General features: G+C 41.1%; 4 protein-coding genes and 1 long non-coding RNA gene across 8 annotated transcripts; 2 read left to right on the top strand and 3 right to left on the bottom strand.

Moving 5' to 3' along the window:
• The first annotated feature begins 15067 nt into the window (after positions 1–15067).
• TNFAIP8L3 (TNF alpha induced protein 8 like 3) lies at positions 15068–58824 on the top strand. Its single transcript, XM_066196477.1, has 2 exons — positions 15068–15228; positions 55818–58824. The coding sequence occupies exons 1-2, from the start codon at positions 15177–15179 to the stop codon at positions 56378–56380; spliced, it is 615 nt and encodes a 204-aa protein (XP_066052574.1). The 5' UTR covers positions 15068–15176; the 3' UTR covers positions 56381–58824.
• On the bottom strand, positions 35893–51292 carry LOC136296969 (uncharacterized). 3 transcript variants are annotated; one of them, XR_010723042.1, is made up of 3 exons: positions 51153–51292; positions 43028–43112; positions 35893–36946 (listed from the first exon to the last, which is right to left on the bottom strand). It is a non-coding gene; the product is annotated as an uncharacterized lncRNA (long non-coding RNA). The 3 variants fall into 3 exon arrangements; XR_010723044.1 differs by having other exon boundaries at positions 43052–43112; XR_010723043.1 differs by lacking the exon at positions 51153–51292 and adding an exon at positions 43399–44176.
• Positions 58825–62065: 3241 nt separating the features above from the next.
• AP4E1 (adaptor related protein complex 4 subunit epsilon 1) lies at positions 62066–81100 on the bottom strand. Its single transcript, XM_066196296.1, has 21 exons — positions 80943–81100; positions 80524–80595; positions 79562–79685; positions 77853–77926; positions 76330–76451; positions 75378–75537; positions 74745–74911; positions 74144–74217; positions 72453–72575; positions 72255–72364; positions 71877–72016; positions 70506–70618; positions 70250–70368; positions 69288–69590; positions 68625–68739; positions 68129–68264; positions 67314–67569; positions 65997–66575; positions 64455–64639; positions 63608–63765; positions 62066–63184 (listed from the first exon to the last, which is right to left on the bottom strand). The coding sequence occupies exons 1-21, from the start codon at positions 81093–81095 to the stop codon at positions 63024–63026; spliced, it is 3444 nt and encodes a 1147-aa protein (XP_066052393.1). The 5' UTR covers positions 81096–81100; the 3' UTR covers positions 62066–63023.
• Positions 81101–85317: 4217 nt separating this feature from the next.
• Positions 85318–113599, top strand: SCG3 (secretogranin III). Of its 2 annotated transcripts, none has more exons than XM_066196388.1 (12): positions 85318–85549; positions 86243–86295; positions 86819–86864; positions 86959–87174; positions 88215–88357; positions 89466–89627; positions 89942–90119; positions 91958–92074; positions 103231–103314; positions 103911–104039; positions 106107–106175; positions 110324–113599. In XM_066196388.1, exons 1-12 carry the CDS (start codon positions 85465–85467, stop codon positions 110440–110442), a joined length of 1401 nt encoding a protein of 466 aa, XP_066052485.1. In that variant the 5' UTR covers positions 85318–85464; the 3' UTR covers positions 110443–113599. The 2 variants fall into 2 exon arrangements, with proteins under 2 accessions (XP_066052485.1, XP_066052484.1); XM_066196387.1 differs by having other exon boundaries at positions 85319–85549; positions 106107–106187.
• Positions 113600–116967: 3368 nt separating this feature from the next.
• On the bottom strand, positions 116968–128470 carry LYSMD2 (LysM domain containing 2). Its single transcript, XM_066196516.1, has 3 exons — positions 128162–128470; positions 124266–124603; positions 116968–117759 (listed from the first exon to the last, which is right to left on the bottom strand). Exons 1-3 carry the CDS (start codon positions 128357–128359, stop codon positions 117708–117710), a joined length of 588 nt encoding a protein of 195 aa, XP_066052613.1. The 5' UTR covers positions 128360–128470; the 3' UTR covers positions 116968–117707.
• Positions 128471–132615: the final 4145 nt, after the last annotated feature.

The raw sequence follows: 132615 nt of genomic DNA, 5'->3' as shown, positions 1-132615 counted from the left end.
AACAAAGCTGATGTTTGACAGCTCAAAACTCTTCTGTCTTATATCAAACCTCAGACACTTGTCCCACCACAGCAGCATGTGAGATAAATTATATTTTGCATAAATCTCAGACTCAAATTGGATATAAAATTCTGTACAAATCAGTTGACAAGACCAGTTAAATACACAAAACTGATTGATTAGACTACAGAAAATCTTGCTGAAACACATGTACAGCCAGAAAGAGTTTCTCTCTATCACTTGTTCATGCATTTCTGTCAGGATATTGAAGTATTTTTGCCCTGCAGTCAAAGAGAGCTTCAATAATGTGGAAGATTTTTTTTCCAGGGAAATTTGCTGAAGTGCTGGAAAGGTAAAATTTGAAACTTCCTTGTGACAATGTAAAACATGCAAAATGATGCTGACATAGCTCCACAGCCTCTGCATGGCTGTAGAGGATTGTCAAACTGAAAGCACTGAAGTACTCAGTATGATTACATGCTGGAGAAAGTCTAATTAATACAACTGCTGTAAAAGAGTATTGCATCTTTTGATAATTGAGTTATCAGAAATGGAAAAACAGAGGCATAGAACTAAATTGATTAACTAAATTGATCTATTGCTTTCTGGATGGAAACAAGAATCAATTTTTGAGAGACTGCAGACTGTAAAACTCTAAAAAACCTTGTTAAAAGACAAAAATCTCTCTAAAATATATTTTTTTAAAAAAAAAGATAGTAAAAGCTGTATTTTCCATTCTGAATAATCCTAATGCTTTGCTGGTCAGTTATCATGATACAGGTACCACAGCTCCTCCCCATCTACCAACCTAGTGGAAAAGCTGCACAGAACAACACAGTCAGACAATCCATAAACTGTGAATCCAAGTGGAAAATTCTGATATCCTGAACTTGGCAGGACTCTTTAAGGTAAATATGTTTACTAATCACCCTTCCTTGCCTAAGTTTTAAAAAGAATTGATATTCAACAACCATTCTGATAAAGAAGCCAAAAAAAAAAAAATTCAACGGTCAGTCCTTACTAAATGCTTGCTGAGTTGGGAATAATACAACAATATATATCTAGTTCATTCATGTGATTAAATAGCATCTATGTGAGAAAATTCTCTTGCATTTCAGAGAGTCCTCACCTGTAAGCAGTCACTGGCTCATCATCTCTTCAGAATAATAAACAGTATAAAAACACAAAACAAAATGAAACCATAAAACAAATCCAAACCACAAAAAGTTCTCAAGGACCTCCACAAAAAAAGGGCTAATTGAGGCATCTTGTCTTTGAAACACTGCTGACCCAAGAGTTCAGGATTGAACAAGGAAGATGAGATTTGGCTATTAAATATGTATACAGATCTCTGAACTGCAAGGAAGACAAAAACTGTAAATTTACAAAGTTACCACGTGTAACATTCACATACCGTTTTTCAGAAGGTGAATACTGTGAACTTTAGTCACAGTATTTCTTTATCTTCACTTTAAACTTGACAAGTCAAACCTGACATCATTTATCTAAACACCTCAAATTTCCAAGTTTGTTGAATTCAAACAGCATCATAGGGTAAAAATTTCACAAGATGATGGTTCAGGAAAAGATTAAAGTACCAATGTTCTGGACCTGGGATAAAGTTGCATGCCTTTTTATAGACAGAATTTATGCGATTAGGAGTTATGCTTCAGAGTTTAAAGGTGAGCTCAAGTCACTGGTAATTATGCAAAGAAAATGGATCAGTTAATGAAATTCTGCTACAGAATAAAAATGAACACATTGATTGAGCGTTTTTTATCAGTTTCTATTTTTATTGTGTTCCTATTTTCCTCTTTGTTCAGTAATGAAGGGGAGGGGTTGTAAGCATCCAAGCTTGAGCCCCCATATGCAGAACAAAGTTTCCATTGCTGTGCATTATCAAACTGGGTGTTAATTTCTTCCAATTTTATTTCAACTTTGCCATGGGACATCTGTTCTTGTGTGCTGTGTTACATTATTAACACTTTCTACACTCTGTTACAAGAACTCTGACAATAATTTTGAAAGGATATTCGTGCTTTAACTTAAGAATTCTAGAATGTGCTTTATAAAAATTAAAATGCCAGCACAGCTCTCTCATTATGGTAACAGCTGAGCATCCATTTCCAACTTGAGGATGTAAGGAGAAACCAGATGTGGTGTGATATGTACTGCATGACAACTTATTACTTAATGGTCTGAGCTATACCGTACAAAGAGGAGATATTTTCCTTGGAATTTGTGAACAATGCAGCCCCAGATCACTCCAGTGTCTTTTTAAGAGTGAAAACCCAACCGCAGTCACTTTTGTACAGCAAAATCAGACCCATTTGTTATCATTTTAGTGGAAGGGAGATTTCCCAAAGGGAGAATCAATCACCAGATTCCTTTTCCACTCCAATGTACAGAAACTTCAGTTTGTGTAGTTAAGACTAAGCCCAAATTTGTCTGAATCTTCAAAATTAACAGTACAAAGACAACCTTATGGTTTAATCCATCATACAGCATTAAATTAGAGCTGCATGTCAATTTTTAATAGAGTTACATTTTATCAAAAAAACTCATTTGCCTAAACTGAGCATCCTCAGGACTGCAGCATTATTTGAGAAAAGGGAAACAGAAATCCCAAAATACTGTTTATTTAAAGCTGTTCTCTCTGTTGCCAAAAGTTTGTCTTCTGCCTAATGAGCATTTCCATGTAGGTTTCATAGCTGAAAAGAAGGACATTGTAAAAAGTTTTCCAAACCAACATGGGTTGTTCTAAGACTTAAATCTGGGAAAACAATCAAAAAACACTTGGAACATTTGGACCAGATCCCTAAATGTAATTGTAAAATTGTATATTATTTTCACGGATGAGATCTGGAATAATTCCATGGTAGCTGAAACCCAAGGCTGTGTGCCACTTTAAATAGGTTCAGGGTTTATTATTAATGCACCACTGGGACAACTGGGTCAATGGACTTGGGCTGAAAAGAAAATAAAGGTCCTGGCTCCCAAACCAGCTTTCTCTGGATTACTCAGATACCCAACTTCTGTGTCAGCTTGCTTGTGCAGTGAAACAAAGAACACATGCACCAAAATCCCATCCACATGCCTGGACCATGTTACAGGAATCAGTCTCTGCATTTCTGTGTTGGCCTAATAATAAGGATACAGGAAAGGATGTACAATTCCTGACACATGAGCCAAGGGCTTGGTTACTGTTCAAAATAAATCACTACCTAATTACACTTTGCCAAACAGCATACACAGCTTTCTTGTGGCACACCCAGCAAGCATTCCTTACTGTAATACTTATAATATTTACAACTTCAACTGACAAAACTGATAAGAGTCTAAGTCAATTTCATTTACTTTATCAGTGAACACTTCTGTGTTGCTTCTTACTGAAGGAGTTTGATTTTAGCATTTGCCACTTAAAAGCTTGGGAAGTTTTGGAAGACTTCTTCTAAAAAAAACCCAAAAAGCCTACAGCTACAAGATAAATAGACAGTACAAAGAGTTAACATTTCCACTCAGAGACCCTCATCCTGACAAGAAATTCCTCAGATAGATATGCCTTTAACCTTGCTAGCTGGCCAATAATCCAGCTGGGTTATAGTGGCAGACACAATGGTAGGGGAGTGGCATCTCCACCATAATAAGCATCTAAAACAGAGACAATTTCATCACAAACCAAAACGAACATTTTGTCAGCTGTTACTATAATACACAACTGCTGAAAATAGGGTATCGCAAATAATGATAAATATTCATTAGGACATCATTATATGGCTATGGGAGACACGGCTCAAGCAGAGCTGCCACTGCTGGCTTTACAAGTCACTGGCCTTCTCTTGAGATGCTCAACTCTCTTAACTGATGGCCAGCAAGGATTTTTCCTAAACATCAGCAGGAAACAGGACTGTTTGGGATTTCATGGCAGACTCTCAGGGCTTCACAGGAGTGAGCTTTTAAAGAGAAACAAAAGGAGAAGGGAGTCCACAGGCAGATGGTAGGCAGCCGGGGAAAAGTCATGCTGTGTTGGCTGGCCAGCCAAAAATAAACAGAGGGAGATGGTCCAGCACACCCATTGAGGAATAGACAAGGGGAGAACTTGGGGGGGATCACAAACAGCTTGCTTCTGTTGCTGGTGCCCCTATTCCCTGAAGTGCAGGGGATCAGAACGAAGTAGAACTTGGCAGAAAATGTGTGACACCATACCAACACCCCCTGGCACAACTGCCTCTTTCCTTTCTGCTCCTGTGATCCCCTAGGCTGCCACGGCTTCCATCAGGTTTTGTATTGAAATGGCTTTAGCCATCCAAGGAGTAACGGGTAACAAAATAAAGGTAAAAGAGAAAGTCTCAGGTTGAACCTGCCCTAGAAAAAGGGATTACTGAATCAACAATATTGCATTCATTTGACCAGATGCAACAAGGTTTTTGAGAAGTTCCAGAGTAACATCTGCACTCAACAGTCATAGGAGAACTGCAACTAGCATGTATTTTTATGTACTGATAATGCTCCTGCAGCCTCATAACCATATCATTAACACACAAAATTCATGTCATTAACACATCATTGCAATACAGTGAGACTGGCAGGCCTATTTCTACCACGGACCTTCGAGATTTCATGATGCTGAAAAGAAATGTATCCCACCCCCCCACTCCCACATATATGTATTTATGTCCTGGCTTTGTAATGATCACCTGGTTTCCACATGTCATCACTATCCCCAAAGGTTTAAAAGTCACAAATTGAGTAAACCATAGATCAAGACTGGGGAAAAAAGGGAAATCACAACATAGATGTGAAGAAAAGTCAGCTTAAGTAATTATAATAGGGTCCATCTTTTGAAGCACAGGCTCTTGCTTTGTAAGGAGCGTGAAGCACCGAAAGCGTAGCAGCGCTTCTGCAGTCCGATGTGGCTCCGGGCACGGGCAGGCGAGGAGGGCTGGCAGCAGCTGGTCCAGCCCTCCATCTGCCGGCGGCACCGAGCGCAGCGCCCCCGGGGCACCGGCACCGCGCCGGGCTGCCGGAGCTCCGTCCTGCACAGGAAAAACACCTTTTCCATACTTTATTCAGGGAGATTTTACCAACTGATCCATCATGCAAATTACAGTATATAATACTTACAATGATACAAATTCTCATTTAAAACCAAAACAATCAAGAAAACCCCAGCACGGTGGAAAGTCGGACAGATTATTTCATCTCTCTACCAACCAAGACCTAAATCGCCACCACAACTTTCTTTCCCTAATTTTAGCATAAACATTCTTCATTGTGTTCTAACTGATCACTGTTTATCAAATAGTCTGGCAAGATAATAAAAAGAGAATGATTACTTTGTGAATATGAAATATCAAAGGCATATTTCTCTTAAAAATCTTTACCAACAAACCTACTTTAGCAGTAACATATAGAATCCAACAGAGAAGAGGGTAGGTGAAATTTCTTTATTAACTCAAATGGATCACAAAGAAAAAGAGTGAAGAAATGAGGGCCAAAAATCCAGATCACTGCCTGGGGCAGGAGATTGAATTTCCAACAGTCAAATATCCGAGACATAAAAATCTCAGGATTGTTCCAGGAAATGAACATATTACATTCTTCACTGAGCCCTTGAACCTCACCCATCTAAGTGCACAGGAAAGAAGAGAATTTCTTCATAAATTAGAAATAAGAGAAACAGTGAATAAAGGCTGAGTCATCACAACTAAAACTTCAGTTTCCACCTACACCTCTTACACATGCACACACACACAGAAGATGAACAGCATTGTTTATGAACACTGACACATGTTAATATCAGATGAGTCATAATACAAGGTATTTCAGGATTCATTTTATCATAGCATGTTAGAGGGGTGCAAAAAAAGGACTGCTTAAATCCAACCCACATATGCTTTGTCCAGTGCTGTGTAAGACTGCCTTTTCATATAGTATTTTTCAATATCAACAGCATCTCACTTTAAACAATTACAGTCCATTTCTGAAACTGAGGCAGTTATCCCAAAGCAGATTTGCCTAGCAGTCAGTGTGATACTTGATGCTTTGTAGATATCCTTGTACCACTTATATTTATTTTCATTTCTACCTCTTAAATCTATGCATAACTTAAAAATTTTTACAAGTTACATAACCTGTTAACTGAGGATTTCCCCTCCTAATAATTCCAGCACTTCATATCAAAATTCAGCTGCAACTGTAGCCCAGCTGTGGATATTTGACTCAGTCCTCATTCCTGCTGTATGATGCTCTGAGATGACAGCAACAGCACAGGCTCCTTGCCTCCTTCAGTGCTAAACTTTGCTTATCGGACCCCTTAAATCCCTAGAACCCATTAGAACAAAGAACGCTGTCCTTCAGTAAAATCATGAGTAGCCAGGTTCAATTTTACCCCAGATAAGATATTTTTATCTCCAGAATTATATCAGCTACTACTTTAGATCATTCTCTCTAAAGTCTCAGTAGACTTATAACTTCATGGCACCTGTTGGCTCTAATGAGACTCTGAAAGTTCTGTTTAGGGTTATGTGGTCTCATTTAGTCAGAGTGCTGTTTGCTGGGTGTGATTTCTTGTCATTTATGGGGTTCAGTCAGGGTTCATTGTCTCTCAAAACGGTGGGAAACTCTTTCATCTAAGGAAGGAGCAGGCTCGCTTCAGTACCCTGATGATCTCCTGCAGCATTTCAGTTCACTGACTTTGAGATGACTTTCTGTGCTTCTTTAGACTCTTTTATTCCAACACCTGCTGCAGCCACTGATCTGCCCTTGGGCTTGTGCTCTCATAATGAGTCTCTGCAGTGACTCAGCTGCTCCCTGGAACTGCTGCTGATGGGGAGCTGAGTGATGTTACACAACCCACCCATGGGCACCATCACAAATCTGTCCCTTCACTTTGGCTCTCAGGAAGGAGCTGGGCCTCTCAGCCATGCACAGAGAGGGTTTGGATTCTCACATTCCAAAACACTTAGTACTGTCTCCTCCTCAGGTTTTGCACCATGTGCTGCTGATCTGATCCTCCCACTCCGGCACCCTTCACATCAGCACTCAGTTTCCCTGTGACTCTCCAATCCTTTGTGGTGCTCAGTGCTTCCTGGGAGATGCGAAGCCCCCACTTCCACCAGCTTGTCTGAAAATGGGAAATGCTCAGCCTCCCTCATGACTCAATCTTCACTTGGAATTCTTTTCAAATGCACCAGACATTGTAATTTTAATATGACAAAAGCCTTGATAGAAACAGTTGTTATAGGAATGGCTGGGTTATCATCTTTGGCTTTAAACTGCTTTCAGATAAGAGGTCTGATTCTCTCCTACCTGCAGTTTTTGGTTAAATTCTTTAATTTTTATATGTATTTCACAGATGCATAACAAACCAAGAGGGAAGATGCCCTGCAGACTGGAGTTGTATCCTCTGAGAATAACCTCTGACTGGTTAATGCCCTGAGGTGCCTTCCAGCCTGGGCTATCCTGTGAGCCCAAGTATTTTACAGCCTCACTGGCAGCCATACACATTACACCAGTTAAATGCAGCACTCCTGCACTATGCATTGCATAATCTTGTTTTTTCCAGCTACTTTTCTTGGCAAACAAAGCACTGGAAGAGCAAAGGGAGTCCATCATGCAGTGAAAACAATCTAAGACTCCAAGCATTTCAATGTTAAGTCTCCCCACAGCAGCTCTGCCCCAAACTCCCACTCTCTGTTCAAGGTCCTTGACACGGAGCAGTGATGATAGTCAGACGTTCAAGGGGTTTTTTTCTTCCCTCAGATTAGTATTTCTTTTTCCTGAAGGAGCACAAGCAGTGACCGTGACCCCTCATACAAACAGTTGTAGCAGCAGGGAAACAGCTGGACCTGGCACTTCAGTGCTAAGGCTTAGTTGTAGGGTGGTACTTGATCAAAGGTTGGACTCAGTCTTGGAGCTCTTTTCCAACCTTAATGATTCTGTGGGTCTATTCTGGAAATAGGTAGAATTCACATAAAATTGTTGAGTAGATATTATTAGGCAGACACATCCCACAGTACTGATCCCAGTAATATTAAAAGAAGATGGTCTTTTGTCTTAGCTGCAAAAAGGGCCCAAGATCTACAATCCAAAAATTTAGTTAGAAACAATAAAGTCTCTAGATCTTATCTAAAGACAAATTTGCATTGTCCAAGTTGAATTCAAGTCCTTCATATATTGTATTTATGGGTACTCTGAGGCCCTCTGTGTGTGCAAGAGAAATAATTCACCTGAAAGTGGCCTGGACAGCAAGTTTCTAAGTAATTTCATTCCCTTTAGTGGGACTGTTGTAGGATTACATGTAATCTAATTGCCTATGTTGCATGTTCCCAAGACTACCCATAAAATGCAATTTTATTCCTGGGTTGATGATATTTAGTTATTTATAGATAGGTGGGCAGCAGAATGCTTTTTGCCATGCTATTAGAGATGGTCATGAAGTAATGCCCACGCACAGTCAGATGAAGATGATGTTTCCATGCTGTTCCAAAAATCCCATCAAGCTCTACAGAAACCACAAATGAGCATATTAACATTCTGCCATTTGAGCATTCTGATCCATTTGTGGATGTTAGTGAATTGCTCCACAAAATATTGATTCCTGCCTCTCTGATAGCCTCTCGGAGATCATGAACCCTTCAGTTCAAAGGATGCTACACTTCTTAGCAGAAACTCTGCCCCAAGACCAATCCCAGCTGCTGCATCACCCTTTCAGTCACAGTTGTACCACTCCTGGGCTGAAATCCACATCATGGATTCTGTCACCTTGCCAATGTGACCAAGCCTCCTATGGCTCTAAAGTCAGAGTCACAGCAGCAAACATAAAGAAGCATCCAGACCCAGTCAGCTGCAAAACACTGAATGTTTTAACACTTCTCCTGAAGATATCCAGTTTATTAAAGTTCTACACAAGATGTGCAACTCTGTGGAACTCAGCATTTGTCTTTTTTGGGGAAAATGTGAACCTACCTGTCCTAATAAATCAGGATGCATAGGCATCATTGTTTTGTGGATAAATAACAGCCTTCCAAACACAACCTCATTTGAAATGGTGGGGAAGTTGGGGTTTGTCCGTTGAAGAATAAAGTTATACAGAAATAACCACAGCAAGAGTGCATTTTCAAGGATACAGAAGCATGTAACAAACACCACGAGTCTAAAAAACAGTGGATGCTAGCATAAAGAACAGGATTAGAGAAGTTAATTAAATAACTGATGCTACCTATAAACATTCTGGAAAGACAGTACAGTATAGGTCCTCCATGGTTTCCTAGCAACAAAATTTTCCCTGCTTTCTCCGAGTATGGTGAAGTTGTGGAATCCTCCTACACACAATTTGAAATCAGGGATGAAAACAAGGATGACCCATCTTCCAGACTAGAAGCATAACACTGCCTCAAAGCATCTTGAAACACAGCTCAGTAAAAGGCACTGCTGGCTTAAGTGGGTTTAATTTGCATATTAGGCAAGGTCAAAGGCCTAAATGTAGCCATAGGGTAATCAACCCTTGTATTGAAGGGCATAACTCAATAAACATGAAAAGTAAGGACCGTGATGTATTTTAAAATAACTTCAGTGACCACCACAAGAATTTTAAAAAATCCCCAAAGAAAATGGCAGAAAGGAAAAAGGTTTACACTGGCAGCTGTCCCCTTGCTTTCCCTAGGCAGCATCAGAATGAAGAATCCCCTGGTTTAACCTATATTTCACAGTGATTCCCTTGAGAAAAATTCTTTAAAATTTATTTCCCCACCCCCAGAGCAGAGAAAGCAAAAATTTATTTCAGCTAATCAGTTTTAGGCTTTCCTACTATTAGTATCCAATCTGTAATGAAATTTAAAATAGGAAGTAAAATTATTTTAAAGCCCTGATAGTTATTTATAATGCCTAAATTCCTCCTAATTAAAAAAAAGGGGGGGGGGGGTTATGGTTTAAGCAATAAAATTTCCATGCAGAAATTCCTCAAAAGAAATGTCCCACTAACAGAATTAACAGGTGCTTTTCAACTTGGAAAGTAGCTTTCATTTCTTTAATCACTTAGAAAGCAGGCTATGAATGCAAGAGTTTGCCAATACACAGGTAATTTCATCTCCAACTTTTAAGAGTTACATCTTTCTAAGCACAGGATAAATCATCATCTCACACAAAGGAATGGTAAAGTATCTGTAAGAAAATAAAACCCAATATCACTAAAGTAATAGAAAACTATTAAATGCCCAGGCAATCCAATTTAAAGTTTAATACAGAATGCCTTATTCTACAGGCAAAATCCTACTAAAACTGAACAGAAAAGTAACAACATCCTCATGGCCAAAAGTGTACATGAACATTTTTGCTGTTCAGTTCCCATGGGAGTCTTGATTCTACAAGCTAAGAGGAAATAGGACAAGTTACTACTTTGCTTTTTACTTTATTTCACTTGGAATTAAAGTCTCCTGAGAGCAGCTTACAAGGCATTGAGGTGATAGGACCAAAACTCAGCCTCAGTCTTTAAATCTGGTATTCCATACACCCCAGCATAGGTTCACAGCAGTACCAAGCTGCAGTCTCAGCCTGTGACTGCTTCCTCAGCTGTTCTTTAAGAAGTCAGTACCAAAGGCAGAACATAATTCAGCAAGACCAATGGCTAAAAATATGTCCATGCTATGGTAGGTATTCAGAACTGATGCTCTCCATCTCTTGCAGTTACTTAAAAAGGGAGGGAACAGAAAATACTGAACTCTTCCATATTTATCCTCTCTACACAGGATGTACAAGCACTGCCTACATCCTGTGTTACAAAAAAATCTCAATCTTTGAATATCTACAGGGCCATGAGAAAGAAATAAAGTAACCCAGACATTCTGTTCATCATTTGAACTCCAAATCAAATCAGACTGTTTGCAAATCACAATAGATGCATTATTGCAATGAAAATCTCCTAGCAATGCACACAAAATGTATATATGCAATGCATGCTGATTGGCTTCTAAACACCAGCAACAGTCTAAGTTGCCAACATGGCAAAATTGTTGACAGAAAATCTACTGACACCAATCATTCATGTTCTGGCAGAAATGGCGCAGGGTGGTTTTCTTTGTGAAATACATGCACCACAAAGAAATTGGGGAAAAAAATCTAAAATCTGCTACAGCACGTTTCAAGAGCCTGTCAGCCTGTGGGAGATGCTGCTCTGTTCAATACATTCCGTGGCAATGGTGCTTGGAATTGTTAGGCTGGAGTGTGACTGCCAGAGAGTCACAGAAATGGTCATACTTGAAAGATAATAAAATAAATAGTGTAACAAAATAGCAGGCATCAAGTTTAGAAACAGTACATCCTAGGGTAGACGAATAGGGTAGACGAATTTAAATAAAAAAATAATTTGTGAGGAAAAAATATAACCTTACATTTTTACATTTAGAACTGAGAGGAAGATACAATCCTACCCACCTGTCTGGACAGTGTAAAGGAGACAAGCCAAACACAAAGATGGTAGTGGGGATTATGTTAGATGTAACAATGGAAAAAAATGAGAGACTGTTTTCCATTATAGGTTTGAAAGATCAGTTTCAAGGAGGAAAGCTTGAGTAGCAAACCAGAGGCAGCTAACCAGCCTTTTATTCGGCAGAAATGGATAACTGAACAGTACAGGTACAGCTCATGGGATTCAAGTGAAAGACTGTGCTGCACATTTGACTTTAAATTACAGCTTCTCAGTACCTCATTTCCCCCCAAAAAATAAAAATACTGCTTGATTTCACAGCAGGCCTGTAAGGATAAATGTAAGACACGGATGGAATGTTAGCTGGGCTACCTAAGCATTTATAATACAATGAAATTGTATTTGTGTGAACATGCAAGCCCTATTTGCCAGTAGAACACTGCAAAAGCATGATTCCTAAAAGCTGTCATAGGCAGATCTCCAGCACTCACACAGTGAGTGGGCAGAGGAGGGTTTCAGCTAAGTTCCATATGGAACGAAGATCAAGACCAGATGCAGCCAAAATGTGAATGGAGGAGCCACACAGGGGTGTAGCATCATTTAACTGGGATTACATGGGGCAGTTCCAATGTTACCAGCTCCCCTGCTGCATCCTATTGGTAGAAATTTATAGACAAATATATTACCTGAGCCTTGAGAAAAAACATTCCAGATTCTAAACATCCCAAACTTTAGGAAGGAATAAAGGAGCTACAGCTGCAGAGCTACACTCACAGAGATTCCGTTTATAACAATGAATATGTAATTGTACCACTTGTACCAAATGCAAAAAATAAATCATTAAATGCCAAGTACCTCCATGTGGACTACCATTTAACAGACATCTAGATAAGTGCATATATTGCTGTTAATAAACTATTTGTGCTTTTCTCTGCACCAGTATTGTAATGGGTGGAAACTATAAAGTTCAGAACTCTAAGCATATGGAATTTTCCAGGTCACATGTTAAACCAAATGCAGGACTGCGCTGGGCAGAGAACATTGAGAGGAAAAAAACCCCCGAATTCTAACCATATGTTTTGAAATGAAACAATAAGCTCATTCTGTTACGGCTGAAAACTTTTCTAACTGCTTTACGGTTAGCAGCAATAAAAAGGGAAAGTAATCTTGAGGCAGAATTTACTGTCAAGTAGCAAGTAATTACAGCAGAGTAATGAGAACACCCAATGTATATATCGCAAGCATGACGCAACACAATATTGATTAAGTTATACCATTTCCATCATTATATTTCTTACTCTGGTTATACAAGGATGAAAAATACTGACAGGAATTAAAATAAGTGGGGCTTGGGTTTTCCTTGTACGTAATCCATACTAAGACCTTCATCTTTCAGAGGATCATGAAAAACAACTTTTCCTTCCACGGACTGAGCTATGATCAGTAGCAGAGAAGTAGGACTATTCAAGAGCTTAACATTTAATTCCAATTACAGCAAAGGATATACACTCAGAAAAGAAAAATCACACACAGAAAATAGGGTAAGGCCAGTGCCTAGAGCACACCTTGGAGAGGCATCCACAGCTGCATTGTATCAGCCCCATCCATGACCCAAAATTCACTGTAGAGGCAGCCCGCTTTGCCGCTGAGGAAGCTGGAAGGCTTCTGCTGGACACATCCCCTCAAAAAAAAAAAACAAAAAAACCACATGTTCCTTTGCTTATCTGATAACAGCCATTGCCATTAAATAGTCAGGTTTTGCCCAGATTACAAATTACCATTAGTTTCTAACAATTGAAGACAGTCCACAAAATTAATTAATTGTACTCAAATGCAAACTTGCCCTTCCTACTAAACTGTGCTCTTTTTAGGGAGGTGATCTAGGTTGCTTTTGACAATCATGAATGCAAACAAGAACAACAATAACAAAAAGAGAATGAGAGAGGGAGTAAAATCCTTTCAGCTCTCAGATTCTATGCTTGATGTGGTACCTGGCATTATTTCTGTAACTTAAAATTTGGACTTTTCTGTTGCTACATTGTCTCTGTTGCTACATTGTTATATCACGACTGTAGGTTCCCCACATATTCTGCAGTCAAGTTTTGCATTGGCTTTTCACAACAGAATCCTACAGTCACTTTGATTTAGATGTTTTTCCTTACATGATACTAAATTTATGAGATTATATTCAGCAATATTTGGAATTTTCATTTTGAATTTCATTTTGAATTTAATGAAAGCATCTACAAACAAAGTCAGAATTTGTTTTCATGGAATAAAGCCCATACGGGTCCTAACAGTATGGGCTCAGGTTATGGCAGCAATGTCCCAAATCAGTTGAGAACTAATTTTTCACTCCAGAGATTGAAGGTTTCTGTGTCCAAACTGACCATAGCAATGTGTGCATTCCAGGGTCAGAAAGTTTGAGGTCTTTTCTCTCTTCAGGCTCAACCTGGTTTGAAGGCAGGGAAGCAACCTTAGAACGTAAGTCAAACCGGCTTCATGTTTAGTATTGCAGCATTGCACAGAATAAGTCATCACTGGAAAGAATTTGACAGAGTCCTTTGAGTTAAAATAAAGACTTTTTTTTTATATCTCATACTCTATGTTAAGAAAAAGTCTTCACACTTGTCAAGAGTGTCAAGCTTGATCTGATGCAATAGATAATTTGCTATGTGCAGCCTGAAAGCAGCACCCAGACATTGCTTTTTCCAGCAACAAGGGTGCATGGCTCTGGGGACAGAGTTCCAGACTAAAGCTGTGGTCTACAGCTACAGGCATAAACCTCTGGCTGGAGGTTGCAGCATGCTGCAGGCGAGTGTTGAAGGCCCTTGCTGGGCTTTAGGATGTGACAAATCCATGGATCCATTACATCTCCAAAGCCTTTTAGGCTGGCCTTTGGTTCTCATTTAGAAAAGCAGGTTTTGCTACTATTTTCCTGAGATTTTTTGTGCTAGAATTCAAGTCACCTTTTGTCTATAACAGCAAGAAAAACTAGAAACAAATAAAAGCAAAGGGAAAGATTTGCCTAACGACAGAGCTGAACAAGTGACCTCAACCCCCTGAATTAAGGGATGGCTCATGACTGTAGTAGTTTGTAGGACAGAAACAAAGCCAACAGAATCTAATTTATAAATTCTTCACTTCAAAACAATCTAATGATATAGAAATCAATCTAATGACAGATATTGCACTCTTTCCCTCAGAAAAACAATCGGGAAGTATCAGAATTTAGACCTTCATTATTCTTATGGGCACTAATACCCAACAAAAATCGGCACTTCCCCATCGGCCTCCTCTCTTCTAATTTTTGGGGACACTTATCAATAAGGAGACAGAACCGGTAAAAAGAGACAAGGCGACTGAAGCTCAGGGGAGACGTCCACAAGAAGAGTGATGGAGAAGACAGACGGGAGATACGATGGCAGCGTACAGAAGGTGTACAGGACGTGTACAGGGCCGTCATTTCGGCATCTTTGCGCCGGGAGCCGGGCACAGCACCCCAACCCCTGCCGGAGCGCGGGGCAGGAGCGGCTCCCCCGGCGCGCCCCCGCTGCCTCCGCCCCCGGCGCGCCCGGCCCCGCTCCGCCCGCAGCCAATGGCACTCGGCGAGGTGGCTGCATGTGGTGGCGCCGACCCAGCGCCGGCTGCCAGCGCAGGGGAAGGCAGCGGGCTGCGCTCCGCCGGCTCCGGGCACTCCTCTTGCCAGCGGCGGCCCGAGCTGCCCCCCGGCCCCGCCGGTGCCTGCAGCATGGACTCGGACTCCGCCGAGCTCAGCGAAGGCGAGCTGGTCTCGCCCGCAGGTAAGCGCGCCGGACGGGCGCTGGGTCCGGGGCGAACGCGCCGAGGAAGGGGTCGGGTCCCTTCCCGTGCCCCGCTGTGGGGTCCCTTCCCGTGCCCAGCTGTGGGGTCTTTTCCCGTGCCCCGCTGTGGGGTCCCTTCCCGTGCCCAGCTGTGGGGTCTTTTCCCGTGCCCCGCTGTGGGGTCCCTTCCCGTGCCCAGCTGTGGGGTCTTTTCCCGTGCCCCGCTGTGGGGTCCCTTCCCGTGCCCTGCTGTCGGGTCCCTTCCCGTGCCCTGAAGCGGCTCCGGGAGCGCTGCGGGGCTGAGGGCACGGGGCAGCGCCGGCCCCGGCAGAGCCGAGCATCGCCCCTGCTCCGGCGGCTCCCGGGGGCGGACGGAGCCCGCGGGCTCGGGGCGCGGCCCCGCTCCGCCGCTGCCCGGGGTGCGGGAGAGCTGCCCGCAAGGGCTGTGACGTGACAGCAGCTTCAATCGCAGCGCTGGCGCAAGCTGATGCTTTATACCCAGAGGCTGCAAAGTTTTCGGGGGTTTGGTGGTGGCTACTGCGCTGTCGCTCCACGGCCACCGCGCCTGGTGCTCGTACAGAAGGGTAGACCCGCTCCGGGGCGGGCACGCAGAGCCCCCGGGCTGCCGGGCTTTTGTTTTCAAGTCTGAACTTGTCACCAGGAACCATGCTGTCGGGTTGCTGCAACCCACATAGTTCTTGGATGAGACAGAAGGAAAAAAAAAATAAAAACCTCTCTTGCCCTTTCCAAACCCTCACGTTCTTGTGTCTTATGCGAAGCAAATGATGGGTGATGTGCTGTATTCAAAGGCCATCCTGCACACATGGTAAAAACTGGGACAACAAACTTGTGTGAAACACACGGAGGTAGGTTCGCTCTGCCAGCGCAGCGCGTGGCCCAGGGATGCGCTGTCACCTCACGGCCACACCTCTGGGTGTCCGACCCTTGGGTCAGCGCTGGTGTCGCCCTACCCGCAGCAGAGCGGGCAGCAGGCGTGTCACGCACACAGGACTGGGCTGCAGGGGTGTCACACACACATACACACAGGACTGGGCTGCAGGGGTGTCACACACACATACACAGGACTGGGCTGCAGGGGTGTCAGACACACACAGCTGGCACGTAACAGATGCTGGTCTGTCAGTGACACCAGGTGCAGAAAGGAACCTGTTTGACCTCTAGCTTCCACAGTGGAAGTCACAGACATCTTTCTCTGAAGCCATTTAACTGGCATCAGATGCAAGTTGAGTGCAATTGGAATGATGCCTGAAATAGTCCCAGTGATCATAATAAATCCAAGTAGAAAGTTGCCATGTTACATTATTAGATCTTCAAGAAAAATCTTTCCACTATAACCAGTCCAGTTTGGACATGTACTTCATCCCAGCTAACACCCTCCTGCATCCCCAAAAAGAAAGATTAGAACATCAAAAAATGTTCTAACTACAAAGGCAGAAAAGCACCAAATATTTTGTGAAATATTTCACCTGTCCTATTAGTACAGCAGTGATAAACAACAGTAGGAAGTCATAAATGTGTTGTCTAGTCTCCCACCAGAACATTTGATAGCATAATCTTAAATCTAATTCAGTTTTAAATACGAGGGCTATTTACTCTTGATATCTTGCTTTGTGTTTTCTTACTTGAGATCTAGAGAATTAAAGACCAGCAACAGGTCACAGACCTCCTTGTATTCACAGAGCTCTGTTAGGCTGAGCTGACTTGTAAGGACCACCAAAAGCTACAATTCTTCATCCAAACAAATCTTCCAAGCCATGCACAAAGAGCAAATTACAAACATTACGTTTATAGATAAATTAATATCATAGAGTTCCTGCCAACAATTTAGTCCTGTTCTGAATAGGATTTTCTTTTAAATAAATTTAAAAGAACCATCCTTAGAGATTGCCGTAAGTGCTTTTCATGTCATCACTTGCTAGCTGCCAAGAGTTGATGTTCATCAGTCTCCTTTACTCTTTTCTGTTCCTTCTTTCTACTATTTAAGAGAAGAAAAAATCTGGTATTTTGGCCATACATGGCAGATGCCTATGCAGTAGAATAAAATCGGAATAGAGAGAAAACTTGGATGTTTTGTCTTACCCAGCTGCAATTCTTTTTTCTGCACTAAAGAATTACTTGCTCTTTGTAATCGTGCCCCATCATCTTCTGAAAAACAGATTTTTTTTTTTTTTTTGCTAGGTTTCCTTTGGTCTTTTTTCTGTACTCTGCCATATGTATAGTGCAGGCTCTCTCTGTACGTGGGTGTTCAGTAGTCGGGCTGTCAGTCACTGCTGCAGGCACAGCAGCTGAGGGGCTGCAGGGTGGCGTTCAGCCTTGTTGGGGGAGCTGCACACCCCGCAGATCCCAGGGACCCACAGCTCACAGGGCAAGCACCGTGCCTTGGAGGAAAATTCGGGGTGAAGTCCTGGCGATGGTTTGATTTGGGGCACTGATTTTAGTACAGCTAGAACCTTGCACTGGAATTGACAGCAGCCCCAGTGTTTAGTTTGCTCTCCTCATTACCAGTCCTCACACTTCCCCGGGCTGGCACAGCTCAGGCTCTGAGGCTGTCCGATTGTTTGAGCCCAGTGTGGGGCAGCCTGCTTTATCGCCAGGGCTGCACGGTCCTGATGCAACACAGATGTTTAAAGCACAGCCCGTTTCAGGGATTGCAGTACTCTCCCAGCCTTTCGTTCTGTCCCCGTGGAATGGCACCCCTGCCATTCCTGGGCATTCCTGGGCTCATTCCTGGGCTCACATGGGTGTGCAGGAGGATACCTACTGCACCCCCACCGTCTGCCATACACACGTGGCTTCCAAGAACCAGCTGGAATCTTGCTCCAAGATCCCAGCAGCCTCGTTTGCTTTAATAGCCCACTTAAAACTTGAGTCTCAAAGGAGGCAGAAATATTTTTTCTGTGTTTATTCCGAACGTTTTGTCACAATAGCATCTTCATATTCCTTTGGTGCAAACAAAAAGCTCCTTATATGTGAGCAGTGCAAGATGTTAGCTGTACTTTAAAGCAAACAAACAGCAAAAACCACCACACCTCTAACAACATTCAGCTCTACAGCCTTGGCTCCCACAAGTCTCCCACGCCCGTCTATTACTGCTTTGCACTTGAGGTGTCTAGAGGGTCAAAAAGCTTTGGTTTTCAAAAAAGATTACTCATAAGACAGACTCCTATTAAGAACATTAAACAGGTCTTCATGATTCCGAAACAATTAAATATTGTGGTGCAAAAGAAGAAAAGTTACATGCTTACTAGCTAGTGAAATTTCTAGTTTTACTGTAGAGGTGACTAGTCACAATCTTTTTCTTGTCCTACAGAAGAGCTTTTGAGAACTGAACAGGTAATCTTTAAATAGAACATTGTTCTCATTTTTAATGTCCACCTATTGAGAGGTTGGGTTTTTAAAAAGCCCTTTTCAATAGAGTAATGGTCTCCTTTTCCTCAGCTCTTTCACAGTCATCCTGCCACATGAAAGAATGATCCTCCATGTCATCTTTCAGAGTAACATTTCACAAAAATTCAGGTCATCACCAACAGAAATGATTTTGCAGTGGGTTTGGAAATTCTGCATATAGGAGAAGAAAGGTCTGAGACCTTCACTTGGTGTGCCTTGTCCTAGGTTCCCTGGCTGAAACAGGCAGGAATTTGGCCAGGTAGCTTTTATGCATACTGATTTAAGCCTTTATACAAGTCACTAAGTCACAACATGGATTTTCATGTTTGTTTTAATGGAACTGTTATGCTACTCTAGTAACAGATGATATCCAGAGGCTAAATTGCCTGTATGGTCTCTGAAACAATACCGGTGATCCTCATGAAGTTTAACATACTGTGGAGAGCAAACTGGTGCTGGTCCCTTCTCTGGGTTTCCTTCCACAGAAGTCAAAAGATGTTTGGCCTAGGAAAGAGCAGCTTGTACTCCAAGTAGAGCTCTAAACTGGTGACAGTGTTTTTTGGGGGTTGTTTTTCTTAAGAATTGACAGTGTGAAGCCTACAACTTTGTATAATGGCAAGGATAACAAAATGAAGACAACCTTATCACCAGGCTCGTATCCATGAGGGAGCTTGATTATGACAACAGTGCATCTTCAACAGAGCCAAGAACTTACCTTGGAAGTCTTAGCACAAAAATGTTAATGCGTTTAAAATTATTTGATAAATTATCTGAGCTTCTCCCTGGACAATAAATACATACTTAGTAAAAAACCCAGCAGATTTAAACATTATTTACTGGTGTAAAACGACCTCTATGGAAATGAATAATTTTTCTAGAGCTGTAGTATTATTTGATTTGCAATGCTTAGCAAGTAATTCTTTCTGAAAATTGTTTACCATGTTATGTGAATTGCCTCTAGTTTTGTGATGTTAATCTTTGAAGCCTGTTACATACTTTAATCACTGTTTTACAGAGTTAAATGCCATTCAAGAGTTAATATATTCTTGTAAATACAAAATTAATTAGAAAGCGCAATGAAGACATTTAAGAATTATTATGTGAAGCATCAGTAACATGCTTATGTGATGTATAGTGCAAGTAGGCATTGTTTAACCTTTTGCAGTATCACACCATTTGAAAAATATATCCTTTGCCCCAAGGAATACTTATGTGAAGAAGGAGGGGTCTGGTTTACCAAAGCCTTGTTTTGATTCTTTGTAGAAAGTTCCAAATCAGATAAACAATAATATTTACCAGACTTGAGACAAGCCAGAAGGAGTGGTAGATAATATGTTCTAGGTATGAAAACTATAAAAATATTTAAAAAGCAAAGAATTTTTATGGAGTTCTTTCTAGCAACTATCTAATAAAGGGCTCTCCCTTCCCTTTCTGCTGGAAAACAAAGGAAAACAAAGCTAATTGAAAAAAAGATGGGCAGACAACAGACATGAACTAACATGCCATGGGACCCATGCACCAGACCGTTGCAGGGTTTTCTGGATCACACTGCAAAGACAAGCACAGGCCCAGGTCTCTCTGCCAGGAGAGTGGGCAAGGGATGCTTTGGAATGAGCTGGCAGCAGCAGCCAGGGCAAGGATGTGAGCCAAGAGCCTGCTTGGGTGGATTTTTTCTTTTAGTGTTCCCTCCAGGAATCACCTGGGCTGCTGATTTGCATACAGACCCCTCATGAGCACAGCAGCTGTCAGTTAGGGAGTCTTTTCCAGCAGAGACAAAAAAGAGTAAAAACTTTAAAGGGAAAAAATTCTAACCACGCTGTAAGGACAATAAAGACCATAAATAATTCCACTTTTGTCAAATTGACTGCACCTTGGACAAACGATAATTTTGTTGAACAAGTCGGTTTGTTCAGGGTTCTGTTCTTAAAATCAAGTGGAAATATGAACTTCATGAAGCACTGGATGGAAGCCCAAGCTCACCTGCTTGTGCAAGATCATGGCCAAGCTGTTCCCCCACCTGAAATTTTGATGCTGCTAGCAGTCATGGCGCAGGAAGCCTCCACTCTTTCTAATATGTGACTATGGACAAGGAATTTACGATGGCATATTAAATTCCTTAGTAGGAATATGAAGCAATTGCTGCCACACAGCAATTATTGACCATTCCTGTCTGCCTTGCCAAAGGTCTGGGATGAGACAGAGTTCTATTTAAAGTGATATTTTGGCACTAGGGAATGACCTGTACAAAGCAATGAGTGCACTGCCTCGAAAACCTCACACCTCCCCTTTGAAGAAATAAATCTTTTAGCCCTTCATCTCCTCTACAGCAAAGACTAAAAAGTTATGGTGGGAAGAGTAAATCACCTTATTTAGCTGGTAAAAGAACAATCAAGCTATAAATCCCAGTAAAAAGGACAACAATAGGCCAGATAGATGAGAGAGTTTTCTTGAAGACCTGGCTTGTCTGAGAAACCTTTGGTACTTGCATTCTACCCACAGCATCAGTCTTGGGGTGACAGGCCCTCCCAGGAAGGTAGGAGAACCCTGTAACTTTCTGAGACCTCACTGTTCTATCTGGTAAACTAAGCAGGAGCTGGCTGTGATCCCAAGCAGTGGTACACAATCCTCTAAACTGTTTATCTATTAATACACTTCCTGGCACTGTTTCAGCCAGATAGCCTCCCACTAAATGTCCTGGCATGAGGCAGAGGATGACAGTGGCCAGTATGAATTAAACATTTGGAGTGTGGGAAAGAATTCAGCCTGTAACCAGATGGCAGCACAATGCATGGACAACGGGTTCTGTGCTGGTTTATTTACAGAGACCGTGTGGTCAGAGCAGAGTGCAGAGGTTCTTCACTCTTGCTGTGGCTTCTGATGCTTGCTCAAGGCTGTCCAGGCTGTTGGGCTGCTTGGGGACCCTGCTCAGGGCAGCTTCCCTGGGCTGAGACCTGGCTTTGGAGCCTTGCCCAATTAAAAGTGTGTTACTTGCTGTTTGCCTGCAGAAATCTCTCTGCCAGTTACATTATGAGGGGTCATTTCATGGGCTGACAAATGCAGCTGGAGGAGATTCATGGGAGGCTGAGGCTTGCTGCAATAACTACAACTGTATACCCAAGCCTCAAACATCATCTTGAGAAGCCAAGCTGAGCTCACACATGGGCTGGTAGCCAGTGAGTTTTTCTTCTCTTTAAGGCAAAAATCTTTAACAAAAAAGGCTGAGAAAGAGCAAGAGTCACTTTGATGTCTTTCCAGTGGTCACTAATCCCTTCTTGGTACAGATGCTGGTTTATGTCAAATTTTAGCAGTTGGCTCTGCTCAGCCTTTCTGTATAGGAACAGACTGACCAGTCCCTCTGTACAGGTGCAGATTTTGGCTGACATCTTTTGATATAACAACACAAAATAGCTTAATCTTCCTGCCCTATCTATGAAACAAGCACTTTACTATGGAGACATTCTCTTAGCTCTTCTTACTAGTGCTAGTTTAATATGAGGGGTTATCTTCTGAAACACTAATAATAAAAGTTAGCATAATACCTCATTTATCACCATCTCATTCCTGCATTAACTATGTTTATCCAAGCAGTTTGTGTTGCCGGAAAAACTAAATTCTTTCTCTTTGAAGAAATGTATTAACACTATTATTGTGTTAGTGTTCCTTTCCAAATAGTTTTCCATTTACTTTTAGAGCCTATAGTTTACATGGTGAAATCACTGACAGATGCAGATCAAACAAATACAAGTTTCTAAGACTTTTCAAAGTTGGGGGTATTTTTATTTTTTTAAATTAAGATAACCATCTTTCAGATTATTTTTTCAACAAAAGCTCTGTGCCATGTAGTGTTATGCCAGGTGAATTTCTGTAGCTTTTGTTTACTTACATTTAATTTTAGCTTTGTGTTTTTGTGTATCATTTCCCTCTAACTCCCAGAAGTGAGAAGGAAGTAGGCTAAAGGTAACAAGAACAACCTTCATGTTCACTTCAAAGCAAGTTATAGTTGGTTCCTCACTATTTTTATACATTATTAATCATCTCCACTGTTAGGAAGAATGTTTACTAGTAGATACAAAAGTAATCAGTACAGTCATTATGATGCACAGCTACTGGATTCATTAGAAAGTGATAAAGAATTGGTGAGGAAAAACATTGGCTGGAATTACAGGTTTAAGAATGGGGTAAAAAGTTCAAGCCTAAGTATATGTAAAAAAACACTTGAACAAAATTTGTACAGTGCCAGTATGTGCCCTTCTTACCCCCTTGGACTAATTGGTGCTCTTTAAAACACCAAGGTCTATATAACTAAGAGAGGAAGTTTCTCTTCAATGATTAAACCTCACCTATACAGAAACTAGCTTCTGTTGTATGCATCTAGCCTGACCTCAGCTGAGGCTTCTCTGGCTTCTCTCTTACCTGCATTTCTTTTTAAGAGTCTATTTCTATACCAGTTCTTAAAGGTCAGTGTCAGATTATCCTGCATAAGAAGGAAGGATGTAACACTTTGCATCCTTGGGGCAGATATAGCTGAGAGTTTACTCTTGCCTGCAGCCCTGTCCATTCCTCTCCCCCAAAACAAAACCCCACAGCCGAACGCAAAAGCAACAACAAGAACAGAAAACAACCACTGAAATCCCCCAGACCTTTAGACTCATCCAAAACAGTCACCACTGGCATTTCTCTGTAGAGCACTTCCCCTTACAGAAATCATACAGAACTGATGGAAAGCCAAGAACAAATTGTCTTAAGGACAGATGAATACCAATGTTTTCCACAATTCCGTGATTTAACTTCGTAGTTTGGATTAAATCAGATGCTGGAGGGCTTAGAGCAGTCCCAATACTTAGCTGTTAATCAGCTGGCATCCCTCCATCCTCCAGGCCAGGATATCTCCTGTAGTTCTGAAGCCAAACTGTGAGCTAGAGCTCCTGACTATTGTTCACTTCTGCACAACTTTCTCTTGAACTTGTTGATTTTACTCTGTGCTGGGTGTTTGAAAGCCTGGCTGGGGACAGCCAGAAAACCGCCAGTTTCAGTGTTATGTTGCCACATACTTGAGCTGGTATAAATGAATGTTTCCACTGCATCAGGAGGTGTCACTGCACCCAGGGAGGACAGGCAGAAACTCCCCCTGCTTTGAGAAAAGGCACGTGCAGAGGGCAAGGAAGGTCTAAAGTCTCCTGGCACCCTCACTTTGGCTGCCCCTGCCACCAAAGAAGCTAAGGCCCTTGCAGGAAGGCAGGTACCCAGATTTTGGCTATTTTCTCCATCTTCTAACCTTTAGAATACTTTAAAATTCTCTCTTTTCCTATCCATCCTCATATCTTACACTAACAGTTGGTGTTCATTCTCCACATCTTTCCAGCATTTAAGTGATCTCTCACTTCTCCCAGCCAATATGCTGTTCTCCTCAAGTCTCAATTCTTCCAGTATTGATTTGATTCTTCTTCCTTAACTCATTTCTTCTCAAATGCTCTTGGGTTTATGATTTCTACCACTAAAAAAAGGGAGTAAATGCTGTTAGGTTGTATTTCAAGAAAGGGGAAACTGATGGAAGTAAGATACTGACTTGGAATTGTAATTAACGGTTCTAGAAACAGGAACTAACCTGCCTCCTGTGGCAAACAAAACATACAGACAGTGGGCTTCCAAGTGGGACCAGGAAAGTTAATTTGATTTTGAAATACTGAAACAGGTAGATGCAATATTTGCCAGAAAGTGAGAACACAATAACATCTTCACAGATAACAGGAGCTTCCCAGCTATTTCCAGACTGCATTCCTGGACAAACAGCTCCTTGAAGAAACAGTATATCCTCACCCCATAAGTTCAAATCATTGGGCTTGAATAGCAGATCCAGGGGAGAACTGCGTCTGTCACCAGACACAGCAGTCTGTGACTGTCACTGATCAAAGGAGGTCAGAGGAGGACACTGTTTTATAGTGATACAGCTTAACTGCAGGGAATAAAGGAGACCAGAGCCTTGCCATTTTGCACAATATTTTGTGGAATCACAGCATGCAGATCCCCCTCACACAAGGCTACAAATATATATTTATTAAAAAGTGACAATATACTTTCATTTAAAAAAAATCAGAAGAGAATTCACAGAAATTGCCTCTAGAAAGCAATCAAAAGCTTTAAACAGGTGTGAAAAAGCAGTGAAGGCAAAAGATGCTTCTGTAAACTAAACTCTTCTTCACTTGGGACAAGAATGTCTATTTCAATTTTCTTCTGCCAATGAGGCAAGGATGAGAGCAGAGAAATGCACTGAGGGAGGCTTCAGGGAAAGGGCTGAAGCACAGGAATTGCCAGGTAGGTACAGACTCACCAGAACACCAGCACTGTGCCTACATCCACCCTTCCACTCTGCTACTGACTGGCCTGAGCTGAATCAAACTGAAATTGAGCCCATTTTGCCCTTTGGAGGGTCCGCAGCCACCCTGACACTCAGGTTTCATCTTCCATCACTGGGGAGGAGAAACAAGGTTCCCAGAAACAGGGTCCCCATTTTCCACCACAGCATCTCTCTGGATTTGCTGCCTCTGGCAGGTCCTTGGCCAGCTGCAGCCTGTGTGTGACCAGCGAGGACACCGGAGGTCGTCAGCCCTGTCCAGCAGCCAGGGGTCACAGCTCTGCCCTTCCCCACTGGCTGGTGCAGGGCAGCAGGACAATCTCCCACTAGGTGATTCTGCAGCTAGAATCTCTCTCAGATTTCCCAGAGCTGCGTCTGCACTTGCCCATCCAGGTGGGGAGGATGAGTAGCAGTTGCTCCTGCACTGTTTGGAGCTCTGTGCATTTACCTTCCCCAACTGCACCAGGGAAGCTGTGCCTTAGCAACACTGAGTAGTATTGAAGAGACAGGTGATGTGTAGGAAGGGAATTTGGGGTGATGGTGGGGGAGAGATTATTCAATGTTTTCCGTATTTTCGTATAACAGAATTTAATTTCCTTGAAGTTGCTGCAGTCAATGACAAGCAGAAGTGTGCACGTGAAACACCTCTGGCTGAGCACCGAAATAAAGCATGACTAGGCATACCAAATAACCCATGCAGACTGCAAGGGGTTGTTTAAAAAATAATTATGTACTTGTCACTGAAGAGGCTTTTCTATATTTATAATTCCTTTTTTCCTCATAGCCTCGTCTGATGGAATTCAGATAGCATGTGTGCCATTATGTTAAACAACCAATTCTGGAATACTTCACTTCTTCCCTCTCTTCTGCAGGCATTAAAGCAGTAGTTACACTTAATGGGGATTATTTTAGGGACAGTTAAGGCCTATGCTTAGTCACTTCATCATTGGCCAAAATACAAACTCTGCTTATATGCCATTAAAGAGACTGAAAACAAATCTTTAAATAAGTACTTAGCTTGCTTTTAAAGCAATGTGGTTTCTTTACCATGATAAAGTGATAAAAATACATATGAGATCATAAAGCTCACGGTAGTTTTGTCGCTGAAGAAGTTTTACAGCTATCTCCTTGAATTCATTTGGTTTGAAACTTGCCTTGCTCTAGCATTTTTTTGAGTTGAAAACATTTTTTATACAAGCAGCATATGACTGAATATAACTAAGCTTTTTTATACATATGTAAAGTGGACAAAAAATATTTTCCCTCAGTAAGGAAATGCTATATATAGAAGAAAAGCTGAAGACTTTCAAGTCACAGACTTCAGTAGGTTAGTTAACACCATCCCCAGGGAGGCAGAAAGGCAAACAATAAAAAAGCAATTTCCTTCACAGGAACATAGAGAACATCAGGAACACCTAGTAAAGAGGACAGGGTTGTGCAGAGTGGAAGTCATTTATCCTGTTGGTTCGTGGTTTTCACTGTACTAATCATCATTCCCTGTTGCCATCAATGGGAGGTGCACACCCATCGGTAGGTAACATAGTTTTAAATCTTTTTAACAAATGTCACAACCTGAATAAGCCAGAGAAGGTGTAGCCTCCACGACTCTGAGATGTAGTGTGGAATAACAGCTCTGGGGAAGAAGGAATGCTCCAGGGCATTATTGTGCCATCAGAATCACAGACCCAGTGGGGACAGAGCAGTCTCTGCCCTCCAGAGCTGCCCCAGGAGCACCATGGCCAGGAAACTGCATCCGTAGGGGGACATAGTGCTGCTGCTGCTCAGGGGGAAAAAAACCTGCATCCAGACCTTCTGCAACTTCTTCTCAGACCTTGAGGGTGGCAGACCGGGATTGGGGTAGGAGTTGGACAAGATGCTCTCACTTGATTTTTTTCCCTCTCTCTCTCTTTTTTTTTTTTTTTTTTTTTTTTTTAGCAGATACACCACAAAAGAGTTAATATGAGCACAAACACACAAAATTGGTATTTAAAGTTACTTTCACTTGGGCTCACAGACACACAGCTTTCACGATGACAAGGGGGAACCAGAAGCTTGTCTATAGCAAATAAAAATTAATCTTGAGACAGTGCTGCTTGAGCCATTGAATGCAGGGCACTGATTCTGCAGTAGCACAGTTATTTAGGTAGACCAGACATCACAGAGGAAATGTTAGATGGCTGCACTGGAAGGGTTTAGGAAGGAGATGAGGATGTGCATGGATGTGTCAGATTTCAACAGATGGAATGCTGATTTGGGGTTTATGTAATTCAGAGCTGTTCTAACATAATACTTGGGGACACATGGAGAGTAACAGAGAATAGCAGTATTTAAGAAGCTTTGCCATGTTTTCACATGCTCATTTGGAAAAAAGATGGAAAGAAAATATCCAAATAAGTTTTTCCTTCATAAAAAAACCCCAAACGCATACACAGAAAAGAAAAAACAGAAAAAAAGAAAAAAAAAAAACCACACACACACACAAACAAAACCAAAAACCTACAGTGTCAGGAATCCTTTCTTTGTGTGGCCTCCCAGTTAGGTTTGTGCACAAGTAACACTGTTTTCATATTAAACAGTGTTTAATATTAAAGTATTAGTCATTCATTATTAATTAATATTATTACATTGTAAAAGGCATCTGTAATCTGCATATCTTTCAGAATACACTTTGCAACTTTAGATTTCTGTTAAATAACACCTTCCTGAATTTCAAAGCAAACCAAACTGGAAATTTAAGGACAATGTAAAGAAACTGGGCTAATTTCTTTGTGCAATCTCCCATATGATAACATTTCAAAATCTGATGGATAAAGTACTGGGCTGACAGCAGGATCTTAATGACAGCCTTAAGCAAGTTTTTCAGTTGCATCTATTGCTCCTCCCTTTCCTGGTCTTCTTTGTCTGTTTTTACCTTCACTATTTTTAGGTGAGGAACAATTTGAAGTTATCCTGTGTTACTTTGCTTTGCTTTTCCCTTTAATATATTCTTAGTGAAATGAGGAGAGCCATTCTCCTGAAGAGAATTTACCAGAAAGGGGTAGGCAGAATTAACCTGCTGATGACTGCTGGTATGTTCTTTGATACAAGTCTTTGTAGGGTGGGATCAAGCACAAAGAGAGATCCTGATCAAGTGGTTGGACACAGGATTTCTTCCATGGTGTAACACTACATCATCCAGGAGAAACCTGCTGTAAGTCACAGTGAAAAGTATTCCCACCCCACGCAGAGCCACTACTTTCTTTACAGCCCAAGTCTCAGTTCTTGCACATAAAGAAGTTTGTGTGTTATTCACATATATAACCCACCTACACAATAATCTTCTCAAGAGGTGCTTGCTGCCAAGCTCGCTTGTGTGCAGGCCAGGGAATATGGACATTTTCCAGTCCTGTCTGTTCAGACTTCCCTGCAGGAAGCTGGCTTCCCAGGGTGTGAATTTGTGCTTTAAAGCCATCTGCCCTACCCTGCTTCATCTCAGGCAGTGCCTTAGTGGAAGATACAATAAATCCTGTTCAAAGGTGACAAGGTCTGGTAACCTGGCACTAACCCTCAAGTTCTACAAAGCCCAGATGAAACCTGGCCTGAAATACAACAAGCTCCAAAATCAGGTCCAGCCCAAACACAGCTTTTCTTTAATAGAGCTCTGACAGTCACCTTGCCTGTAGAAACACAGGTTGGAGACTTCCTAGTAAACAGCTGTAGTGGAGAATGTTATTTTCATTCTCTCACTTCTCAACATCAGTTTATTCAGTCTAGAAATGAAATCATGGCAAGACAACGTTTTCCACACTCACGCATACTGGAAGAGTGCTGAACCCTGTTAATGCACAGAGGGATCAGTGTCTACTGGAGGCACTCAGCACGTTTGCAGCCAGGGAGATTCAGCCTGACATCAGGAAAATCAGAGTTACAACCACTGAGAAGGAACTTTGGTCTTCAGGAACAGATCAGACAATTATCACTTCTGGCCTGCTAGCCTTATCTCAGAGAAAGGAATGGATTAGATGACTGATACAAAGTTGTTTTCCTTCAATCCCAGGTTTCTATGGCAGTAAAACAATACACAGCAGTTCAATCTTAGCTGGATGATGTAAACAACCATTTTTTACACCAAACCTGACTCACTTTCCATGTGAACAGACAGAATAACCTTTGCCAAAACTCAGTCCTTAACTACATCTCATTTTAACACTGATAGTCTCTTAGGTAAAGTCTCCAACTGTTCCTTCAGTTAATACCTGTGTAAACTGCCCCATCCTAATATCAGCCAAACAGCCCTTGCCAGCTGCACCTCATTCACTGATCACTTACCTAATCATGACATTGCAGGTGATTTTTAACACAAACATTGCTTTCCAAGGTGCAAATGCAGGCAGTTCAGTTGCAGAGACTCATAAAGACAGCTGAAAAAAATTTTAAAGAACATCCTTGAATATACTTATCCTCCAATCTGCAGCAAGCCATAAAAACATAGATTTCATTAAGCCATAAGATACCACTTGTGTGTATCCCGTGCTATCAGATCACTTGCACAATCCATTCTTATCTCCCCAGATTCACCTCAGATTGATTCCTCCCAGCATCACCTCGGGTTCTGTTGATCCCTAATTGCTACAGCAGGCACTGTCCTGCAGTGGGTTGGCCTCACCTGTCTGGAGGCCAGTGTTCCTCCAGGAGCCAGGTGCAGCCACCTGCTGTGCCAGCTGGCTTTGAAAGCAGAAAAGGAGCCAGTCCAGATCATCAGCAGATTATACCTGGTGATCTGTCAATAATATTTATACTTCCATACCCTATAGCCACTCTTAACACCTCATGGCAAACTTCCCCCTCTTAATTAATAGTTAAACAGATCACCCATAGGTAGTTGTAGATGTAACTTGACTAGTGCCTACTAGAAGCACTTTGTGTATAGAAGTTACACCTGGAAAAAAAGAAGGTGGATTTTCATTAAAAACATACCATCTACTCCCAGCCTACAAACTGATTATACATTGATTTACAGCTCAACAGTGCAGTGAGGCCAGGAGACAAATTAATACCAAGTGTAGGTGCTGAGGAGCAGACACACTTTCTGTCAAACTGGACAATGTAATTTTATACATTAAACATGTGGGGTTTTTATTTTAATCTTGTTATAACAAAGCTATATATAGCAGGAAAAAAAGAGTCTTACTAAAGTACAACTGTTCCTGAAGTGACCTAAGATAGACTAAACAGACCATCTGTCTTAGGAATCTGATTTTTAACCAGAAATAAAAAGGAATGTTAGAACCTACGAGTTATAGTTAGCCTTAGTCCTTTTTTCATAGTGCTCTAACTTTCCCCTGGAAAAATGTAAACAGACTGAAAGAGGGGGAGGGAAAAAAAGGGGTTTCTAAAGTTTTATTGCCTAGAGGGAAGACAAGGGGGAAAGTCATTTTTCCTCTCAGGGAGGGAGCTACAAAGTCTCTCTGAGCTATACAAGAAAAGCACATCAGAGCAAATTACTGAAGTGCAATGCATGAACAAGACTACTGTAACAAAGTGATTGGCATCATGTTCAGCTATGCTGCTGCCAGGAATAAACTTATCAAGCCTCAATGATATTCATTTGAATATTAAAGCAGACACACATTCATTGCTCTTTTAGATGAAAATAAAATACCTCAGCAGAAAGCAGCTAAAATTGTAATAGAACAGTATTCCCAAGGACCATGTAAACTTGCACTACAAGAAAATACCCTTTCTGTGAACTCCTCTTGAGCATGGAGAATGTACTTATTTATACTGATTAATCCAATAGTTTCCTCTCTTTGTTTCAGACTACTAATGAATATCTCTGCTTTAAAAAAAGCAACAAACCAAACAACAACAACAACAACAAAAAGCCTAAACCAAACACAACAAAAAAGAAACTCACACAACCTAAACAAGCAAAAATCCAAACATTGCCAAACCAGCTTTACTTTTAAAGTCAGAGAGTGAAGAGGTGTCCCTTAAACCCACAGTCAGATAGGCTGGTGTTACCACACATAGTGCCAGTGGAGTTGACTCCTTGGTTCTTGCAGAACTTTGCCAAATCCCCTGTCAGACACCACTATGAAGGTGTGACTAAAGCATTGTAACGTCAGATTTTTGTGTTTAGCTTCTTTCAGCAAACACAATGAATATCTTATACAAGCAGGTGGATCCATTCTCAGTTCCATGAGATAATGAAACCAAACCACAGCAGCCATGCAGACAACCCCGGGTTCCACCTGTACCTGCTGCCAGAGCAACAGAAAGGACCACAAAGCCCTCCCTGTGCAGCCCTGGTGGCACTGTGACAAAGCCACCATCTCTCAACAGAGATTTTCCAGCAGGCCCCAAGTGCTGCTGGACAGAGCAGTCCCCAGGGGGAACGAGGGCTCCTTCCAGCCCAGCACATGATGTCTCACAGCAGCAAAACCTCAGACAGCAACAATTTTTCAATATTTTTGAAAAGCTTTGACAGAGTTGTCTTGCAGTATAAAGTTGGTTAGTACATAAAATAAGTATCTTCACATCAGAGTAAGGCAGTTTAAATGTTCAAAATACCTTATTAGGTTTATGAGGAAAAACATAATTACCAATTTGCTACTAATAAAATAGATTTTTGTTTATTGTATAACATTTAAGCAAGGCCTAACCTTGCAGCTTTAGTGTGGTAGAACTCCCATCAAGTTAGGAATTAGTGCTAGACATAAGTCATCATGTGGGTAGAATGCAGGAAATATTTTTCTAATTAAGCCTTACAAGTTTTTTTGGAGTAGCTAGCAGGTATCATCAGTTCTGGGGAAGTTAAATGCTTAAGTGTTATCATGGACTATGAAAATCACACTGTCAAGAGCCTGCAAGGGACATAGCACTGAAGTAGGGAAGTAGAAATTTAAAATTGATTTACTGTCCCACTCATAGGTTAATCTAGGTGGAAGTTCTCAATCTGGATATGATGTTATTTGGGTCTCCGTCTCACATCCTTTACCATATGTTTCATGGTTGCTAAGAAACAGCAGCATTACAGCAGAGTAATCATTCGTACTTCAGTCTAAATTGTGGTTAATGAGCTGATGTGTGAAGTGGGATCCCTACCAGGAGAAGAAAGAGATCCCATTTATGTTTAAAAGCACAGACCAACACAACTGACACGCTGAGGATTCGTTCTCAATCAAAATATTCAAATGGTAAAAAAGCTTTGGAAAGTTTACATTTCCTGGAGAGATTTGTAATACATGGGTAGAATAAGGAATGATGATTACCTGTGTCCCAAAATCTGTCCTTTCCAGGCCTTAATGAACATTCTCAGCTTGAGTGTGAAATCTGATGGCTGCAAAACCAAAGATGATGTCATTGGATAAATTAAAACAAAAAGAGTTTGTTTTCTGACATGGATAATGTCTACAGCAGGGCAAGCTTAACAGCTTAGGGGAAGATGGGAAGTAAAAGATGCAACTGGGATTTTTTAGATTTGATGGTATAATTTTATGTGGCAATTATGTGGGACTAGAAATGTTTAGGATACACAAAAATAGCTGATAATCCTTGTCTTCTACATTTCTCATTTACCCAAACAAGGGTAAACATCATGGTCTTGAACAGAAATAAGTCTTGGCTGTGTCATTTGCCAGGGAATTTTCTAATTAGTGCCTTTGTTGTACATAGCTGTAGTCAAACAGTCTTGTCATTTGATTTCCAAACAGGAGTGAAAATTTAGTATTTCATTAGGAAAGAACAATGAACAAGTGCCTGATATTTGAAGCTCAGGGCAGATCTGTCATTCTCTTTCTAGAAAATTTGAGCTAGCAGTGATACTGTTTTTTAACTAAGTCAAGTAAGAGAATTTTAAATACCTCAGAAACTGTTTGCTGCGAAAGCATTTTTTTTCTTTGTACAGTTTTAGATAATACACAGTTTTCTTAAGTTCTGCTTGGAGAGGAAAAGACTATTTTGCTTCAGTGTCTTTTCCTATTTCTTTTCCAAATATGGATGTTATGGAGAGACATTTCTAAGACAAGTGCAATGAACTCCTCAGTTCTTACTGAGCAGAGACTCTGACAGACTGTCTAGATGCTAAGTGTTAGCATTAATAACCGTCTCAATCTATGCTGTTAGCTTTCATCTCAGTAGTTACTTTTAAGAGCCAAAATGCTTTGTGTGATGGTTTATTAAGCAGGATATACACTGCAAACAAAAAGATATTTGTGCTCATTATGCTTCAAGTGCTTTCAAATTACAAAAAGGTAGAAAATATGGTTTAGATCTTTATGTGTTAAAAATATGTCTATTTTTGTGTGTGTTGCTATTTCCAGACTAGGATTCAAAAGTTATTGCTTTGATTGTCTCTAAAGCTTCTATTTTCCTTCCTCTCCCTGATGGTAGAAAGATTCATACATCTTGTAAGAAATCAATGTTTATTTCATCTTACTACTGATTGGGATGTCAGAGGGCTTTTAAGATGTATTGTAAATAAATAGTTTGAGTGAGGCCACATTGGCTGTGCCCCAGAGGAGAAGCTATGGTAATTTTTGGAGCAGCCCAGCTCTATTTTGGACATGAGCTGGACAAGCAGCTGTTGTCACTGGGGCAGAAAGAGGTTAAAGCAGGGGAGGATGCAGCCTGACGCAGGAGAGGAGGATCCACTGTGCAGCCAGGAGCACATAATGAAACGAATGAACTGAGCAGAACTGGGGGTGGAATTGGGAAAAAACTTCCCTTTCTGCCACTCCTTCATCTGTTGATCCCAGTTCAGACTGTAAAATTCATATGGGTAAAAAAGACACCCATAAGATACACTTCAAGTAAAGATCTAAAGAATGTATCTTGCTAAGGGCTTGTGTTGGTCTTCAGCAATTTGAAGAGCTCTACAGGGATTCTTTATATATCCTGTTGTCCTCAGATAATCCAGTATTTAGAAAATCTTCAATTCTAGCAATGAAAGATCATCCATGGTGGATCATGTCTGGTAAGAGTTTCACAGAAGCTTGCTGGCTTGTGAGAATACAGTTATCAGAAGCACGGTGGACATTCCACAGAAGTCTGTTTAAGGCCGTTGTGTTTGAAGTACTTCATTACTTTTTGAATGTCACTGTGGAAGTGTAGCTCACTGTAACTCAGCGGGATGGTGAGTTTTGTTGCCGATTCCCAAATCTAATGCATCATTTGATTGTAAGGGATGTTACTTGAGGGACTGACAGCCCTACCCAGGCCTACCAGAGTGGCTTTACATTTTTTAAGTGGGACTAGTCTGTGAGTAAAAACAACCATGGGTTGGAGTAGCTCAACTTCAATAAGGACAAACTCATCCACAGTCTTGTGCGTGCTCTTTGGCTGATGCCTCACAGACCATGTCTCTTCTGGCTTGCTCCTCAGGACTGCATTCCCCTGGGGTGCCTGGTGTTCTGGCTGTGCAACGTAACAGAAAAGTAGGGATATTCTGCCCAGGCCACATCACTCACTACCTGAATTCTGTCAGCAGAAGACATTCTCAGCTAGAACTGCCATTGTATGGTCTCCCACACAGAGATGGTTGCAGCATCAATGTAGGTGGTACTTCTGTGCCCAGAGCACTTGGGGTCCTGAAACCAACCCAAAGAAATCTTTACTGAAAACAGTAGACAGGTCTGTAAGTGCCAATCCCTTAATGGCCAGGCAGCGTGGCAGGGCCATTCCACTCTGTGGGAAGGAGAGTGTGTGTCAAGCCCTGCTCTACCTGCAGGACTGCTCACATGGTTTCTGGGATGCCCTTGGAAAGGCTGGTGGAGATGCAGACATGTGACAAACAGATTTGGCTTCCCAAATCCTCTGGCTGAAGCCCCTGGGTATGGCATGGGCAGCAGTAGCCACCAGCAGCATCTGAAGTGTCACAGCAGAAAGGGAGGAGCTGGCAGGACCTACAGACATTGGGCAAGGACTGCATTCCTGCATTCCCACTGGCAGGCTCTGGCACATCTCTGTGCTCCAGTGTTTCAGCTTTCAAAGGAAGCTTTTGGGAAAAGGCTGTGGAACAGCCACTCAGTTTCCACTTGACAGAAAGCAGCACTTCAGCCCCACTAACTGTAGATTCTTTTCAGAGAACAACCCTAGAAATGAATCAGTAAAAGGCACAGCACAAAATAGGCTGTTGTTTGAACTGTTTCAACTGCAGAATGCGCTTGTGTTGGGCTATTTCTGTCTTCCTCATCCAAGAATAATTTCCATCATTTTAGATCATTTTTCCAAGTTACACAAGCTGTTTTCATTTTCCAGAACTAATCGAGGAGAAACCTTTACTTAAATCTTGTAAATGATCATGGGTGAGTAGATGAACCTGTAACAGAGCTAAATAAATATGCCAGACACCCAAATGAGTTTGTTATCTACTCCAGAGCTCTGAAAAAAAATAAACAATTCTGATTAGATCTTTGAGTGGCAAACTTCCAATCCCAGCAATAAAGGCAGCCCTCTGTACTCTGGAGCTGACATATTTCTTCAACATAGAACAAAGTGAACTCTGCAGCAACGATGACTATAGCCAGCTATGGAAAGGAATAAGCACTCCCAAGGAATAAGCACTCAATAGTATACTGCAGTGTTTTCAGTGTTCTATTTAATTTTGCAGATTACGTAACGTTTTTTTCAGTTCAGAGTGCTTACAGTGAATTTAGGCTTATAAAGACTTCACTAGGTTTTCATAATTTCCTTTTTCTCAGACATTTTGGGAAAAGTTCATGGGCTGGTGTGGTTTGGGAATGTCCTCCAGATCTGAAGTCTGGGACTCAGCCTAGATAAAAAGAGGTAACTTTCTATAATATGCTTCACCCGGGAAATAAACCTGGGGAGAATTGGGGGATTTTTCCTCTATCAAGAGCTGGTACCAGTGCGATACCACACATGAGTAGTGGTGCATGGCCTCCCTGTAAACATCTGAGCTTCAGCCAATACAAGGAGGAAGGGGAGTACTTTAGGGCTTAGTGATTTGTTGTTGTTGTTGTTCAGCATTTTTCTTTTTAATTAATTTGTCCTTTATTTCCCAGCTAATAAATTAGACATCGTGGGCTTTCATCTGTCTCTTTGTATAACCTGCACTGCACAGGCACAGCCATGGAAGTCGATGCTTTCAGCTCTGCATTCTTTACTCAGGTTTTCTAACACAGTCGTTATCAAAGATTGAACATTACAAATATAAATAAGCCATCAGAAGTTACAGGCTTTGAAGCTTTGTATAACAGCTGGTTCTAAATAAAAGCAAGGACTGAGGCACCACCAGCAGCAGCACTTATATGGACAAGAAAGACACCTTTCATGTAGTGAGTACCTGCAGAGACTCTTACTGCTCACCAGCACATGAAAGGAGACCAAAGAGGAGACGTGTGAGACTTCATTGCACGAGGTTAATACACTGTCTCTTTGAATCATGAAAAAGCAGAAGCAAGAACACAGGACACTGAGAAGTTAAAAAACAAAAACAAAAACAAAAACACAAACAATTCAGCCTGATTTAATTGGAAAGCATCACTTGGCTGGCTTCTTTAGTAATTGCTGGAAGCCATCCCAACTCTATATATTTAGAAGTGATACAATTCAACTCGTAAATAATTTTTTAATAAGTGACAGTGCTCCCAAAGTATGTGATTTAACCCTTCAATGCATGTGAGAAATAGGGTTGTTCCTTTCATGCTTCAGACATTTAGAACATTTTATGATAACAATAATTTTTCTGTTGTATATTTTAGAAGTAGGATATCACAATAAATGCATTTGCTGTCCTATGAAATGACAAAGGCTTTGGACAGCGGGTAACAATAACAACTGAAATAATAATAATGTGCTGAAACAATTAGTATTACCAGCCCTATGGTGTCACAGAGATGAAATTATCCTTAGGGAGATCTACATAAGTATATGCAAAATTACATTTGATTAAAAGGCAGTCTTTGCGCTGCAAAATCTAGTGGTGCTGTCTTGTCATTGAGAATGAAAAAATTCCTGAAAAAAAAAAAAAAAGAATGTGTGTAACATATCTATGCATATATATATCTCTCTATATATAGCTATATCTATGTATAGGTATAGATATATATACATTTGCTGGGGTTTTTGGTTTGTTTTGATGGTTTTATTTGGGACTTTTTTCCAAAAGAACAGCAAGTCTACATGACCAAGGTCAGTATCAGCTCTCTTAGTCTGAATAGGAGCACTGAGCTGGATTCCTTATTGCATGGGGGAACAATTCACTTTTTCTGCCAAAATCGAGCTGAAAACCTGGGAGATTGACAGGAAATTACTAGGAATTTCAGAAAAAATACATGCACTTCCAACAGTATTTCAGCCAGCCAACATTTTCTGTCAAAATAGCTGAATAATTCCAGTTTATATGAATGCTAGAGACAGCCCATAACTTGTGATTTTCCCTGTTCTCAACTGCATAAGCAGATAAAGCCATAGTACTTGTCCTAAGTCTCATTAGATGCAGAGTGGTTATTGTTCTTCAGTTAACCTATTAAAAACGAATCTGATGAGGGGAGGCTCCCCCATTGGGTGTAGAACTGGACCAGTTTGCCAGTGCAGGTGGAACTGTGCTGGTGTTAGAGCAGAGGATTTAGCTTATTTTAAAGAAAAGCAAATCATTTCAGAGGCTGATTCTGTACCTTGGGACAGAGGATATAGGAAAGACCACAAATTATTTTTGATTCAGAGGTTATGTTTTTCTATGACTTCAGTGCAAATTTCAGCCATGCTCTGACTCATCTTTGGGATATTATTCAATATAGCTATTAAACATTAGATTGCATGAACAGGGTCACCTTAGAACTGGCAAAAATTTAGGCATATTTGGAAAGATATGAGGAAGGGGGAAAATCAATATTTTTAATTCAATTTCCCAGTAAGGTCTGCTCATTTAACTCAGAACATACCCTATAAAATGACAAAGCTATTTACATTAGTAAGTTTAAGCAGCGCTTGGCTGCGAAATCCCTGGCTGTTAAAGAAGCGTGTTTTCATTAGTTTCAACTGGCTTTGGGTTTAAAAAAAGTAACAAATAGTGCTGAAAATCAGCAAGGTGCCAAGGCTGGCAACAGGGAGTCCCCTGAGCCCGGAGCCATTCTAATCAGGGTACTGCTGAAAAGCTCTGTTCTTGGAGCTGTGCTCTGGCACTGGAGAATGAAACGTCTTTTCATTCACTTCTTCCCACTCCAGTGGGTTAGACAGGGCTGACTGAGGAGAAAAGGCTCCTTATGGCAGCTGATCAAAGGAGAAGGATTTTATATTTTTTTACTTATTTTTACGTGGGGGTGGCTTTGCTGGTGTTACCAACCCCGTGCAGTCTGTCATAGGACCTCAAAAGGGTGACTTTGTGCCACCAATACTTGGAGTGTTCAGTTCATTTCTGCACATCTCAATTAGGGAAAGCAGACCCAGCAGCTTTACTCTCTGGAGCTCATTCATGAGAGTGCTGCAATGTGACGTTGCGAACTCTGCAAGGAATCGGTGGAAACTCTTTTCATGGAATCTTTTAAAGGTCCCACGTAAAGCTTTGAAGATGAAAGTCCATTTTCCTTGTACAACAAAGAAAGGGGGAAAGATTGCACAAGCAGGACTGGAAGAACCGAGTGTGATTATAGTTGCCCATATTTAACCAAAATGCATTAACTAGCCTATGTGATAAAAATGACAGCCAAGAAATGACATAGAACTAAGACGTTCAGAGATCTTACAAATCATTAGAGTTCGGTGGAATTAGCCTATTGTATTTCAAAACTCCAGGGGCTTTAAAGCATCCACTGCACACATTTCTCAATTCCTATCTCTGAAGCTGTTTTTTTTTTTTCATTTACTACCTTACTGACCTATGCCTGTGGTCTTTTCACTTCTGAAGCAAATATAATGCTATTAAAAGTCACTCCTAAGTTTGGCCATTGACATAAATAAATTATATCCCCATACTCCAGATGATTTCTATTATTTTGTGGTGAGAAAAAAAAAAAGGAGGAATGAGGCAAGAGCAGACAGTAAGATTTCAGCTTGTTCTCTGAGAAGTTGTCATAGTGAAAAATAAACATAACTAAGAGAAATCAAAATATAGTCCTTCATTTGCTGATTCAGTCCCCAGTGAGGAGGACGAGAGCCTGAATATGAGACAGACATGGTCTTTAAATTCAGGGCATCAATTCAGACTAGAGCCACTATGCAATACAGGGTTATGCTCTGGTAGAGGTGGGAAATCAGAACAATAACACCAAATATCTGGTACAAAAACACATTCTGAGAAAAGTGATGAAGTGCACACAAAAATACATAATGGTTGATAGGGATATGTCCCCTTTAAATAGTGAGTTCCCCCGTAAAGAATTCCTAAATTCCTAAAAGAATTTCTTGAAGAAAAGAGGAACTTCTGGAGATTTAGTCAGTTTTGGGTGAGAAATGGTTGGAGTCAAACCCAAGCACATCATGGAAGAAGGGAGCTCTGTGTCATCATACATGACATCATCATTTTACGTGGCCAGTTTAGACCATTTCTTTCATGAAACTCTGAATATAGCAAAAGAATTCTATCTATGCCAAAAAAAAAAAAAAAGTAGAATGGAGTCCTAAATATTGCTTCTATGCAACCTTTGAGGTCTCCAGCTATTTCAGAGGCAGATCCCCATACAGCAAATGCTCCTCCATGAGGCAATATTTTTTCCACCTTTGTGAAGAAAAAAATGCAAGTGTTTTCTTTAAATATTTTGTTTTCTGTACCTTATCTGAGCTGATAACTTTTTCTTACCACAACATCTTATGGTAAGAAATATTTCCATTTTTGTAAATTTCTCTTTGGAAAGAAAGTGAAAGGGGAAAAGCTGCCTCCAAATGCATATTGTTTCATAGATTATAAAATAAAGACCTTTTATGGGTAAATCTAAAATAGGAAAGCAATTAAATTGTATTAGAAGAAGCCATTACAGGAATGCCCAAACTAAGACATCCAAGTGTACACTTTTAGAATATTGAAATATGCTACATTCTTTTTATAGTGTTGGACTGAGTGTTATTCTGGAATAAAGCAAATTGCTGTGCAATTGTCAAGCATCTCTAGAATTTTACAAACCATACCCATCAGATTGTTAACGAGATTGATCAGGTTCCATTTGACCAGTTTACAAAGCAATATCATTATTATAACCATCTTAATTAAGAAACTCAGGGTGCCCTGAATAAATCATGGCAAATCATCACATTTGCAGACTTGAGTTCAGAGCATTAATGGTCTCACTTAACCAAAAGGCACTGGATACAAATATCTCTTCAGCTGCTGTCTTAGGATGGATCCTTTGTGTGAGTTCCAAGAAGAAAATGCATCAGCCAGCCACGAGCATGAACATGGGAGCAGAACACACACAATGACAGCTGACTTGCTTGTTTTTACCCCACTCTTCCCATTTGTCAGAAATCTTGCAGTCTCCAACATGCTGCTTGTATTTATAGGCTATCTCTCTCTAGATAAGAGACAGAGTTCTGGGATCAGAAGTTTTACTTCTTTGATCAAAGCTTTCCACAAGCAATTTCAGTGTATATTAAAGTCAAATAAATGTCCAGTGAAGCAACATTACACTACCACCACTGGGTAATGAGAGCTCACACAGTGGGGAGTGAGTCTGAGAGGCTCGCTGGGGAGCCCATTTGCCATAAGAAAATGCAATTTTATCACAGACATATTTTGCACTGGTCGTTAAGCAAGCCAAAAGGGCAAAGCTTCTGCATGTGCTTTCTTTGTAAGCATGAGAGTATTTGATATTTGGGGGAAAAATATTGCAAAGCGGCAAACCATCTTCTGGCTTTAGGCTTGGAGAAAGGACAGACAGCTGAGTGATGGGGAAGTGCTGCTCCTGAAACAAACCTGGAGAGACCTGTGGGCAGGGAGGTACCAAGGCTGCCAGAAGCTGAAGAAATGCAGATGGGCAAAGGCAGATCTGAAGAGCTCTGTGCCAAAGGGATCTCAGCAACAGCATCAGGCCCAGAGGAAGAGAAGGGATTGCTGCAAAAGAAACTATTTGAATAGATTTGGGTGGGGAAAAGGAAAAAGAAAAAAAACTAAAAAAGAAAAGCAGGCCAGCTCTCCTTGGCAGCAAACCCAGCTCACTAAGGTGAGGCCCACTGGGTTAAATTGCTGCTCAGTTATTTGCCAAGGGAAGCTTCAGCTACACTGAAGTGTAGGGTTTAACAGCATGAGACTAGCAGCTCAGATTAGCATTGGTTAAAAGGAAATAAGAATAAACAAAAGGGCTCCTCTTCCAGACCTTTTCTGTTGAATGTACAATGTCTGATGTCTCTATGCAGAGGACTGCAAACATCCTCTCTTCTGGTTTAAAGCATCCTAGGAAACTTCATTAAATTAATAATGACTGTTAGTAAAAGTTAAACAATTATTTTAAAGTATCATTCAGCTTGATGATAGAGTTTATTGAAGTGCTCCTGCCAGCAGTTTATTCCCTATGAGCAATACCTACATTCAGATCACAAACATTGGATTATCACTCTAGGCTTTCTGGTGCAAACCCATAGTTTAATACTTATAACCAGAAATAATCTCAAGATTATTTTGGTTTATGAAATAATAGTAATGAACAACACATATACACTCATTCCTTTTTAAGGCTCCTGTCTCCATTTAAAAGCATAGAAATGTCTCATTTGATCAAAGGCTCTCTGCTTTCTGCTCATTCCTTGCGTACTCAGATGTGAGTGTCTCTGAGTTATGCTATGGCAACAGCAGGAGCACAAGCAGGAACTACAGAAAGACCTTGGTGCAGGAAAATCCAAACCCTACAAAAGCAGGAGCATAGGAATCTTATTTCTCAAGACAGGTGTCTGATGGGGGTTGTTAGACCCCCTCACTATAGGGAATTGCACCGATTATGAGAACTGGGCTCCAAGCAATCTGGCCCATCCCTGCCTGACAAAGTCCTCTCTGGGGATTGCCCACCTGCAGCAGTCCATGCCAGAACTGCTCAAACCCCTCTTCATGAAAGGAATTAACACTTTTCTTTGTTGTATAAAATGTTGAATGGGAAGCATAGGATCAGGCAAAATCCAGGTTTTTTCCTACAGGACTGATGAGAGCGAAGCAAGAAGTGGATTTTGTCACATTTCTTCAGGCAGAAAGAACACTGAAAACTCAGGCAGGACTAAGAAATGCAAGATTAATTCTCTAGGAAAGAAGGATTTACCAAGTGCTACAAAGCAGCAAGAGGAAAGTAAGCAGCGTTTTCCCTCAGGTGGCTGCTGGTCTAGGTGAGAAAGTTCCACAGGGTGTTCAGTCTTTGAATACCATGTCAATTCCAGGAGAGATAACATGGATCTAAACTCACCTTTGGAAACTTTCTAGGTCAGCCTCAAGAAGCTGCCAATGCTTAGAATGGCTCCAGAAGGAGAAGTAACAGACCAGTGCCTCTGCTTTTGCAGCAGGTACCGCAGATGCTCTAAAAATACATGCTGGAGATCAGGAAAGGGCCACATTGACCAAACTCCCTTCAGAAGTGTGAGTCGTTTGGGTGGGCTGAGTTTCTGCTGGTGAGCACAGCGTTCCCTGGGAGCCCTGGGACCGGCTGGTATTCCATCCCCAGCAGCCCCAGCCAAAGGCCGCAGCTCTGCTGGCAGCTGGGATGGTAATAGCCTGTGGGCTGTGCTGCATTTCCTTCTCTTAGCATCAGCCTGGGCCAGTTCTTGTGGAGACTCTCTCCAGAGGCTGATGTTGCTGCTGCAGTCAGAGGTTACATTTTGCATCGCCCCAGCTGGATGCTCTCAGTACATGTGTAGGCATCACCACAAATCAGCTCAGTGTGGGTGTACCCAGAGATTTCACAGAACTGAAACCATCAGGGATGACACATTCTGTTTATCTGTGTTTGTTGTTGAGGCTTGTCCTGTCAGGCTTTTCTGTAGGTAATGCAAAGGCAGTGATTTTTGGTTTTTCCTATGCAAATTCAATCCTGACTCCTTGGAGCTGCAGTGTTATATAATGAGGATACATGTGCATATATATATATATATATATAAACCCCCACACAACACATTGCTGTTACTCACATGCCTCAGAATAATAAAACAGACCTCCTAAGAACTGTCTTGACCATTTCAGTACTTTTCCAGCATCTTCTCCATTTCTGCTTTCCTGAAATAAAGAGTTGTACTCCAAGTGAACTTCAGCACCATGGGTGGTTACAGCCACTGCTGTTACAGTGTTATTAGAGACTGATGACAGCAAAGCATCCCTGCTATCAGTATTTCCCTCCTGGCATGATGTGCTTTGCAATATCTATACACACAATGAACAAGATAAAAGTACAAAACCAGATTATCTTCATTAGTGTTTATCCTCTGCAGGAGCTCTGCCTGTCAGGTTATTTATGCTGCGTGGGTCAATTATCTCACTGTGAAGGTGCTGATGCCATGCTTACCAATTTAGTTTAAACCCAACAAGGAAACCATCATCAGTAGTCAGGTTTGTCCTCTTCTTTTTTCCCAGTATAAATTCAGGATTTTTTTCTTTCATTGGTGTAAGACACTAAGACACTGTAAGTTTTGGCAGATAATATTCATGCAGATTTTGAACCAAGGCGGAACAGAATTGACCTACAATTCTACCTTCCTGAGTTTTCTGTCCTTCCAAAGGAAATAATCTTTCTTTTACTTGTACTGTAAGGCTCAGCTTTCATTAGCCTAGACTTAAGTTTTCCACAGTGGTCATTCCTTATGGCAGGATTGCACAGGGCAAGTTTAGAGAATACAGCAGGTGGTCTGGCTCATGTGGAATAGGTAGATATATTAACCTGTGTCTCTTTTTCCACAGGGATGGAATTCATCACATATTCGTTCCTAGTGTTTTTTGCATCTTGATCAGATGCTTGACCTGACACTGTAGACAAGCAGTGCAGAGCAGATCACCCAAAGGATGTATTAAAGTCCAAATCAGGCTTCATTTTAAAGGAAAACGCGGTTATAGATCACATCTGACGCATAAGGCAACGTGTTCCTATCAATAAATCCCAAATCAGATGCACAAAAACTTGTTAGAGATGAAGAATGTGATGAATCCCAGCTGCATTGACCAGCATTAATTTTTCCTTTGGTCAGGAGTTTTCCATTCAGAATCTGGGTTGGCCATCTCCCCAGAAACTAATCCTTCTCTAGGGACAGGGGAAAGAAGAAGAAAAAGGAAAAAAAAAGAAAAAAATAAAAAGGAAAATAAAGTTACTCAAGGATTCTACACAGCCTAATGTTCTGCAACTGTAAAAATGTCTTTTCTTTTGAATAACCAGGCAAACAGTAAAGCATTGTTCAAAACAATAAGTAAATGAAGTCTCTTCTAGTTTTGTTGTCCCCTTTGGGGAACAGCACTGAACAGCAAACTCTTCTTCTAAGTATTCACATCATCTGTCTTTTCAGTTTCAGCTTTGCTGTTGTTAACAAATACTTTTTGAGCACTTTCAGACAGAAAACAAGGCATTAGTTTCACCCTGCGTCAAGGATATTGACAGGTTGAGGTCAGATTTTCTTGTAAAGGTGTGCAGAGCTCCAGTGCTCATACGTGGGCAGCTGTTTCAGTATAGGACGAGCTTAATCTCCTCTCTGTTGAAGAAAACTACAAGGAAAAGGAATTTACTCTTTGCTTGTCAGCAAGGAGAAGCCAATGACATTTAAAAATAAATTTTCTCTTTTAAACTTGTAACACCACTAGTTCATTTATAACTATAACGTTGAACTAACTGACTATAGGTGGATTCTGCAAAGTCCTGGTGGTTATGATCAAACAGCAAGCAGGGTTTGTTTCAGCAAGGCCACAATGGGATTGTCTGTTAGAAGTCTGTAAGGAAATTGTAAAAAAAAAAACACCACCACTAGAAACTTCAAATGAGTTAAAAGAAACCAGAGCAGGCATCATTTGGAAACTGATGCTATCAGCAGCTCTTGCTCAGAAAGGAAGGGCACCCTTAGGTCTTTTATTAACTTTCACAAGCAGCATTCCCATCTGGTATTGTGCTGGGCTCATAAAGCTGCAGCACCATCAACAACTAATTGGGGCTGGATGGAACAAAACTGCTTCAAGCAGCAGTGAACCCCTCACTGCCATTCTGGAGCTGGGATCTGCACCTGAAATCTGCTGCAAGTGCAAGAGTTCAGCACCTGGCTCAGAAATGCTGCTGCTGTCCCACCCTGCAGTGGGACACAGCCCTGGGGCAGAGGGAGCAAGGGATGCTCTGGGAGGCACGAGGAGGGTCACTGGCAGTGGGAGCCATGAATTAATCCAGAGCATTTTCTTTACCCCAAATGACTTCACAAGTTGCAGCAACTCTTCCAGATTTGTTTTATGTCCTTTTTTACCTCCTGCACATTCTCAGAATAGGAACTAAAATTTTGGACTGCAGTCAGTGATAAATTAGATGCCTTTACAAATGCAGTCCTCTGCATTCGTGGAGGGAGTGAAAACCATTATAAATACAGTGACAACTGCACCCACATACCTTGTAAGTAATGATTCTGTGACATAGACAGAATAACTAAGGCAAGGGTTCAGAAAATTATTTCTTTAGTAACAGACATACACACCTGCGGAGCCTTTTCTAGCAATAGTTTTGGGTTGGAGTTTTGAGTGGGATTTTCTGTTTGGTTAAGGGCTTCTGTTTGTTTTGTTCAGGGGGAGGTTGGGGTTTGGGGTTTTTGTTGGGGTTATTTTGTTTAATCTGCTAAGGAACATCAGTCCATAGGATAAGGGTCACTTGAAGTTCCCTTATGCCCCTACCAGGCTCTCATGTTGAAGCAGGTTTGACATCCTTTGTTTGATTGGTGACACTCACAGTCCTACCCTTCCAGCTGTGAGATGACCACAGCTGTGCCTCCCTGTGCACTGTCAAAAAGCAGCTCCAAGTGGGTTATAACCTGTAAGCCCCATCTTCCAGAGCTGTGAGCACTAATCAGCATCTTCAAAATATTTTTTTAATTGACTCCCCCAAAACACACACACAGAGAATAAAAATTAGTCAATAAATAGTCTATGCAAAAGGTTAAGGAAACCTTCTTTCATTAATAGTTTTAAACATGTTGTGATCAGTCTACAGTGTCTGCTCCTGACTTAGGAGAGTGAGTTGCTGTCAGACATTTCTTGCCATTATTGTCCTCTTCACCTTCCCCTCATTTGACTTTGTTCTCTGGTATAAACAGAGTTTGGAAGCATGACTGGAATTAAATGTGGAAATCAACAGCTCCTCTGGTGTTTTTATTTAGGGACCGACTGTATGTTTTTCCAGCTGCACCTGATGTCTGGCATTGGTTTATTCCCCTTCCATCCATCACCTTCTTAATTCAAAACCAAGTGGTCAAGCAACCAAGTACCAAATTAGGAAAACAATAGCACACAGTGTCCATAAAAAAGTATCTCCTTCTTTTGCCAGATACACAGATGCCATTAACTGATTCCAAGCTTCAACAGCCTGTCTTTCCCCCGCACTCCCCTGCCCTTGTTAGGTGTTACTCAGCCCAGCACTCACACTTTGTCTGTGCACTCGAAGCACTGCAAGCAGAGAAGACACAGTGCTGTTGTCAGGGGTTTTGCCTGTTTTTAAGCCCAAGACAAAACCCACCCAACAGGAGTGAATTACAGTTGTGTTTCTCTTGTCTGGGATAGCTCTGCAGGGACAGAGCTGCTGCCCCACCCTCTCCCTCTGGACATGGCAGAGCTCAGCTCACACAGCCACTTGGTCAGCAGCAGCTGGACACCTGCTGCAGCTGCATCCTAGTGTGGGTTCTTTGGAGTTCGTTCACCTTGACCTGGTTTAGCAGAAATACTTCCCCCTTCCCATTTTCTTTCAGGCTCACGTTAAGCTACAGAGAAATGCCATCTCAGTTTCACAGCATCTTCGGACCAGCCACCCTTGGGGTCCCAATTGCTTGCTTTCTCATGGAAGTTTGTACATCCCTAGAGCACAGACATGGTTACTTTTCATGTCATTCTTAATATATTAGAGTCAAAAATAGAATTATTCTGTGTAGAAGGCAAGGACGTTTTATCTCCGGAGAAAGAGCGGTGTAGTGCAACAGCAAGCAATTTGAAGGCACAAAAATAAACCCTCAAAATTTTCTTCCTGAGAGGATGAGAAATGTGTAGGGAAAAAAATAGAAATTGGTGAAGCAGTGCCCAAAAGCCTGTTTTTTAGCTGCACTTTAACTATTTAAAGCACACAGATTGCACGGAGGCCTTGTTTAATATTTAGGGCTGATATTGACGGGCCTTGCTTTACTAACAGCATATTATTTTGTTCCTACTGGGAACAAGCAGCTCCTGCATGCTAAAGAGACTTCTTTGGAAGGAATAGAAAGCATTTGAGCTGCAGAAGCACAGGGAAATGTGACCCTCCCGTTAACCAGGAGTGGTGCCTGTGGTAACTGCCAAGCACCAAGCCCACAAAAGCACAGATGCCTCCACAGCCTTCCTCTCTCCCTCACCCTGCCAGAGGAGAGGATAAAAGAATACATGAAAACCATACACAGCCTGATCAAGGATTCAAGTCATTCATGAAACTGGACTGAAAGCACCCAAGACCTGTGCAAGTGTCACGATGTTCAAACAGCTCTTCAAGTGTTTGCTCAGAACAACTCTACCAGTTTGGAACCACTGCAAGCAAGTTCTACAGATCATTGACAAAGAGAAGCTGCTACAATAATTGCATCTGGATAAAACAGGACAGCTGCAAGACCTTCAAAGGTTTCACATGGCTTTTAAGTCTCTGTGACAAACGATACTTTGGCAAGAAAATCCTTTTTTTCCTGGGTAACTGTTACTTTAGTGTGGAAGAACATGATGGTTGAATCCTTTCAAAGAAGCCTACAAGCCTTCATTCCTTAACAAGATAATTGTTTATCATTCATTATATGCCTGATATTCCCCAAGAGCCTCTGTCCCTTCTAAGCAATAAACAACCCCTTAGCACACACCAAAGAACTCATTATGATCCTGTTGTGAAAATTACATGGCCAGACATTTAAACAAGCATAATTTTCCTATAGAGATAATAATTATTTGACTAATTGGGTATTTTTGCCACACAGTCCCCATGATAGCTTCTTTTTTCCCTGCTGTGTCTTCTAGAAAGGACAGTGTAATAAATGTGGTAATCGTGGAAAAGGCAAAGGACATGAAACACGAAATGTTTCAGAGACTGAAGTTAAATTCTTCAATAGTTCCTGCCCAGGATTTTCTGTGGAGCCTGCATTGGGGGTGGGGGGGGAACCAAAAAAAAAAAAAAAACCCACCTTAAGACAATTCGAAGGCAAAAAACTCCTGGCCAATTAAAGATGTCCCTGAGTGCCAGCAAGGCATGGGCTGCTGGGGTTGGTCAATTATCCATGCTTAAATACGATCTGGCTGTACTGTTTTGGGTATGCCACCATGCCTCTTTGGTCAAAAGAAGCCTTTTAGAGTAAAACTAGCATTTTAAAAAAACCCCACATTAAATAGCCGTAAACACCTGTCTCAAAATACACGAACAGGTCCTTGCAAAGGGTAGTAACCAATCTTCCCTTGTCAAAACTCTGCTGACAGTGGGGAACCTTTCTGTCTGGCAGTGTCAGGCAGAGCTAAGCAAGCTTTTTCTGGGATAGGGGTGTTCACTCTCTTCAGTGTATTTTGCCATGAACATAAACTGACATCAAAAGACTTTAAACCTGTTTATAAAAAACAGTGGTCAGTTTATCAAAACCTCTTTTAGTTATACAGTAAAGCTTAGAAACCCAAACACCCCAGTGTTTTACTGTCATTCCTGGCAGACAGACTTTAACTCCTGAGCAGTTCACTTAAGAGCAGAGCCTTCCTCACACTCTGTACCTCAGGGTGCTGTGCAAGCTCCGTAAGCATCACTTACACTCATTGCCAGCTGCCAGGAGCTAACCAGATGTGTTTGCTGCCTTGGTAGAGCTTCCCCCTGTGCCACGAAATACAAGGTGCAAAGTTGAAAATGAACTCTTGAAAGTCACCCCACAAAGATACCATTCTGGGAGCTGCACCCTGGTTTAGGCTTTGGTTCTGATTTACGTTATCAGGTTAATGAAATTAAAAGCTTTAGTGGCCACTTTCAGAGAGGTGTCTGCTGCTTGCATGTGCCCAGCTGGTCCCTGGCAGGCTGGACCAGGGCTGGGTCCTGACCAAAGCAGCTGCTGCCTGGTCTGGCCCTTTGGTTTGTGGGACACAATGGCAGAGATGATCCTTACTGAGCCCCTCTGGCAGGGAGTGGTTTCCTCTCCCACAAGCTGGATGTGAGTTTGCAGGATATGACCAAGCGTAATGTCTCATTTGTAATGTCACGTAGCAGCCATACAAAATCCCAGCGTGATGTCAGCTGTGCCATATATTCAAGGGAGTGCCTGGGAGGGTTTCCACCCTGTGAGCCAGGCTCAGCTCTGGGACAGTGCTGTCATCCACACAGCACTTGCCAGCTACTGCTTTCAGACCCAGGAGAGGAGCACGGCAGTGCAGATCAGTTTCCAGCCAGCTACCAGGGGCAGCAGGAGCAAAACTCAGCCAGACCTTTTTTTGGCAAGCCCATCAGAGCTGATGGAAACTGCAGCTGAGCTCCTCTCCCCTGGCCAGGCTCCTGGAGGCATTACCCAGAGGAGAGCAGTTTCGCTCTGCACTGCTCTTCTTCTCTTTACAGAAGGGGCCCCCCAGCCTTCCACCACCTCCTCCAGGTATTGAAAGACAACTCCAGTAGGCAGCAACAATACAGTACTGGAAAAGTAAATGCCAGATACAAGTCAGCAACCGAAATAAGACTATCCATTGGAATCTCCAGTCCCCAGGTTCCCAGACAGAGCTTTTTTTGTGGCATAGTTGCTGTTCATCTAAAGCACTAAAAGGAAAAACAGTCTTCTTTTCCATTCAGTCATATTTCCTCCGCACAGGGCTGTTGCTGCCATTGCCAGCATGTCCAAGTTCTGCTTTCAGACGTTTGGGTACTGGTACATTCTCCCAGGATCATATAATTATCAGTCTGTAACCTACTGTTCCACTGCGGATATGAGCAACCCTTTTATGCTCACAGTAACAATTTAGAAGTGTTAAAGTTTGAGCACTGGGCCCCTGGTGCCTACACGTGTTTAAATTGGCCCTCCCTGAAAGCTGATGTATTCCATCTGCTCTACTGGATTTCTTGGCTTAAAGTTACTGGAAACACTGAATGTTTTTTCTGCAGTGATCCTGTAGCTGTCCAAGAGTAATACACACACTCAGATCTCGTGCCTGGGCTGCTTAGGACTAAAACACTACAGGACAAGTGGCTTTACTGGACCTTTTTGCTGTCTGCTTTTAAAGCTACTTTGAAATCCAAAGTCCTGCAGTTCAGATTTCTAATCAGTCCTGTAACATGCAAGTGAGACTTGATGGATAAATAAAACATACACATTTGCAGCTCATTTCCTCTAACATTTTCCTGAATGATGGAAATTAAGCAACTAGATTTTTTTCTATTTATGTCAAGAAAAGGAGCCATTACAGGCAAATCTTTAGGTTATAAAGAAACAAGCTGCAACAAGCTGCAACACAGCAAATTATCAACACCAGCAGCAAGGCTGGATTAACCATTCAGATATCCACTTCAAGAGCTTTACAATCCAACTGCCTCGTGGCCATTCCCAGATTCTCCAGGCTGAGTGGCAAGTATGTCAGTAAGTTAAAGTACACAGGTGCATTCAAATTGGGTCACACAAGTCATTAAAACAGCACTTTGCTACAGCAATGTTCACAACCCAGCTATCTCAGACTGTGGCAGACTCTGAGGGCGTGCCTGACCCTTGGCTTGGTCCATCTCCCACAAGCCTGAGCAACTGTTAGCAGCTGGAGGGATGCCCACGTTTGCAGCAGCACTGCTGACTCCTTAAAGCCTGTCTTTTGCTGCAGAAGCTGTGCTGCATTTTAAAAGTGAAGATTCAGGGGTATTAAAAATATTTCAGCCTCTTCATCAGCTTTACTTTCTTATGCATTTCCATCTTGTTCAGTTAAGACTCAGCCCCTTGCTTGCTTCCAGTACAGCTGGGGGACAGATGCAGGGGACCTTTTCTGGTTTCCATCACCTCCCATTCCTGCCAAGCTGAGGGAACCCTCTTCAGACCTGCAGCCTCTTCATGATTTTAGCTCAGACCTTTAATTCAAAACAGCTCCACTCACCTCTCCAGGATGCTCTCAAGCCTACTCAGTAGGTCCACCACGTGCATTCCTTGGCTGGAAAACACAACCTCCTCACCTGCTGGGAGCTGGAGTTACACTCAGTGAAGTGGAATTTCAGGCAAAGGCTCCATGTGTGTCTCACTTTGGAGCAGGTGAAGCCAATGGCTGAGGTAGCTGATCACCCAGGACAAGCTGCAGCAGGCACTGGGGTAACAGCTCCCAGTATCAGGTGAAATTCCAGCCAGCCTGCTGATACAATTAAAAAGGCACTGGACAATGTCCACAAAACCCTTCAGATCAACTCCTCCTCTCTCCATTTTTGTGGTTAAGCCCCACTCCCTCCAGAGTTCACTTCAACTCAACTTTCAGCCATTAGCCAGGGGAGAAAATACCCTGGCTGCAAAATGGTATTACGGCTTTGACTAAGTGGCTAACTGGGAGGGAAATGGATTCATTGCTCAGGAGGCTGGTTTCCATATCCTCATAATTGCTTCCAGCAAATGTTGACCATTCTCCCTCCTCACCATAGTGGGAGCATCTTCTGGTTGACTGGATTTGCCATGTTTTGTACAGAGCGGCTGAATGCGGATTTACATAAAAATAGCATTGCTGAGCATTTCATTCTGACCATTTTGTACTTGGTACAGCCATCTGCAATCAAAATATTTGGAGAATATTACAGATGTTCTTGCATTTTGGTCTCAAAAACTCCTAAAATATAAAACTCTTACATCCGCTCGCTGGAGTTGCCAAACTTTTTCTGCACTTCTGTTATTAAGCAACTCTGTTATTAAGCAATCGTGTTATTAAGTTTAGGGATGTGAGGCATCTTTGTCATGCTCAGCACTGCGTGCCAGGAGCTGGGTGGTCACGGGTGGGGAGGGGTGTCCTGCCCTGACCACGGCACTCCCCGGGCACAGGGAGCCTCTCCCCAATCCTGCCCAGGGCTGGGAACTCAGCACCCCTCCATGGGCACCACAGGGGGAAACACAGGGCTGGGGAGCTGCACTTCCACAGGGATGGACGATTGCTGTGGCATCAACCCCATCACAGGGAGCTTTTAAAACAGCTTTTATCATACACAGCTCTCTAGATGACACAGAGAAGGTGAAAACAGATCTGAAGCAGAACTGGCCCTTTCTTTTGTAAAAACTAAGATGTCAGATTTTCTATAATGGAAGATAATCGCTACCCAACAAAGCAGTACGCTTTGAGGGTGGTTTTTCATTTTTAGCCTTGGTGAAATGTTCCTGAAAGCTAATAGCATCTATAATGTCGTTGCTGATTTGTTTTGCTGTATGAAAGAAAGCAGAAAATAGAATTGCTGTATGTAGGAGGTGAAGATGTGTTTTGTGTAGTGAGCAACGTGCTGCAGTAAGAAAAGGCTGCCACGGTAAACATGCTGTCCCCACGAAAGCCTGAATGTAATCATGTGGCTAACCACTTGTGATCCTTGAAAGGCAAGGCGTCACCTGGGTGTCTGAGCACAGTGTGATTTTGGAGGCAGGAATCCAAACAATCCAAACAGCTTCTCTCGCTCTCCAGCACACGCTGCTGCTAAGCTGCACACACCCTGAATCAAAGCAAAGCCGAGCTCAGCCCTTTGTGAGGAGCCCCCCCGCCGCTGTCTGGAGGCACAAGTGGGCTGATGGCTGCTGTCTGCCTCCTCCCCATCCCACAGACATTGTCTGAGCCCAGCAGCAGGAGCTGAGGCAGTGCAGGCAGAGCTGAGGCTCTGCAGAGTGCCCATCCCAGGGCCCAGGCCGGCAGCCTGCTGGGGCAGGTGGAATGCTGCCCTTCGCCTCCTCCTGAGCCTGTCTGCAGTTTCCTGACAGGGTGGAGGGACCATGGCAGCGGCTGAAGCTTCTGTATTTAACAGACACCACAGTACACAACAATCTGTGTCCCGCCAGGCTCTGCCCGTGCACTCTGGAACCTCTTTGGCCTGCTACAGCTGACTGGGATGGAGCACACGGCAGCCACCGTGGGGAAACTCACTACCAGCTCCTACAGAGCGTGCAGTGCAGAGAGCAGCCCCGGGAGCCAGGGGAAAGGAGCACGAGGGATTTGGGACTGCCTGGTTTCTGGGGGCTGGCGTGGCTGGGGGGCTGCAGATGCCATGGAAGGATAGGATGGAGAGGCAAGAGCACAAAGTGGGGAGGGAGCCACAGCAGCAATGCAATAACACATTTCTTTGGTTTGCTCTTAGAAAGATGAGGAGGAGCTCAGTCTCATGCTGTTGAATAGTAGATCCCGCACTTGGGGCTCTCCATGGAAAAGCATTCCAGCCTCAACATTCTGTTAAACTTGGCCTGATGGTTTCCAGCTGTGCTGCCCCTTTCACAGCCTGCAGCTTTCACCGGGAGCTGTGGGATCATTGTCTGAGCGACCAAACCCGGGGGTGTCTCAGCAAAGAGACCCGTGTTTGTAGGTCACACTGCTTAGTTTTGTGGATAAAGAGACAGGACTTTGGCCACACAGACATATATCACACTTGTTTTTTCTGTGCTGGACAACCCTCCCTTCTGAAAAGTTCATTAGAAGCTTTTATGTGGTAATTCAGCATCCAGCCTTGTCTCAGAGATCACCCAGGTGGAGGGCAGCTGCATGTGTCTGTATTTAAGGTGCTGGTGGCTCTGCTGGTCCCAGAGCCCCCCAGTGTGTGTGATGGGGATGGGATGTTTTGCTCACCCCAACTGCTAGCTTTGCTTCGAGCCACAGAATTGCAGCAGCTCTGCTGAGCTGTCCCTGCAGCAGGGCCAGGCATGACAGGATTCACCTGGGCTCTCACCTGGGCAAAGGAACACGAGACTGAAGTGGCATGAACTTCAATAAAATTAATATTCTAAATATCTACTGCAATTATTTTCAGTTTTTGATCGAACCAGGTACTGATCAACTACATCCACTTGATTAATAGCAAGCAGTTACTACAGAAACAGACACTAACAATCTACCATTTCAGTGTGTCAAATGCACATAATTGCTCATCACGGATACTATTTATATACCCACGTACTGCTAAGTGAAAGAATGCTTTCATCCTGGTTTTATCATTTCTAGATTAAATCACAGTTTTTCCTATTTCCTCCAGACAGCAGCTCAGCCCCACAATTTTCTCTCCAAATGACAGGCAATTCTTTTAAGCACATTGAATTATTTTTTCCAGGTGGTGGTTCAGTTGAAATTAAATGTTACTCTTTAACATTGCTCAGCAGTACAGCTGTGGCACACAAAGATGACAACTTTAGTATTCCAGCCAACTTGAAAATCAGGATTAAAAAGAGGACTCTAAATTCAGTGTTACTTACTCCAAGTGAGCACTGGCAGCCAGCACCCCTTTTTCCTGGCATGAGCGTGTAAGGAGCACAGGGGAAGTGACAACACTCATGTGCTGAAGGCTGGAAAGGGCCTTGGAGCTCACCCCACCAGCTTCAAGACTCATTCAGGCTCCACAATCAAATAAGTACTGGAAGATTTGATTTTTATTGTCATCTTTAATCTCTTAGTGGTTTGATTTCCCAGCAGCTGGTGAAGGACATGGTTACCTCCATGCCCCTGGGAGCAGCCAAGGCTCTGGTGTCCCAGTGAGCGGAGCGAGGTCCCCAGCTGGCAGAGACACACAGGCACCTCCTTTGCAGGAGCACAGACTGAGGGGAGATGTGAGGGAAAGGCAAGGAAGATGTCTGGGAGCGGAGGCCACTCTACCATCACTCCGAGCTCACTGGCTGTCCTTCCCAGACACACACCCTCATCAGCACCTGGCTGCAATGATAGTGTCCTTTGATCCAACAGAGGCTTTGCTGCCCCAGAATTAACCTGGATAATTATTTCAAATCCATATTTCCTTTGCTTTTTCCACAGAGGGTCAGTTAGAAGCCAACATTACTGTGAAGAAGAGAGGAAGGTTGAATTAATCTCGACCAAGAATTACAGAAGCTCATGGGATAAAGCCCAGCAGTAGCCATGTGTTCAGGTGCTCTGCTGAGTGAAACGTGCAGATATGAGTAAAAGATAAAAAATCCAAAGTATTTGTTTGATAAATATAGAGCAAATAGCTCAGATTTTTGTCTGGCAGGAACCACATGCACTGAAGCACCAACATTTTATAAAAGTCGTATTCTATAATTTTGCAAATTGGTAACAAAAGGGGAAGGCATTGATACTAGAGATTAAGGCAAAATAGATCCGTGCTTGTGAATCTGCTTAGCCTAACCATGGAGCAACAGTGCCTCCCAATGATCAGAGTGTAACTCTGGAGGTTCATATATTGCTTGTCACTATCTCCTTTTGAAGTCTCTGATACTTCATGTATTATTTCAACCACAACATCTCATCCGATCTCTCTGCCAAGAAAGCTTTCATACTGAACCACAAAATTAAAAGACTTTCACAGAATCAGCATATAGATCCCCTGCCAGAATATTCTGTTCTTTATTTGCAAGCAAAAGCCCTCAGTGACAGTGAGACCTGAAACATGAATGTGTGGAACCTCAAGGATACCTGGCAATAGTGTGTTGGGAATGTTCCTGCAGCTGTGACTGTTCTGGTCAGTGACACGTGCGAGGTCTCAGTTAAGCATGCAGGCACTACTTGTCTTAACTGATTGCAAAAATAATTCACCAAAAAAAATTAACATCTCCCCATTTTTCTATCCCAAACCAGGTCCTGATTATTTCAGCTCCAAGAATCTTGCACTGCAAGCTCAGAAAAAGATCCTGAGTAAAATGGCCACCAAAACCATGGCTAACATGCTAATCGATGACACAAGCAGTGAAATCTTCGATGAGCTATACAAAGTAACGAAGGAACACACCAGAAACAAAAAGGAAGCCCATAAAATCATGAAAGACCTGATCAAAGTGGCAATAAAAATCGGGATCCTCTATCGAAATAATCAGTTCAACCAGGAAGAGCTGGAGATCGTAGACAAGTTCAGGAAGAAGCTGAACCAAACTGCCATGACAATTGTCAGCTTCTACGAGGTGGAGTACACTTTTGACAGGAATGTGCTCGCAGAACTGCTGAACGAGTGCAAGGACCTGGTGCACGAACTGGTGGGGCGGCACCTGACTGCGCGGTCCCACGGGCGCATCAACCACGTCTTCAACCACTTCGCGGACGTGGAGTTCCTGTCCGCCCTCTACAGCCTGGATGGGGATTGCCGGCCCTACCTCAAAAAGATCTGCAACGGCATCAACAAACTGCTCGATGAGAAGGTTCTTTGAAACTGCGCTCAGAGGCAAAAAACCAACCAAAAACTTCTCTCTAGAACTGGCCACCCTTCCTAAGCCATGGTAGGCAAGCAAGCTTCCTTCCCATCAGTCTTACTGCAGTCCCCAGCAGGGCCCAGAAGGTGCTCACCAGGCTCATGATGAAGTGGAGAACTTAAATCAGAAAGCTATGGATTTTTATGTTTTGCTCAGATAATTCAGTCTTTTTCAAGGAGCTGAAGTGAACAAGGCTGCTGATGTGTATTGTTCAGACACAGACTGCTATTCACCATGATCTCGCTAGCTTTGTGTTCAAGGCTGAACATGTGAACAGAAAGTAAACTCAGATGCATGGCTATGTAAAAATAGACAGATGAAGGCAAGAGCAGTGCATGGAATTTACCCCCCAAGGCCCTTGGTGCGTATATTTTTATTATTTCCACTCTAACTGAAAAAGATTTGACAGAAAGTAGGGCTGTAATGGATTAGGTTCACTCCTTTCAAATGGATCAGAAATCAATATAAGAAAACATCTCTGATTTTACATGGAATATAAACCTAAAAAGAGTAACAAATCATACAAACAGAAGCAGAAGAAAATCTAAAGATCTGCTCTATGAAGAAACAGATTCATCAGTTTAGTTTTATACGTGCTAACAACAGAAAGAAGGTTTCATTTTAATTTGAAAAGCAGCTCAGTGGTTCAAGCTCAAAGATAGGTGAAGTAGTACAGCAGTTCCCCCACTCTCAGGGCTTGTGTATTGGATAACATCAGGTGAGTTCAGACTGAAGGTTGTGCTGCTCTTACTCTTCTGCCTGACAGAACAAAATCCTCTTCGTGAAGATTTTGAAATGGCCCTTGTGAGGAGCAGCACGCCTGAGACACCAACATTTACACCCCTGATCCTGAAAATATTCAGCCTTTTGGTTTAATGTACCCATGACATTTGTGCCTACAGTAAATCAGAGGTGGGATACAAAGGAACCCCATCCACTATTCGTGCAGTGCCTCCAAGCGTAGCATATCCACAGTAGTCAAAAGAGAACAGCCTTAGTGACTCTGGTGAGTTTCTGGAGTGAGTTTTCGTTCAGAATGTTTTCAGTGAATTTTCTGGGGTTTTTTGAAAAAAAATATAGTGATGTCTTCAAGCAGAAATCATTTTGCCAAGAAAGAGTGGGCTTTGTACAGTCGTGGTTGGACACAGGGAGTGAGAAGCAGAGTGGATGCTCTGGCTGCCACTTGCAGAGCCTGGGTAGGTGCAGACTGATCCAGAGTGAAAAACACATGTTCAGAAATCTCTCCTCTCCTTGTCCTCTCCATCTTATCCTCCAGACTCATCTCTATTTCCTGACACTACAGTTTCAGGAACCCTGTCCTTTCAGCTGACACAGAGAGCAGACAGTGCCATCATCTGGGGGTAATACCTTCCATATCATGTATGCTATGATAGAGAGATGCATGTGTCTGAAAGTTGACAAAGACAAGAAAACATATTTGAAAGCCATTTCTCTCTATGAGAAGTTTACATGTTGATCACTCATTACTTTAGGATAAGAAAAAAATGTTTCTCATTTAAATAAATTCTTGAATACTATGGTATAGAGAAAAAACTGTTCAAAATTCTTATCCTTCTGCCTTTCCTCACCCCAGAGTAACTACATTTTATGTCTTGCAACAACAGTTTTTACTGTCATACCTTTATACAGTTGAGAATACACATACCCAGGTCATGTACTCACTTGGGTTGTCCTAGATGAATTTTTACCTGTTCCCAGGAGAACTCATTTGAAGCACAGTAAAAATGAGACATTGGCAGAACAGTTTTTATGGCGTAAATTTCCCCCATGTATTTCCTTTGACCATTAAAAGTAGATTTAGTCACAATGAAGATGGAGAACTCCTTTGCAACAACAGAAATATAACAGCAACATTTGGGGTTGCAAGTTCAGCCAGTTGCAGAGCCATATTTACCTGCATCATTACCTGCATTTCTTCCAGGCATGTACTTGTCAACTGATGCTTTTGAACAGTATTTCTTGTATCAAACGCTCCTGTCCCAGTGCATATGTCAGATTTTGTGTGTTTCATTTGTGGCAAACAAATTTAAATTCTTCTTTTAAAGCCAGAAAAAGATTATTCAACATTCAAGATGTCTAAAGGAAAGGGATATCCTGTATTTGTGACTTTTTGTGTGTTTCAAGTATCAATATTCAGATTCTGGTATTCTAAACACACCAGCTGAACATCTGTTGTTTTATTTAAAAATAATCTGAGTAGCCTTAAGGAAAGATATGTTTTCAAGTATTTCTCATACTTGCATATCCTGTATATTCATTGTTTACTTTTGTACTTGTAGCTTGGTATGTAACAACATTGCAAAAATATGGGCAATGTTCAGGTCACCTTAAATATATTATGTATTATCACACTTGTGGATTAAAATCTGTGATTACTGCCCTTTTTGTTTCCTTTTGATTTATTTATCCTACCACCTCTGTTGTATCACAAGCACAAATCAGCAGCAAAAGAGCAGATACAACAAGCCAGAATCTCACTCTTCCAAGGACCTTCTTGCACATTTTCCATCATATATTCAACCCAGTTTAGCTTGATGTGGTTAAAAGTAGATGGAACACACATTCCTGACAGATTTCACAGCCCTGTCCTAAACATGGGGATGCTGGAACCTACCAGAACGTTTTAACAGCAAGCATTTATTCTCCTGTCCTGATTTCCAGAAAAGGCAAACTGTTTTGGCTGAAAGAGCTCAGGATTTGCAAACAACTCACATGGCAATTATACTGAAAGCAATGAAATACTGGCACAAAGAGAAACTTGACAACTACCTTAAAATCAAAATTTAAAGCAATCTCCTTAAGTGGTGCTTTGAGCCTTCCTGCTGGTAAAACATTGCTGTCAGATTAATTTTATGAATCACATCATGGCAGGACACAATATTCTTTGCTTCATCACTGCCAACTTCATTACATAAAGACAAGAATGTTAATGTGCAAGAAACTCTCATGGGAGTGACCACTTCTGACATGTTAATGATACGGTGCCTGTGCCACAGAGCTGCACATCATACTGAACATGGGATCTGATTTGTGCTAGAGAAACCTTCTCAGAGACATGGACAGAAATAGCTGGCCCTGAAGAGAACCAAGCAGTAAAGCACAATTAAGTTTCACCACAGCAACAGAAATGCAAAAAAGCAAGTTTTAACTGGATGACTTAAGTAGGTCTATTTTTGCTTTTACATAAATCAGTGCCAAAAAAAGACCATGCAGAGTCTTACCCACATAGAAAAAAATAATACAGCTTTTTATGCTGAAAAACTACTGGTGGGATTCCACAGGAGAGAAACATTTTTCTGGTATTTAGAAACCATCATTTATGGTTTCTAAATGGTGTCATTTATGAGCTACTCGAAAGTACAGGAAACCCTCAAGACAGTGCCATCCATTACACAAATTTACTCTTTTGGGTCCTTAGAGAATGAGGAGGATTTGGGAATACTTAGGATAAAGTAATATAATCCAACAGCTTTAGTCTGTAGCTAAGAAAACATCCTGCCTCACACTGCCCTGTTGTACTTCCTCCAGTTTTCCTACCAAAGTGTTTGTTTCAGTAAAAATACCTGAAAATACTTGAGGTAAGGAGGCAGAAGCTGACAAAACAGTTGAAATACTGATCCAATACAATCACTTTCCTGTTGACTCCCAATTGTCCAGAACTCACAGGGCACATAGCAGTAGAACAGTGAGGCCTCCTGGTACCTACGTGTTGGTCCAGTCTCTGTTAACCTGCCAGTTCAGCAGTCAGCATAGACTGACAGGCCTCTGGCTGCCTCCTGAACCAACTCCTTCATGCAAACTCTCTTCCTTCTAGCCTGCTTCTTTCCCTTCCTGGAAAACAGGTTCATCCTTCAAGATCAACCAAGCCACAATGAAAATTCTAACACTATGGAAGATTAGGATACTCAGGACAGAATTTTCAATACTGAGCTAGATGGAATAATATTCCTTTGTAGAGTTACCTCTGCAGCTCTGTTTCTGAGACAACTGGAGACAATCAAGATCAGGATTGTCAGCACTGAAACACTGAGGTTCTCCAGGGCCTGAGCTCCCCACCTCAGCCAGGACTCCTGTTACACAGCAGCAGCTTTGTTGCCCCCAACAGCCTGGTGGGCTCAGCTCAGGGCTGCAACCACCTTCAGTTCAGCCAACGTCACACTTCCCAAGCTCCCAACTCTACAGCAATGGCTTATGTTTGAACTTCAAAATACGCTATTCCTGTCAGCTGTGAATAACAAGAGATACTGAAATCTCCTGTGACGCCTAAAAACAAAATCACACTCTGGCACTATTCAAAAAAAAAAAAAAGGACTGGATAATGTGAGCGGGCACACAGTGCTGCTTAAGAAGTGTAGTCCTTCACTGTTTTGACATCTTCAACTGAGAAACAGGACATTCAGATTATTAATGGATTCAAGACTTCTGTGATGTTACACTCTTCATCACTGTTCAGATGCAAAGAGAAACAACTTAAATAGAAACTAGTTCTCAATATGCATAAACATGGCTACATGTGATGGAAAAGAACACTTAACAAGTATCAAACTAATTTTTTAAATAAAACTGGATTTTATTAAACTGCAAGAAATGAAAATATGGTGATAGATTCAGAACAGTATCTGTTGGGCAATCCAAAAATAAAGACTGACACAGGTACAATGCCCTGCAAACTCCTTTAAGTGATGTTACCATAAAGCAATTAGAATCAGAATACTGACAGCTTAACATACACTATTCATACAGTGAAAAAGGTTACAGAGAACATTACATTAACAACAGAAGGCATTGTTGTCTTTGCAGTTCTTTAAATACCAGGACATAGAACATCTCCTTGCTGAAATGGTTTAAATGCATAGGCCACAGACAGATATTTGTACTAGAGTTCCTATGATTACAGAAGTCCAATTGCGTAACACAAGTCTGATTTACCAGCAGGGAAATCGTCTGCTGGAAATTATTCCACTATAAATCAGTTTTCATTTATATAAACTGTCTTGAAGTGCCAAGTAAACATTAAGGTATGCAGAACATTAAATATATTTACAGGTTCAGTGCACTTTAAATTCCTCAGTAAGAGGGTACTGAAACAACAATTAAAAAACTTTGCTTGGATGATTATACTTGTGATAACACAAGTAGCTTGACTTAAAAAAAATTGCCATCAGCACATTAACATTCTTACAACAATTTCATGAATGTTTACCAAAACACCAGCAAAGTAAAAGAATACTTTCTTTTCCTTTATAAGCAGTGCTAATCAGGTGAGAATCAGTAATGCTGAAATATGAGATTCCTTGTTACTATTAAACACATGAAGGAGAGAATTCCACCACAGAATCCCTTTACACCATGTCTGAACTGTGTGTACAATCTTGGATGCTTGAATAGAAAATATTACCAGCTATAAATAATACTAACCAGTACTATTTTTCATTTAGCATCTAAATAAATTAAGACTGTTGGATTTTCAAGACTGTGAAGTTACTTCAGGAAGAGGAGACAATCTGCTCAGACATTTTCCACGTTTGCTGCTCTGATTTAATCCCTCATGCCTTGCTGCAGTTCCCAGCCATGCACACACAACACAGCCACATCTCTGCAAGTCAGACCTTTGATGAATCATACTGAGGCTATAAATAATTAGAAGTAAAAATAAATGGAAGTTTTCCCCTTGTGAATTTTCATGCACAGGGATTTTGGCCAGATTAAATTTACAGGGTGGACTGGAAAGCAGTGAACATGCTCACTACCCAACAATCAAGGAGTCGACACGTCCACAGCCAAGTGCCCCCAGTTCAGTCACCCCAGACTTGATCCACATGGAACTTCACCTCAGACATGCACAAACACTCAGTGACTGCCACAGAATCCTGTGGAGAGGGAATGAGACTGAAATATGGGGCAGGAAGAACTGCAGGCAGGAACTAACCTGAAGGGCTTTAGATAATCCCCCAGGAGATGCTTCCAAACAATTTCACATGCCTGATTCCTATTAAAAATCTATTTAGATATTATCCCTTCCACGGTAAATATCAAAGATCATGGGAAGTGTTTTGCTCCCTAGAATCTTTTAACTGTTTTAAAACCATGCATTTGTTGCTACATACGTTATTTTATATAACCACCAATATGGGTCTTGTTGCCAGCAGTACTTACAAATAGCTTTAGAAAAATTATCAAAATAAAATTAGACAACTGATCAAGTCTAACCTCATAATGGAAATATGTTTTCTTCAAAATCATATTTAAGTAGTTGCCATGAAGAATAAGTGTTGGCATCTATAAAAGCTGTGTAATAAAAATAAATACTTTCAGTAATTTACAACAAAATTAATATACATTTCACTTACACAGGTAACAATACTTTAATGTACTGTACAGTCCTGAGCATGTTTTGCAGGGGTAATTTAGGTCATCATTTTTCCCCCACAAGTCCATTTGGACATTGCCAGCTGGAAGAAAACTTTTAATACTTGAAGAAGCAGTTGTCTTAGTTTAGCTTTGGTAATTATCTGTGCAACTGTATAAATCTTTGATTTGCTTTCACACACCAAACAGATTAAGGCAGGCACTATTGTTGTTAGGATTCCTCCATCACCTTCTGACACTGATAGAGCAAACCATCTGGAAGAGCAGCACAGGGGGATCTGAACCACAGGGCCAGCATCCCTGAGTGGGTCCGGCAGTGCAGCAGGCAGGGCACAGATGGAAGGAGCTGGCAGGCCAGGATTCCCTCATTGCCTGACAGAACACAGAAGAAAATGAAGTGACAATCAGCAATTAACAACTGCTATAGCAGACCTCATAGAAAATGCATCTTTCACACTCCATGTCTGCTGTTTTCCCCTACTCTTACCTCTAACTCATGGACCACATCACCACAAATCATGCCAAAATCCCAGCTTCATTCTCTTTTTGTCCCACCTGAAACTCTTCACAGTGGAAGTTCTCCCTTGTAAAATCCACTCTTTGTGAACACTTGTACCTTTCAATCACCTTCCTACAGACCCCTGAGTGAGGCAAACAAAGTCCTTGGGACACCAACCCCTTGTTTACCATACTCCCAAACATTCCCTGTCTTAACCTGTAAGATACTCTCTTCCATGCACTCATTTTCCTGGGACAATTATCCTGTGAGCAACCCTACAGTATCCTTTCACTTACCTATAATGTCAACTCTGTGGAGTTTCAGCTTCTGTTGCAGTGTATCCAGGGCTGCTGGAAGGGAATCTTGGCAAGATGACATTTTTATATTCTGTTTCACATCATTGGAAAGGGACAACCACAGTTCCCCAAAGTCTTCTGTAGTCATTTCCATTGGCCTAAAAGGAAATTCACCACATTTCTTAGCCAAATTATATATATATACATATATCAGAATATCTCTGGTCTCAAAAAAACCCTGTATATGGAAGCAACTGGACAATAGAGCATGTAATAATACATATTAGTCTAATCAAACCCCTCCTCTTTCTAGCTTAATATTTAAAAACTGTTTCTATTCCTTGCTTTAGATTTCTAAATTTTAAACATTTTCAAATTTAACTTCAAAAGAAAAGCCTGTTGGACAAACGACATTTGTTTTTTCCTACTCCTAAAATAAATGCAGTGTTCCAAAATGAAAAGAATGAGCTTTCTTCTTCCTCTGCAAGTTGTCAGCCTTTTCATACCATGTTCTGGTCTCTGCACACAAACCACTTGTTTCCTCTTGACATGTTTACATCATGCCATATTTTAAAGCATCATGTCCTTCTGTTCTCTGTTCTGTTAGCCTCCTCAAAAACAGCTACTGTCAATGTTCTCCCTGCATTTGTACTTCTTGCTGGAACTTCATCCCTTTTTTTGCAAGTGTAAAATAACCCTTTATTATCTTTACCAGCCATCTCCGATTTGAATTAGCTGCTCAAAGTGAAGCTTTATTTTTTCATAGTCAATCCCCAAATCATCCTACCCTTGTCTAACACTGAAGTGAATACAAGTGTTTTTAAAAACTGCAGCATATTTTATTTACCTGATGAAGTCCATCAATGATAAAGTTACTGAAAATTCAAGGCGAGTTTCCATCTCTGACTGGTAACTAACAGAGCCAGAAAGAATTGCCTGTGTACAGACTTTGCTCATCCTCACACATCTCTGGCAATGTTCCACACTTTGAGCTTCAATTACAGGAAACTGGGAGGTGGCACTCTCCAAAATCTATATAATGTCATAAAAGGAATAAAGAATATAAGTCTTGCTGTCAAGTTGTGCAAAGTGATTCAGATACAGCTATAAAACAGTGTAAGTGCCTTTTAGTTCTGTTGATTTTTCTTGGAGTATTTGACAAGTGAACAGAGCTACTATTTGTCAGCCCTCGTGAAGGATAAATCAGTCATTAACATCTACATTCTATGAATTGCAGAGCACCAGTGAAATTGATCTCTGCCAACTGGCTTCTCCCAGCTCCAAAGAACTGCACTAAGAACCTGAATTCTGCAGCTCAGTCCCAACATAAACTAATATACAAGCAAGCAGCATCACAACCTCAAGGTATATGCTAAAAGCAAGAAGTTGAGAAAACATCCTTTGAAAAGGGAGGATTTCTAGATTACTCAGCAATTCCTGACTCTCCAAATGAAGTGGTAACAGAAATTCTATCCATGGTGGTGGTCTGGGTAGGAATTTAAGTGAATTACAAGAAAAATCTAGACAGGAGATGCTCACTCTCTATCAATGCCAAGACAAGTTTGATTCAAGACAGAAATGGAAAGGGTCTCCATAACCAATTAGCAGTTCCTTCTTTAAGTCAATTCTAAAAGAAACAATCAGCTTTATTCTTTTTATCCAGTTAACACTTGCTGAGTTGTTTAATAACTCTGTGCTTCTTTTAGCAAAATCTGTGGATAGTCATCCCAATTGGCAATTCCTAAATATCTTGCCAAATATTTTAATGAAGTTTTAATTATGACTATAACATGCTTTTACCAATCATATTTAAATTCCTAATGCAGCCAATGTAAAAAAATAAACTGATCAACTCCTCTGCACCCTCAACTAAATGCATGAGAGTGAACCATGATTAATGCCTTTGAAAACAAAACTGAAAGAAATTTACACAAATTTGGTGTCAGGAAAGCATCATGTTTCCTGTCAGGTAAACACAAATTAATGCAGAAGCACACAGTCACACCCAGACAAAAGAAAGCTACACAGTGAGGTGAACTCAGGTCATACTGCTCCAAGCTGTGTGCAAACCACTGAGGTTTTCCATTCAGTTTAGTCTTTGCATTCAGAATGGAAAAATCATACATATTTGTTTTACAGAGGCAAACAAAATCAAGGTGAACTGAAAAAGTGAGAGGCTAACTTTTATAGCCAATGACAGTAAGTTCATACTCAGATTTCTTTCACCTCCTTTTAAAAACACGTGTAACAGCTGTACCACAGGTTTTAAGGAAATGCTCTGGAAAAAGGCATGGCTATCACATTAAACCAAAGACTGCACAGTGAAATGCAAGCAAAAGGCAAGAAGTTCCAAGTGAATTTAAAATACAATGGAAACAAAGTTTCTTACCTGAAAGTGTTCTGTTTCTTCAAACACTAAGTTCACAGCATGAAGTGCAGAAGTGGTTTTATTTGAAACAAAAACAACAAGCAACAGAGAGTCATCTGTCCACACCTTACATAAATGCAGAGCTAAGGCATCATTCTGACAAAGTCCTACTCCTTCAGAGTGAGGAAGCCCTTCAAGTTCTTCTGGTAAGGAAGGGACCAATGGTGTTTCACTGGCACTTTCACATTGAGCACTTGGAGAAGGCTGAAAAATTTCAATATTACTATCAGCAAACAAAGATGACTGTGACAGCCTGTTAGCTGAAAGTCTGTCACCCAGCACAGATTTTCTGAGGGACTGAGGTGTTTCAAATGCTGAATTGTCTTCTACAATATCTGAGGAACAAGGGGAGGCTTTCCTTAACCTTGTGTGCAAACTTCTTTCAGAGTCTTCCATATTAACAGGTACTGTATCAAGTAAGGGACCAAAATCTGAAGCAGCACTGCTTTGGAACTCTGATGCCTCCTCACCCAACTGCTGAGTTTCATTTATCTTTGATTTCCTTTTGAACTTCTGAGTAACTGTGTCTGCTTTGCCCATCTGAAAAGAGAAAAAAAATGGGTGGAAAAGTTCCTAGCAACCAGTTGTGTTACTGTTAATACCATGCAACAGTGAGGAAGGACTAAGGAATCAAAACAGATGACAAATACAAATAGATTCCAAACATTTTAATGGATCCAGGGGTTTGCTGTATCTCTTACAGAGTACTAAATTAGCTTATAATGCAAGGAGGACTCTAGATTCTCTTAACAAACTAAAAGTTCTTATTAAAGACTAAGCGAAGGTAGTTTCTGGTTAACCAGTGCTAAGTGTCAAGATCTGAGCTGGCTAATATGATGACAGTCTTAAAAATATTACCTAATAGTGAATTCTTTTATGTTCCACATAACATCACATATAAACTAAAAAAAGTCTTGACATCGGGTGTCAAATTCTAGCCTTACATCCAAATGAATGGTGACAGCTCTGCAAGGCCGGGTCAAGGAACAGTTGTTCAGGAAAACTGACACTAAAACTTGGAGCACAACATGTAAACAGAGGGAAGTTCTAGTTACCAAATCAGATCTGCCTCAGAGGTTACTTCATCAAACTGTTTCAGGTTTCAGTGAAACATCACACTGCAAAAGCAATTCTTAATAATTTTTAAATGACTTGGGGGGAGGTTTGTCTTATCACTAATTTGATCTCCATTTGCATACAAGTGCATACAAGTATCTACAATTTTAAATAAGACCATATGTAAACTTTAAACTCTTAAGTCTCAAAAGAATCACTTACCAGGCTGACACCAGCACTTGATCCCAGCCCAATGAACAAAGTTGATGCTAACTGCTGCTTCTCTTTGTCCTCCTCAGACAGGCTGGCACCTTGGTCAGGCTGCAATGCAGGAGGCTCCCCCACCTGCCCTGCTAATAAGCTGCCACAAGGCACTGCTTGTGGCTCGTTTCCTTTCCCTGTTTTGTTTTCTTTCTTTGGAAGGTAACCTTCTTTTCCCCACAGCTTGCGTACTCCCTCAAGTTTCAGAGTATTTGTCCTAAAAAGGCCAACAAAACAAAGCAGGATCAGCCATATGAATATGTTCATAAAAACATGCCAACATTCAAACACCATTCACTACTTTGGTACTTTGATAGACAAAAGTGAGCAGTAAAATATAAAGATTCTGGAAAGGTTTCCTGCATACCAGTTTAGCAGAGTATAAATGAAGTTATTAATTTCTATGAAACCGTGGATATGGAATTAACATGTAGTGCATTAAAACTGAAAGGAGCATCTTACACTGCAAACCTTAGCCTCATTTCTATCTTTTAGAAAAAGAAAGGTGGCAGAAAAAATAGTAAGCAACGTAATCATCAGGCAATCCTGTCCCAGTTTTTCTGCATTAGCTACCACCTAAACAGCAGTCTGTACAGAAAGTGGAAGAGTCTGACCACAGCTGTTTCCCTAGTTACTACAGATGCCACCACCTGATTTTCTTTTTTATGTGATAGAGGGTTCCAAGTTCACCTGCATTCTTTCTAGTTCCACACAATGAAGCAACTGACAAAAACAGAAGCTTAAATGTCCTTCACTTCAAACACAAATTAACTCACTCTTTGTGCCCTGTCTCAGCACTATTCCCAGATGTATCAGAGCCAAAAGATAAACCAGTGGGGGACTGTCTGCCAGTGACACCGGATGAGGACACACTTGAAGCAAAGGACAATCCATAAGGTTCAAAATTCAGAGCTGCAAGAGAATTTTAAAATTACAAGGAGGCATTAAGAAAAGGAAGAATGAAATCTATTTTCTGAAAATAGATATCCCTGTACTGCTGGACTTCTCAGGCTTTCACTTTAATAATCCCCATAAATTTCAAATCCTACAGACCAGCAAGGATTACAGTAAGACTTTCTCACCTGCAGAACAGCAATCTATATACATCAGCTAGACAGAGGTGGAACTAAAACTTAAGTTGAACTTGGCCTTTGTCTACAGACAAGAGCTGCATTAAGATACTATTATTTTAAGATAACTTAACTGTACACTTAAACTGTTAATACTTATCAAGCAATTTACCAGTATCAAATAAATGCAGTAAACTGTCACCTTTTTCCTGAGAAAGCTTCTCCTGCTGTCTCTGGTGATGAGGCTTATATGGTGCTGCACCATGACCAAGTCCCTCAGCCACAAACCCATCCAGAAAAGATAAGGAAGCATCTACCTACACAGAATGAAAAGCAATGAAAAGGCAATGAAAACATTTGCTCTGTGTGAGCCTGATGTTACCAGAAGAACATTGTGTCTTATCAGCAAATCAGAATCTTCATGTCACATCTACCAGTTAAAATGCTATATGGACAGATTCTTTTCCAGCATTTACTGTGGAAGTTTCATGGTCAAAATCAGTAGTTTTTAAACAGGAGGCAAACCCTTTGAATTCAAAAGCAGCTCTGTATCACTAAAGCAGGCCTACCTCGTCTTTGAAAAAACAAAAGACAACTAAAAATAAACCAGTGTATGAAATGATAATTTTGCTAAAAGCTACTGCAGCTTACTTAACTAAACCACCATGGTTCTTTATCTTTCAGTACAGAACACTATGATTCATCCCATATGCCTGGAAAAGTGTTTCTGAAAACTCACTTTAAGCAGACTTGGAGCAGTGAGAACTGCATATACCCTTCATTTTGAAAACACCTTTTCACCAAAACATTCACCCCCCTGAACTACAAAGAGCTTCATGAAAAAAGCACATGGCACGTGTCTTACCACCAGGTCACTGCAACTAGCATCAAATGGAAGTAAGCTTTTCATCAGTGCTTTGTCTTCACACAGATGCTTCAATTCAAAGGCATATTGTCTCAGGCAAGTATCCAGAGAGCTGCTGAGTTCTTGGATTAGTTCATCCACTGTCTTTGAGCAGGAGGTGTGTGATGCTATCTTGGTGACTGCAGCCATTATCCATGCTTTAGTTTCAGAAGTAACAAAAGTCTTCTTCAGCAGACTGTACAGCTTTGTTAAAATAACTTCTGGATCAACATCTGTAACAAGACTGAAATATTCTCCCAACACCTATTCACAAAGAACAGACAAAATTTGCATTTGGGGCAGTGCTTTCAGTTTTGAAATTAGAATATAGTACTAAATAACAACACAATAAAATCCACCTCACATTCAAGAAACTATCATTTAAACACATTCCAAGTTATTTCTTTACCATGTTGTGTTTTATATGTCAAAGGTTGAAGCGACCTTTGTGTTTACCTCAACAGACTCCAACTTTTGGCTTCTTAAAAATCAAATAACTGTCTTGAAAAGAAAGCTAAACCTAACTAGGCCCTGACAAAACACTATTTCCTCAAGCTACAGCCTCTCCCTTGGGTGAGAGCTGAAGTTCCCCCAGATATCAGGTAACACCAGCACAGCACTTGGCCAGTCACTTGCAGGGCTACAAGAGCATTTCACAGCCACACGTGGCTAATCTGGATGGAGACAGAAAGGCTGTCAGTGTGCAGTCAGATTCAGGTGGCTGCTAAGCCATTCCAACTGTCAGCTGCCTTAAAGGGAGCAGGTCAGCTTTTCCATAAACCACAAGCTAATAAAATAGATTTCAGCATGTTAGCTTGACTTCAAGTAAAAATGACTCAAAATTAAAGTTTAGTAAATATTTATTAAAAACACTATCACCTTTGACAGCTTCCTCTAATCTGTGTATGGAATTCTGACCTTACCCAACTCATAACTTGAAGGAATTTCTGTGGATACAATTTATCTTCATCCTCAAGTAATGCTAAATAAGATTGTACTGCATACATCCGTAGCTGATGATCTTCTTTTCCATCATCAAATCCTAGATAGAAAACAGCACAGTTTCTGAAATACAAATAACACATCCTACCAAATACTTCAAAGCACATTTTAAGAAAAGAAAACAAACTCAGATTATTAAGGAACATGTGTAATTCTTCAGAGCATGTGGGGAGTTACCTTCAGCCAACAGCCTCAGAAAGTTGTTTGGGATATCAGAATGCACAACATCACCTCCAACTGAGAACACAGCATTCATTGTCTGGATGAACCACTCATTGTTAGGGGCATACGTGTCCAGATGTTAAGGAATGAAATGCTAAGGCATAACTTTTTCTTTCTTATTTAGTTTTTTATTTTCAAAGGAATGCCCATCGTGATCTCCCCAGTAAGCTGGGGATCTGATGGGCAAATATCAGCTCCATCTAACTAAAGAGGAAATATTCCTGTATCTTTTAGAAAGTGTTTCCTGTAAATGTCATGAAAACTGGTGGTCAGTTAGAAAAGTCTTAAGTTACTGCTGTTGAAAAAGTTAAGTTTATGCAGGCCTTACACACTAGGAACAGATATGTTCACATTTGTCCTATTCTATTTTAAGCTCTCACTTCTCCTGCGCTGGGCTTCCAGATATTCTTTTCCTTTCCCAGCATCCCTTGATCAATGATAAAAAACCAGTTCTCTTCAGCAGTGCTTTGCTGTTGATTTACCAATTTTACAAAAACATTTTGAAGCACTCCACTGCTTTTTTTTTAATATATTTGACTTTTGATCAGCCTTTGCTAACTTTAAAGTTGGCTTTTGCCTTCTCTCAGACAAGTCCTGAAAACATACAGTTAATGAATGAAAATTTTTAACAGTACAGAAATTTCAGTGTTATTGCATTAGTTTTTGCATACTGCAAGACAAGAGAGCTTTTTTTAGTACACTACTCCATGTCGAGCACTGCACAAGGAGGATGATAAGGCAGCTCTCTGTTATCAAGAGCTTACAACTTGAGTTATCAGACAAAAACACACACAGAAATCAGGCAGTGGCAGGACTAACAGTAATGCCTATCATAAGCCAAATCCCTAATCATCACTTTCATCTTCAATGGCATTTTTAAAAAATCTTTTCTTTATTTCTATCAAAGTGTGCGGCTCTTAAAATCCATACACCCCTGAAGAGTTCTATCAGGGAAGATCAGTCCCACAATTACAGAACAGCACTTCCAGTAGCACTGAAACATCTTTCTCCATGCATTGCTTTGAGGCTTCAAAGTTTGAATTTAAAACAAAAAGTTTTAATGCTGAATTTCAAAGCCAAAATTTGTGTGCAATTAGTTTCTCTCAGTGAAATACAAAAAACATTGTAGTCATTTTCATGTGCTTTCTTTGCGTATTTCCTTTCCATTTGAAAGGATGGAAAGCACAGCTCTAACACTTCCTACTTCACAAACTCATGAAAGATGCTTTGATAAGAATCAATGCTACAGGTGCCTGAGCTCTGACTTCAAAGTTTCAGAAAAATAAAAGGATATTTCTCAGCTAGTTCAGAAAAATAAAAGGATATTTCTCAGCTAGTTCTGCTATTTTGCCACCTAAGTTGATAATAGCATATTCCTCTTTACTTTCTTTTAAGTAGTCAAGCATCTTCTGGACTATGACAATTACATTCTGCCCATTTGTAATCCTATAGAGAAGCTCTAAAGTCTGGAAGAGAAAGCACAAAAAATTAATTGGTTCTGACAACTCAAAAAAGGAAGCAGGCAAACAGCAGCTTTAGTACACCAAATTGAGCAACTATTCTTAAATGAAATACACTGCTTATCTACACAGCTTGTCACATTAATACTGTTTGTAACATGACATTTTTACACTACTCATTTTACAAAATTTATCACCCACCCTAACAATTAACTTAATTTTTGACATTTAGAAATTCACTGACCTCCCTTTTAATAATGGGATCTGGATGGTCCAGACATTCAATTATTGTCATTTGGTGCTGAAGTGCCAGATTGGGATCCTGCTGGATAACATAGGTCAGAGCCTTTAAACCTGCAATATAAGTGATTGCAAGTGATCCAAGGCAATGCTACCACTACGGCCATATTAAAGACAGAGTAATGAAATCAGGCATGCTTACCTAAGTATTTCAAATTAATTTTGGGTGACAAAACAAATTTTCCAATGCACTTGGCAGCTTTTTCAAGTAATTCAGATTTGGGATAAATGGTATAAATTGTCTGGACACATTCAAACAAGATGGCTGCAGGAGGAGAAGACACATAATTAATGTGTATTGAATACTTCTATAATCCAAAAAAATGTTAACAAATAAATGAGCTCAGTGCTCCTTAAGGACTGACAGTGCTATCCCTCTCCCACTGAATCTAACCAGAGACTACCATCTGACATAAGGAAAACCAGGTTTAAGTCTATCTCCTTTAGTACATGTTTTAATTAGCCCCTGTCATTGTGCATGTAACTTTCTGTCCTTCAAGTTCTTTCATGTACTTTTTCTTTTGTCTGGGATTATCAACTATAGTTTAATAAAATACTTGCCACAGGTGAACAAAAACTACACACCTAAATTCTATGTCCTTGCACAAATCATAATGAACTGCCCACTTTGTCCTTTTAAGTGCTCAAAACAAGTTTAACGTTTAACTCTAGGCAAGTGCAAATAGCCTCTATTAAAAGTCAACACACCTCCTAATAACTTGTATGTTCCTGCCTAAAAGAACAGAAGCAATCAGATGAATACTCTAAACATCTGACAGATGCTTCCTTATTTATTATTTACTAAAAGAGAATACTTCCCTAAAGCTCCCCTTTTCATGGAAATGAAGCTTACACAACACCTAACAACATATGTATGATGTAGGTGTTAGACATCTACAGCTTTGAGTCATGTTCCTTTTTTGTTTTACCCCCCACTGTTGTTTTAAGAAAGTCTCAATTTTCTTTCCATTCCATTAGCACAGGGACTTTGGCACATCTGCAGGGCTTAATTTAACAATAAAAAAATTGGGGTGGTAGGTTTTTCTAGCAGTGAAACAGCTCTTAAAGTGGGGCTCTAGAGTATCAGAACTGGATTTTGAGGAGGTATTAAGACCTGGGGAGCAGAAGACAAAGAAAAAAGACAAATTGCTCAACTTTTTAGTAGGAAAGAAGTTAACAATGCAACTATTCCTTTTGCTTTGTAGTAACAACAAAACCAGCTTTCTCTACTGAAATGATCATGAACGTCTACCAAAATGAACCTTGTGCTATGTTTTAGAAATTTTCAATTGAGACACATGCCAAAGACATCCTTTCAAAGGCAGCACTCTCACTGAACTCTGGAGGTGTAATGTCCATTAACTGTGCCCAAAGGAGAAGCCCCACACAGCTGCAAAGAGCTGACACTGCCCTTGCACACTATTGCCTTTCTCAGGGCAGTGAAGAGAAGATGGAAGCATTTCTAACACAGAGAGATGTATCAGCAAGATTTTCTTTCATTGCTTGTTTCAACTGAAGCCATGTCCAATAAAAGCCTTCATTAAGCAGCTGACTTTCTGTACTTAAGGGCAGGGTCAATGCAAACGCAGGATAAAGCCTTCTGAGTTGAACAGAATTCCCTGTGTATAGATGTGTTTTATTTCCATGACAAAAAATTTATGCTGTACAGCAATGCATCACTTGTGCTACTATTTACTAGTTGGACACTTAAGAATACAATTAACGTTAAGACTACAGATTTTTCACAAGTACTGTGTAAGTATTTTTGCACAATCAACTACCGATTTTCCATATTATCAAATACTGATAGTTACATAAAATAACCTTACCCACCATATGTAATATTATGATTAATCTCTGCTCTTCTTAGAGATTCATCTAGAACATCATACATCAATTCACTTGTCCTGTTTAAGAAAATATTTACATTTAATTGCAGAACTAATAAGCATGTAGTCCTATTTTGCCAAATAGTTCAAAGCTATTATTGAAACTTGTAACACATTATTCATACCCACAAATTTGCTCTATAACGTCATCCTAAATGGCTTTTAACAGGATGCTTGAAGCTTTCAAAATAAACATTTGCCATATTATAAGAATAAAAACACTTCCCTTGCTGCTTGCATAAATAAAAAGGATATAGGAAAAAGATCACAGACAACTAGGTCCTCACAAAATGGCAGCACTTATTTTTAAAACTAGCTTTACTCCAGGTTTTCACAGTCGTTTGGTAACATTGCAATACAAGTCCAAATGTTTGGACAATCCAGAAGTTAAGAAACTACTTTTGCAGAAATTAATCTGCTGTCTTGGTTAAAAACAAAAGTGCGAGAATTTTGACACTGAAAGCCTCTTACAGTCTATGAGGTTTAGGCTGTTACTGTACTCTTTGTACCTTCAAATTATTAAGTACGGAGAAAAATATGGCTACCTTGGATCATCTTTTCCCAACAGCCCCAAAATTCTTAAAAGCTGAATTTGTAACCATGGTGCTGGCACACTGTGATAGTTGAAGTCAGCAGAGAGTTTTCCTCCCACCACCTGCTTCAGGATGGTTACAAAACTCCCAGTCAAGTCCTTGTATCCCGATGAGTTTTCCTAGAAAATGAAAATTAAAGACAATTCAAGTATTTCAATACAGCAACTCAAAAGTAAAAATAATCCACAGCTTGAGTAAGACCAAATACCTACTTGGATGGCATCGTTTCTTTTAATCAGACTTCTGCTCTCAACCCTCAGCCACCCCTAAGCTCTTCACTTCAAGCCTATGCTCTTTTCTCACACATTTACAAGGAAACTTCCCTTTAAGCCACCACAGGACTTAGATCCTTTAGCTAAGGACTCAGCAATGCTGAGCACTCAGACCCTGCAAGAAGTGGATCTGTCCCTCTAAATGGAAAACTGGTAGAAACAAATGTAACCCATGACCACATAAATTAACTTTTCTAACTGCTATAAGTGAGTTTTTTTCTGAAAACCTTTGTAGAGCACACTGTGTATTTAAAACAAAAAACCATATAAAAATAGCTCCCAAATTCAGTAGGGCTTCCAATTCTTTGCCTACCTTAATCATTTGCAGATAAATATGCAAAGAAGCAGCCATGACTCCAGCATCCCTATCACACAAAGCCTTCCGGAACTTAGCATGGATGTGCTGAACTTGATTAGGAGCAATGAGATAGAATTTATATAGAGCTTGAACAGCTTTTCTTCGGATAATTTCCCTGAAATGAGATTTACACTTAACAAAACAAGTGTGCTTTAACTACTGGACTTTACAAAGAAAAACTTGCCAGAGCCCAGAACATCATGATTGGCAGAGATGAGACCCTGTGTTTTACACATTGGTAACAAATGACTTTGCAAATACCACCGAAGCGAGGAAGTGACAGAGCCAACTCCAACGCCCAGCAGGGATGGATGGCAGATTGATGATTTAAAACAATGCCCACCAAATAAAGAATGATAGAGGCCACAACTCATCTGCTGTGGTCATACATGCAGCTCCACAAAATACATGTCTAGATGTTGTTGAAATAATTCATTCTGCAATTCCGTTTCTAATCAACAATTACAGCATTTTCCTCCATTTATGGGATATAGTAAACTACAATTAAAACAAATCAAGGGTATTCACAGATACACCTTTATCAGTTTTTCTAAAGAGCTTTGTGAAAAAAGCACCAGTGAAGTTCAAAGACCTGGATCTGTTTCCCCACCTATTCTACAAACACTTTTTCATGCAAATTGGTAATAAGGACTCCAGCAAATAAATTCAATTACATTTACCTATCCACACTGGCTATGAAAAAAATTGTTATCTATTCAATACTCAGTCAAGCTGCAAATAAATGAGACAAGAATCCAAGAAAAAAACACAAGGAGAGGAATAATTTCTAAAGGAGATGACTAGAAAAGACCAACTGAGAGAAGAAACATCGGTTTACTAAAACTACCTACAAAATTAAGTTATTCATCTGTGCAAGACCATTGGAAATTCTGTAATGAATACATACTTAGAATGCTGAAGCTTGTCTTCTATCAGGGGCAGAACAGCTGGAATCATCTCCCGTGGAAAGATCTGGCTGACAACAGTTAATGCCATGCACACCTCTACAAGATTAGTGCTCTGCAAGTCCTGTTACATAAAGGACAGGTAATTTTTTCTCAGACTTTTAAATTCTGCACAGACATCCCCCAAATCTTCCACAAGCAGGCTGAACCTACACCTCCTAGAGAGCCCACCCACAGCCAGCATCCTGCTGGTGCTTGAGGGGAGGCAACTCCCACTGAGCTCATCAGCCTCTTCTATCCACAGGAAGAGGGAAAAGGCAGCTCCTAACATACTTCTTACAGAACAACATTCTTGTTTTAAATGTGTGCAACATTAACACATAGAGCTACAATCAATTTTTGTTTACTGAAATGATTGCAAAAATACGTTAAGTCCCCATCTGGATGAGGGAGATGAGTCACTTCCCACAGAATTCAACAGGACTCTCTCTACTGCTTTTGATCTAGCCAAAAGAATTTTTTAAAAAAATGAGTAAGCTCAATAATACTGCCAATTACCTATCTGTACACTAAAACATTATCCACTTCCTAAGAAGCAAATGCAAATTATAAGTAACATTCTACAAAACTAACAATCTCAGTCTGTCCTAAATACAATTACATATAGTAGGTATAGCTCACTGTAACCTTAAACCAGAAAAAAACACCAATGGATGAATTTATGAAGACTACAATTATTTTTCAAAACAAATTACATGTGTGGGATTTCCAGCTGATATAACCTGCTTTGTTTATCTCTCCCAGATAAGTTTCACTCCTTGTTTTGGTTTAGTTCTTCCTGAATTTCAAGCCATAATTTTAAACGTCATAAAACAGTTTTCAATCACAGCAACAAAATGAGCATCACTTTCAGTCTATAATTTCTGTGACTTTGGACTACTGCAGTATAAAAGTAAACATTACACAGAAACAGTTACATAAGTCATAACTGCTCCATGTAAGAGACAGCAGTAATAGATTTTCAGTGGCATTCCAAAACGTTTTTCCATTTTCTGTCAAAGCCATCAGATGAGCTCAGAGAAGGCAACAGGCAGTTGCTATCAGCTAAAAGCCAAAGCTAACGTTGCAATATGCATGCATGGCTCCTCCTGGAGCTGAGAATGTATACAATTGGTACATTTATAAAGTTAGGTTTCTGGCATGTCTCCTCTGAAAAAATATTTAAAATATGGCTTCAAGAGCAAGAACATCAAGATTAAATTTAAAAGGCAGGGGAAGCCATTTCAGATTGTCTTTTCTGATCAAAGAAACAGCAACTTTAAAAAAGGACTATAGCAGTAATTCGATGACGAGTGACATAATGGGAAAAAGCGGTCCAAGGTTTTCACCCCACAGTTCCCCCACCAAATTCAAGCCAAAGCTCTCTGTTCAACCAAGTCTTCTTCCCCACTGCCTCATCACCTGGCACATGGGAACAGCCTCTCCTCTGCCTGGAAGATTTTCTTTTTTTACAAAAACACTGTACCTTCACAACTGTGTTCACAAGTAGAAGTAGCAGTTCGTGATTTTCATGTAGAAATAGAGAAACTGCCAAGTATCCTATAAAAAAAAGCAGCCTTCATTACTATTTTCAAGCAATAAGCAACTTTATGACAGAAACTTTAAGACTGTAACACATGAAGAGTTGACTCAGTTACAAAAACCCAACAAAAAAAAAAAAAAAAAAAACAGCAACAACAACAAAAAAAAAAAAAAAAAAAAAAAAACCAAAAAAAAAAAAAAAAACAACCAAAAAAAAACCCAAAAAAAACCCTGTTGGAAAACAGTTGCTTATGTTCAAAATATCAAGACTCTCTTTTTCCAGGCAAATCATATCTAAGCTGCAGTAAAGCTCAACAAATAACAGCTAAGAATTCATAAGTTGTGAGAAATAAGAGACATTACAATACTTTTCCAGCTAAAGAACAGCCAAGAGCACCATTATATTAAAAATCACTTCCTGGAAAACTAATGACTTCTCTGCAGAGGGAAAAGTCTATTACTTTCAGACTACACAACATAAGTGCACTTCCTTATATCTGTTACCTTTTTTTTTCAAATCATAAAATTACTCTAAAAAAAAAATTATATTCAACTTGGAATATACAAAAGTGAATCCACCATCCTACGCCAAGAACTCATTTATTATTTCTTAACAATGAGGAAACCATTCCAGAACCCAGGAAAAGAAACCTGCCAGAAACTTTTTTTCTCCAAGGCCCCTCTCTGCTTTCAAACTAAGGGACTTAAGTGGGGAGTAGGGAGATTGTGCTACAACTTACAGCAAGAACTGTACTTCAGAGACAGATTTTAGAGAATTCTTGGTTCATACACGGCTTGGGGATCAAAATGAACAACTTGAAAATAAATACCTACATTGGCTGGGCTATGAGACTGATCTATCTGCTTATGATCACAGCCATGATCAGCTCAGCACATACAAAAAGGGAGAGTTCACTCTCCTGAATCATACGGGGTAGAGTCGTAACTCACCTTCACCAGCTCAACTGACAATTCCTCAATACAAACCCTGGTATATTGCACTAAGAACTGAAAAGATTACCCTCATGTATCCCATATAATTGCAGAACAGCAATAAAAAAAAGAAACAAAAACACACACACTCTCTCTTGATAACATCCTTTTATCAGATCAAAGCTTAAGGGCACTTTGTGTCAAGAGAACTTTAAGCAGCCTACACCAACCTGTCTCTATGCTGTAAGGGCCTCCATACTTGCCTCATTCTCTACAAGTCTTTCTAAAATAAAGAAAAATAAATCCTACAAGCACCAAAACATAAAATTTTTGTCTGACAGAACCATCTTTCTCTAATCTTGCACTACTACTTGGAAAAGAAACTAGATCCTGACAGAAATTAATTTTCTGCTTGATGTGTTTACCAAATATTCTCTTAAATTATTTGTTTACTGGTGTAAACAAACCAATTCAAAACAATGAAAGAACTAATGATTCAAAATAAATCCATTTCCTCTGCCTTCTGTGCTGCAAGCACACACAGAGCACCTCACAGGCTAAGGATTTAGATAATTCCAAAAAGTAACAGACCATGAAACAAGACCAAGAAAGTAGAGAAACATTTTAAGTAGATTGCATTTGACATGAATTATAAATCCTGGAAAACTTTAAAACCAGGCGTTTGAGAACATTATAAAGGCTACAGCTCCATGCACGTACCAACTCTCTTCTCCAGAAGATTCCCTTGCTGGGCAAGTTTGATTGCGTGGATGTATCCAAAGGAAGACTCATAGCCCAGCATTTCACAATAGATGAGTCTCACCATGCATTCTTTCATCAGTCTCTGAAATACCAGAAACAAATAATTGAAAATTTTAAGTCCAACATGTTTTATGCTCTTCTTCACTGCCCTGCTGAACCAGGGAGCTTTATCTCATAGAAAACACGTCTATTCACATGTTTTCTAAAATCTCAGTATCCGTAATTTTTTCTCTAACATGAACTTCTTCTGCCAAGCAGTCTTAAATTTCTGCTAAAAAGGCAGCACTCCCCCTATTCTACCCCTAAAAGAGTTTATTTTGATTAGCATGCATGTGATCAACAGTAGGTTAACTATGACAACATAAAAAATATTAATTATCTGAAGCATTATAATGATCACACTTAATACAAATTAATTTTTACCTATTACTACCCTGACTTATGATAGTTTCTCACTACATGCGAGAAAAACTTTATTTTTCCCTTCAAAACTCCTCACTCATGGGACTGACATATTTATTAACTAATGCAAACCACAATACATCATCTCCTGAAACTCAGACATGACAACAGTGCATACAACAAAGCACAGCTTCTTCAAGAGCACAAACTAATTGTAAGAACACTGTCAGCCTGCAAAAAGCATTACTTGATGGAAGCAGTTCATCACCCACCTTTGCTGCCTGCATTATTTCAGAAACTACAGAATGGCAGTAGGGTCATATTGTTACAGTCTATTCACATCAAACAGAATCACAGTGTTCTCACTATTTTAACCATGCTGCAAATCCATATGTACGGTTCAATGCTGACGATTAAACATCTATAAAGCACATCCATCTGTCATAAAGAGTGAGAACACTGCTGTCCTTCACCTTGGGTGTGCTGCTCCACAGCCTGCAGCCACTAACAGAACTTACAAGTGTTGTGGTGGGGGCTGAAACTGTTGCTTTCAAACTGGTTAGTTCCTGCTGGATTAACTTTTCTTCTTCCTAGAAAAATTAAACTCGTTTTAACCTCGCACAGATTTCACAGGCAACGTGTGAAAGCAGACTCAGAGGAGACCCGGGAACTCAGCGGTGCCGCACGCCCTCCTCACGGCAGCGCGTACCTCGCCTCCAGCCCAGCGGCCGCGCCTGCCCAGCCCGTGCCCCAGAGCAGCACAACGCGGCCACCACAAACACGAGGAGTTTATCGGGGGGTTTATCGTGGGCTCCTGAGCTCAGCCCGACCCAGTCCCGCGGCCGAGGGGAGACGCCGCGCCCGGGGCCCCCAGCCCAGCCCCGCGCCGGCTCCCCCGGGGCGGGAAGGGAGAGGAGCCCGGCCCCGCTGCCCGTACGTGCTTGGAGGTGAGCGCCGTGATGCTCCGAATGAGGCTCCCGAGCCGGGAGGAGGCCGACACCCTGCCGGCGCCGCCCGGGCCGGCCCCCGGGTCGTGCTGCCCCAGCAGCCCGGGCAGGGCGCTCAGCGTCCGCTCCACCACGTCGCTCATACCGGACCCAGCGCCCCCGGAAGAGACGGACCCGGGCGGCCCTTTCCGGGGCGGGCGGGAGGCGGTGCCGGCCGTGAGGGGCGGCAGAGCCCGGCGAGGCGGAGCCGCTCCCCCGGGCCCCGCCCGGCGCCGCCGTTGCGCCGGGAGGTGGAGCTGGAGCCCCACTACGGGAGCGGGCAGCGCCTGGGGCGTGCCGGGCACGGAGCCATGGCACGGGGCGCTCCCGTGAGGGAGCTCCGCCCGGGCCCCGCTGCGGCTGCAGGGCGGCCCGAGCGCCGGCCCGCCCGCTAGGCTCCCGTGTCAGCATCACGGAACAAAGACATTTCAGGGCGGCTCGAAAGGGCAGCGTGTGGCAGCTTATCACAGAATTAGTATGTTCAGACCGCAGAGACCGCTTAGTCCATCAAACACCACCATGTCAACTAGACGACGGCACTGAGTGCTACATCCAATTTTCCTCAAACCCTTCCAGGGACGGCGACTTCACCGCCTCCCTGGACAGCCCATTCCAATATCTAATCACCCTTTCTGTGAAGAAATTCTCCCAAATGTCCAATCTAAACCTCCCAATTATGAAAAATATTATTCTTAAAGTGTGGGTGGGAACATCAGGAGGTCTGTCGTGTCTGAGAGGGTTCCAGAGAGCTGATCCTGAGGTGACCCCCACAACCCTGACAGCGTTTTGTCCTCTTGAGAAGGTTCTCACCAAGGAGCTTGTATTTCAGTTCCAAGGTAATTTTGGCGGGTTTTTTTCTAGAAAGGATGGGGAAGAAATTGAAATAATCCCTTCCAAGCTGTGTGATTCCAATGAAAAGGTATCCTTCCATCTCCTACATGCATCTGGACAGAAAATCACGCTGAATTTCAGAGCTATAAATTGATTTATTATCAGATAAAGAGAAAAGCCCAATAGGAGCAAACTGAGATCACTATTTTTAAAAGTATTAAAAGTGGACATTTCCTTGAAGCTACGATGAAAGATGGACTGATAGTTTTTAAAGTTCACTTTACAAATGAGTTGGTTAAGCCTATCTCTGTTACGAACTGCTCATGTGAAAACATCACATTACATTGTAGAAGCATGAAAAACTCATAAGCTCTGCAGACCAAAAATATAAGTTTAATAAGCATAGGAAAAGCTGCTGGTGAAATTGATGGAACTTGGATAAATGCTCAAAACACACTAGCTTTGGCTTTTTTATTTTATTTTTCATGGTTCTAGACTCTTAAATCCCTTAAATCCTTAGGCAGTGTATAAATAAATGCTGTGTGTAAAATGATTTGTAGAGCACAAAGCTTCAGGCTTATGCATGGTTAATTGTTGATGATTGCATTGAAATCAAGACAGCTACTCATAGTGCACACATATGTGCAAAATACGTGACTTACTGTCAGATGATTATAGATACCCCTAATGCCTTGCATAAAGATCACCAGTAACTCTTCCAACACTTTTTTTTTTCCTTTTAAGCACTGTGTTATTTGGTATGTCATTTGCATTGTACGAGATAAAGTAGAAAAAGAAAATCCACAGAAGTAAGGAATGTCTACCATATAGGCATAAACTTGGCAAGGTGGCTTGTTGTGCCTTTCTCCTGCTTTCATCTGCCTTATTTTTTCCTCAGCTAGAGGAAAAACTTTGAAGTGTGGTTAAAAAACAACTGCAAAAATAACATTGAAAGGCTGCATTTCAGTTACTTCTCTATGCTTCATATCAACTGCTCTCACCACATCAAGAAACATTCTAATTGTCATTCCTCTTAGTTCTCCTTGGCATCTGATAGGCAAGTGGTATTCTTTCTGGCTCATTTCACATTGCTAGAAATAAATCGTTCCAGAATAGAAAATAGGTTGATTGTGTATGAGCCAAAATAGAATCCAAAATAGAAGCGCTTGTGCTCTTCACTGTGTTGTCTCTGCACTGGGCAGAGGAGTGTGTTGTAGACGTTGATGTAAATGATGCCAAATGAAACAGGTGTGATGAGAAACAAATTCAGCACTGTTACCCAGCCGGTTTTTTATGATGATTAAACCTATTTTGTCATAATTAGCAGAGATTATGTATTATCTGTCACACAGGCTCACCAGGGCACCACGAGGAGCAAGGGGCCCCAGTGTGCCAAAGCAGAGGGGGCAGTGCCAGTGTGCTCTGTGCTAGCAGCTGCAGCACGTGGCTGGCAGTGCCCATGAACAGGGAAAGGGTTTGTGTCTGAAGTTTTAGCGATGGCAGGTTTTGAATTCTCTTCTCTCCCCAACATCAGTCCCAGCCCCTGCCCTGTCCTTCTCATCATTCCTTGTTAGAGAGGCTTGCCAAAGCAGGAGACACTTTAGCACTAAGGAAATGAACCGTATGGATCTGGGAAATAATGTAGAAAAGATTTAACAGAAATAGAAACATTTGTCACATAAACAGAAGGCTATCCTGTAAAATAAGCACATTTAAACACAATTAGATGTATCATTATAGCCAAAAAGCCATATGTAGACATATCACATAAACAGGCATGTTTTTGACCTTCACGCTTTTGTCTCTAATTAGAGCTCCTTTTCTGGTCTCACTGCTTTACAGACACCTTCCTGTCAGCAAGCTTAAAATACATTCACTGCTTTTGTATTGTTCAGAACTTTTGACTGAATGAGAAATGTGTAGAGTCTTAGCAATGGATGCACATTTACAATGTGTGGTGGGAAACGTTTGAGTGGAATGGAAGTAAATGTCAGGAAGGGTACCTGGAGAGAAAGTACACGTTTTTGTTACATTGAGAACATTACATAGGCAATGAAGTGTTGAATTAATACCAGACTGGGATGGAATGTAAAGCCATATTTATAAGATGAAGAAGAAGAATTGATCTTTTCATTTTTGTTTATCAGCACTATTCAGTAGTTTTGAGGTTCCGGTTGCTATATATATCTAATGAAGATGGCAGGGGAGGAGGTTACTCCATGCTTCCTTGTGGAAGCTGCTTGTTTTCTGTGCTTCTAAAATGAGGGAAGATCTGTTTATTATAATAGGTTTTCCTTGTAGGTCACAAGCAATGTGTAAATAAGGCTGTTTTCTTCTTACATACAACTATGCTTAAAAGGTTTTATCCAAAATATCCTGTAATTCCTAACTCTGGCCCAGCTCCAAGAATCACCAAGCCTGGTGATAAGTGAGGATTCTGGGGCTATCAGTCCATTTCTGGAAGTTATTTTCATTGCTCTGGATGTGGAAGACTAATTTATAGAAGTGAATCTGATGTAAACTAGAGCATCATTTATCTAAATTATATGCAAAGGCTTGAGTATGATAGACAGTGTCTGCTAAGGGGAAAAAATTGCAATTCCTTTTAGTGCTTCTGGTTCAAATAATTATCATTCTTTTACTTTTTTGTGTCTTCTTCACAGTTTATGCTATAGTACTGTGTATATATTCATTGAGAAAGGAATGAATAATTCGGCTGTTCCTGCTTTTCACTCGTGAAAGAAAGCACTGGTTCTTTTCATCTCTTCAAATAGAAGGTTTTGGCCATTTTTAGCAGTCAGCAAGAACTGACATTTCTAATGTTTAAGTATTTTCGTCTGCTCCGAGTGTATGCATTTGTGACTACAGAATGATGAGGTCTTTTTTGAAGAAAGAACACTGTGATTTATTTTGGAAGCAGCTCTGTAGCTCTGAAAAGAGCTACCGCTGCAATCCTTTGTTCTGCCGCGAACCGGTGAAAATGTCTTCCTCCGGTCCCTAGGGACTTGTTGGTGTGCTGTGTCTACAAGGACTAAATTTTAATATTGAAAACGTTCAGAAATAGCCTATATGCTTACTGTCATTTGTGCTACTGCTTTGTTAAATCCTGATTTTTAAAGAGCAGGATGTGCTGTAATTAAACTTTCCACGTCCTCTCTCCGTGGTAAAAAGAGTCACTGCCGACTGTGCCTTTGCTGGGTAACCCATCCCCGCGGAGAGGGTCTGAGTAGATGGCAGGCAGTGCCTCACAGCCGCCCGTGCGGGCCCGACTGTCCCGTCCCGCTCAGCCGGGCTGTGAGCGCGGCCGGCCGAGGCCGGTGGGTGCCGCCACGGCCGCCGGGCCCGTTCCGGAGCCGCCCCCGGGCCCCGGCGCTGCCCCAGCCGCGCTGCCCGCGCCCCCGGCCCGCCGAACGAGGGGGCCGCGCATGCTCCGGACCCGGCCCGCCCCCGGCTCCTCCCCGTGCCCGGGGCCGCCGGCGGGGCCGGGCTCGACCATTTCTGCGGGCGCGGGGACGAGAGGCCAGCCCCGGGCAGCGGCTTCCCCGAGCTTCAGCACCGCGGGCCGGACAGCGCCCGCCGGGCCGGGCGGCTCCCGCGGGCGGCGGTGCCTGGCAGGCCCCGGCGGGGCCGCGCGGTCTCACCATGTTCCTCGGGCTGGCGGTCGCGCTGCAGGTGCTGGCGCTGCTGGCGAGCCGGGGGCACGGCTTCCCCAAACCCGCGGGCACAGGTAAGCGCCCGCCCCGCAGCCTCCTCGCCGTTGGCCGCGGATGGGGAAAGTTCTGCGGGGTACAGATAGGGGATGGTAAAAACTTTCCTTCCACTTGGCTAAAAGCAATGAAATCCTAAAGCAACAATATTCCTGGTGCAAGACACCGATCACTGAAGCTGCAATCTAATATTAAAGTGAAGGGATAGCTGCTGGTCGAGGGAAAAGCTCAGAATTTTTTCGGTCTTTTCCGAGCAATGTTTTCATCCTTTCTACAGCAGTGTCTGCACAAATCTTTGCTTGTTCCCTGTCTCCCGCGGTATTCTGGATGGAAAAGATTTTTAATCTCTTGGTTGTGCCAATCCGATTATTGCTATTTTAGTCAATCTCCTCCAGCACTTTTTTCCCCAATTCGTGGGGTTTCTGATAAGAAGGAGGTTGCTGAGTCTGTATCTGTGTTTCTGTCTTCTGCAGAACCTCTCCCTCTGCCCCAATCATGCTTTGTTTAAAGGTTTGACTTTTTTTTATTGTGTTCTCATTCGTCTAGGAACACTGAAATCTTTTGCAAGAACTAGCAGTTGGCATCCTATTAAAGACACCATGTTTTATGGGAGAAAACTATAAATTAGGAAAAAATGTGCTGTCTCTTTGTAGTTGCATGTATCGTATAACGGAGAGTATATATATGTGTGTGTGTGTGTGTGTTTATTCTAGATAAAGATATACACAACAGACAATTAAGTGTAGAAAGACCTTTGGAGGAACAGGTGAGTGAAATAAAAAATATTTACCTTTTTTTAACAGAATTCCTATAAATATTTTTTGCCCTTCAGGTACTGGATCCATGAATATCATGAATGGCTAATGAATGGGTAAAAAAAAGACTTGTCAGTAAAGTGACTATTGATGGGGTTAGATACAAAATAGGGTTTCAATAATTTTTAAGAACTGGCATATAGACTTTCACTGTCCAGCATTCTAAAAGCAGGCTGTTAGCTCCAACAGCTCACCCCTTTGACATCCTATGGGAACATAGCATGAGCTTGGAATAAAGAAGGAAAATGTAATTGGCATTTATCTTAAAATGGAAAGTCTAGTGCAGCTTCTCGTAATGTCTCGTTCTGATCAGAGGATGGGTGGAACTGATGGAAGTGCTTATTCCTGTTCTACTTATTCAAAAACTTCTTACTAAGAGTGAAAATCAGGCATTAAACCCTCTGCTGATTCTGATAAATTAAGAGAACACACATTTTATTCCTTCTACCTCTTTGCTTTATTTTTATATATTAGATTGCTGAAGCTGAGGCAGACAAGAATAGGAAAATAGCTCCCACAGGTAAAATATCTTTCCTGGTTTTATAGCAATATTCATAATGGTATTCAAAGAGGTATAGGATTTTATGTTATGTTGATATTGATCTATTTTTCAGAAAATAAGCCAGAGTTCAGGAATTATTCCTTTGTTGATGACCTGAACCTGCTCAAATCAGTAGCAGAAAGAGAAAGGAATGAGAAGGAGAGGGAGTCAATTAGAAGCTCTTTGTATGAACAGCAGCTGGGCATTGATGATGCAGACTCCACCAAGAACCGCAGGCTTGTGGATGACTATGACTCCACTAAAAGCGGGCTGGATTATAAATTCCAAGGTATTCCATAATCATCTTTGAGTGACTTCTAGGTTAGATTTCTCTTGCGAGATGATTGCCTTCATGAATGTTGTATTCATCACTAAACATGAGCTCTGTTTGTTCCTGGAGTGCAGTTTCAATTATTTCCAGTTGTGGAAGCTTGTTGCATTACAGTTAGGTTTTTGAAACACAGCACAAAAGAACTATTCTTGATTTTAATAGACTTCCACAGAGAAAAGTCTAATTGTGTAATTTGAAATGGTTTTTAGCAATTTAGATTTGATAGAAGGAAAATGGGACTTATTTTTGAATTAAAATATATTTATCCTCTTTTGTTAGGAAGAAATACTTTTATATGCAGCTAAATCACATATATTCATTCCAAATATTATGTGCAGTTTTAGATAATTCTCATAATCACAAACCTAGAAGAAATTACCAAAGGCCAAAGAATACTTACCTTTGCTACAGCAGTAGTTAATTGACTTATAGTTTAAGTGAGTCCTCTGAGAATTGTAAGCAGCATTTAGCTCAGGATATTTTTAATTATATCAAAGTATGCTGATCACAGACCAAAGCTCACTCATCATATTCCCTTTCCCATTGTCACAATGATACCTATTTGCCATAGGTAACAATTACATAATTAAAAGTTAATTTGCTGAAATTTAAACAAGATTGTGTGCCATTTGTCATGAATTGTTTTGATCTAAGTGGCCATACAATGAAAGTAGATACCAGGAAGACACAAATAAGTGGATATGGAAATTGTACCAGTATTTTCTATAAACAGGAGAGTAAGCTCCTAAACTTCATCCTTGCTCTTTCAGAAGAGCCAGTCAGAAAGACATTTTTCAAATGTGGAAAATTGGCACAAAGAACTTTTCTCTGTGACTGATTTAATGGTTTGCAAAGCGTGTATCAAAGTATATTCCTAATGTGTCTTAAAATGCAGTTTTGTTCTGAAGAGAAAAAGATGTGGGCAGATATTTTTTACGAGATATTTAATCTAGATAAGTTAGGACGGTCAGCACACAGTAAAACGGTAATCCTTTCAGACGATCCAGATGGCCTCCATCAATTAGATGGCACTCCTTTAACTGCGGAAGACATCGTTCAAAAAATTGCTGCAAGAATTTACGAGGAAAATGACAGAGGAGTGTTTGACAAGATTGTTTCAAAACTTCTAAATCTGGGGCTAGTAAGTATCTTGGTAGTCATCATTTAACTGGTTTTTGGATTGGATTTAATGCTCTTTCAAAAAACAATTTGGATGCACACTCTTTCTGAAGAGAGTGGGACTCAAGGCCTAAGCAAATTTCTGGAGCTATTTGGGCTTGCTGGTTAAGCTCTGCAATAATGTTGTTGTTCCTGTGATGTCTTTGCAACAAAATAGGCCAAACTGCAGAATGTTTCTGATGTTAAAAAAACATTCCCTGATTGCACTCCTCCCATGTCTGCCCTCATTTTTCCTTTGTCTTCTGATTTTCACTGAGTGCTTCTCTATTATTAATTTCTTTTCTGTACTTAAGGGGAAAGGTCTAAACTCATTCCTTCCCACCTAATGCTCATGACACCTAATTAGTGTCATGAGCAAACACATTCTGTTGCTGACTAGTTGAGGATATATTACGTTACTGATTTTTAGGAAGACTGGATTTGTCTCTGACCTCTGAACGTCTCAATGGCTATAGCCATTGCCATTTGGGATCCTTATATTTTAAAATACTCACCTTATCTTTTGAGCACTAGATTTTGCAGTTGGGTATTGCACCCCACTGATTACAGAGGGAGCTGTGGGGCAGCTGCATGGGAGACTTCTCATTCAAGTGACAGCTGTTATGAAGCAAAGAGAAAACATTTTAATGATATCATAGAAAGCTGTTTGCTTTTTTCCCATTCTATACCACTGTATTCTGTTGTAATTATTCAACTATTGTCCATAGATGTGTTGCAGAGCATATATATTTCTTGCAGCTCCATCTTTCAAGCTGCACTCTACTGTGTTAAGTCCTAAAGAGGTTTGGTTTGAAGGCTATATGTGTGAATGGGTGGGGTTTAACTGTACACACATATTATATGTGTATTTCTATGAATATTTGTATATGAGTGTTATAAATGTAGACATGTTTGCATGTGTGTATGTATACATGTATGCACACACACAGGTATTACACCTAAATTGACTGTGCTCAGCTTTTTACAGCATTTACAGCAACCTATTTTTATGCTTATATCAGGTTTCATATTGATGTTTGATCTAAAAAAGCACAGTATCCTCTAAGTACTCTGCACAAATATTTTAACAGATCACAGAGAGTCAGGCCTATACCCTGGAAGATGAAGTGGCAGAGGTTTTACAGCAGCTAATTGCAAATGAAGCAAGGGATCGTGAGAAGGAGTCTGAAGATTTTGATTACCCTGGCAGCAGAGCAGACAGTGGTACAAAAGAAAAGCAACAGGAAAGAATGGTAATTTCTTAGCTAATAATTTTGTCTTGCTTGCCAAATGGTACTAGTACTGCGTTCTTTAGGGAATAGTCAGTTCAATCTCGAAACAAGATGTGTTCTTAAAGAAATTCTGTCTCATAGAAAAAAGAATCATGATTTACTTTAAAATTTAAGCCAGATGTCAACTGACATAACTTTGAGAAAATAGTATAGACTTTACCTTGCAATTAGGACAATGATGGCATGAGGTTGTGATAGAAATTTTTGCTCTGTTAACTCTATCATCAAAAGCAATGTGCTTATAGATTTTTTTTTTAATTACGTCTTATGTGGAGACACCAAGCAAACCTGATCAGGATAGTTTCATCAATGGAGAAGTTGATGATACACTGGATAACACGTGGTCATCATCTAATGTGTTGGAAAGAAGAAATGAGCTGCCTTCTGAAGATAATTTTGAAGACCTCCAATATTTTCCAAATTTTTATGCATTATTAAAAAGTCTTAACTCAGGTGAGCTTGTCATGTGATTACAGAAACATTTAGGAAAAAATTTAAAAATTTAAGATTCTCTGTTTTCTCCTACTCTTTTCCCCACAACTTCCCTAGTTGCAAGAGACCACATGCTTTGAAAATGTTCTGTAAGATATATAGCAGAAACTAATTTGATTAGTGATTTTGATGGCAAAACACTGGCAGGAAGAGCACTCAGAACTGCAAAGAGTGTGACCTAGACAGCCCTTCCCATCTTGTGCTGTGCGATTCAGGAGCGCTGAATTCTTTCCATTCCCGTAAGGACATGATGAAAAACTGGCAAATGGTTTTCCCCAGAGATCTTTCCGGTAACATCCATGTCTTCTAAGCCAACAGAGATGTGAGTAGAATCCTCACCCTGATGGTACCAGTAAATGAGTCTGAGTCTCCCTGCCTTTCCACAAACCACAGGTTTGCTGTTTATTGCAGTGAAAGCCCTGCATGTCTCTTCCTATTCCGGTGCTGGACATCACTGCCTTCCAGTTATTGCAGGCAAGATTGTGGCTCCTTGCCACAGCCCTGTGTCAGCACCCTCTACACACACCCACTCTCTGCAGCCACACACACACTCTAACTTTTAGAAGGATGTGGGGAGGGTGTTGTTTTGTAGATCCCTTGTCCTGCAGGAGCATTAATACTGCTTCAAATTGTCCCCATATGAACCTGAGTGGAGAGCTAAAATGAAAGCCTTGAGGGCATATTTTGCTCAAGTCCAGTCTACAAACTTTATACTCTTCTTCTTGTCCTTTTTAATTTTCCCAAGGCAATTCTGCATGCTAGTTCTCCTTTTTCTACTCACAACACAGGCAGGCATGTTGGGTTTAACAGGTTAACAGGCAAACAGAACCAGGTCCGCTGGCTGCAGATCTGCTGCTTTATGTGTTCACCTGTCAGGTTGTATTGAGCTGGGGAAGAGGAATTCAGTTGCATCCTACAGCTGTGTGTTAAATTGCAGGCAGCAATAAAGAGCCTGTTCAGCAGTTCTCCAGAGTGGCTGGCCCTCTGCCAAGGTTGGGAGTATGTTTCTGACTGTCCCTGACTGACTGTGCCCCTGGCTCTGTTGGGTCCTTCAGTGACAGCAGTGGGGAGAGCTTGTGTGACTGTCATAAGGGAGTTTCACACTGCTAACACAGAAAATAGCAGTAATATTGTTCAGCACGTAAACACAGTGGGAAAAGAAAAGCTAAGAGGCAGTTAGGTGTGGGCAAAAACTGATTATTTTTATATATATATATATATTTTTTTTTTTTTTTGTTTTTTTTTGTATCCTATTCTGAGGTTATGATCCTCCCAGCCATGTAATGCTGTGTTGTCCCAGTATGCAAGTCATGGACCTGTGCACAGTAGCAATCTCATTTGGGACACTTTATGTTTTTGTCATTAAACCCATGGATCTTGGAGAAAAGATCTCTTTCATACAGAGTCATATTGATCTACTAAATAGTTCACAAACAAATAAAAGAAAAATGATAGACTGTAGGAAACTTTACCTATATCTGCCCTCCAACCATCAGTTTGAGATGTCAGATCACTTCATCTTTCTGTGCTTAGTGTTTTTAGCTGTAAAATGGAATTAATACCATTGACCTTCCATGGCACAGCCCCTCAAGACAAAAAGCTATAAAGAACCAACCCCTCATGTTTTACAGGAACAGTTTAAAAAGAAACATATATATAATTTCTTATTGCTAATCCAGCACAGCATTTTCCCTTTTAATGAGTAGGTCATTCTTTATGCATCAAGTTTGCACAGTTTGCAGAATAGTTTTCTCAGGTTGCCTGAAGTCTAACTAGTTTTGCTTCATCCCCTCACACAGAGACAGAGACAAAAGAGAAAGAGACCTTGATAACTATCATGAAAACCCTGATTGATTTTGTGAAGATGATGGTTAAATATGGAACAATCACACCAGAAGAAGGAGTTTCCTATCTTGGTGAGAGTACATACTTTATATAACTGTTATTAATGGTGTGTTCTTCCTCTACCAACAAATTATCTTCTCATCTTACTTGGTCTTACGAAACCTGTTTCAGACCTGTTCATTGAAAATGCTAAAGCTACATTTCTAAATGATTGATCATTTCCTACAGCAGTGTTCAGTTCCATACTACTTTAATATTTCCATCTAATGAAGGAAAGATAATTTATCAGATATGCATTTAGTAGTATTATTACACTTTCACATCTGTGAAGCACAATTTATTTCAATTATTTTATGTCAGGGGAATATGAGGGTTTTCTCTGTTCTGTTAAGGTGGATTATGTACCTGCATTTCCCAAAAGTAATCCAGCACTTCAGATCCTTTAATCTGTCACTGTAGGTAGCTGGACTAGATGGGACCTAATGCTAAGGTTGTCTACCAAGTGAAACTCCTTCCATCTATGAAGAGTGTTACATCTTGGCACAGGAGTAGATTTTGAAGCACTCTTTCCTGGATCCATTTTAGAGTCTGTGGCTATGTAGGTTTTATAAAATCGTTACCATTTCCTGAAGAGGGAATTTGGAATGGCCAGGTTTGTGTCTCATACACGTTTCCTGGCTTTGACAAACTCTCTTCCATTCACTGTAGGCAGCCTGTCTAGTTAAACAAGCCGACCTACAGAAGAAGAGCTGTTCTGTACAAACTCTGCACAACCCTTTCATTTTTCTGAAGTATTTCTGGTCTGAATTAGTCTGAAAAGTTTTTGTTTGCATCAGGGCAATTTCTCAGCTTCATAAATCAGCCTGTCACAGAGACAGGACTGGCAATGGTCTTTCTATGTTGCAGATGCTTGATTGATGCATTTGTAACTGTATGAATTGATTAAATTACTTGCCTACAAACGGTCCAGTGAATCATGACTCAGATTCAGTGCATGACTGCACCTCCTCTCTAAAGGATTCATGATATATCTGACTAAGGCTATCCCTTTATTTGCTGTAAGAAATCTCCTTGAATTATGGGGTATTTGGACAACTCATGCCCCAGTCCAGCTCTTTATTTCTCTATCTGCCAGTACATTTAAAGAAAGATGCACATAAAGAAATGGTTGATTTTAAGCATAGTGGTTTCGGTGTCATTCTAGAAATGAAGACACTATGGCTTGATCAGATATTGCCAAAGTTAATAGGCTAAATTCATCCCTGATGCAAGACCATGCAGATAATGGAATTACACTAGGAATGCATTTTTCCTGCTAAAATTCAGGGCAATTGTTCACATTGGCTTTTGTTTGAGCAAATAGGTACTGTAACCCTGGAAACAAATTGCCATGATGACATACTACAGACGGCAAGGATTAGGTTAAGAGTTTGAGAGGTCTGATTTAGTCTGGATTTAAAGTAAGACTATCAACTGATGTATCCAGACTCTGCCTTGCAAATGAGTGATTTATGCAGAGATGGATTTTGTGCTTCATCAAAGCAACTTGCTGTAGTGGAAAAAGCTTTCTCATAGATTCTCAGGTTGCTTCTGTGGTGTTCTTCTTTTAGACTTGCTGTTTAGAAATCGCTCTAAAGCTGACCTTCATTTATTGAGCTAATACTTTCAAATACTGAGGAAGAGCATCCACAGGAGCATTTTGGCTTCTTGCACTATCCTTAAGCATGGCAGCAATTTTATTGCCCCTCTTACTCATGTAAAAGTTCTATAGTCTGTAATAGCCAGGTAGGTACTGTGTATCTTGGTGCAGTTTGGATTAGGGGATTGATACACAGCTGTGCTTATTTCTAGCAGATAAAGGAATTAGTATGAATATCTGTCAGAGAGAAGAATCTGTGTAAAAAATTGGCAGCTTTTTATTGTTTCCTCAGTCTATAATAAGTGAACAGATTCTGTGGTACTTGGTGGAAAATACCTACTGGGTCTGTGCAGATGGATGACATCCTCTCTCCATTTTATTACAGTAGGAAACTGCCTAAATTAATTTTCCCCACTCTGTGAGTGAAGCCATGCATAAGCTATGCCTCTGAATTATACATCCAAAATAATAAATCATTTACTGAATCAAGTCACAAGGTGCAGCTTTTTTGCCTGTCGCAGGGGTGCAGAGACAGTGGATTTGAATGCATGTACCAGTAACAGCTGGCCTGGGATTTGGAAACCACAGCATTATGTCATCATCATTGTATCTTACTCCAGGTGAAAGTATTTTGCTGCAGCAGTGGCTGATGTTATTAGGTTTAGCTTTAAGTTACAAAGGGTCTAGCTGCAGTGTGGTGCAAGAAAAACAGATGCACAAACATGGAAACACTCAAAGTTTATTTTTTCTAATACATATATTCAATATTATGTAATACATATTTAAAAGCTTTCAATATGCTAAATGTAATCTGTGACAATACAGAAAGCCCAAACCAGCATATTCATACATATGAATCAGGAGAAAAATAATGGCTACCTTTTACAGTATGTGTTCAGAAATTATAGCTCTGGAAGCATTAAAGAGAGCCTGTAACAAACGGACAGAAAATGTGTGTTCAGCTGAGGTGCATCTTACTTGATAATTTTCCTGCTGTGGCAAAATGTCACAATTTTCTATCACTCTTTACTTTCTTAGCTATGAATGCTGTTACAGGGAGCAAATTCTTCTGTGGAGTGAATGCCTCATTACATGTTTCTAGTCTGTTCAAAGGCTTTCAGAAATCTTTCTAGAAAGATCGTCTGCCCTCTGAAGATTGAAAGCTGCTTTAAAATAATTTTTGCAATTAAAAGAATGGACAAACATTGTTTGGTACAGAAAGCATAAGGTAGTAAATTATGACACACGATCTCAGGAGCACAGGTGCTTTGTGAATTAGATCCAGCTGTGCTATTAGCTTGTCCACCTTTGGGTTTGTTGGCAGCATCCAGGAAATGCTGCCCAAACAGCTGAACTCCACTTGCTTGACCCAGCCTGCCAGAGGCTCAGGCTGCTCTCCCTGAACAGGCTGAGTTTTGGGAAGGGCTTGGGACAGTTACTGAAATGACATTGCTGTTGGCAAGGGTGCAGTGACAGAGGGGAATGGAAGTGTTGGAACACTTCCACGTAGTGACCAGCGGAAAGCAGCAAGAGGTTTTCAGATAAGTTGTGAACTGATTCAGCATAAAATACTTCATTATTCATGGCATTCATAATATATATATTGCATAAATAGCTGATACTGATGCTTAAATATCTGATACTCCATGCGCAACTGAAAGGACAATATCCTTCACGGTGCTGAGTGCTTCAAGAGCAAAGGAAGTGTTTGAGCCAATAGCAAAACTCGCTTTGATTTCAGCAGAGCACAACGAGGCATGCATTGCACAGATACTTGTACTGTTTAAATATTAGTTTGTGAGTAGTATCACACTTTTTTTCATTTTCCTTCTGTCTGTTGAGTAACATGATGGTGGAGATTAACTCTGATAGCCTTTCCACCAAAGCCATCTATCATAGACCAGATAAATATTAAGGAAAAGCTTCCTCTACACCACACAAAGAATTTTTGGTATGACCAGTGACTTTCCCTGCATTTGTCAGGCTGTCTAGCTAGTTTTAAAATGAAAGCATATCAGTCCACTACCATCTTTATAAAAGCTCTATTTATAGTAATTATGTAAGGTAAACTATAGTTTTGTAATAGATTTATTTTAATAATGTTGTCAGCTTAGAAACAGGAACAAATGGTTTCTGCCAGTTTGTTCAGATACAGTCGTAAATCATCTCCCACCAATAAGACCAAAATAATGAGTGATTTTTAGAACCATTCTAGGAAATATTTGCAATTAGGGGCTTGGGGCCATAAAAAAGTACATCTTTTAGAGATGATAGACAAATTCTTAAGAGGCATCAGTGTATATATATGAATCCTTTTTACACAGTAGATTAATTATATCCACCTTCTGTGTGCTGCTTACAGGAGTAGAGTTGTAGCAAATTTATCCTTTGCCACCCTAACCAAGTGAAAGATTCATTACCCAATAAACTATTACCCTAAAAATGCAGATTAGTTATGTGCACATTATAGTCTTGTGTGGAGTTCTCATTTATTGACTAGCACATGTAGCACAAACTTTTGCCATCAGTGCTTCTCTATGTCACAGAGACATCTGTATCTTCCACAAATGGAGAAAAGAAAGGAGCAAAGGACTGGAAAGAAAATAAAGAACTCTGTAGCTTTGCTCTCTCTGAAGGAGGTCCCACTTTTTACCCCCTTGTGGGAAAGCATTTAGCCTACTGGAGCCACAGTGTAGAACACACAGCCCACAGCAGACTGGTTGAGGAGCAAACCCCCCCTTATTTAGGAGGGAAATAGAGAAATCATACCAGCTGATCAGTGTGCAGTGTTTGAGTCACAGCTGCCTTCTTCCATAGACCAAACTAAAGCCACCTCTCACACCTTCTCCCTTTGGCTCTGACTCATTGTCAGAATCCACACTGTCCCCCGTGACTGAGTGGGAGACTGTTAGTTAGAAATGGGCATGAACAGATGTCTCTGTTTACCTTTTCCACCCTTATCTCATTTGCTCTTCGTAGACAGCAGGGAAGAGGAGCAAGCCGCAGGACACAGAGCAATGGGAGATGGATTGTTCATGGGGAACTATTGCCAAGGAATACGAACGCTCAATAGTTTGCTCCTTTCCTAAAGAACAGCTGGGATATTTTTCTACTATACTACTGTCTTTTAGGCAGACTGAGGCTGCATGAAAGGGGAAGGAGAAGAGGCAGAAAGTCTCCTATGCTGATTTTTAACATGTCCCTGCCTCTCCACGCTAAGGAATATGAAATAGCTGTTGTGCCTCTTGCATTCATTCTTGGTACCTCCACAGCCCCACTTCTGCAGAAGGCAAAGCTCTGTGATTTCCCCATTGTAGGGCAGTGCACAGTGGACACAGTCTGGCCTTTTCATGGGAGAGGAGAACTTGTTTGAATAATGTGACTAATGCCTGAAGTTCTCATCAGCACAGATGCTGCAGGCCAAAGATCTGATCCTGATACTTGTTTAGTTGGCCAAGAACAGGCAGAGAGCCAAGAGTGTGAGGCAAAGTGCAGATCACAGCCCACACTGGCATCATCTTTCCTCTCCTTGCTGTGACCATAAGCTGATGCTCCCTGATGCAGACTGTGATTTCAGAGGGTGAGGGAAGGTGTGGCTAAAGAAGAACCAGAGGCTACAAGTGGAATATGGACAGTGTCACATGGACCTTTTGTTCATTTTGATCTGGGAAATGAAGCATTTCATATAGGGAACCATTCATGCATAATACCATCATTTTCTTTTTAAAAATCTTTTTTTTTTCCCAAAGGTCTCTTTGATGCCACTGTAGATTTTCATCATAAACATTAAATTATTTAACAATTTTTTCCCTACCTTAATTTTCCTTTTGGTGACTTTCCTTACCCAGTATTTATCATGTGAATGATGCATACAGCTGCCAGTGGGAGCTATTTGATTTCAGGCAGCTCTTTTCTCTGCTACTTATTTTTTATCTGATGAACTAAGGTCACACAGATGCCAGCATACTGTACTATATCTGAAAAGTAGAAATCAGAGACACCTCAGATGGTGAGAGTGGGGTGAATACTGAGGAGCAGCAGTGATTATGTAAAGTATATGCAAATAGTTAAACCCAAGATGAATTTGCATGGAGATAAGATAAAATGATGTGGGGACAGAATGTGCAAAGATCTCAGGCAAGACTGGAATCTAGGAAGTATATTGATTGCAGACATCACTGCACCTTTATAGCTGTTCTTTCTGTAACCTCCTCCATGTCTGTCCCCTGCTACTTCTGCATTTAAACAAACACATGAATGTATTTTTTCCCCATTACTTAGATCTTATCTCCTATTTTCCCCCAGCCAGACTCTCACTGTATAATAAAACAAATGGGTGGCTATGGTGTGAAAAGTCTGTGACCTCACAATTCTCAAAAACCAGGACCACTACACACTATAGGAAACTGGGCATCACCTGAGGGTGACATTGTATGTGAGGGCATAGTATTTTCCATATCCACAGGTTCTAAATCTTCTCAGATATGTTTTGGGAGAGATCCAAGAGTTTTAGTATCACTAATTTCTTTTCCCACCACATTACATGACTATCAAATCACGTGTTCAAGAATCCAAACAAATACTTTACAGTTCATTCCTTTGCTTATCACTATCTACCATTTAAATTTGCAGTTATTTCTTGCAAATATATTGCCTCTTCTACCATTTCCCTTTACTCTCTCTTCTGTGCTTTCCCAACTGAATGGAAATCTCCATCTCCTCATAGTATCTTATTTGACAGATATATTGCTTGGTTCCTCAAAGTCTAGGTTTTGCATCCTCCTAAGTGGTTTGTGTTTCTAAAGGAGGGCAATACTTTTATTTTTTCTCACAGTATTTAATAGCTCCATATCTCCCCCCCCTTTCTGAATTCAGTGCCTCTCTGTTGACAGTTGAGCACTGAGACCCTAAGTTGTGATTTGAGATGATTTTGTGGGTGTGGGGTAAAGAAGGTGTCACTGAACATTTAAAACTCCATCCCACTCCTGCAGGAGAGGCAGCTCTGTGCTGCTTCAGTTCCAAACCATCATGCTCATAAAGGGCATGCTGTGAAAACACATAAAATGTGTGCACAGGCCATGGAGCAGCTCCAGGATGGGAAAGGATTAGCAAAGGACTGCACCACACAGCTTTAAGAGACCTGCAGTAATGCAAAAGAAATGCCTGTGGAATATTAAAAGGATAAATCTGAGAAATAGTCTGTGAGGTAGGGAATTTACTAAGGATGATAAAGGAGACTTGGTCAGAGCTATGTTTACCTCAAAGCACATCTATTTAATTGTGTTTTACTTTTGGAGCTGCTTTTAACCTGATTGCCAAGTGATACTGTTGCTGTCCGAATTTCAAATCACTCTGACCATCTCACCTGTAATCCCTTTACAAGTCATGCCATGACCTGGGACTTTTCACCTGACCTCATGGCAGCATTAGGCTTCAGACACTCCATCACAACAAATCAGTCAAACAGGAAGATTCAGAAGGAAAATTCCCTATCTTGACATGAAAGGCAGGGAGTTAGAGAGCAGCAGGAGATTTGCAAGGCTGAGACCCATCTGTAATTCTACAATGGAGGGATTTCTCTTGTTTGTCACAGTTTTAGCAGTTTATGTGACATATGCTTGATACAGCTGTAGCTGACCAAAGGTCAACTCTGCTTTTGGCTACACTGGGCAAAATCCAATGGATATTGACAGCTCTTGGACACGTACTTGTCCAAAGAATTAATCAAATCTGCTCTTCTCATAGAATAGTCCCAAGCAAATGCTGAGATGTCCAGAGATTTTTCACAGATGGAAAATGGCCTTGCAAACTCTTAAGGATCATCTACTTCAGGAGACAGAAAAGCCCTTGATAACTGTGTTTCTTTAATGCCTGAAATATGTGCATCTCACACAAGCAGTCATCAGCACAAAGCCTTCCAGCTGAAGCAGTTAAGAGTGTATGAACTCATTAAATAAACGAATTTTTTAACTAACATTAAAAGTGATCTCAGATACCTTGATGATCCCTTTTCTCCTTTAATAAACACAGTCTTTTTATGCTGTATGAAAACAGAAAAGCAAAGCAAGTCTTTCTGTGGAAATTTAATTACATAGAATCTCAGCTTCAGTCAATTTGATGAGGATAGAATGTGAAACTGCCTCCCAGGTACAGGGCAATTATGAAGAAGAAAAAGCACTTTGCGGGAAAATTTGCTAGAGTCTGGAAGACACCATGAATCTGTCTATTGAGAAAGGTCCATGTCAGGCTTCCATCACCAATTCCATTACTCAGATGGATATATTAGTTTCTGCCTCTCTAAGAACAAAGTAATTTAATTTCTAATAGTTATCCATGTAGTATCTTTTCCCATGGATTTAGAGGGTGTTACCACAGTACAGATATAACATGCTGGTTTTATGCAGTTCAGATTTTTGGATGCCCAACTTGAAGGACTTTAGAGTTTCAAAAATGCTGGAAATTTGCATTTTCAGGTGGAATTGAGAGCATCTATCAGTGTGTAGGAACTGGGCCTAGGATGTCTCAGAAAGCCTACTCGAAACAGAAGCCCTCCTGCAGCATGAATGCTTCAGTGAGTCATCCCAGATCAAAGAGCAAGTTAGAAAGTGAGGCAAGGCAGGAACCAGATCTTGTGACTCCGGGTGTCTGCTCGGATGATGAGATTATCCTGCTCCGTGGAAAGCTGCCGCCGGGGCATTGACCTATTTACCAGCGTAGGTCACTTCCATTAGCTCAGTAGTTATTGTCCTGTTGTTTTAATTAGTGCCATTTCAAATAAGTGGCCAGCTCTGTGGAAAGGTCAGTACCTTCCTAAGCTCTTCCTCTGTGCAAATTAGGTTGCTAAGGAAACGACACCGGAAAAGTAATCAATCCTTGTTAGACCTAGGCTGGGACAGGCGGTTGCTTAGCTGCTGGCCAGGCTCAGCTCACTCGAGAAGATGATTCACTCCATCAGGGTAACTCAGAGCAAACACTGCTCAGCCCTGGCCTGGCCACACATGGCAAATACAAATATGTTTTGAAACAACACCAGCTGTTAAAGCATTAATTTTGAAGCGGAGCAAGGACAATAAATCCTGTTCAGGAAGAACTGGGATTATCTGGCAATATTCTCTCTAGGGTACACATGTAGGCACATCAGTCAAGCCCCTCAAACACGGACTCTGTCACTCAGGAAATATCACTGATTATAAATGTTCAGATCTGTGTTGATGTGCCATCCAGCTGGCAAGGTAACTTCACCACTTCTCCTGTAAAATGTAGTGCCTGTTACAAGGGCTGTCTTGTAAGTTTGTCCACATCCTTACTGACAAAGCAAAGCTCTGAAAATGGAACACAGTGGTTATCATATTCAGTCTGGCTTTAGTGGCGCAGCTCAGGTCATTAGTGGTCAGCATTGCCTTATTACGTCTCATGGGGCTGGAAAACAATTCTGTACTCACAAAGGAGTGATAGTGAACTCACATTAAATTGTTACTCAAATCAAAGGACTCAGAGAAACTGTACAATTCCTGATGCTATTTATAGAAGTGAATGAATAATGGAGGAGTATAAATCCCATTGCCTGCAGTACCACATGCTTTATGTGGATATGTGTACAACTTTCAAACACTACAATCTATCGACTAAACAAAAACTTTTGGAAATATTAGTATCAGACATTTAAATCTGAAGATGCATTGGCACATTATAATGGAGTCTTTTTGTTTCTTGCTAATAGAAACTTACTGCCTAAATGCAGACACTTTTAAGGAAGAACATGAAAGGCACTTATGAATCAATGCACTTACATATAGGTAATATTTAAAATTTTTAAATACTTTTATTTTTTAAAATACCATGTTTAGGCTTAAAATTAAACCTAATTTAATGGAATACGCTGAATTAAGCTCCAAAATCAGTGACATTTTGCATTTGCATGAATTTAGTGAAGGAGAATAATCTATTTGCTTGATTTTACAAAGGGTTTTTAAGCTCTTAACTGTGTAACCTTATCCTGAAAACTCTGTCTCTTACAACAGAGAAATCCTTATATTGCTGTTAAAATACTAGTATGGTACTGATTCAGGATGAAAACTGGAATCTTAAGATGAACTGAAAGCTTTCAATAAGCTTTGGATCAAGTGATTAGTGAGGCATCAATGCCACCACTATAATTCTGGCTTGTTTTTTATTTCACCAGGATGTCTGACCCAGCTTGTAGCACAGCCCAGACCTGTTTTGTTTAGGGCATATGGAGCAAGGTCAGAAATCACATTAAAGGGATATGTAGCAAATGAAAATATTCACAAAAAACCCCATGGTGTGATGTAGAATTGGGAGGGTGCAATCAGGCAGGGTGCCAACAAATACTGCTTACATTTTAATTTTATGTAAATAACAAAATATAGAGGAGGCAGACAGACAGGATTATGTGATTTCTCATCAGATGGGAGGGACAATTGCTTATGGTGATGTGCCACAAAGAGAAATATGCTTGCTAAAAAAATACTCCTTATATTTCAGTGCTGAGTATCATTCTAATGGAAAAAAATGCTCCCAGCAGATGGATAAAATACTGGCCTTATACAGAAAATATGATTTAAAATATTATTAGCCTTATTATATCTATTCTGCTGCAGTTCTTACATTTCACATTGAATATTTCAGCTGTTTACATAAAAGGAATTCTGACAAATTTCAAAACTAAGTCTCTCAAAAATACCCAGCAACAAGATAGTATGTATGAAATTTTGAATGCATGTTTAATTGAACCTTTAAAAAGCTAATAAAAGGAAGGAAAATTCTACACCATGTCCATAATATGATTGAGGAAACATGGCAGGTTGTATGGTGATCTGAATTTTGAATATCTACTAAGTGTGGTATCAAAAGGACTCTCTTTCCCACATAAGCATACAATGTTTATATCTGAAACATCCTTATGAAGAGGAGTTTTTACTTTCAAATTAGGTTAATTCAGTCCTGAAATTTGCATAGAAATACATTTTCTAGTCTTCTAGAGCTGTATACATGGCCACAGCTGTCTAGTTGGTTTTCAGGTAAATGCTTGACTTCAGCAGCTTTAGAAAGTATTTGTTTTGATCTCTTCAATTTACATGTTTATTTCATCTAAATATAATTTAAAACCCCTTACTAGACTTTTTCTAATGAAACCATATAAAATCGAGACACATAGGCAGTTTGGGATAGTGTTTTCCCACCAGGATGAAGCACATATTTCATAGTCTTGTGTTTTTTGAGAAGTTAATTAAAGCCTTTCATTGCTTTCATCAGAATAAATTGCTTCAGGTAGTCATCTGTATTTTGTGACTTACGTGACTGAAATATAGAATTTGATGCACACTTTTACTGACTTTATGCATATTTGGTACTCTTATTGTCATGATTCAGTTGTTATTTTTTTCAAACAAGATTGATCAATATTCAATATAGGTATTTGTTATTTTAGCATTGGCTCTGCATTAACTGTTCTTTTAGATTTCTGCTTACCATTCAGACTGGTGTTGGGGACAATATAGTATGGATTCTGCATCTTATCCATTGAGGAATAACTGGGGTTTGGTTTTGTTTTGCCTTGATTTCTAGAAAACTTAGATACAATGATAGCTGAGCAGACAAAGAAGAAGCTGGAGAACCCTTCCACTAAAACCAGGACAAAACTAACGGCAGGTACTTACTCTACAATTTTCTTTCCTGGAATAACACATTTTTTAACCTATTCAGTTAAAATCATGCTAATTGCTTTAGCAGCCACACTGCTTGTTAAAGCCACAGTCTCTCAAGGACCTGTACCAAGCCACAGCTCCGTTGTCTAAGCACACAACAAGAGAGAGATTTTCACTTAATTGTCCAGTCTTTGAGAAGTATATTCACTCTCTTTTTATTCATTGGAGTCCAGACATTACACATATACAAAAGCAAGCTGTATCAGTGCTTTTTAATACTAAACAATAATGAAAAAGCATTATCTGTCAACTTTGAATATAGCAAATGCAAGTTTAATAGAATTTTTCTCTGCACAAAATGTGCCTTTGCATTGCAGTCACCTGTATCCAGCTGTTGTTTGTGAGAGCAGAAACTGGCATTCCTCTTTCCAGGGGTCTGGAGTAGAGATGACCTTTAGAAAGCACTTTGTGACAGGCTCCAATGAGGCTCTTCCTCAACCAGCAGTCAAAATGCTTTACTTGGCAAGACTGTGGTGTGGTAATTGAGAAATGCTCCCAGTACATTTGATACAAAATTGTTTGCTTTTGTTATTTCTTTAGACAAGAGTAGTGAAGAAGCAGACAGTACAAAGGAAGAAGCAGCTAAAATGGAAAAGGAATATGAAGTTTCAAAGGATTCTACAAAAAATGAAGGACAAAATGCAGCAGGAAACAGTGAAGAATCTAGAGGTACAGAATATTGCTTTCCTACTATGTGTGCTCCAAGTGATTGGAGTCTTTTCCTCTCTTTGGTATTGATTTTCCATGGTGTTAGCATAAATATCTTCAGTCTGTAGTCACTGGGAGTCAGCGCACAACAGCTTGATTCAGAAGTGTACTTATCTGCCAAGTTTTAAGTATATGACACTACATCCCTTGCTGGGCAGACATTCACAGAATTCACAGACCCTTTTAGAACAATATGAAATGCAAGTTTGATGCAGTAGTGCAGAGAGATTTTGCTTCTTTGCATGTGGCTTTTCAGTGAAAATGGATGGCCAGAATGAATATTCAATAATCTGAGTGGGCCCTTTGATTTCTATAGCTTGTGTTAGAACAACCTGGTACTGAAAGGCAGTGAACAGTTCTGCAATGTCACGGTTTACATTTCCCACTGCCAGAGGTTAAAGGTTATCAGTAATTAACCTGTTTTACATAACTTTGAAAACATTACAGCAGTAAGTTAGTGTCTCCCTAAGCAAATGTAGCACAGTAGTACAGTTATTTTTGTCATGCCTCAGCATGACAAATAATGCCACGTGCTAAATTACACTGTGCTGGCTGAAGTCACCTGGGTGCAAATCAGCTGAAAACAAATATGCAGGGGACATCATTCCTCCTTATTGTGTTGAACTCTTGAAGTAAAATGTTTGTTGGTGCAGAAACCTTTTGGTGAGTTCTTATTGGAAAGGGTCCAGCACAAGTATCTATGTTTTGTAATCAGTTGGTTAAACAAAATTGCTTCTTTTGCACCAGTGCTGTGTGATGCTCATGCTTTTTGCAGTGTTTTCACTCAGGCTGCTCAGTAATGAATTACAGAAATCAGGACTGCAGTAGATTGTAGTCCATCAGTTCAGCTCTGTGGGCAGCCACTCACAGAGGGAAGGTGACATTTTTTCCAGCAGCTTATTTATTTCAACATGGAAGAGGAAAATAGCTCAAGATGGCTGTCTGATTTCACAGTAAAGTTATCTCAATACCCGTGGGAAGTGATAAATAACACATTTTGGTCAACTCTTGAAGATTTGTCTTTTCAGTTTGGTTCAGATTATTTTCCTTTATCTTCAGCCCAATGGCTATTTATGAATTTAAATTGGATCAGTATTTAGTTCTTTGTCTCATGCATTCAATGCCCTTGCTCTTTCACAGAGTAACTTACTGTAAAGTTACTGCACTCCCAGGTCAAAAATGTATCTAATCTAATACTATGAATATATGTATTCATAGTGTATCTAATACTATGAATATATGAAAAAATGAATCTAATCTAATACTGTATCCACTTATTAACAGGCGCAGACATGCATAGTTGGCAGTAGTAACCTTCTACACACTAATCACACTAGGTTTTTGTTCCTGACAAATGTAAGAACATTACATCAATAAAGCTCCAGCCAAGTTAAGAATTCAAAATCCATTAGCTGGAATATTTCCTTAGGGGCCTTATTAGGTAATCCTTGTACTAATTCTCTCCTGTGTGCTTTCTGGTCCAAAAATAGCCATCACTTTAAATTTCAGCAATAACAAGGAGTTTTCATGGTAATTTTAATACATCCTTTTTCTCAGTAAAAATAGTAACTATATTTCAAGTTGTCTTTCCAAAACATCACAATTTTAGGTTTGCTGTATGCTGCTAGTACTACTGTATGGAGGAGTTTTGATACTGAAAGCTCTCAGCCCTAATTATGTCATTCCTTGCTATCTCAACAGCTTTTTCTTTGCTGAAAAATTATGATGATCAAAAAGCTATAGGTTGTTTTTCATCCACATATGCAGTTTCTGTGGATGCCACCAAAAGTTATTATAAAGATCAAAAAAAGCCATGATCCTGAGTTTGTACATGACTAATCTTGCATAGGCAACACCTGCTAACCATCTGTGGGAATTTTGCCTGACTGAGTTTGACAGGACTCAGGTTTTAAACAGAAACTAAGAATAGTTTTAATCTGCCTTTGCTGTGACCAGCTTCACCCAGTTAAGCAAGCTGCATCAATCATTGATGTAAGTGCTTGATTTCTCTCTCGTCCTTTCCTCCAGGGAAATCTGAAGCATATTTGGAAGCAATCAGGAAGAACATAGAATGGCTGAAAAAACACAATAAACAAGGTAACAAAGAAGGTATGAAGTAAAAGGCCTTGACATTGGGGTGGGCACCATATGCATTAAAAAGGAAGTAATTCATATTGTGTTATGTGACTTAACATTGTGTTATACCTTAAATAATAGTAATGTGAAACTGTTTGTGTAGATTATAGTGATCATTAGTGGTGTTAAATAATAGAGGTTAGAGTTAAATAATACAGGTCATGTAAAAGTTAAGCCAATGAACATAAATAGTGAACTAAGGTAGATTAATGTAAACTGGTTCGAATGGCCCCTGGCCACAAAACCCACAGAGTCTGACCAGCAGGGTCAGTCATGTGCTGTCCACACAGTCCTGGTGGTCTGTCTGCCTGTCACCAGGTAGCTGTGTCAACTTTGTCTAGTGCTTCATTTCTTAGCTCATCATGTTGCTTAATTAATGACTTTGTAGATGAGATGCATTTGAAATGTCTGGACATGTCTAGAGAAGCTTGGTGCATCTGGCTAGCATGCCTGCACCAAGAGCAATGAGTCCTGTTCCATCACCAGGAACAGTTGAGATGCAAACTTCTGTCAGTAGCACTGTAATACATTGGATTACAGCCCAAATCAACTCGAATGACTTGTAGCTCTCACATGCAAAGCTGTGTAGAAGGGAGCAGTGCCTGAAGCAGCTGCACAGGGTTTGCTCACCAGCTGTCCCACCATTTGCCTCTTGCTCAGAGGCAGGGCTGTGTGAGAGCTGCCGGCAGGGACAGAACAGCAGCAGGATTTCGCCTTTATTTCTCGCAGATCTTTATTTATCCATACCATCTTTCCCCTCAAGTTCTTACATTAAACCAGCCTCTTCTCCCTATTCCCAGCCATAGCTGTGTGTTCTGCCATTGCCTGCTCTGGAAGTGAAGGTTCCTAGCCAGGGGATCCATCCCTGGGCTATGACTGGCGCCTGGCGAGAAGGATCCTTCTCGCACCAGCCAAGCAGAGGGTGATCTGAGATGCGATTAGCCCTGGGTAATCTGTCCATCCTCCCTGTGAGTTGAAGTGTGTATGAATTCCATTTCAGAGATGACTGCGTGCCTACAGCCCAACATATTCATTTTTCTCTACAAAAATTGTAATAGGAAAGACCATAAAAAAATTCCTGTCTCTCAAATCATTTCTACACATTGGCAGCCATGGAAGTTAGCAGCAGGCCTACATATTTGCTCAAGAGTTTTCCTGCCAATTTTAATTAAAGGTTCTGTTTAGCAATATACTCATTGTAGTAATTAGATCTCCATCATGTGTGATTATATCTCTGTATCACACATACTGCCAGAGCAGCCCCTTGCTCCTCTTTGTAGTAATCTTTCTTCTGCACTGCTGCAGTCTGAAAATGGCTGTGACTGCAGATCAATAGCATTTCATCTGCCTGTGAATGCAGTAAGACATATATATATATATATATATATATATCTGTGTAGATGGATTTTCATTTGCACTAAAATATCTTCATTGTGCTCTGGCAATGGAAATAGGCCTTAAAGTGAGTGTAAGTTATGATAAAATTAGAATAGTATTCTTCCTCTTCTGGTACATCATCTTTATTGTGCCTTTTCATACTCTTTATTTTTGTAAAATGCTAATTCAGTTCCCCTGGGATGATGTTAAGTACAGTCAGGGTAAGCTTATCTAACCGTGAATGCATTGCAGTGTTTCTTCAGTGCAAGATGAGGTGGTGTTGCTGTGGTCATCAATCATTTCTCCACTTCCAGCTGGCACCTGGGGGCTGGCAGAAAAGGGATTCTCAAAGTAATTCATGGATTAAAATGGCCAGACTTTGCCAACCCTACTCATGGATTGGTTTACTCACTGAATATCCTTGAAGAGATTTTGGTTTTCTTCAGGCAAATGCTTGTGGGTCCTTCATTTTGTATGAATTTCAGTAGATATTATTCATTCAATGACTAATAACCCTGGAAATGCTGATTTGCATTTCTGCAGTTTGGAAGTATCAGCTGTCTATTAAGGAGGCTGGTAAGCTTGAGTGGCTGGGATGATTTCAAGTTAAACACATCAAAAGCCTGGATTTTGGGCTCATTGCCTTTTGTGTCCAAAGTTTGTTTTGCTTGTTTACAACCCACAGGCTCCACAGGCCTGCCCTTCACATCTCCCAGAGCTGGCTTGATGCTTGAAACCATTGCAGAACTGAGCATTTAACTGATACATGCAAAGAGCATGTGTGGATTGTTCAACAAATACTTAGGTAGTTCAGAGCTTCATCACACTAACAGCAGCCATTTAGAAATGAAAGCAAATCCTATCATTAATTTCAATGGCAAATGGCTTGATCTGAATATGCAAGCAAGAGCTCACTTCATTTACTGGAGCTGTTTCACAGCTCCATGTAATGCTGCAGCTGTTGCAGTGAATCAGCACCCAAAGCTGATTTTTCTAATTACAATAGATTTAAAATGAGTATTAGAAATTGGCAGTTATCAATTTCTAGAAAAAAAAATTTAAATTGCTGTGAGATTTACAAATTAGCCCGAATTGGATAATATCATAATGGTTGTAATCCCATACAGGATGTTTAGTAATTAAACCTTCACATCTCCACATAATAATCTTAGAGTTAGAAACAGTATTCTAGAAGTAAAATAAGCATGAAGATTTTAATGTGAAAAATGTGGATATTAAGTTAATTTCGTATTTGTTCTTCATTCATTTCCATTCCTTGGTATCTTTCACTGGAGATCCTCATTCTGTCAACATGAATGAAATCTCTCATCCCAATTACAAAATTGCTCAATACTACTTGTCCCTATTACTCATACAGGGTGGAGACACAAGCAGGTTACATTCTCTTAAGTAATGACAGTAACACACCAGACAAGAAATCCTCGCCTCACTACAGCAAATGGCAAAATTCCTGCTAACACAGATATGGAGAGGACACCTCTGCAGGAGTGGGGAGTGTTGAATATCAATTTTCTGCATTACTCATTTGAAATTGCCTTATGCTGTTATAAAAATGATCATAAGCATCAATTTGCTTCTTAAATCATTCTATTTCTATCCCATTTTGGTCAATTTTTGAAACGTAAAAAAACCGCAAATTCATTATTGTCTGTTTTGTTAACAATGCACAGTTTGACAGAAGATGCTTTCACATACTGCGGTGAGATGTTAAACATTGGACATTGCAAAATCAGTTTTAATGTATTCTGAAAGCTCCTTTTGTGGAATAATTTATACTGAAAAATTCAAAATGTATTCATTCTTGTGAAAGATACTAATTCATTTAACTTAGTATGAACCCTTGAAACATTGATATTCTTCTTCTGATTCTAGCAAATCAAGCTTTACATTTATGCAACTAATTATGAACTGAAACTTTATTGTGTTTGTGTGTGAATATACTGAATCTGCTGCCAGAGTCACGACTACACAATAGGTTACCTTTCTATGTTATTTGAAAAATTGCTTTGCAGTAGAATTCTTTTCCTGGAAAATAGTGATGTTTTCCAGCATAAGAGAAGTCTATTTAATGCATATGGTGTGAGTCAGGCTGCGTAGATGCACCCATCTATTGGAAAAGGAGGAAGGATCTTTCTCTGTTGCAGATTGACAGAGGAGGATTGTCAAAAACTGACACTAACACTGTGTCACAAAGACTGCTCACTGCAGTAGTTTTCAAACCAGAATATTATGTTCTGTATCAAGGTAAATAATGGTATTATTTTTGATCTATTTTCAGAGTTGCTTTCATGAATTTCCACTACAGTGGTAGTAAGTGGGAATTTTACTGGGATTTCAACTAGAAATAATCCATTTAATACTTTCTTTTGATTCCATGACAGTTGTGAAAATAATAGAGCACAACAGCTTTTGCTGTGCAAAATAGAACATCAAATCCCTGGACCAGAAAATACTCTTCCTTTAGCATTTGACAGCAGTCAATCAAGAGCAAGAGATGATTATTCCTCTGGGATATTAAAAGCACCGTGGTGTGTAGAAAGACTCTGCAGCTGTTCTGGGTTTTTTAATGGTTTAACAGGTTGCACTTAGAGAGAATTCTCTTCATGTTTGATAAAGCTCTTTGGTTGGATAAACTTTACAATGACATTGTTTCTTAGGTGAAGCAGTATGATGGCAATGACTCATTGTGCAAATGAATTCTTGTTTTTCAGACTATGATCTTTCAAAGCTGAGAGATTTCATTGATCAGCAAGCTGATGCTTATGTGGACAAGGGCATCCTGGACAAGGAAGAGGCTGATGTAATTAAACGCATCTATGGCAGCCTGTAAAAAGTTAGTGACTGCCAAACCTGTAGAAATCTAGTCTAGTTTCCCCCACTCCTGGCTCAATGACTTACAATCTGTTAATTTGAGGAAATCATTAGAAATGCTCTGTTTACATTGTACTGACAACTCCAGACAGAAATGAAGAGCTGTAGTGCTCCATTCACTTTCTGCATACTGTGTTTTCCTACATTCACAAATCAACCCTAAACACCAAATTCTTACACTGAATTTCTATTTGATAACATAAATATTTCTGTAATGCTCTCTGATTTATTGTTTGTGTTTTGTTTACTTTTGTAGCTAAAACAATAATTCCTGATGGAAATTTCTTTTAATGCTACATTTTTTTGCTTTCACTCAACAAGCTTTCTATAGATGCAACTATGTAAAGGGCATTATGAGAAAATAGTTCATAGTTCTCTAAATAAAATATTTGAAAATAATTTACCTATTAAAGTTTTCATTAATCTTAATATTATTTTATATTCATTTATTTTGGTTTTAAATACTAACATCTTTTTTTTGATCCTTTCTTTCTTTATGTAGTATTCTGTAACTTGGACTGTAGTGTCCTTAGCTAACTGATAAATCTTAGACATTACAATTGCCTTCCATATTACAGAGCTGAATTCTCCTCTTTAGCATGTGTGAACATTCTCTTTGCACCATTTGATGATTGTGCATGCATAATTAGTTGAATTCCTGATGTGAATATCCTGATAGCAAATGTAAATAGCCCTTGCTTTCTCTAAAGAAAAAAAGAAAGCAACTCAAGTAATTTTGTATGGAAAGCGAAGTATGCAACTGGAGATGTTTTTAGGAAAATGGGCCCTACTTTTCAGAAAGACTTAAATAATCTATTCTGAATATCAAGTCTGTGGTCTGATTTCTGACCCCTGTTTCTGTGCTGAGCAGTATTATCTTGGAGAACTCCTTTTTTATTTTGGCCTGTATATGCTAGCATTAGCCAGGAATTTGGTACTTCCCAAAGGATCAAAAGGAAGAACAAAAATGTCATCCTCATTCTTCTTCCTCAACTAACAAAGTTTTGGAAGAATGGTTTATGTGGTCTTTTACCTTTAAGTGAATGGATAACTTTATGTATGAAGAACTGACGAAGCAAGATCAAAGGTAAAGAAGCATTTAGAAAGGTAAATTTCAAACAGAGTCCCAGAAGATGTAAGGCCTTAGACCTATCACCTGCAGGAAATCCAGGAAAGCCCTGTACTCTTTACTTAGTCTTCATTCATAATTGAGGTTATCCCTTCTCTGATTTGTTTTTTTAACTTATGATATCTCTAAGATTGTACAGTTAAAAAATGGTATCTGATGCAGAGGTTGGAATTTGCCTGCCAATGAATGGAGATGCTGATTTAGAGCACTGCCTGCACAGCACAAAGTCCTGTAAGTGTTAAGTCACTCCTTGGGTCATTTCCTTCCTCACAGCTGGAGGTGAAAGAGGAGGAGATTTGAGCAATGTTTTCAGCCAACTGAAGTAAACTCTGGAATCCCTGGAAAACATAAATTGTCAACTGAGCACTACTGATAATCAGTATTACATGAATGTGATAGCACTGAGGTGTAAGAGAATAACTCCTTGCAAACTGATGAAACATAAGCCAGTGAATGTTTTCTAGCATCCACAAAATACATCATCACTGCCTGCTCATACACATCCTGATGTGAATCATTGAATTGCAGTATCAGTCACTAATGGTGATTTTCTTTTTTAGATAAAAACTGTATTCAAAAATGTAATTGATGTAAGCTTCCTCTGACAAATCTAGATTAGTTCTAGACTAAGGACTAGTTTCTCTAGTCTTAGAAACTCTATAGAGAAAATAATTAGGAAAAAGAATTAATGTTATTTTAAATCAGTGCATTTGTTCTCATCTAAACCCTCTCATTTGTTTATTATTATTTGCTGTTGTTCCCAAAGATCCAAATTTCTTTATGTCCCTATAGATCTCAGTTGCATTGTGCAACAGCTTCTGACTTCCTTTCTTATGTGACTATCACATGGGAAAAGCAAACTGTTTCCCAATTTGGATTTATGACAGAAATCAGGAGGATGGTAACTAACCATAGACCTTTACAGCTGGGGAAGTGATAGTGACCTAGGGTCTGCATTTGAAAAAACAAGAATGGACAAACTGTCCTTCCCCAATGACTACTTTTAAAAAGACCCCAAATTTTCTTCTCCTGTCAATATGATGATTAGTATAAGAATAATTTCAGTTTTCATTGGAAGTTAGTTTCTTACTTCATCCTCTCGCGAGTCTGGTACTAAAGGGCAGACATCATTAACTAGTTACCAGTGATTATGAACAGTGTGTGGTGATATTTGTTAACCTCTCCATTTTGCAAATTTTATTGCTTCAACAAAGTATCAGTGACGTAACTTAGGAAAACACAAACCCAACAATGGGTATGACCTGATTGTATTTCAGAGTATGCACACTCTTGGACTTGCTCTGTGCTTACCCTGCTGCTGTGCATCCCTGGGGTGCACATGGAGAGATAACTGAAGCAGCGTGATGAGTAGCTGAGAACAGAGCAAGTCTCTGACAGATAGACCAGAAACCACAGCTACGGTTCCTCAAACTAAATTCACTTTCCATCCTGCCCAAGCCCACTAAACTTGTTACTTGAATGCTTCAAATACTGGTTCCATTGCTGGTACATGGAATGAACATCTATCAGTACATCACACCTTTCAGAACCAGGCAGTGAAACACAGCCAGCCTGATGAATCACCCCGCATTCCTAAAGGGCTGTGACTTACTCGAAATAAAATCAAACCGAGTGACGCAAGTTTCAACCTGCACCACACATCAGTCCTTATTTTGCAGGGAACACTTGGAGCACATTAGGACTTGACATGCACTGCTGTGGGTTTAGCCATAATTAGTAAATAAAAGTGCTTGCTTTCTTCCTGGTGAGAAAGGTATTTTCAACAACTGCACATCTCTGTTTTAAAACTGACAAAAATTGGTTTCTGTGTTGTTTCTGTCTCTGCTGGATCCTTCAGAAATCCTTCACTTCTAAATTATCACTGAAAATGTAATAAATACAATATATATGGTATTCACCTTTTGAGCTTTTCTAATAGACTATTGTTTCTGATACTGTACTTTATTAAACACTTTACTACAAGCTACATTAGTGTGCTGCTTTTGGCTGGGGTAGACTTTGTTTTCTCCACAGTAGCCAATATAGGGCTATGTTTTGGATCTGTGCAGGAAACACAAACGTGTTGATAACACAGAAACGTTTCAGCTCCTGCTGAGCAGAGCTTGCACAGGGCCAAGGCCTTTCCCGCTCCTCGCCCCACCCCTGAGGAAGCTGGGGGGGCACAAGCAGCCGGGAGGGGACCCAGGCAGAACAGCTGATCCCAGCTGACCCAGGGGATGTCCCAGCCCCTGTGGTGCCATGCTCGGTGTGTAAAGCTGGGGGAGGAGGGGGAAGGGGCCAGGGTGTTCAGAGCGACGTTTCTTTTGTTTTCCCTAATAACCCTTCCTTACGGCGGAGCCCTGCTTTCTTGGAGATGGCTGGACACCTGCCTGCCCACGGGAAGGGGTGAATGAATTCCTTTTCTTTGCTTTCTTGCCCAGCTGTTGCATTACCTATTAAACTGGCTTTATCTCGACTTGTGAGTTTTCTGCCTTCCACCCTTGTGGTGCTCTGCCCCATCTGTGTGTGCGGGGAGCGAGTCCCTGTGAGGAGCTGGCTTGCCAGCTGGGGTTAAAGCCCAAGAAGCGGAACAAGGCTGCTGGTGTGTGCCAAAGAGAATGCATCTTTTCTATGTGCTGCCCAGCCGTTTGAGGCCATCCTGCACCACGGAGCACAGCAGTTCACTGCCGGGCAGGAAGGGGTGGGGTGAAGGTTACATGCAGCTGCAGCACCTGCTGGATTCACAGGGATTTAGAAGCCTCCAGCCACATTGCAACCGAGTCCCGAATGCAGATTTTTTACCACTTATGTCCCACATACTACACTTAAAAAGATCCTTCTCCAAGCCTGCCCAGGTTTTGACTTTTCAAACTTTGACTGAAGAAATATGTAAAAACAAAACTTCAAACGTGCAGGTTCCTCAGCACAAAATAGCTGCAAAACATGGAATTTTATCTGCTTCACTTCAGCCGGACACTGCCCTGTTCCAGCCCTAAGCCACACCTTGCAGGATGGGTAAAAATATGCAAAGAAAGAATGAAACTACAAGTGTGTGAGGAATAAAAGCAGAGTGGGAAGCAAAATATACATGGTAATGAATAAAAATACATAAAATATACAGGAAAATGTCACTTTGCTAAGTAATAAAGTGAAAATATGAATCAAGACATTAAAACATTAGTTATTTCAGAGTCTTAAGAACACTTTTAGTATTAGTAAGGCCCCACCTTGACTCACCCTGTGTGTGTTACAGACAATTTCCAGGCACTGTTTCCTCTCACCTGCTCAGTTGTCCTGGGGTAGAGGGTGCCCAGGGTGCCTAAGGGCCCTGTGTGTGACACCCACAGAGGTGATGGGGGGGCCTCTTGGCGGAGAAAGGATGGAAGGAGCTGGCAGAGGCACAACAAAGCAGCTCCCAGAAGCGTTTTACCTGTACATGAAACCCTGGCAGTCGGACTCTGGATTTGCCCCAGGGATTGCGATGCACTACAGCTACTTATCTAATCTACCTGAAAACCAGGAACAGGCATTAATTAAACACAGGAAATGCAGCTCTTCACCCCCAAGGGCTGCCAGGACAGAGAACCTGTTACCTGGTGCTGTGGCCACGGTGCCCATAGGTGGAGGCCCGGCCAGCCCGGGCTCCTCAGGGCTCAGCCGTGCCCGAGGCTCCGCAGAGCCCCGGCACAGGGCGAGGCCCAGCGGGCACGGACGGCGCCCGGCCCCAGGGCAGGGCAGGGCAGAGCGGCGGACTGCTGACACGCTGGGAAGAGCCAAAGCAGAGGGAGTGGAAGAGTTGAGGCCTCTCTGCCTGGCCCTGAGCCTTTGGGGTACCACGAGGAAGGTCTCTGCAGCAGGAGAGGAGCAGGGCCCTGCTCTGGGACGGCGGTGGCAAGGCAGGGCTCTTGCAGGTGGCCTTTGTGCTGGGCAGTGGTGGCCCTGAGCTCCTCCCTGCGGGAGGATCCTTGTGTGGCACAGGTGCCTTGGCTGTCCCTGTGGGTTCTACACCGAGTGCCAGCTGTGTGTGGCTGTGGAGGGGTGTCCAGCGAGGAGGGGTTCTCTGGGTTCTCAGGGGCTGGTACCAGCACATTATCATACACTATCTGCAATGTGGCCCGCTGCTGTCTGAGGGGACGGGTGTGCAGCCATGGGCTCTGTGTGTTCAGGCTGCCAGAGCTGCTTCCTCCCTTGGACTCCTGTATGGCAGCTTTCTGTCAGGGAAGAAGGTGCAGACCTGTTTGTCCTGCAGCCCACAGGCACAGCCCCTCTTGGGAAGGCCCGATGGAATTGTGGCTTCCCAGCAGCTGGCCAGCCCAGCCTGGGAGGCAGGAGGTGCAGTGCCCCTGTGCCAGGGAGCTGTTCTGACCTGCTCAGCAAAGAACCCCGGACCTGGTTATGCTGGAGCTCTGGGGGAACCACAACCAGGTACAAATACAGGTCTTTGGTACAAAAGGATTACATTTTTCTCTGGAATAATAAAATATAACTGCGCTTGAAGCTAGGGTTGCCTTTGGAAAAGTAGTTCATTCTGGCTTTGTAATGTTAAACTGAAATTAAATAACAAGAGAAGTTATAATCGTGTAAGGAATAGATACAATCCCAATTTAAGAAAGATGCAAGACCTAAAACTAATTCACTGGTCCCTTCAAGAAAAATCAGAACTTCCTTTTCTCGACTCTAAGCTTTTTCTGTTCTTGTTAATTTGTGTGTCACTGCAGACCTTCTCTTTAGGACAAGCTAGAGTTGATTTGAATGAGCCTGCTGGCTCTGAGTTCCTGCCAGCTCTAGGGAAATACCAATTCCTGCTGAGCTTTGAATTCTTATTTCTGGTTTTAGTAAATTAATGAAACTTTCCATATTGTTTCCCTCTTAACATACTGCAGAAAGGTTTTGCTTCAAGGGAGTGATACTGATGAGCTAAACAATAGGAAACTGCATCTGTTGGGATCAGTAGGGATCAGTAGGAAGCTAGCAAATCTTTAATGACAAGAGTGTTGTGAAGTTTATGGAATATTTGAGGAAAAAATACAGGATATTTAAAAAAAAGTTGCTAATACCCTAACTTCAGGGCAACAGTGATTGCAGGCTGCATTCTGCCTGAGCTTCAGATGGGGTCCACTTGCAGACCTGAATAGTAGCACCTCTTCTCAGAACAGGGAAGGCTTGCCAATGTGCCTCTTATTCATCTTAACAGACTGCACAGCTAGGGCAGATAGCTCTTGCAGGTCTCACTTAGGAGGGTGAGTTATATGGAAAGGGTAAAGACATTATTTACCCTGAAATAAGTATCTAACAGCTGGTGAAATCAGACAAACCATTCTTCCCAAAAAACAGGCTAAAACCAAGCTGACTTCATTATGAACACACACATCAGTATTTTTTGTATTTTATTAAATTAAAACCACACAAAATTTAACTGCACACAAGAACACACATCTGATATTCCAGTGTCATATCTCACAAAAAAACCTCTTGCATAACTCGTCCCTTTTATGAGTAGAAATCCAATATGCAAACAGTTCTTAAACCAAAAAGGCTTTAACTAATCAAAACAAGCTGATTTCCCCTTTCTAGGAATACATCAAAACCACACACAGACACACACAAGGTTCACAGGCAAGTTCTGCAGCCCTGAAGTAGATAAAACTTTCACAGCAAACTTGCCTATGTTTGCAGAGTAAGTAAATTTCTATTACTTTCATCGTTTGTCATTTACAAGCAAACTTCTTTAATATTTTTAAATACTTAAAACAAATTTCACTTTAACAAGTATTTACAAAATCTTTACTAAAGATCAACATCCTGCATAAAGGTGACCTCAGGGATTCATAGTTGCTACCATGCTACAGTTTGCACAGAAGGGGTAAAAAGGCCATTGCTAGTTTTGGAAGGCTTAAACTTTTTATTGATATAGCATAAGGACATTAACCTATGGAAGGCAGAAGAGGTCATAATTTCAGTGCAATTACCCATTCATGACTTCTTTTAAGTACATCAAGAGGATGAGTCCAAAAGACTTGGGTTTTCAATTATTGACTGTTTAGTTCTGTAAGAACTGATTTCATGGAAAGTTTTCAGGCCATCACATCTGTCTTCTACTGGTGATACGAAGAAGTTGCATAGGGACCTTCCTCATTCTCCTCATCTCTAAAAAGAAAAGGATCATAATCATCAGGTCAGGAGCATAGCACGTCTCAACAGTAAAACTGTAATGAAACTGCAGGTGACCAGTTTTCCTAGTGGACCAAAATAGGCAATGCCAGCCTTGCCTAACAGGAATATTTGCAGTGTTATACTGTAATTACACACCTCTGGAGTCCCTGAGATGTCGAGAACATAATGCTGAAATCAAGTAAAGCTGTGTAAGTTCAACAACATCAGAATGTATTTTAAAAAGTATTCTTGATCAAATCAATAAGAAAAACTTAAAGGAAAACAAGGTTGAGGGCTTGTTGGAGTTCCTGCACTGTTGCTTTTAATTTCTTCTTTTTAAAAAGTAAAGCTTAGTTAGAGGTTTGTTTCAACATATGGAATGGCGGGAGGGACAGAGAGACCAAAGGAAGCAAGAACAGGAGCAGTTCATCATAGCTGTGGGTGGATCTGTGTCCTGATGCTGCAAGGCTATTCCTGATGTATACTTCCCTTGCATCAATCCCCACTGAGACTGATCGCATGGATTTTCTTAGGAAAAAGCAATTGCTCCCACGTGCTATTGTTAATACAATAACTGGATAAAGCAAAGTAACATTGCTTTTAAAACATCCTCAGGAAAATCAGTCTACCTGACAAAATTGCTTTTAAAAAGAGGGGGTTACATAAACCTATTGCAGTGCAGCATCCAGTACTGAATCAAGGATGCCAAGTTCCCCAGAGGTCATTGCTTTGTACTACTGTAGCTTCCAAGTTTAGTTCCTCAGAGTCCAACCTTAAAGCTGCTGCCAAGTTCAGTGTTTTGGTAAGAACAGAAAGACTTTACAGCTGCTACACTGTGAAAGGAGTACTTTTAATATTTTGAGTATCTTCAGACAAGGGTAGTGTTATCCAAAGAGTCTAATAGTGGTATTAGGTAAAAAAGTAAATATTTCAGTATCAAAACCATGAAGACTTTTCCCTAATAAACATGATTATTTATCTACAATTTAAATTTCATATAACCCCCCCAAAACAGAATTGAAGAACCCTACAAACTAACCAAACTGCAGAGTAACTTGCACTTGTCTTCCCAGCAAAACTTTCATCTTAAGCCAAAGGCACAATATGTCTTTTGCTTAAAATAATCTTGCCAAAAAAAGAAACTTGAAGAAAAACAAGTTTGGGATGAAACTGGTTGCTATTGCAGGGATGTGTGGTTACAGTAGTACTGGGAACTGATTTTTAGTGTTTACATTAGTGATGCTACCAATCCAGTACCAAGGATGCAGATGGTATGTATACATTTAAATAGTGTCCTTCATTATATCCAGTTCTGCATCCAAAACTGCCATGGAATACTATAATTTTAATAACCTATCATTTGCAGAAGCTTTCCATGATACATGGCATTACAGTAAAATAAGAAAGCAAATAACTCATGTTTAGTCGAAAAAGTACTAAACCACTTTTACTTATAGATTCTCTCAAGACATTTTCAAGCTTTTTTTCAGAATTGAAACCTATCAACATACCAAGCTTGTAAGACTGGACTGCAGGACTGTAAAATTCAACCATAACAACTTGGCCAAAGCTAAGTATTTCAAAAAGTTCATTCTGGAGCTCCAACATATGCCCCTCTGGAGCAATGGGTGTAGCCACATGTGTAGGATTTAGCTGCAAAGAGCAATCTCCTGCTAGTTTGTGAGAGGATGAAGGAGAACTTTTTTATTTTCAGAGCTTAGACTCCAGTGGGGGAGAAACTTACTTTCTATGCTCTACACTGGAAATTACTTTGTACTACTTAGTTTTGTTATGTTTCCTGTTTTAGGAGAATAAAATGTGGCAGAGTTACACAAAAAGACCTTTCTTTTAATCAAAGGCTGCTAGAATCAGATTATCAGTCATTCCTCTTGAAAGCCTTGTAAGAATACCATCCATCCTGACATGGCAACAGCCAAACACTGGACTGAAATGAGTTAATTATGGGTGAATATAGACAACTGAAGAGCTGAAAGAATGATGTTATATTAGCAGGTCTTCAGACATCCAAGTCCCAAACCCACTGTCCAGGCTGTTTGTCCCCACCTCCCTTGTGCAAGGTGCACTGGGACATGGGTGGCAGCTGACAGCAGAGGGCACGAGGCCAGCACTGGGGTTATGGCCAGCTTTGAGGGGCTTCTCTACAGGCCAGGGACATGAGAACCGTAAAGCAGCTTGTTATGCTGGAACTGAAGCAGGGCAGTGACTGGTGTAATGTGCAAAGTACACTTCTGACCAAGGCTTGGAACTGCTCAGCAGGAACAGCTTCTGCTCTTCTGTCCCAGGCTGCAGTGCCTGGGAGGCTCTGGGAGGTCTGCAACACTACCCCAAACCAGCGTAACCACCAGGAAATAATACTCATGCAGATCTTAGAACCATACATAGCAAGTACAAGTCTATTCTGATGGCGTAAAAACAAGCTGAGCTTTATATGAAATAAAATTATATAGTTGTAGCTCTGGTCTGTGACCCACAAGCACCACCATGGCAGTGTGTCTATGTTTAATGACCAAACAATTTACTTCACTTTTAAGATGCTTAAAATAGCAAAGTGGTAAGTCACAGGAACATTGTCCTTCAGGGGCTGGAAAAGGAACAGCACAGCATTACAACACCCTGCAGTGCTGTCTCTTCCCGTTTGCTGTCGCCACTTTGCCCAGTGGGTTACAGGAACTGAAAGAATTCTCCTGCAAGCTGTGGTGTGCATCAGGCCACAAATAACCACTTCTGTAAAAGCAAGGACACCTGACTGGGAGCAAGTACACTCAAATGCTTGGATGCTTCTAGAAAGCACAATTAAACAGGGCAGCAATCTGAGTTGTTAGTTTTGGGATGTCTGAAAGGATTCTCCACAGACAGCCTCCTTTACTGAGGCATCACTTTTCTCAACTGATAGTCAATCAGAGTGAAAAATTACTGGGCAGATGATCTCAATTAGTTACAAGTTTTGAAGGCTTCAAGACCATAATTTTTCCTAGGTTCAGGTCATCTGCTTCACCTCAGCAAGCGAGCAGATGACAGTACAGGGTGCTATTCCTGTGCTGACACCAGTTATATTGGCTTGAATCACCATCACTGATTAGAGAGGCTCTGTTCAGTTACAAGGTTTTCAAAATTAGACACTCCAAGGCTAATGCAGAAAGATGTGGCCTGTTCCAGAAGCACAGTATATGGTTTAAGTCTGTCTTAAGGACTCCATAAAGAGCTTGCATTAGACATCTGGTGTTCAACTATCTCATCCTTAACTATGTGATAAAAAAAGCATCACTAAAGTCATTTTCAGTTTTGGTGTAACAACATTTTGGGCCAGGTGAAGCACCACTATATTTTCTCAAACTATCACAATTGCTTTTATTCCATGTGTGGATAAAACTAATAATGAGTATTCTTCCCTAATATACAAATACATGAGTTAATAACATATGCTACAGACAACTGTATTAATCCTTTTACATTTCTTTTGCCCTACTATAAGAACATTGCTCAAAACAAAAAGGCTTTATTGCCTTGAGCTGCATCTTGAGTGAATATGCATGATTAATGATTCATTAACTCATGATTTCTTGCTCAATGAAACTCTAGTAAAAGTACTATTGCATGTAGATCTAGCCATGTGCTTATATAAACTCTAATAGTGAAAGGCAGCTGGCACATACTGAGTGGATCACATTCTGTAACCTTTTATGCTCATCTGCTTGCACAGCCATTATAGTTTAATATCTACTCTGAATCTGCAACTAGGTGCTCTCCAGTTTTTCCACCTAAACTTTATTCCTTTAAGAGCACTTAAGGGAGTGACTCCGAGAGTTCTGATTAAACAATGTGATTCACTCTAAGCTGCCTTTGTAGCACAGGGCAGTTTCTGACCATGAAACTTCCACGGGTGGTTTAATCCAAATCAGTGCATGTGTGCACATGCATTCTTGGCAACTTAAAGGAGACTAAAGAGCAATTTAGTAGATGTGGTTCTCACCATCTGTCAAATCAGACTTATGGTATGGTGAGAAGTTATGGCTCTTTAAGTTCAGGAACTGATAGTCTGCTTCTGCTTGCAGTTTTTTGAGTTCCAATGTCCCTTTTGGTGGTAGTGGATTAACTCCAGGTGCTCCTTTGTTACCCTCAAGCAGGCACGGAAGTACTCAGCAGTGTTGGCACATCAAATTCTGAACAGGCCTTGACAAGGCAACCTGAACACAGGCCAGAGCAGCTGGAAACTGCACTCTAATTTCATAAATGGTTCTCACTCTAAGAATAGAAAACTTGCATATTCATGAGGCTGGTTTATGAACATGGCTGTCCAATTTCCAAAGGCTTCCTGCTCCAAGCAAGGGACACGAAAGGACTGGGCAGGAAGGAGAACAAGTGCCTTCTGGGGAGCTGCTGGAGCACAGTAAGGAATGCTGCCACCTTCCAGAGTGGACCCAGATACAGCATTGATGGTACACAGCTGAAAAGTATCTCCGAGGTTTTTGGCAATGGTCTCTCTCTACTCCTGTTCTCTGCAGAGTATACATTGACTTTGGTCCTTTGCCCCTTCCTGCCAGACTGTAAAGTGGTCTGTTCTTTCCAACTGTTTTGGAGAGCACAAGGCAAGGATGGCTTTTGTGAGCCATAACTGAAAGACAGGGGTAGTGATGTAGAAGGGAACATTATGAAGACTATTGGATGCACAGGAAGCTATTTCTCTTCAGAAGCTTTGGGCAACATCCTGCTCAGCTGACTGCCTGCAACTCTGTACTTTATGCTTCCTGTAATATTCTGACCAATAGAAATCTGTTGTATGCATAATTAACAGAATTACTTGCTAAATCTGAACAGGAGGTGGGAAAATAACTCATCCTCCTGTATACATTATTTCTTGGGTGATGACTTGGTGCCAGGTCTACATTTCCCAATTTGTAACTGAAGCAGTATAGGAAATGGGTATTAGTGGCAGCAGTGTACTATTTGTCCAGTGTCACTTCCACTGTATTGGCTCTGCTCATGGTGCAGCAAGGTCTAAGTAAATTTTCTTCTTTAAATTAGTATGTTATTTTGTTGAAGCGATGCTAAAATAATTGCCTTCCTCTGGCAGGGACTGTGGTTTCCTGTTATGCAGTTTAACTGCTGGGTCAACACCTACTCTAATCTGTGGTAGGTACATACATCTAATGATGTAAAAGCCTGCGGCAGCACATTTTGATGGGTGCTCTACACTGCTTCAAATATAACAGTGGAAATGGATGAGTTTGCACAGAGAAGGTTCTGAGTTCCAACAGCTATCTTCCTTTCATGCAACCAATTCAAAAGAAAGTAACTGACAAGCGTGATAACAAGATGTGAAAGCATACCAGCCTTCCCTGAGACTCCAAACCAGTGTCCTGGCAATGGAAAGTTGTATGTGGGGATATTTCTCCAAGGGAGGTTTGTTCGATAGCTAAATACAATAAACTATTCTCCTTCAAACTTTTGTCTGCTGAACAAAGTTTTAAAGTTGTGAAATAATTTCTTAAAGAAATTATGCAATTCCATCCTCAATAAATTTGGTCCTGAAAAGTTACCTTCTGCTTGCCCTCAAAATCAGCAGGTGTGAAGTGAACCAAGATAGTGGGTGAAGTTTTGCATTGAACAAATTTGCAAAAGCAAAGCATATATCTGCAGGCACAACTTGTCTCCAGCTCTCTGGTAAGAGCAGCAGTACCAGTCCCGTGCAGTCATACCTTTTATTGTGAGAAAGACCACCTCAGCATTGAGGGGATTTCTGCAGGGAATAAACGGGCAGCCAGCCAGCCCAAGAGACTTGATTGTGAACAAGCTGAGGAAGCTTGTCCCACGGACATGGAAAACAAACACTACTGAAGCCCTCTCTTGTTCTGAGTCTTTCTGTACTTGCCACAGGATACCTACATATGTGGGGGCATATGTGCCCCTATTGTGGCACAAAGGTCAGAAAGAACTGCTTTTTCTATGAGTAAATATGTGAGAGCTCCTGGCTGTGGAAATACTGAAGAAAAGATGAAGTCTGCCTAGGCAGACCCACAAAGTGGGGGACTGCATAGGGAAAGGAGATAGGAAAGCTTAACTGAAACTACATCATGGAGAATATTTACACAATGAGGCAATTTGGGACAGAAGAAAAACAGAATCATGCCTTGCTGTACAGTCAGCTTCCTCATAGGCCTTTGCTTAGCACTCTACCAAAAACTATGGTTTCGCTTAAATAGTTGCCTACACAGCAAGACATCTTGGAGAATCCTGGCCTTCTGGTTTTTATGGAATAGTATTTGTATTTTTAAACAATCAGTTGTGAGGCAGCCTTTCTAACTGCTATAGCAAGGCACCTGCTAATGCTGTGCTCTGAATGTATCTGGTGCATGAGGATAGCAGGCACTTGCTGCTGACAAACAAAAGCCACAGATGCTGTCTGAGACCCCACAAAGAGGGGCCATCTTAGGTGACCCTAGGGTGAGATTAAGTTGCTTAACACCAAAAGTGGCATTTACCTGACACTGTCATCTTTTAGTTTTCTGGCTGCTTGTTTGGATAACTTAATCTGCAAGTCCAATCTCTGTAGGAAATCTTTGGCAGATAATTCTTCTGGTGCAGTGGGCTGATTGTCAGGCTCTTGAGGACTGGGAGAAGAACTACTTTCTTCCTGAACTGCCACTAGTCCTTCATCACAAGAAGGGGAGCTGTCAACAGTTTCGTTCTCAGGAGACTCCAGTGAATTAAGTCCATTGAACAGTAATGGTTTCTCTGATATAACTGGAATATTCAGGGTTTTCCTCAGAAATATACAGTCATTAGTGAACAGTTTATTTGCCCTCTTTATTTGTTCCATCTGAAAAAGATAGAAAAGATATAAGTTATTAGGTTTTGGCAAAGTATAAAGCACTAACTTTCTGAAGCAGTATACAACCTTTGGTTAAAATAAATCTATACTTTCTTTGCAGCAGCAATTATTTCAGGAAAGAGTTTGTTTGCATTCAAAGAGATTTCAGAGTGCATATTCTGTTTCAGCCTTGCTAACATCCTAGCTTTATGTGCACAATACTGCTTTTTCCAAAGTCTTGCACTACCTAAAAGATGCTTTCCTTGAACAGTCTTGCAGCCTCCATGCAGGCTCACAGGAACAGCCTGCCAAAGAACAAAAATTCCATCACAAAAGTACTGTTGATCTGGATTTATATTAGAATAAGGCTCAGAACTGCTGGCAGCTCCTGTAGGTGAACTCTCTGGTAAAAATTATGCAGAATCCGAACAAGGGGGATAAAGCCACCGTGAAGATTCAACCTGTTGATGCAGATGGCTAAATTGGTGAAATTTGGCTTAGATTTAATAATCCCATTTAAAAACTGAAGAACTAATATCCAGTGTCTCAAGTAAAAGATCACTACTCTTCCAGCTCCTAAAGCTGGAAACCATTTTTAGTAAGGCTCAAAGAGTATAAGGGTGCAAGTTCTCTCCCGAGCTGAGCACCACCTGAAGGACATAAAGGAAGCTTTACCTGACTCAGTCATGAGACTTCTAATGGCCCCAGTGTAAATGTCAATTGTTAAAATCTCTATAGGTTGTCTGTCTTGGTGGGTATAAAAACAGTTTAAAATACTAGCTGGAGCTTTTCTGTAAAAATACAATACAGAAGCTGAAAACTGAGATCCTACTGCAGGGGAGTTGGAAGGTGATGCTTCAATAGCTGATAAATAATGCACTGCACTGCTATTCTCTCTCCTATTTCACTGTATCTCTACCTCTGGTTATTTCTTCCTAAAATACTACTTCATAGCATTTGGAAGTCTGTACCTCTGCACTGAGCAATAATGAAGAAGAAAGTACTTGATTCTAAAAAGAACATCCCTCAGTCCTGAGCAGGTTACTTTGTATGTGCAACTCCTACAACTCAGTGTAACTCTGTACATTCAGAGGAGTATGGTGAGCAGGATTTAACAGGAGTTCTCTTTTAGTGCTAGAAAGACTGAAGTAATGCCCATTAGCAACAAATCTATCACAGTGAAAGAGCAAGAGCTTCTGCACATGCTTAATATTTTAACTGAAGCTGTAAACTGGTGCTGAACTAATTAATCAAAACTACTTCTACTGACAATGAAATATAGTCCTCATCCTTCTCCCCTCAAAAGGGATACAGCACTTGGACTGAACCATAGATTGGCTGAACCACAAAGGTGAATTCCCAGTGTTCATTTACTCAAAAGGAAAATACAACAAAAGCAAGTTGTAAAGATTAATAGGCAGTATCTGGGGGAGGGGGTGAAGGCAGAGGATGAGACCAAACAAACCACAATGATCCTTCTCCCCCAGCATGGGATTTTTATCTGTCTTGAACTCTCTATACCAAGTCATGCAAAGGCAGGCACTGGACAGGATGCCTCCGGCTACAAAGCAACTCCCAGTGAGGAAAACCACAGGGGAACCTTCTAAAACCAGTAATACTGGAGGCAATGGCAGCCAAAGATAATTCTGATGTTTCCATTACAAGTCTCACTTCCAGCCAAGAATACACGATGCAGGAAACAAACAGTGGACTCTTTAGGGGGAGTCAGTCCTTGTCATTGTGTGAACACATTACAGTCTGCATTTTGCTAAAAGCAAATGTGTTTGCATACATTCCTACCCTGGGCTGAAACGCATTAAAACAGAAACACAATGGCTGATTTTGCTGAATTTGTCATTGCTCTGAGGGGCATTTCATGTCAGTCTAACCTCTCTCAACTGCAGTCTATAATGATGCATCTCTGGCTTCTTAAGCAGAATACTTACTAAATCAAATAACCAATGATATATTGGGAAAAAGCCCCAACATAAATATTTCACATTATTAGCACAGCAAAAGCTTATCAAACTCATTTAATAAACAAAGTTTATGGTTCACAACTTAAAGCTGTTTGTACAGGTTTTATTCACAACTTCACTTCAGCTGAAAGGGAGTTGTAAATTGCTTAGAAATGCCTTTTTTCTAGAAAACTACTATTTTAGTGATTTGATTGTATTTTTCATTTATTGGAGTGGGCAAACACACTTCTGAAGAAGAGTAACATGGCTAAAACATTTAGGCCAGAGACTTTGTATGGAAAGTCCTGCAAAAAACAAGCAAAAAAAAAATCTAACATCCAGTGAGCTGCTTTGCCCTCTAAGTGAGCAAAAGTTTAACATGGATCAGTGTCATTAACCCTGCTGCAACAAGAATCAGTCAGAAGTGGTGTAATCCTTCAAAAGAGAAGATAAATACTTTCAACCCTTTTCACAATGAAGGCTGAATTCTGTTGAAGGTGATGGAAGACTTTAGCAGATCTTGCAGACCAAGAGAAGAAGCCACTCCAGTCAGAACCTAGTGGTTTGGGACTACACTGTAGCTCTTCTAGAAAGAGCCCAACTGGAAGGTGCTGTTTGCAGCTGATGTCAAAGTGGCAATGACTCGACCAGTGCCAAGCTCATCAGCTGCTCAGCCTTGAGCAATTTCCTGTGTTGGGACTACTGAAGCTGCACATGGGAATATGGGTCCCACATAAGTGGGAATGAGGCAGGGTAAGTGAGTTCTGCTCCATCTGGAATGGTGGCAGAAGGGCCTGCTGGTAGACTTTATTGGACCCTGCATGTCCTAGGCTGGCATAAACCTTTCAGTATTTTTTACAGAAATAAACTTTCTTTCTCCCTAGAAAGTGAGCAGAAAAGCAGCAACACTTTCAAATCAGTGATATGTGTGCCTCACCTCTGGGCTGGTAGGCAGATCACAACAGAAGAATGTTTAGCCCCGAAGCTACTGAAAAAAATTCTTTCTTGTTGTCACAGCCTGTGCATCGAGCACAAAATAATGGTTCTTTTCAGGATAAGTTTAATGACACTGATTTTCTTTTTTAACCTGAGGTGAGTGTAGTGATGAACAGCTGTGTGAGTACAGGTTTACTGGGGGGGAGCAGGTGTGTGTCCTTTCCCCAGGCCCAGCCCATGTCAGTGCCAGCTCCAGCCCTTGGCCACCAGCGCTGCGTGCTGACCCCTCCGGGCAGGCCGTAACTTCTGATGTCAGCATTTTAAACACCGAAACTAAAACTAACGCCGTGCCCACAGCGTTTCTTGCCCACTGTGTGTAGGAAATGCCCTATGGGACAACTTCTCGCTGTCATCTGGCGGCTCTGGGCCCGACACGCTGTCCGGGGTGCTGCCGTCAGGCTGTGCAGGCGGTGCCTGCCCACGGGAGCTGGGGCTGCCGCATCCCTGGAGGTGTTCAAGGGCTGGATGGAGCTCCCGGCAACCTGGGATAGCGGAAGGCGTCCCTGCCCACAGCAGGGCATGTGGAACTGCATGATCTTTAAGGTCTCTTCCAACCCAGGCCAGCCTCCAGCTCTAAGCGCCGTTCCCGGCCCCGCCGGCGGTGCTCCCTTACCGTGACGCCGTACTTGAGGGCGATGCCCTGCAGCGTGTCCCCGGCGCTCAGCCGGTGCTCCACGTAGCGCTCGGCCAGCGGCGCGGCCACGCTCGCCGTGCTGCCGTACGAGCGGGCCTTGGTGCGGGCGAGCCGCTGCGACAGCTCGGCCTCCGACTCGGGCCCGCCCGGCGGCTCCGGGCGCAGCGCCTCGGCCATGCTCCCGCCCGCTCAGCGCCCGCGGCCCCGCGCCGCCGCCCCGGGCCCCGCTCCGGGCATCGCCCCGGCACCGGCCGGACACGGGCCCGGCCCCGGCGGAAGCCTCGGCCCGGCCCCACAGCCCCGCCCGGCGCGGAGAGGCCGCATGCGCGGGGAGCGCCCGCCCCGCGCCGCAGCGCTCGGCTGGGGCTGCTCGGAGCCGAATCTGCGGCCGTCATGGCTCTGTAACCAGCGCTGAAAGAACCGGCACTGGGTGCCCCCTACCCTGCCGAATCTGCGGCCGTCATGGCTCTGTAACTAGCGCTGAAGGAACCGGCACTGGGTGCCCCCTACCCTGCCGAATCTGCGGCCGTCATGGCTCTGTAACCAGCGCTGAAGGAACCGGCACTGGGTGCCCCCTACCCTGCCGAATCTGCGGCCGTCATGGCTCTATAACCAGCGCTGAAGGAACCGGCACTGGGTGCCCCCTACCCTGCCGAATCTGCGGCCGTCATGGCTCTGTAACCAGCGCTGAAGGAACCGGCACTGGGTGCCCCCTACCCTGCCGAATCTGCGGCCGTCATGGCTCTGTAACCAGCGCTGAAGGAACCGGCACTGGGTGCCCCCTGCACAGGGCCGGGTCTGCCGCCCTCATTGCTCTGAAACCGCCGCTGAGAGAGCCGGCACTGGGTGCCCCTGGCTGGGGAGACTCCGGCGCCTTTGCCAGCTGCTGGCTCAGTAGTGCGGTCCGTCACGGGGGGTGTAAAGTGGAGTGACTTCGGGCATAAGTGCACAAATATGAAAGTCTCATTATGCCAGATTCATTACAACAGTAAGACTTGGGAAAATTCATTCGAGGAAAATAACTTGTGACTTAGCAACACAGAACCCCTTGAATGGTTTGGGTTGGAGGGGGCCTTAAAGATCATCTAGTTCCAAGCCCCTACGTTGAGCAACCATAATTTCCACTAGATCACGTTGATCAAAGCCCCAGCCAACCTGGCCTTGAACACCTGCAGGGATGGAGCATCCACAGCTTAACTGGGAATCTGCTCCACTGCCTCACTATCCTCACAGTAAAAATTGTTTTCTAGTATCTAATCTAAACCTACCCTCTTACAATTTGAACCCATTCCCCATTGTCTTGTTACTACATACTCTTGACGGATAGTCTTGCCCCATCTTCCTTGTAAGTTCCCTTCAGGTATTGGAATACGATGTTATATTAAAATTAATTGTAGTCCCAGTGTTCTAAGTGAGTACTTCTCACCAAGAAAACTGGCAGTAGGCTTGGAAATCTGATCCATTTTTGCTGAACTGGAGCTTTCTAACAAAAACTTTTAGAAATGTACGTATATATCTATATGACACATATAGATGGTGCACATGGGTGCATCCTGTACAGACATGATATGTACCAAAATACCAAGACGTGTCCAGAGCAGCCTGCCCCGGGTGCCTGTGCTGGAGCAGGGCTGTTGGAGAAGATGCCTCTCAAAGGCCACTTCCAACCTCAACCAGGCTGGGATTCTGGGAAGTGTGTGTGTGTAACACCAGCGTGATGTAATTTTTTTTTCCTCAGAAATCCTAGAAAGATAGATCTCTATCTTAAACCTAAGCAAAAAAGTCATGCATATCATAACCTCAGCATTCCTCAGCCCACCTCAGCCCAGTTTGTATTCACACAAGTATTTGCAGAAATAATAATAAAAAAAAGCATCAACTGACATAATACCTAGTTGTAGTTTTCAGATTGTGTTCAGTGGTGGTCATGGAGTCTCTTTAAGGAATACAGTGCAAAAATCAAGACAGATCTCACAAACATTGTTAATCTAGCCATGAGTTTCCAGATTAAGTTGGGAAAATACAAAAGTTGCCCTGCAAGACTCACAAGTTCCTGATAAGGATTGACACATCAGCACCTCACCATCACATGAGAAGCCAGTGTGACAACCCTGAACAGAGGGACTGTGGGCAATGCATAGACAGACCTGAGCAGTACAAGAGACTATAAACTGATGGCAAGAAAAGGTTCAGTTTAATTTTTTTGCAGTCTACAATATATTTGGGAAGTTGGAGGCTCCCCTAGGGATGTCCAGTTGAGTTTATACCAGCTAGAGAAAGTGTGCACCAGATTGTGACATCTCAGTGCTTTCAAGACCTTGTGAAATCACTTGATCTGCAGAACTGTATCAGCACTTCAACCATGACCCATCTAGCAAGGAGCTGAACTGCAGGTCAGCAGTTATTAAAAATGTCTACTGTGTGTGCAGTGTGGAGCCATAGATCAGCTTCAGCCTCTTCAGGCTGATTAATGGAAGTTACAAACATCTGGATGCCTGCCTAGAGCTGGAATTACTCAGATCAGTTACTTCAGCTAAAATGGCTTTTAGTAAAGGGGACCTGCAATTCAAGAAAATGGAAATGTTGTCTAACATTAGTGATACAATGAGCTGAACATGCAGTATCAATTAGTTTGGAAATGTGCTTGACAAGTACACTAATATTAGACAATACTATTCCCTCTAATGTTATCTTAAACTCTAATTGTATGGAAAGTGTGTGCAATACACTTTAAATCAGCTGTCACGACTCTTGAGAACAGCAGAACCATCCCTTGCAGTAGTATAAAGATACCACAGGTATTTTAATATTGAAAGCTTTATTTTAGTAATAAACCTTTTCAAGGGTAGATGAAGTTTTTTTCTTCAGGACTTGCTGGATTGTCCTTTCTTTGTGTCAGCAATTTGTGGAAATGTTTGTTTCTTATCTCAAAATCCATGCTATAGCCAGAGGAACATTTGAATCTGGGATGTTGCCAGGATACTTGATCTGATTAGCTGACTGCCTTTCTTCTACATTAAGTGAATACCCTCTAAACCAAAAATTGAGTTAGAAAATTGAGGAAGAGCTTTGGTTAGGCAACCCATTTTCACTTGTGTCTTCTAATTTGCATTCAAAATTACAGATGAAACTAGAAGTATTTTGCTAATGACATTTCATTTTTAAGAATTGTGTCTGACCCCAGACGAGTGGAGGTCCTTCAGCAGGCAGAAAGAGGGAAGGGTTACCTATCCCTCAAGGTGTGACCATTCAGTGTCAGGACACCAAACCTGCCACATTAGAAAGAGTCCCTGCTATAGCCTTGGGTTCTCAGCTCCCCAGTTCCCCCTCCTGATCTCTGAATCAGCAGCTTGTTGATGTCCACTAGTATTTGCTGATGGGCAGGGGCTACGTGGCAATTAGTTTGAATTTACTGTCTAATCATGACCTTCTCTGTTCAGGGAGCCTCAGAGCACTACTGACTCCACTTCCTTTCCCCTTGTTCTCTTCTGTCTTTGCTGTTTCCTTATTCCTGCATCTGTGATCTCTTTCCCCCACAGCAGCTCCCAGTTTCAAGGAGCTGTACTTGTCCAAACCTGTTTGTTGCTCACTGAAGTCACATATCTGAGGGCTGGACTCGACTCTCATTGGACTAACATGAGACAGAGGAGTTCACTCCTCAGAGTCATTGTCCCAAGGGTGGCTGCGGACATTACTACATCTGTTACTCATTTCACCTTTGGGAGGTTATTGCTGCAACTACAGCAGCTAGAAACACACTTTTAGAAATGATTCATTTCATAAAACTCAGCCAAGATAAGTGGGGTGTCTTCCGACCTAAGGCTTACTTAGAGCTGAGTCTGAAAAAGATGAAGTCCCTTTTTCCTTTTTTTTTTTTCCCTCAGGGACATATTCAGACCTGGATAATATTAGTCTTGCATTCTTAGATAAAATCTTGGGACAGGAATTGGTTAAGGCCAGAAAACATATATTTCAATATTTACTCATGCAGCAGTAGTTAATGGTAGTTCTAGTGAATCATTAAGTAAGGGAACTTACTGCCTCTTCTGTCGTTCTGAATTTCTGAGGATGAGGGTTTTGTTTTTAATAATGCTTCATGATGAATCTTCTAAATAACCAACTGTATTTAAGTCTGTGTTACCTCCAGTTAGGATTGGATATCTAGCTGCCATTTTATCATTGAAAACCATTCATCTCTAGATCAGTAAGTGCACAGTGATCATGATTTATTTTAAATATTATATGGGTCAGCAAACTACAGTCAGCAATCTTCTAAAACAACTAGAGTATCAACTCAGTCTAGTTAAGGTGGCCATATAATTGAATGGCAAAGCAAGTAGAGATGAGAATGCCTTCTGGCTGATTAATCACTTTGTTAGTGGTCAGCTATTCATCACCTACTTTGCCAGTAAAGAAGCTCAAGCTTGCTTGGT

The sequence above is a fragment of the Chamaea fasciata genome, unplaced genomic scaffold, assembly GCF_029207755.1.
Source record: "Chamaea fasciata isolate MVZ Bird 193981 ecotype frontalis unplaced genomic scaffold, bChaFas1.0.hap1 SCAF_14, whole genome shotgun sequence".
Classification (NCBI taxonomy): Eukaryota; Metazoa; Chordata; class Aves; order Passeriformes; family Sylviidae; genus Chamaea; species Chamaea fasciata.
The sequence above is the reverse complement of the archived record's forward strand: the minus strand, read 5'-3'. Positions and strand labels throughout refer to the sequence as shown.

Excerpts from the sequence above, each read along its gene's own strand:
- AP4E1 (XM_066196296.1), bottom strand. The coding sequence starts at position 81,095 with ATGAGCGACGTGGTGGAGCGGACGCTGAGCGCCCTGCCCGGGCTGCTG. Across the intron at positions 76,452-77,852 it reads TTGTGAACACAGTTGTGAAG|GACTTGCAGAGCACTAATCT; the intron begins GTACAGTGTTTT and ends TTTATGTAACAG. Across the intron at positions 63,185-63,607 it reads CCACAGAGTTGACATTATAG|GCAATGAGGGAATCCTGGCC; the intron begins GTAAGTGAAAGG and ends GTGTTCTGTCAG.
- LYSMD2 (XM_066196516.1), bottom strand. The coding sequence starts at position 128,359 with ATGGCCGAGGCGCTGCGCCCGGAGCCGCCGGGCGGGCCCGAGTCGGAG. Across the intron at positions 124,604-128,161 it reads CCCTCAAGTACGGCGTCACG|ATGGAACAAATAAAGAGGGC; the intron begins GTAAGGGAGCAC and ends TATCTTTTTCAG. Across the intron at positions 117,760-124,265 it reads CTAAAAGATGACAGTGTCAG|AGATGAGGAGAATGAGGAAG; the intron begins GTAAATGCCACT and ends TTTTCTTTTTAG.
- SCG3 (XM_066196387.1), top strand. The coding sequence starts at position 85,465 with ATGTTCCTCGGGCTGGCGGTCGCGCTGCAGGTGCTGGCGCTGCTGGCG. Across the intron at positions 85,550-86,242 it reads CCCCAAACCCGCGGGCACAG|ATAAAGATATACACAACAGA; the intron begins GTAAGCGCCCGC and ends TGTTTATTCTAG. Across the intron at positions 103,315-103,910 it reads CAGGACAAAACTAACGGCAG|ACAAGAGTAGTGAAGAAGCA; the intron begins GTACTTACTCTA and ends TTATTTCTTTAG.
- TNFAIP8L3 (XM_066196477.1), top strand. The coding sequence starts at position 15,177 with ATGGACTCGGACTCCGCCGAGCTCAGCGAAGGCGAGCTGGTCTCGCCC. Across the intron at positions 15,229-55,817 it reads CGAGCTGGTCTCGCCCGCAG|GTCCTGATTATTTCAGCTCC; the intron begins GTAAGCGCGCCG and ends ATCCCAAACCAG.